The sequence below is a fragment of the Coregonus clupeaformis genome, chromosome 1 (genome assembly GCF_020615455.1).
Source record: "Coregonus clupeaformis isolate EN_2021a chromosome 1, ASM2061545v1, whole genome shotgun sequence".
NCBI classification, from domain to species: domain Eukaryota; kingdom Metazoa; phylum Chordata; class Actinopteri; order Salmoniformes; family Salmonidae; genus Coregonus; species Coregonus clupeaformis.
The window spans coordinates 95,009,755-95,145,411 of NC_059192.1; the positions used below are offsets into that span (position 1 = coordinate 95,009,755).

The window sequence follows — 135,657 nt, forward strand, 5'->3', positions numbered from 1 at the left end:
GTACACCTGTGGGTAGAGTAGACCTGTGGGTGGAGTAGACCTGTGGGCGGAGTAGACCTGTGGGCGGAGTAGACCTGTGGGTGGAGTAGACCTGTGGGCGGAGTAGACCTGTGGGCGGAGTAGACCTGTGGGAGGAGTAGACCTGTGGGAGGAGTAGACCTGTGGGCGAAGTAGACCTGTGGGAGGAGTAGACCTGTGGGTGGAGTAGACCTATGAGCGGAGTAGACCTGTGTGTGGAGCAGACCTGTGGGCAGAGTAGACCTGTGGGCGGAGTAGACCTGTGGGCGGAGTACATCTGTGGGCAGAGTAGACCAGTGGGCGGAGTAGACATGTGGGAGGAGTAGACCTGTGGGTGGAGTAGACCAGTGGGCGGAGTAGACATGTGGGAGGAGTAGACCTGTGGGTGGAGTAGACCTGTGGGCGGATTAGACCTGTGGGCGGAGTAGACCTGTGGGCAGACTAGACCTGTGGGCGGAGTACACCTGTGGGTGGAGTACACCTGTGGGAGGAGTAAACCTGTGGGTGAAGTAGACCTGTGGGCGGAGTAGTCCTGTGGGCGGAAAAATAAAGAGAAGATAAGGACTGAAGAATAACAAAAATGTTGATATTATTTTTTATATAACTAACGAGCGTAGACCAAGATTATTACTTGCATTTCAGAGGTGTTTGAAATACATGTCAAAGGTTTTCCAATTTTGTGGTAACATGGACACATTGTCCAGTCTTAGACTATGTGAGTAGCTGTTTCCCTTAGAACTCAAAACACACCATTCCTAAAATCTGTAGGTCCAGTGCTTGACTTGGGCAGGAGCTCACTGCAGCTGAGTACCGGCACCTCAAATTTTCAACTGCTTGAGTTCCTGCACCTCTTATAGAATATTAACAAAAAAGTATTGTGGAGCTCCTGCACCTAAATATAAACAGTACCGGAACCCAAAATGAGTACTGACACCTATTTCAGTCCAAGTCAAGCACCGCATAGGTAATATTCATAGGTAATATTTATTTTCACAATTTGTAACGTTACAGCCTTATTCTAAAATGGATTAAATAAAAAATATTTCCTCACCAATCTACAAACAATACCCCATAATGACAAATCAAAAACAGGTTTTTAGAAATGTTTGCAAATGTATTAAAAATACAAAACAGAAATACCTTATTTACATAAGTATTCAGACCCTTTGCTATGAGACTCGAAAATGAGCTCAGGTGCATCCTGTTTCCTTTGATCATCCTTGAGATGTTTCTACAACTTGATTGGAGTCCAGCTGTGGTAAATTCAATTGATTGGACATGATTTGGAAAGCCACACACCTGTCTATATAAGGTCCCATAGTTGACAGTGCATGTCAGAGCAAAAACCAAGCCATGAGGTCGAAGGAATTGTCCGTAGCGCTCCGAGACAGGATTGAGTCGAAGCACAGATCTGTGGAAAGGTACCAAACAATTACTGCAGCATTGAAGGTCCCCAAGAGGACTGTTGCCTCCATCATTCTTAAATGGAAGAAGTTTGGAACCACCAAGACTCTTAGAGCTGGCTGCTCGGCCAAACTGAGAAATCGGGGGAAAAGGGTCTTGGTCAGGGAGGTGACCAAGAACCGATGGTCACTCTTACAGAGTTCCAGAGTTCCTCTGTGGAGATGGAAGAACCTTCCAGAAGAACAAACATCTCTGCAGCATTCCACCAATCAGGCCTTTATGGTAGAGTGGCCAGACGGAAGCCACTCCTCAGTAAAATACACAAGACAGCCCGCTTGGAGTTTGCCAAAAGGCACCTAAAGACTCTCAGACCATGTTAAACAAGATTCTCTGGTCTGATGAAACCAAGATTGAACTCTTTGGCCTGAATGGAAACCTGGCACCATCCCTACGGTGAAGCATAGTGGTGGCAGCATCATGCAGTGGGGATGTTTTTCAGCGGCAGGGACTGGGAGACTAGTCAGGATCGAGGGAAAGATGAATGGAGCAAAGTACAGAGAGATCCTTGATGAAAACCTGCTCCAGAGCGATCAGGACCTCAGACAGGGCCGAAGGTTCACCTTCCAACAGTACAACAACCCTAAGCACACAGCCAAGGCAATGCAGGAGTGGCTTCGGGACAAGTCTCTGAATGTCCTTGAGTGGCCCAGCCAGAGCCCAGACTTGAACCCGACCAACATCTCTGGAGAGACCTGAAAATAGTTGTGCAGCGACGCTCCCAATCCAACCTGACAGAGCTTGAGAGGATCTGCAGCGAAGATTGTGAGAAACTCCCCAAATACAGGTGTGCCATACACAAGAAGACTCGAGGCTGTAATCGCTGCGAAAGATACTTCAACAAAGTACTGAGTAAAGAGTCTGAATACTTATCTAAATGTGATATTCCCATAAAAAAAAAAAATGTTTTTGCTTTGTCATTATGGGGTATTGTGTGTAGATTGATGAGGGAAAAAAATCATTGTATCCATTTTAGAATAATGCTGTAACGTAACAAAATGTCAAAAAAGACAAGGGGTCTAAATACCTTCCGAATGCAGTGTACACACATCTAGTACCGATCGGACCCCTTTGCCTCCAGAACAGCCTGAATTCTTTGGGACATTCTATAAGGTGTCGGAAACGTTACACAGGGATGTTGGTCCATGTTGATGCGATGGCATCACGCAGTTGCTGCAGATTAGACGGCCGTACATTCATACTGCGAACAGCCTGTTCCATCTCATCGCAAAGATGCCCTATTGGGTTGAGGTCTGGGGACTGCACAGGCCAGTCAATTAAACTGAACTCGCTGTCATTTTCCAGGAAATGTTTTTCTACTCCTCAACTGTCCAGTGTTGGTGATCACGTACCCACTGGAGCTGCTTCTTCTTGTTTTTAGCTGAGAGGAGTGGAACCCAGTGTGGTCGTCTGCTGCAATAGCCCATCCGTGGATCCAAGGATCGACTAGTTGTGTGTTCTGAGATGTCGTTCTGCACACCACTGTCGTACTGCGCCGCTATTTCTCTGTTTGTGGCCCGCCTGTTAGCTTCCACAATTCTTGCCATTCTCCTTCAACCTCTCTCATCAACGAGCTGTTTTGGCCCACAGGACTGCTGCTGACTGGATGTTTTTTGTTTGTTGCACCATTTTCAGTAAATCCTAGATACTGTCATGCGTGAAAAGCCCAGGAGGGCAGACATTTCTGAGATACTGGATCCGGTGCACCTGGCACCAACGATCATACCACGCTCAAAGTTGCTTAGGTCACTCGTTTTGCCCATTCTAATGTTCAATCGAACAGTAGCTGAATGCCTCGATGCATCTCTGCCTCCTTTATATAGCAAGCCACGGCCACGTGACTCACTGTCTGTAGAAGGTTAATAGACCATGGTTCCTCCAATTAGGTGCCTTTTCAGTAGTGTAACTTGGTGGGGGGAAAAAACTTTTTATTTCACATAATTTTTACATTCTGTCATAAAGAGCCCATGTTCAACTTAATAAAAAACATGTTTAAAAAAAATTACTGTAGTAAGTGCCTATTAAGTGGCAAATAAAGTTACAGGGTTGATCCTAACAGGGTTGACGACTTCATCTTAAATCATTAATAAATCCCCTTGTCACAGCAACAAGGAGTGTGTTTCAATTTCTAGCCTGTCTATCTATGGCTAACAGGGTTGACATGTTATGGTCTACCCACTCAGTTTTCCACCACAATCACCAGAACATTCCCAAAATGAGTAGAACCAGCTCACCTGCTTTTACACTATGATTTGACTATTACATGTTCAATGTTTCTTTTGAAAACAATATTTAAAAAGGAATAGTTTCACCATATTAAAACGAGAGTTCAGTTAACGTAACAGGGTTGACCATAAAATGTTTTTTTTTTAAACCTTAAAATGAATCAATGATCACATGAAATAAATCATAATCTTCAGAAATGAATATGTCAAAGCAAGAAAATAATTAGGGCTTTACAATGATGGTGAGAACTTGGAGAAATGTTGGGGTTAAGTGGGTCACAGAGGATGCACAGAGGGACATGTCAAAATGCTGAATTTAGGCACTTCAGAAAGTCATTATTCATATAAAAACAATCTGATTTATTGAATGTTCCATGTGTTCTATATTAAAGGACACTTCATTTAATATAACAGGCTTTTAAAATGCAATATTTGTGCACAATTTCTACTTAAAATATCAAAGGGGCTCAAAAAGGCACTAATTTCGTGGAACGACCCCATGGTTCTTCATTTTCAACCAACACTCTGTTGCTGTGGCCTGGAGTGGCCTGCTGTGGCCCCTGCCTCTCAAACACATGGGTTGAATCTGACCCACTGCTCTAGCATCATCTCTCCTCCTAACTTCCTCCTCTCTCTATCCATCATCTCTCCTCCTAACTTCCTCCTCTCTCTATCCATCATCTCTCCTCCTAACCTTCTCCTCTCTCTATCCATCATCTCTCCTCCTAATTTCCTCCTCTCTCTATCCATCATCTCTCCTCCTAACCTTCTCCTCTCTCTATCATCATCTCTCCTCCTAACTTCCTCCTCTCTTTATCCATAATCTCTCCTCCTAATTTCCTCCTCTCTCTATCCATCATCTCTCCTCCTAACTTCCTCCTCTCTCTATCCATCATCTCTCCTCCTAACTTCCTCCTCTCTCTATCCATCATCTCTCCTCCTAACTTCCTCCTCTCTTTATCCATCATCTCTCTTCCTAGCTTCCTCCTCTCTCTATCCATCATCTCTCCTCCTAACTTCCTCCTCTCTCTATTCATCATCTCTCCTCCTAACTTCCTCCTCTCTCTATCCTGTCCAATAAAAAATACAAAAATAAAATGAGTTGGAGCCCCACTCCTAAAAAAAACTCTGTATTTCACTAACGCAGAGAGAGAAATTCATGCAATGTTGACAGTGGAACCGGGAGAGGACGTGGCACCTATATCCAGTGAATAAAAACTGTTCAAATGAATGCTTTGTGTCAACTTACATGAAAGGATGTGAGGCTGGCCATGTTCCTCAACACTCTTGAGGCATAAATAGTCTTATAAAGAGAAAAGCCAGGCCAGCCACAACTGTGGTGTTATTGTTGCAGAGAGAGAGAGCAAAACAGAGAGAGAGAGAGAGAGAGAGAGAGAGGAGGGTGTGAGAGCCAGGTATGCAGCTGTTGTTGTAGTGTGTGTGTGCTTGTGTGTTTTAGCACGTTTGTGTTGTGTGTTCGCATCTGAGTAGCCTAACTGTGAACAGGCCATGTAAGAGCAAAGTATATTGAGCAATATCACTTATGCATTTCCATAAAAGCCAGACTGTGGAATATGAATACGGCACATTGAAAAGACACGCAAGCCAATAGTTCAACTGATATTGGGAGCAGTATATCTAAGCCTGGAATCTCAGGTTCAATTGTTTAATGCACGCCAGGAGTTCCAGGAATGTGCCTGCTCTCACATGTGGGAAAGCTTAGCCTTATCTGGATATTGGGCGATCATTTTCACCCAGCGGAGAACAGGTTCGATGCCAGAGGCCACATCTTAATGCCACTTGAGACAAAGTCATCTACACATTACTAACCTCAGCAAGTCCAACATACAGTATAAGATTGATATAAACAGGGAAAGAAGCAGCCCTTTAATGTGTGGATATCTATCTCTGCATCTGTTAAGTGTTTCTCGTGACACAGATCCCATATGGCCCTTGTGTACAGTATAGTCTCTCCCAGCCCATTGTACTGGAGTATGGGGATGCGTCCCAAATTGCATGCTATTCCATATAGTGCACTACTTTTGACCAGGGTGCACTATATAGGGAATAGGGTGCTATTTAGGAAAACTGGGACACATCCCACTGTCTTAGTCATAGGAACCAAGGGTTGCCCGGCTGTCAATTTTAAGGCTGCGTACTGTTTATATGGGTAATGCCAACAGGATCCTGATTGCAAGCCACTGGTTTATGTTGATTAGCAATGGAGACTATTCCCAATTAGGTTTGATTTGAATCACCCCTTTTTTTAACATTAGGCTCCACTATGAAGTCCCACTTTAACAGTCTGAGGTTGGGTTTCACCTAGATTAGAGAATGTGTGTGTGTGTGTGTGTGTGCGTGTGTGTGTGTGTGTGTGTGTGTGTGTGTGCATGTGCATACAGCACAGTGTAATGATTTAGCGATGAAAACCCAATTAGTATCTTTGGAATGGATGAGAGATTTGAAGGTCTTAACCACACAGAACATTGGGGTTTCTCCAAGCTGGTAGAGAGAGCAGTGGGTCTCTGTTTTTATTGGATGACCACAGGCTTCCAGAGGCGGCAGTACATTTTTATCCAAACATCTCCTTTTTCCCCGAATGAAATGATTCACCAGGTATTCTCTGTCTTTAATAATAATAATAATAATAATTATTATTATTATTATTTAATAATAAATCATCTTTGTTTCAGCAGGAGATAAAGAGCTCCCAAAATGGTTGATTTGGAGAGCGAGTTACTTGGTCCTTTTAGATGGCGTGGTTCATTCTACATCACTAATCAATCAGAGAAAAGTCTAAAGAACTGACACATTTTTGTTACAGTACAGTAGTTGGACAGAATCTTGTGTCACAACAAGAAAAGTACAGCAGTCACCACCACTATCTCCTAATATCAATCTGCACTGACATTTTCCTATCTAGGCCAATGTTATTGTGACAAGACCATGGCAGGGTTTGTCATCGAACAAAAGGTACATCTGTATTATTAATTTTTCTTAACTTTATCTCCATATGAAGCAACTTTTTGATAGTTTTAAAGCTATCATCAAGTGTTGCCATAGCTGTGATTGTGGATACCCAATACAACATGACTCCAACAGAAAGGCTTTTTAGCAGATTATCGTCAGATTAAATTACCTAATTTAGTCCTAACCCTTTTATCACGACTCAGGATATGACCCAGATGCAGTCACAGGAGCCGGATAGTTCGGTTCGCAGAATATTTAATATAACAAAGGGGCAGGCAGAGGTTCCTAAACCAGGTCAGAGTCAGGCAGGTACAGGACGGCAGGCAGGCTCAGGGTCAGGACAGGCAGAAAGGTCAGAACCGGGAAGACTAGAAAACAAGAACGAGAACTGGAGAAAATGGGAAACACACTGGTAAGACCAGACAAAACAAGACGAACTTGCAACAGACAAACAGAAAGCGCAGGTATAAATATACAGGGGATAATGGGAAAAAATGGGAGACACCTGGTGGGGGGTGGAGACAAGCACAAGACAGGTGAAACAGATCAGGGTGTGACACCTTTATGCTCCAGTTTCCCATTATGAAATTATTGTTGGATTAATCAGCCGATTAGCATTAGGGAATACATCTCTCAAAATGTTTCTCCATTTGTGATGTTCTGTGGTGCCTTCAAGAGTTTCTACAACAATGAGTAACACTATGACAATACCACTGAGGAGGAGGAGAAGTTTTGAATTAGTGCACTACTTTTGACAATAGCCATTCCCTATATACAGCAGTGCACTACTTTTGACCAGAGCCCTATGAGCCCTTGTCAAAAGTAGTGGACTAAAAGGGGAATAGGCTGCCATTTGGGATGCAGATATCTTATGCAACTGATATCTTAGTAACACTTTAGTTGACAGCTAGCGTCATAACATGTTATGACACGGTCATAACCATGTCCTAATATGTCATAACAGCTTACATAACTTGTTATAACCTGTACTAATATGGTCATAACACTGTCAGAACCCATATATTTACACCTGTTGTGACATATATTTAGTTATTGTATGGCTGGTTATGATACCTGCATTTATTCAAATTTGTTTTTCTCTGCCAAGGAGTTTCCTTTCGTTTGAAAGTTTGTTTATTAAATCCTTTGTTGTTGTAATGAATTATTTACAGTCATGTTTTTTTCCATCATATTTTAAATAACATGTAGAAAATATACTTTATGACACTGTCATGAAGCATTATGACCATCCTGTGTCACTTTACTTGGACTAAGAAAACACTTTTTATGACACTGTCAAGAAGCATTATGACCATCATAATCATATAAGCCAGATAGGCCTATCACGTACATGCCCTTATGTCAGTCATCAGTCACAAAGATGGTGTCTTGTCCTGCTCCTGAAATCTGCTCCTGCATTCATCCCAGTCATCAGCAACAGAGTATTGGGGTAGGTGCATGTCTGACATCAATGTGTGCACAATTACAATGATAATTTAATATGGTCAAGTTCAGAAAATCTTATATAACATAGAAATACTGTTGACAAGTAGGCTATGGTGTAATGGAATGTTTTGCCTTGTGTGGTAGGTTTTGTGGGTTTTGACACTGATGTAGGTGTCATAACCAGATATAAAATAACACAGTATATGTCATAACAGGTCTAAATATATGTGTCATGAAAGTGTTATGACCATATTATGACAGGTTATGACAAGTTATGTCAGATGTTATGACATCTTATGACATGGTTATGAACGTTTTATGACGCTAGGCATCAAGAAAGTGTTACCGATATCTTTAAACCCCTGTCACTTTCATTTTCCTCCAAGTTGAGTCTAGCTATAGCCCCTCCTGCACTTTGCAAAATGGTGCCAGATCATGAACGGATGGACAAGCAAGGTTTCCACTGCATATTGTGAGGCCAGAGAGAAAGAGAGAGTAATCAGTCCTTTTTCAACCCTGAGAGGCCTACAAAACAGTACAGGACTTAGGTGATAGAACTCTTCATACAGTCTTTTTCTGACCAAAAAGGTGCACGTTTTCATCGGGAGGTTTGGTTGGTTATTATACCAAATCTTCAAAAAGGGTGGGGGGAAAAACTAAACCTTGGCTTGAAGTGTCATGTTTATTTCGTTGTTGTATTGGTGAAACATAACAGGGTACTGACTCAGAGCCCCAGAGTTTTAAACATTCACAGGAACTGCAGCTGCATAATTCCTATTTTATCTCACCCAATGGCATCAGACTCTGTGAACACCATAAATTCTCACAGATTCATGCCGGCCAATGGTGACCATTCATTCATTTCCTCAACTCATTTTTTCTTCTTCTCTCTCTATCTCTTCTTCTTTACTTAGTTTCCATGCAGCTGTTAACAGGAGAAGAAGAAAGAGTTTCATTAAAAGTCTAACGAGCGACAAGGGAAGACCCAATAAAACAGACACTCAAAGTGAGAAAACAGCCAACACTACGTGTTGGAAACATTAACATAGAGAGAGAGAGAAAGTCCTGAAAGATTTGTGAGAAATAGGCAGGATTTTGCTTGTTAAGTTGTTCTACCAAGATAAATAACAATACAAAAGATCAGAATCTGTGAACAAGCCTTTAAAATCATCAAGAAGAGAAATGTTAGGTTCATATATTTGGCGGTGGTGTGCGGTTCATCATTACTACAGTAGGGTGATTCCTCACCAAACTAGAGCAAAACAAGACCATGGAAGGGTCCTTCAGAGGAAGGATTGTTGACATATATTTGACATTTGTATCTTAAAGCTAGAATCCTTCATTAAAACAATAACAAATCGGTCACCTCACCTCTGTTTTGGTAAAAAGCTGAGGAATGGGCCTGGAGAAATTGAACCACTCTCAGATGAATAGACAGAGCTATGGATGCAAGGACTGACCATCCATGATACCAACATTATAGATTGAACCATGTTTTGAGGCTATACAGTGTTTGTTTACATTTACATTGTTTACAAACATTGGAGTAAAACAAGCTTCTATTTTGGGTTCTGATGGGGAGGACAGTTAAACTAAGCTCACGAGGCATTTAGAAGTTATATTCTTCAAGAATCAATGGTTATATATCAGTAATTTATAAGTCCAAAAATGGCTCTGGATAAGAGCGTCTGCTAAATTACTAAAATGTAAAAATATAAAATAATATATGAGCAGAATTACTGTCTTACCTCAATTAGCCACAAAATCCCTCGTTTGAAAGCCACTGTTTTTCTGGAAGCTGTGCTGACAAATTTTCCCTACATTTTCCCCCACGTGGGCCAGCCCCCTAGCAATTCAAATGAAATCAATGAGCTTCAGCCCCTCGCCATATGAGTGAGAGCTAACAAGATGCACATGATGCACCACAGCAGAGAGAGAGAGAGAGATCAATGACATGGTGTATATATCTGCACATATGTGACGTAGTAGACTATTTTCAGGGACCACTTTTGGCTGGTGAACGCTACTTTTCAGAACTACTGACTAAAAGGTATACAAAAGTACCGGAGAATCCCTTTAATGTAAGAAAATTGTTATTGAAATCAAAATACTACTCATATTACAGTACAAGCCGTAAAGCTTCATTTAACACCAACTTTTACTTTGTAGCACCTACAGATGAAACATTATGGAGAATTAAAGGAAACGGTAACAAATATTCCAAAATCAATTAATTATGTCTCAATTATACATTAAGATACAAATATCAGATATACGTCAACAATAGTTCCTCCAAAGGACCCTTCTATAGATTTAATTTAGCGAAAATCCCCCAAATCCTGGTCTTGTTTTGCTGTAGTTTTGTGAGGAATCACCCAGTAGCCTACTGATGCTCTGTCAGATGGTGAGGGATCTCCCAGTAGCCTAATGATGCTCTGTCAGATGATGAGGAATCACCCAGTAGCCTAATGATGCTCTGTCAGATGGTGAGGAATCACCCAGTAGCCTAATGATGCTCTGTCAGATGGTGAGGAATCACCCAGTAGCCTAATGATGCTCTGTCAGATGGTGAGGAATCACCCAGTAGCCTAACGATGCTCTGTCAGATGGTGAGGAATCACCCAGTAGCCTAATGATGCTCTGTCAGATGGTGTGGAATCACCCAGTAGCCTAACGATGCTCTGTCAGATGGTGAGGAATCACCCAGTAGCCTAATGATGCTCTGTCAGATGGTGTGGAATAACCCAGTAGCCTAATGATGCTCTGTCAGATGGTGAGGAATCACCCAGTAGCCTAATGATGCGCTGTCAGATGGTGAGGAATCCCCCAGTAGCCTAATGATGCTCTGTCAGATGGTGAGGAATCACCCAGTAGCCTAATTATGCTCTGTCAGATGGTGAGGAATCACCCAGTAGCCTAATGATGCGCTGTCAGATGGTGAGGAATCACCCAGTAGCCTAATGATGCTCTGTCAGATGGTGAGGAATCTTCCAGAAGCCGAATGATGCTCTGTCAGATGGTGAGGAATCACCCAGTAGCCTAATGATGCTCTGTCAGATGGTGAGGAATCACCCAGTAGCCTAACGATGCTCTGTCAGATGGTGAGGAATCCCCCAGTAGCCTAATGATGCTCTGTCAGATGGTGAGGAATCACCCAGTATCCTAATGATGCGCTGTCGGATGGTGAGGAATCACCCAGTAGCCTAATGATGCTCTGTCAGATGGTGAGGAATCACCCAGTAGCCTAATGATGCTCTGTCAGATGGTGTGGAATCACCCAGTAGCCTAATGGCGCGCTGTCAGATGGTGAGGAATCACCCAGTAGCCTAATGATGCGCTGTCAGATGGTGAGGAATCACCCAGTAGCCTAATGATGCTCTGTCAGATGGTGAGGAATCACCCAGTAGCCTAATGATGCGCTGTCAGATGGTGAGGAATCACCCAGTAGCCTAATGATGCGCTGTCAGATGGTGAGGAATCACCCAGTAGCCTAATAATGCTCTGTCAGATGGTGAGGAATCTTCCAGAAGCCGAATGATGCTCTGTCAGATGGTGAGGAATCACCCAGTAGCCTAATGATGCTCAGTCAGATGGTGTGGAATCACCCAGTAGCCTAATGATGCACTGTCAGATGGTGAGGAATCACCCAGTAGCCTAATGATGCGCTGTCAGATGGTGAGGAATCACCCAGTAGCCTAATGATGCGCTGTCGGATGGTGAGGAATCACCCAGTAGCCTAATGATGCTCTGTCAGATCGTGAGGAATCACCCAGTAGCCTAATGATGCTCTGTCAGATGGTGAGGAATCACCCAGTAGCCTAATGATGCTCTGTCAGATGGTGAGGAATCACCCAGTAGCCTAATGATGCACTGTCGGATGGTGAGGAATCACCCAGTAGCCTAATGATGCTCTGTCAGATGGTGAGGAATCACCCAGTAGCCTAATTATGCTATGTCAGATGGTGTGGAATCACCCAGTAGCCTAATGACGCGCTGTCAGATGGTGAGGAATCACCCAGTAGCCTAATGATGCGCTGTCGGATGGTGAGGAATCACCCAGTAGCCTAATGATGCTCTGTCAGATGGTGAGGAATCACCCAGTAGCCTAATGATGCGCTGTCAGATGGTGAGGAATCACCCAGTAGCCTAATGATGCGCTGTCAGATGGTGAGGAATCACCCAGTAGCCTAATGATGCTCTGTCAGATGGTGAGGAATCTTCCAGAAGCCGAATGATAATCTGTCAGATGGTGAGGAATCACCCAGTAGCCTAATGATGCTCAGTCAGATGGTGTGGAATCACCCAGTAGCCTAATGATGCACTGTCAGATGGTGAGGAATCACCCAGTAGCCTAATGATGCGCTGTCAGATGGTGAGGAATCACCCAGTAGCCTAATGATGCGCTGTCGGATGGTGAGGAATCACCCAGTAGCCTAATGATGCTCTGTCAGATCGTGAGGAATCACCCAGTAGCCTAACGATGCTCTGTCAGATGGTGAGGAATCACCCAGTAGCCTAATGATGCGCTGTCGGATGGTGAGGAATCCCCCAGTAGCCTAATGATGCTCTGTCAGATGGTGAGGAATCACCCAGTAGCCTAATTATGCTCTGTCAGATGGTGAGGAATCACCCAGTAGCCTAATGATGCGCTGTCAGATGGTGAGGAATCACCCAGTAGCCTAATGATGCTCTGTCAGATGGTGAGGAATCTTCCAGAAGCCGAATGATGCTCTGTCAGATGGTGAGGAATCACCCAGTAGCCTAATGATGCTCAGTCAGATGGTGTGGAATCACCCAGTAGCCTAATGATGCTCTGTCAGATGGTGAGGAATCACCCAGTAGCCTAATGATGCTCTGTCAGATGGTGAGGAATCACCCAGTAGCCTAATGATGCTCTGTCAGATGGTGAGGAATCACCCAGTAGCCTAACGATGCTCTGTCAGATGGTGAGGAATCCCCCAGTAGCCTATTGATGCTCTGTCAGATGGTGAGGAATCACCCAGTATCCTAATGATGCGCTGTCGGATGGTGAGGAATCACCCAGTAGCCTAATGATGCTCTGTCAGATGGTGAGGAATCACCCAGTAGCCTAATGATGCGCTGTCGGATGGTGAGGAATCACCCAGTAGCCTAATGATGCTCTGTCAGATGGTGAGGAATCACCCAGTAGCCTAATGATGCGCTGTCAGATGGTGAGGAATCACCCAGTAGCCTAATGATGCGCTGTCAGATGGTGAGGAATCACCCAGTAGCCTAATGATGCTCTGTCAGATGGTGAGGAATCTTCCAGAAGCCGAATGATGCTCTGTCAGATGGTGAGGAATCACCCAGTAGCCTAATGATGCTCAGTCAGATGGTGTGGAATCACCCAGTAGCCTAATGATGCACTGTCAGATGGTGAGGAATCACCCAGTAGCCTAATGATGCGCTGTCAGATGGTGAGGAATCACCCAGTAGCCTAATGATGCGCTGTCGGATGGTGAGGAATCACCCAGTAGCCTAATGATGCTCTGTCAGATCGTGAGGAATCACCCAGTAGCCTAATGATGCTCTGTCAGATGGTGAGGAATCACCCAGTAGCCTAATGATGCTCTGTCAGATGGTGAGGAATCACCCAGTAGCCTAATGATGCTCTGTCAGATGGTGAGGAATCACCCAGTAGCCTAATGATGCGCTGTCGGATGGTGAGGAATCACCCAGTAGCCTAATGATGCTCTGTCAGATGGTGAGGAATAACCCAGTAGCCTAATTATGCTCTGTCAGATGGTGTGGAATCACCCAGTAGCCTAATGACGCGCTGTCAGATGGTGAGGAATCACCCAGTAGCCTAATGATGCGCTGTCGGATGGTGAGGAATCACCCAGTAGCCTAATGATGCTCTGTCAGATGGTGAGGAATCACCCAGTAGCCTAATGATGCGCTGTCAGATGGTGAGGAATCACCCAGTAGCCTAATGATGCTCTGTCAGATGGTGAGGAATCACCCAGTAGCCTAATGATGCTCTGTCAGATGGTGAGGAATCTTCCAGAAGCCGAATGATGCTCTGTCAGATGGTGAGGAATCACCCAGTAGCCTAATGATGCTCAGTCAGATGGTGTGGAATCACCCAGTAGCCTAATGATGCACTGTCAGATGGTGAGGAATCACCCAGTAGCCTAATGATGCGCTGTCAGATGGTGAGGAATCACCCAGTAGCCTAATGATGCTCTGTCAGATCGTGAGGAATCACCCAGTAGCCTAATGATGCTCTGTCAGATGGTGAGGAATCACCCAGTAGCCTAATGATGCTCTGTCAGATGGTGAGGAATCACCCAGTAGCCTAATGATGCGCTGTCAGATGGTGAGGAATCACCCAGTAGCCTAATGATGCTCTGTCAGATGGTGAGGAATCACCCAGTAGCCTAATGATGCTCTGTCAGATGGTGAGGAATCACCCAGTAGCCTAACGATGCTCTGTCAGATGGAGGAAAGGAACACTATAAATTAGTCCAAAAAAAACGTTATAGTCCGTAAAATGTTTTGTCACGAAATATCAAAACTAAAACTCCATGATTTGTCTGTTTTCGCTAATCAACAGTTAAACGGTTGAAAGCAGATTTTTTAAAAATATATATACTGCTAAAAAAAATTAGAACACTAAAATAACACATCCTAGATCTGAATGAATGAAATAATCTTATTGAATACTTTTTTCTTTACATAGTTGAATGTGCTGACAACAAAATCACACAAAATTATCAATGGAAATCAAATGTATCAACCCATGGAGGTCTGGATTTGGAGTCACCCTCAAAATTAAAGTGGAAAACCACACTACAGGCTGACCCAACTTTGATGTAATGTCCTTAAAACAAGTCAAAATGAGGCTCAGTAGTGTGTGTGGCCTCCATGTGCCTGTATGACCTCCCTACAACGTCTGGGCATGCTCTTGATAAGGTGGTCTCCTGAGGGATCTCCTCCCAGACCTGGACTAAAGCATCCGCCAACTCCTGGACAGTCTGTGGTGCAACGTGGCGTTGGTGGATGGAGCGAGACATGATGTCCCAGATGTGCTCAATTGGATTCAGGTCTGGGGAACGGGCGGGCTAGTCCATAGCATCAATGCCTTCCTCTTGCAGGAACTGCTGACACACTCCAGCCACATGAGGTCTAGCATTGTCTTGCATTAGGAGGAACCCAGGTCCAACCGCACCAGCATATGGTCTCACAAGGGGTCTGAGGATCTCATCTCGGTACCTAATGGCAGTCAGGCTACCTCTGGCGAGCACATGGAGGGCTGTGCGGCCCCCCAAAGAAATGCCACCCCACACCATGACTGACCCACCGCCAAACCGGTCATGCTGGAGGATGTTGCAGGCAGCAGAATGTTCTCCACGGTGTCTCCAGACTCTGTCACGTCTGTCACATGTGCTCAGTGTGAACCTGCTTTCATCTGTGAAGAGCACAGGGCGCCAGTGGCGAATTTGCCAATCTTGGTGTTCTCTGGCAAATGCCAAATGTCCTGCACGGTGTTGGGCTGTAAGCACAACCCCCACCTGTGGACGTCGGGCCCTCATACCACCCTCATGGAGTCTGTTTCTGACCGTTTGAGCAGACACATGCATATTTGTGGCCTGCTGGAGGTCATTTTGCAGGGCTCTGGCAGTGCTCCTCCTGCTCCTCCTTGCACAAAGGCGGAGGTAGCAGTCCTGCTGCTGGGTTGTTGCCCTCCTACGACCTCCTCCACGTCTCCTGATGTACTGGCCTGTCTCCTGGTAGCGCCTCCATGCTCTGGACACTACACTGACAGACACAGCAAACCTTCTTGCCACAGCTCGCATTGTTGTGCCATCCTGGATGAGCTGCACTACCTGAGCCAATTGTGTGGGTTGTAGACTCCGTCTCATGCTACCACTAGAGTGAAAGCACCGCCAGCGTTCAAAAGTGACCAAAACATCAGCCAGGAAGCATAGGAACTGAGAAGTGGTCTGTGGTCACCACCTGCAAAACCAGTCCTTTATTGGGGGGTGTCTTGCTAATTGCCTATAATTTCCACCTGTTGTCTATTCCATTTGCACAACAGCATGTGAAATGTATTGTCAATCAGTGTTGCTTCCTAAGTAGACAGTTTGATTTCACAGAAGTGTGATTGACTTGGAGTTACATTGTGTTGTTTAAGTGTTCCCTTAATTTTTTTGAGCAGTTTTTTGATAGGTGAAATTATCCTCCCAAAAATACAAATGGAAAGTTTTGTTCAAATCCCTAATAAGACAAACAAAAACCCCTCATCAACTATGTCATCTATATCAAATTACCCTTGTGTGAGGTTACGGCCAATAAGACTGACAAGTCCTGCTGAAAATGTCCTAATATGGACACCCTAACTGTGTTCTCCTTGTCCCCTGTCCTCATACTGGTAACTGTTACCTCAGCCATCCTCACTATAGCCAAACAGATGCATCTCATCATTGGCTCCTTCCACAATGATGTTAAGAAGCAGTAGATCAGCATTGGCTCCTTCCACAATGATGTTAAGAAGCAGTAGATCAGAATGGGCTCCTTCCACAATGATGTTAAGAAACAGTAGATCAGAATGGGCTCCTTCCACAATGATGCTAAGAAGCAGTAGATCAGAATGGGCTCCTTCCACAATGATGTTAAGAAACAATAGATCAGAATGGGCTCCTTCCATAATGATGTTAAGAAACAGTAGATCAGAATGGGCTCCTTTCACAATGATGTTAATAAACAGTAGATCAGAATGGGCTCCTTCCACAATGATGTTAAGAAACAGTAGATCAGAATGGGCTCCTTCCACAATGATGTTAAGAAACAGTAGATCAGAATGGGCTCCTTCCACAATGATGATAAGAAGCAGTAGATCAGAATGGGCTCCTTCCACAATGATGTTAAGAAACAGTAGATCAGAATGGGCTCCTTCCACAATGATGTTAATAAACAGTAGATCAGAATGGGCTCCTTCCACAATGATGTTAAGAAACAGTAGATCAGATTGGGCTCCTTCCACAATGATGTTAAGAAACAGTAGATCAGAATGGGCTCCTTCCACAATGATGTTAATAAACAGTAGATCAGAATGGGCTCCTTCCACAATGATGTTAAGAAACAGTAGATCAGAATGGGCTCCTTCCACAATGATGTTAAGAAACAGTAGATCAGAATGGGCTCCTTCCACAATGATGTTAAGAAACAGTAGATCAGAATGGGCTCCTTCCACAATGATATGATAAGAAGCAGTAGATCAGAATGGGCTCCTTCCACAATGATGTTAAGAAACAGTAGATCAGAATGGGCTCCTTCCACAATGATGTTAATAAACAGTAGATCAGAATGGGCTCCTTCCACAATGATGTTAAGAAACAGTAGATCAGATTGGGCTCCTTCCACAATGATGTTAAGAAACAGTAGATCAGAATGGGCTCCTTCCACAATGATGTTAATAAACAGTAGATCAGAATGGGCTCCTTCCACAATGATGTTAAGAAACAGTAGATCAGAATGGGCTCCTTCCACAATTATGTTAATAAACAGTAGATCAGAATGGGCTCCTTCCACAATGATGTTAAGAAACAGTAGATCAGAATAGGCTCCTTCCACAATGATGTTAAGAAACAGTAGATCAGAATGGGCTCCTTCCACAATGATGTTAATAAACAGTAGATCAGAATGGGCTCCTTCCACAATGATGTTAAGAAACAGTAGATCAGAATGGGCTCCTTCCACAATGATGTTAATAAACAGTAGATCAGAATGGGCTCCTTCCACAATGATGTTAAGAAACAGTAGATCAGAATGGGCTCCTTTCACAATGATGTTAAGAAACAGTAGATCAGAATGGGCTCCTTCCACGATGATGTTAATAAACAGTAGAGGATTAAGAAACACAGAGAGAAGGCCCATAGAGGAGCCATATCTATCCAGCCCTAGGCTTTCTGTCAAATCTGTCCAGATAGTTGCAGGTCAGTCGCAGTGAAAAGACAACCCATGCCCTGTCTCTCAGTCTCCTTCACTGTGGTGGTATCCATTTCATATCACTGGGGAGAAATTGGAAACACCTGGTAATTAGTCAAACTATTTCAAAAAGCAAGTCTAAGGGTGGCAAAACTTTAAGAATGTCAGTAGTAAGAAAATACTTGCCATTTACCGCAATCGTTGATTTATTTATTTTTTACTCATCCAGCTTGGCACATTAAAATAACAGGCTGCACACTGAAACAATTACAGGCATCATTTGAGCTGTTTAAACAGCTGAAGATGGGGGTGGAGGGATGGAGTGGTTGGATGAATGGAGTGGTTGGATGAACCAGGGAATGTGGAGAGAAACCAGACCAGCCGTGTGTGACTGTCTCAGCGGTGTTATACCACTCACTGATGAGAGAGATGGAGGACCGTTTCTCAGAATCTAAAATGGATTGAGGGGCTCTAAGAGCGGTTTATTGTGTCATTGCTGGCTATGGGTTCTGTTTTAATATATGCAGCTGTTTTATCCCCAGTGACTGACAGTGCTCTAGGCCTACAACAGTCAGGAAACATGGCATAGTGTTTTTATCCTCCATCCATCCTATTGCAGATACATATATATATATATATATATATATATATATATATATATATATATATATGATGTATATATATATATATATATATATATATATATATATATATATATATATGTATATATATATATATATGTGATATAGATGTATAGGGTATATATATATATATATATATATATATATATATATATATATATATATATAAATAGATGTATAGATATATATATATATATATACAGTATATATATATATATATATATATATATATATATGTATAGATGTATATATATATATATATATAGATGTATAGATATATATATAGATGTATAGATATATATATATATATGTATATATATCTTTAGATGTATATATATATTTAGATGAAATATATATATATATATATATATATATATATATATATATATATATATACAGTGGGGAAAAAAAGTATTTAGTCAGCCACCAATTGTGCAAGTTCTCCCACTTAAAAAGATGAGAGAGGCCTGTAATTTTCATCATAGGTACACGTCAACTATGACAGACAAAATGAGATTTTTTTCGCCAGAAAATAACATTGTAGGATTTTTAATGAATTTATTTGCAGATTATGGTGGAAAATAAGTATTTGGTCAATAACAAAAGTTTCTCAATACTTTGTTATATACCCTTTGTTGGCAATGACACAGGTCACAAGGTTTTCACACACTGTTGCTGGTATTTTGGCCCATTCCTCCATGCAGATCTCCTCTAGAGCAGTGATGTTTTGGGGCTGTCGCTGGGCAACACAGACTTTCAACTCCCTCCAAAGATTTTCTATGGGGTTGAGATCTGGAGACTGGCTAGGCCACTCCAGGACCTTGAAATGCTTCTTACGAAGCCACTCCTTCGTTGCCCGGGCGGTGTGTTTGGGATCATTGTCATGCTGAAAGACCCAGCCACGTTTCATCTTCAATGCCCTTGCTGATGGAAGGAGGTTTTCACTCAAAATCTCACGATACATGGCCCCATTCATTCTTTCCTTTACACGGATCAGTCGTCCTGGTCCCTTTGCAGAAAAACAGACCCAAAGCATGATGTTTCCACCCCCATGCTTCACAGTAGGTATGGTGTTCTTTGGATGCAACTCAGCATTCTTTGTCCTCCAAACACGACAAGTTGAGTTTTTACCAAAAAGTTCTATTTTGGTTTCATCTGACCATATGACATTCTCCCAATCCTCTTCTGGATGATCCAAATGCACTCTAGCAAACTTCAGACGGGCCTGGACATGTACTGGCTTAAGCAGAGGGACACGTCTGGCACTGCAGGATTTAAGTCCCTGGCGGCGTAGTGTGTTACTGATGGTAGGCTTTGTTACTTTGGTCCCAGCTCTCTGCAGGTCATTCACTAGGTCCCCCCGTGTGGTTCTGGGATTTTTGCTCACCGTTCTTGTGATCATTTTGACCCCACGGGGTGAGATCTTGCGTGGAGCCCCAGATCGAGGGAGATTATCAGTGGTCTTGTATGTCTTCCATTTCCTAATAATTGCTCCCACAGTTGATTTCTTCAAACCAAGCTGCTTACCTATTGCAGATTCAGTCTTCCCAGCCTGGTGCAGGTCTACAATTTTGTTTCTGGTGTCCTTTGACAGCTCTTTGGTCTTGGCCATAGTGGAGTTTGGAGTGTGACTGTTTGAGGTTGTGGACAGGTGTCTTTTATACTGATAACAAGTTAAAACAGGTGCCATTAATACAGGTAACGAGTGGAGGACAGAGGAGCCTCTTAAAGAAGAAGTTACAGGTCTGTGAGAGCCAGAAATCGTGCTTGTTTGTAGGTGACCAAATACTTATTTTCCACCATAATTTGCAAATAAATTCATTAAAAATCCTACAATGTGATCTTCTGGATTTTTTTCCCCCAATTTGTCTGTCATAGTTGACGTGTACCTATGATGAAAATTACAGGCCTCTCTCATCTTTTTAAGTGGGAGAACTTGCACAATTGGTGGCTGACTAAATACTTTTTTCCCCCACTGTATATATATCTGACCATGTGTTCTCGCATACCCCGAGAGCATCTGGTCAGCGGGGTGGTGGCACAGGAATCCTCATCTCTCCCAAGTGGACATTCTCAATTTTTCCCCTGACCCATCTGTCTGTCTCCTCATTTGAATTCCATGCTGTCACAGTCACTAGCCCATTTAAGCTTAATATCCTTGTCATCTATCGCCCTCCAGGTTCCCTTGGAGAGTTCATCAATGAGCTTGACGCCTTGATAAGTTCCTTTCCTGAGGATGGCTCACCCCTCACAGTTCTGGGGGATTTCAACCTCCCTACGTCTACATTTGACTCATTTCTCTCTGCCTCCTTCTTTCCACTCCTCTCCTCTTTTGACCTCACCCTCTCACCGTCCCCCTACTCACAAGGCAGGCAATACGCTTGACCTCATCTTTACTAGATGCTGTTCTTCTACTAATCTCACTGCAACTCCCCTCCAAGTCTCCGACCACTACTTTGTATCCTTTTCTCTCTCCCTCTCCTCCAACACTACTCACTCTGCCCCTACACAGATGGTAATGCGCCGTCGCAACCTTCGCTCTCTCTCTCCCGCTACTCTCTCCTCTTCCATCCTATCATCTCTTCCCTCTGCTCAAACCTTCTCCCTCCAATCTCTTGATTCTGCCTCCTCAACCCTCCTCTCCTCCCTTTCTGCATCCTTTGACTCTCTGTGTCCCCTATCCTCCCGGCCGGCTCGGTCCTCCCCTCCAGCTCCGTGGCTTGATGACTCATTGCGAGCTCACAGAACAGAGCTCCGGGCAGCTGAGCGGAAATGGAAGAAAACTAGACTCCCTGCAGACCTGGCATCTTTTCACTCCCTCCTCTCTACATTTTCTTCATCTGTTTCTGCTGCTAAGGCCACTTTCTACCACTCTAAATTCCAAGCATCCGCCTCTAACCCTAGGAAGCTCTTTGCCACATTCTCCTCCCTGCTGAATCCCCCCCTCCTCCCTCTCTGTGGATGTCTTCGTCAACCATTTTGAAAAGAAGGTTGACGACATCCGATCCTCGTTTGTTAAGTCAAATGACACTGCTGGTCCTGCTCACACTGCCCTACCCTATGCTTTGACTTCTTTCTCCCCTCTCTCTCCAGATAAAATCTTGCGACTTGTGACGGCAGGCCGCCCAACAACCTGCCCGCTTGACCCTATCCCCTCCTCTCTTCTCCAGACCATCTCCGGTGACCTTCTCCCTTACCTCACCTTGCTGATCAACTCATCCTTGACCGCTGGCTATGTCCCTTCCGTCTTCAAGAGAGCGAGAGTTGCACCCCTTCTCAAAAAACCAACACTCGATCCCTCTGATGTCAACAACTACAGACCAGTATCCCTTCTTTCTTTTCTCTCCAAAACTATTGAGCGTGCCGTCTTTAGCCAACTCTCTTGCTATCTCTCTCAGAATGACCTTCTTGATCCAAACCAGTCAGGTTTCAAGACTGGTCATTCAACTGAGACTGCTCTTCTCTGTGTCACAGAGGCTCTCCGCACTGCTAAAGCTAACTCTCTCTCCTCTGCTCTTGTCCTTCTAGACCTGTCTGCTGCCTTTGATACTGTGAACCATCAGATCCTCCTCTCCACCCTCTCCGAGCTGGGCATCTCCGGCGCGGCTCACTCTTGGATTGCGTCCTACCTGACCGGTCGCTCCTACCAAGTGGCGTGGCGAGAAGCTGTCTCCGCACCACGTGCTCTCACCACTGGTGTCCCCCAGGGCTCAGTTCTAGGCCCTCTCCTATTCTCGCTATACACCAAGTCACTTGGCTCTGTCATATCCTCACATGGCCTCTCCTATCATTGCTACGCTGACGACACACAACTAATCTTCTCCTTTCCCCCTTCTGATAACCAGGTGGCGAATCGCATCTCTGCATGTCTGGCAGACATATCAGTATGGATGACGGATCACCACCTCAAGCTGAACCTCGGCAAGACGGAGCTGCTCTTCCTCCTGGGGAAGGACTGCCCGTTCCATGATCTCGCCATCACGGTTGACAACTCCGTTGTGTCCTCCTCCCAGAGTGCGAAGAGCCTTGGCGTGACCCTGGACAACACCCTGTCGTTCTCCGCTAACATCAAGGCGGTGACCCGATCCTGTAGGTTCATGCTCTACAACATTCGGAGAGTACGACCCTGCCTTACACAGGAAGCGGCACAGGTCCTAATCCAGGCACTTGTCATCTCCCGTCTGGATTACTGCAACTCGCTGTTGGCTGGGCTCCCTGCCTGTGCCATTAAACCCCTACAACTCATCCAGAATGCCGCAGCCCGTCTGGTGTTCAACCTTCCCAAGTTCTCTCGCGTCACCCCGCTCCTCCGCACACTCCACTGGCTTCCAGTTGAAGCTCGCATCTGCTACAAGACCATGGTGCTTGCCTACGGAGCTGTGAGGGGAACGGCACCTCCGTACCTTCAGGCTCTGATCAGTCCCTACACCCAAACGAGGGCACTGCGTTCATCCACCTCTGGCCTGCTGGCTCCCCTATCTCTGCAGAAGCATAGTTCCCGCTCAGCCCAGTCAAAACTGTTCGCTGCTCTGGCACCCCAATGGTGGAACAAGCTCCCTCATGACGCCAGGACAGCGGAGTCACTCACCACCTTCCGGAGACATTTGAAAACCCACCTCTTTAAGGAATACCTGGGATAGGATAAAGTAATCCTTCTACACCCCCCCCTTTTTACTCCAACCCCCCCACCCCCCCACCCCCCCAAAAAATAAATAAAATAAAATAAAATAAATTGTAAAGTGGTTATCCCACTGGCTATAAGGTGAATGCACCTATTTGTAAGTCGCTCTGGATAAGAGCGTCTGCTAAATGACGTAAATGTAAATACAGATATATATATAGATGTATAGATATATATAGATGTATAGATATATATATAGATGTATATATATATATATATATATATAGATGTATAGATATATATATATATATAGATGTATACATATATATAAAGATATATAGATATATATATAGATGTATAGATATATATAGATAGATAGATGTATAGATATATATATTATATATATATATATATAAATAAATATATATGTATATATATATATATATATATAGATGGATATATATATAGATGTATAGATATATATATATATATATATAGATGTATAGATATATATATATATATATATAGATATATATATATATATAGATGTATACATATATATATAAAGATGTATAGATATATAGATGTATAGATATATATAGATATATAGATAGATGTATAGATATATATTATATAGATATATAGAGAGAGTCCTACCAATGGGGGGAAATTAATTGACTGAGTCTGATGGTAACCTCAAACATCTGCTTCTGAAATGGGTCATCATTGTTTCCTGACGATGCTCCCGAGGACAACTACATGAAAAACACTGCTGGTCTAATACATACGCTTTAAGTTTTTATATACAGCATTTGTGTCAACATGATAAAAATCACTGCTGTGAAATATCTGAGCCTGGCTGCCCGTTGGGCCGCCAAAACCAGGACCTGCATCTCAAATAGCACCCTATTCCCTATATAGTGTGCACTACTTTTGACCAGAGCGCTATGGGCTTACTACTGCTTCTTCATGTCTTAAAACTCCCTATCCCCCCAACCTTGTACCAAACAGCAAACCAGGTTCTAGCTGTAGTTTTATTTCTAAATTATCACTAACTTTGAGCCTCAGACATGCCCTCCTCTCCCACACACTCAGATTGGGGAGGGACTAATGGACATCTTTACCAGACCACTCCTCAGAGCCTGACTCAGACACTTAATTATAGTTTAACAAGCAATTAGCGGTGAGCTCTGACAACTACAGATGTTTGCTCTCCTGCAGTCCCTGATACCACCAGGATCTCTGTCTGCAGCCCCTGATACCACCAGGATCTCTGTCTGCAGCCCCTGATACCACCAGGATCTCTGTCTGCAGCCCCTGATACCACCAGGATCTCTGTCTGTGGCGGGCTGATACCACCAGGATCTCAGCCCCTGATACCACCAGGATCTCAGCCCTTGATACCACCAGGATCTCTGTCTGTGGAGGGCTGATACCACCAGGATCTGTCTGCAGCCCCTGATACCACCAGAATCTCAGCACCTGATACCACCAGGATCTCAGCCCCTGATACCACCAGGATCGCAGCCCCTGATACCACCAGGATCTCAGCCCCTGATACCACCAGGATCTCTGTCTGTGGTGGGCTGATACCACCAGGGTCACTGTCTGTGGCGGGCTGATACCACCAGGGTCTCTGTCTGTGGCGAGCTGATACCACCAGGGTCTCTGTCTGTGGCGAGCTGATACCACCAGGGTCTCTGTCTGTGGAGGGCTGGGGTCTCTGTCTGTGGCAGGCCGGGGTCTCTGTCTGTGGCGGGTCGGGGTCTCTGTCTGTGGCAGGCCGGGGTCTCTGTCTGTGGCGGGTCGGGGTCTCTGTCTGTGGCAGGCCGGGGTCTCTGTCTGTGGCAGGCCGGGGTCTCTGTCTGTGGCGGGTCGGGGTCGAGGTCTGTGGCAGGCCGGGGTTTCTGTCTGTGGCGGGCTGGGGTCTCTGTCTGTGGCGGGTTGGGGTCGAGGTCTGTGGCAGGCCGGGGTCTCTGTCTGTGGCAGGCCGGGGTCTCTGTCTGTGGCGGGTCGGGGTCGAGGTCTGTGGCAGGCCGGGGTCTCTGTCTGTGGCAGGCCGGGGTCTCTGTCTGTGGCAGGTCGGGGTCTCTGTCTGTGGCAGGCCGGGGTCTCTGTCTGTGGCAGGCCGGGGTCTCTGTCTGTGGCAGGCCGGGGTCTCTGTCTGTGGCGGGCTGGGGGTCTCTGTCTGTGGCGGGCTGGGGTCTCTGTCTGTGCAGGGCCGGGGTCTCTGTCTGTGGCGGGTCGGGGTCTCTGTCTGTGGCAGGCCGTGGTCTCTGTCTGTGGCAAATCGGGGTCTCTGTCTGTGGCAGGCCGGGGTCTCTGTCTGTGGCAGGCCGGGGTCTCTGTCTGTGGCAGGCCGGGGTCTCTGTCTGTGGCAGGCCGGGGTCTCTGTCTGTGGCGGGCTGGGGTCTCTGTCTGTGGCGGGCTGGGGTCTCTGTCTGTGCAGGGCCGGGGTCTCTGTCTGTGGCGGGTCGGGGTCTCTGTCTGTGGCAGGCCGTGGTCTCTGTCTGTGGCAAATCGGGGTCTCTGTCTGTGGCAGGCCGGGGTCTCTGTCTGTGGCGGGCTGGGGTCTCTGTCTGTGGCGGGCTGGGGTCTCTGTCTGTGCAGGGCCGGGGTCTCTGTCTGTGGCGGGTCGGGGTCTCTGTCTGAGGCGGGCCGGGGTCTCTGTCTGTGGTGGGCCGGTGCCAGGGTCAGGGCTGGAGACGAGAGTTGAGGCAGAGCCTCAAAGACAGAAGACAGCACAGCCTGGCATTGTGTCCTACATGCATACACACATTACATACTTACCTCTAAAGGTGCTCCCCAAATGACACCCTATTCCCTATATAGTGTACTAATTTTAAACTGGGGATCATTAAAACTAGTACACAATATAGGGAATAGTGTGCCATTTGGGATGTAGGATACATTTCTAGAGTGGGCATTCCACAGCAGACACACACAGCAATGCACCATTTCTTTCCTTTTCTAACATATGGAGTAAACAGTGTTGCTTCACTCTTGTCTTTAGGGTCAGTGGATAAATCCTGGAGTTTGGGTTGGGCAGGGCAGCAGATAGCCTAACGATGGGAACCTAGTGAGTGAACTTCCATCGACCTGAAGTAGGAGCGTAGTAGAAGAATTGGCAAAGACTCAACAGAGATCCAAACCCTAACTTTAAACTGAATGATGATATGTGTGATTGATGTGGCCTCTCCACTTGGCCCCCAAGAGGTCATCTGCTACACACTGTCTCACAGCGAAGGAACTTTATCTCAAATGTCTCTAACATAAGCATCTAGCCTTATTTTGTTAATCTGACAAAAGCTGTTTGACTTCCAGCAGCATATAAAAATGTAAAGAGGTGCATAGCATTTGTAGCTTAATGCATAACAGGGCCTTTGAATATCTTGACACACCAGTACACAGAATATATAGTGCTCAGTGAGCAGACTGATTCAGTTAATGCTGCTCTCGTGTCCATAAACTTTATTTATTTTCTGGCAATTACTCACCTTCTCTAATTCCTCTTCAGAGTTTGCTACCATCGTACGATCTTGTTGAACATTGAACACATCAAACCTCTGATCCTTTGTCAGGTCCCCTGGCTGCAGCTGTGGGCCACTTGGTTAGTTTTGTTCTGCTTCTCTGGTGCGTGAAGAACCTCTGTAGTGTTGTGTTACAATTTATGTCTTGTTTCTGTTAGGGGGCAGGAAACCGAGTCAGAGGCTGCTTACCCAAAACCTTTCCTGTGTGAATTGGCCACTTGTTTCAGGTTGCTGGTTGCTTCCCCCCCAGCCGCCAAACCAACCGGCCCCAAATAGGGACGTTTTATGCAGGTGACCTTTAACCTTCACCACTGTGTCCAAAATGGCACCCTATTCCCCATATAGTGCAAAATAATCACTATGTAGCGTACTATCAAAGGGAATAGGGTGCATTTTGGGACGCAGTTCACGTCTTCCTATTTACGTCTCAGAAAATAGTGGAATTATGACACTTAACACTGTCTGTCGTCTGCAGATGTCTGGGTTAGCTTAGCTATGACTGGGAGCTATTGAGACCACAGGTCAATCCCTGTGCTGGCAGCCCCTTTCTCGGCTTCAATAGTAGTAGTGGCAGACATTAGAACAAATTCACATCTCATGAAAATGTAACAGAAAATAACTATTTTAAATAGCTTGTAAAACATATGTTACTTAACCGTCAGCAGCATCTTGACAGCATGAATAATGTAACTGTAATTCCCTTGCCGTTGCTTTTGTGACTTTTTGTTTTGGTTACACTGGGATTGGAAATAATGTGTTTGTTGTTACGGTGTATCGACAGCCCTCAATAGATTACAACTGGGGCAAAAACAGAGTATATAGTTTGGTCCCAGATCTGTTTGTGCTGTTTGGCATGACAATGACCATAAGAGTTGGCTATGCAGCACAAACAGATCTGGGACTAGGATAAGCAGGGTACGGAGTGGATGAAGAGTCATGCTGTCCTGTTCCTCTCAGTTTCAGTACAAAACCCAAAGATAGACAGTAAACTCTGCCCTGCTAAGTGTAGGTACTGTGTTTGGAGTAGACAGTAGGTTGACAGTGAAAAACTCGTGAAAATAATGACATGGTGCAGTGCTTTTCTGCTCCTGGTAAATCATTTAGAACTGGTATGTGCATTAAAACTGCTTTCATATCAATTCTCCACACTGCCATGAAGGCCATATGTGAAGCAAGGCCGCCCTCTAGAGGCAAAACAGTTGTGGTCTTGAAACAGTAGAAATATGCCATAATCTCCATCTTTAGTCAAGTTTCCATCCATTCAATTTTAGTCATTTAGCAGATGCTCTTATCCAGAGTGATTTACAGTTAGTGAGTGCATACATGTTCCCCATGGGAATCGAACCCACAACCCTGGCGTATTTATTTTTTCTCAAATAAAACCACCTCCGGGCAAAACTCTGCGTTTTTACAGTCTTTTATGTCCAATCTTGGTGGTTTCACTATCACCTCACCCTGATCTTGGTGGTTTCACTTTCACCTCACCCTGATCTTGTGGTTACACTATCATCTCACCCTGCTCTTGGTGGTTTCACTTTCACCTCACCCTGCTCTTGGTGGTTTCACTTTCACCTCACCCTGCTCTTGGTGGTTACACTTTCACCTCACCCTGCTCTTGGTGGTTACACTATCACCTCACCCTGCTCTTGGTGGTTACACTTTCACCTCACCCTGATCTTGGTGGTTTCACTTTCACCTCACCCTGCTCTTGGGGGTTTCATTATCACCTCACCCTGCTCTTGGTGGTTACACTTTCACCTCACCCTGCTCTTGGTGGTTACACTATCACCTCACCCTGCTCTTGGTGGTTACACTTTCACCTCACCCTGATCTTGGTGGTTTCACTTTCACCTCACCCTGATCTTGGTGGTTACACTATCACCTCACCCTGCTCTTGGTGGTTACACTATCACCTCACCCTGCTCTTGGTGGTTACACTTTCACCTCACCCTGCTCTTGGTGGTTACACTCTCACCTCACCCTGCTCTTGGGGGTTTCACATTAACCTCACTGTGCTCTTGGTGGTTACACTATCACCTCACCCTGCTCTTGGTGGTTTCACTATCACCTCACCCTGCTCTTTGTGGTTTCACTTTCACCTCACCCTGCTCTTGGTGGTTACACTATCACCTCACCCTGCTCTTGGTGGTTTCACTTTCACCTCACCCTGCTCTTGGTGGTTTCACTATCACCTCACCCTGCTCTTGGTGGTTTCACTTTCACCTCACCCTGCTCTTGGTGGTTACACTATCACCTCAACCTGCTCTTGGTGGTTTCACTATCACCTCACTCTGCTCTTGGTGGTTTCACTTTCACCTCACCCTGCTCTTGGCTCAATCAAGGGGAGAATAGTAATACCACAAAAACACAACCTGTCCATCACCGACTGGTTAGCCAATCAATGAGTAACCAGCCAATCTGATTTTCTCTTATCTATTTGGCTTGGCTGGTTCTTAATCAGTTCAATATCGTGATGGTAGTGTTACCCCCTTGAGGTCAGATCCCCTTACGCCTGTGATCTTATCTGAGGTCAGTAGACAAGGCAGATCTGATTTCCACACACTGGGGAATACTGGGAAACACTGAGGAACACTGTGCTTTACACACACATACAAACACGCTCACTCCTAAGAAACAGGGGGAAGGATGGAAACATTGCTCTGCTCTAACGAGGCTTGGCTGCTTGGCTTGTTCTATTCAGAGATCAGAGTGCTTGACTGACTGTCAAGTCCCTCATAGCCTTATATTGAGATAAAATGCTGCAAATATATCCTAATGTAAAGCTCTGAGCTCCTGAGTGGCGCAGTGGTCTAAGGCACTGCAGCTCATTGCTTGAGGCGTCACTACAGACCCCCTGGTTCGATTCCAGGGGGTCTGTATCACAACTGGCTGTGATTGGGAGTCCCATAGGGCGGTGTATAATTGGCCCAGCGTCGTCCAGGTTTGGCCGGTGTAGGCCGTCATTGTAAATAAGAATTTGTTCTTAACTGACTTGCCTAGTTAAATAAAGATTTAAAAAAAAATCCATGTGATGATGTCATTGCTGTGTTGTCAGTCCCTGATGGTGTTGATTATAAATAGAGTACTGTGTTTCACAGCCTCCTTTTCAAGTTCACTAAGTTTGCTTTAAAAGCCATGACCATAACCTTAAAGCTAACCTTAAATGTCCAATGCAGCCGATTTTATATCAATATCAAATCATTGCTGGGTAACAATTAAGTACCATACTGTGATTGTTTTAAACTCTGGTGGAATGATCTCTAAAACTTTTTACTGAAGAACGTGTTTGTGTTTTGCTTTTCATGTATAGTGTATAGTGTAATTGATGTGTATATAGATAGGCTATGTATAGTGTAATTTATGTGTATATAGATAGGCTATGTATAGTGTAATTGTTGTTTATTGTGGTGTTCATGCAGGGCTCATCTGTAAAAGAGGCCGTGATCTCCCCATGACTCCCTGCTTAAATGAAGGTTAAATAAAATTAAAATGGTGAAAAAATTAACAAAAATAGCTTCTTGGCAAAGAGCAATTTCTTAAGCAAGAATTTCGATAGGACTGTCTGTGAGTAGTCTGAGTGGAGAGGGGAAAACTGAAAACTAGCTGTTATTGGCAGAGAGGTTTGGAACTCTCTTTCTTATTGGTCTATTAACAAATGTACCGCCTGGTAATGTCACCATGGAAGGCCAAAATTCCATCCTACCAAAACAGGCTGAAATTTCAGGCAGTCTTTTCAAACAGCTCTTACACTAAAAGGGCATTATCATAATCTTTACAATTTCACAGCATTAGCCCAACCTCATAGTGTGGAAATAGATAACACAGGAAGATCTCATTTTTGACAGCACTGGGCCTTTAACCCTTGGCTAATGGGTCCCTGGGCTATGATATACGGTTACCTCTTCAGAAGAACGTGCCACAGTAGTCCATAGCTTGTTATCAATAATGTCATAATAGGCCCAAACCACAGACATTTTACTTAATTTTTTTACCTACTTTGCAGCAGTGTTTGATCAATGTCTATTCTTATCTGAAGTTGGTGATATGGTTGTCAAATAGATTTGCAATTAATATTAGGGTTGTTCCATGTCACTTCAGCAAGCTATGACACCCACCATCTCAGATTGTTCTGAAATCGTTTCTGCAGTATGACACATAAGATTAGCATTACTGCAACATTATTTTGTTGAAATATAATTTGATCTCTGAGAAATTAAGCTAATTGAGTACACCCACATTGGCCATTGTAATTTATAGGATTCATATAATATTCAATAAATATAGTACCTTACATCTGATTTGGACCAAACTATTTTCTAACAATGAGTAAGACATGAGGAATATAAATAAATGGTCAAAAGCCACCCACAGACCCCCCACACCCCACGCCAATCCCACCCCAACAACCAGTATTCAGTACCAGTTCTCTATGTCTAACAAGTAGTATGGAGCTGCGGCTTGGAGTATTGTTTTTCCATACTATGTCATGTAGCAGGAATGCTAATCTCATCTGTTTCTAACAACACACATAAACAATTTCAGAACAATCTGAGATGGTGGGTGTCGAAATCCTTGTTCTTGTGCTTTTTGAGGTGGAACCATCATTAGTGTGTTAATAGTGTGATGTCGGTCTGCACAGCTTCGGGGCAGGTTAGTCTACTGACTGATTGTCATGCAAATAGCCTACAACTTCAGATCTTGATCATCTTAACCATATCCTGAACCATGACAGACATGCACTCGTCAAATGCCATTAGTCCTAGAGTTCAAATCTGCCACTGAAACAGCATGAAAAATAGGAACATTTATTTGACAAATGAACTATAGGGAATGCAAAGATCTACCTATAATGTCTATGCCGATGTAGAACCATGCTGATGATGATTTATGGGGTCAACAAGGTCCTATTCTCTTTCTATCCTCTGGCCCAACCTCCATTCCCCATAACCTCCCATAGATCTATGGCTAATCCTCCTTTCTTTAAAGCTTTTAGCCCCCTGTCCTCTACCCCAACCCCTAAAATTCCCTCCCTCATATGTCACCCCACCCTTGGCCAACTCTAGGGAGCAGAGGGTTCATTCCTCCACTCATCAACTCCTTCTACTGTATCTTAGTCTATGCCGCTCTGATATCACTCGTCCATATATTTATTTATATATTCTTAATTCCGTTGCTTTACTTAGATCCGTTCTACCTAATTTCTACCAGCATGTTAAATGTGCAACCATAGGAAAAAATAACTCTAGACCACCTTTACTCCACACACAGAGACGCATACAAAGCTCTCCCTCACCCTCCATTTGGCAAATCTGACCATAACTCTATCCTCCTGATTCCTGCTTATAAGCAAAAACTGAAGCAGGAAGCACCAGTGACTCGGTTAATAAAAAAGTGGTCAGATGACGCAGATGCTAAGCTACAGGACTGTTTTGCTAGCACAGACTGGGACATGTTCCGGGATTCTTCAGATAGCATTGAGGAGTACACCACATCAGTCACTGGCTTCATCAATAAGTGCATCGATGATGTCGTCCCCACAGTGACCGTACGTACATACCCCAACCAGAAGCCATGGATTACAAGAAACATCCGCACTGAGCTAAAGGGTAGAGCTGCCGCTTTCAAGGAGCGGGACTCTAACCCAGACGCTTATAATAAATCCCGCTATTCCCTCCGACGAACCATCAAACAGGCAAAGAGTCAATACAGGACTAAGATTGAATCGTACTACACCGGCTCTGACGCTCGTCGGATGTGGCAGGGCTTGAAAACTATTACAGACTACAAAGGGAAGCACAGCCGCGAGCTGCCCAGTGACACAAGACTTCCAGACGAGCTAAACCACCTCTATGCTCGCTTCGAGGCAAGCAACACTGAAGCATGCATGAGAGCACCAGCTGTTCCGGATTACTATGTGATCACGCTCTCCGTAGCCAATGTGAGTAAGACTTTTAAGCAGGTCAACATTCACAAGGCCGCAGGGCCAGACGGATTACCAGGACGTGTACTCCGAGCATGTGCTGACCAACTGGCAAGTGTATTCACTGACATTTTCAACATGTCCCTGACTGAGTCTGTAATACCAACATGTTTCAAGCAGACCACTATAGTCCCCGTGCCCAAGGACACTAAGATAACCTGCCTAAATGACTACCGACCTGTAGAACTGACGTCTGTAGCCATGAAGTGCTTTGAAATGCTGGTCATGGCTCACATCAACACCATTATCCCAGAAACCCTAGACCCACTCCAATTTGCATACTGCCCCAACAGATCCACAGATGATGCAATCTCTATTGGACTCCACACTGCCCTTTCCCACCTGGACAAGAGGAACATCTACGTGAGAATGCTATTCATTGACTACAGCTCAGCATTCAACACCATAGTGCCCTCAAAGCTCATCACTAAGCTAAGGATCCTGGGACTAAACACCTCCCTCTGCAACTGGATCCTGGACTTCCTGACGGGCCGCCCCCAGGTGGTAAGGGTAGGTAACAACACATCTGCCACACTGATCCTCAAAACGGGGGCCCCTCAGGGGTGCGTGCTCAGTCCCCTCCTGTACTCCCTGTTCACCCATGACTGCATGGCCAGGCACGACTCCAACACCATCATTAAGTTTGCCGACGACACATAGGGAGGAGGTCAGAGACCTGGCCGTGTGGTGCCAGGATAACAACCTCTCCCTCAACGTGACCAAGACAAAGGAGATGATTGTGGACTCAGGAAAAAAAAGAGGACTGAGCACGCCCCCATTCTCATTGACGGGGCTGTAGTGGAACAGGTTGAGAGCTTCAAGTTCCTTGGTGTCCACATCACCAACGACCTATCATGGTCTAAACACACCAAGACAGTCATGAAGAGGGCACGACAAAGCCTATTCCCCCTCAGGAGACTGAAAAGATTTGGCATGGGTCCTCAGATCCTCTAAAAATTCTACAGCTGCACCATCGAGAGCATCCTGACTGGTTGCATTACCGCCTGGTATGGCAACTGCTTGGCCTCCGACCGCAAGGCACTACAGAGGGTAGTACATCACTGGGGCCAAGCTTCCTGCCATCCAGGACCTCTATACCAGGCGGTGTCAGAGGAAGGCCCTCAAAATTGTAAAAGACTCCAGCCACCCTAGTCATAGACTGTTCTCTCTGCTACTGCACGGCAAGCGGTACCGGAGTGCCAAGTCTAGGTCCAAAAGACTTCTTAACAGCTTCTACCTCCAAGCCATAAGACTTCTGAACAGCTAATCATGGCTACCCAAACTATTTGCACTGCCCCACCACCCCCACCCCCACCCCCCACCCCATCTTTTTACGCTGCTGCTACTCTGTTTATGATTTATGCATAGTCACTTTAACTCTACCCACATGTACATATTACTTCAACTACCTCAACTAGCCGGTGCCCCCGCACATTGACTCTGCACCGGTACCCCCCTGTATATATAGCCTCCCTACTGTTATTTTATTTTACTTCTGCTCTTTTTTTTTCTCAACACTTTTTTGTTGTTGTTTTAATTTACTTTTTATAAAAAATAAATGCACTGTTGGTTAAGGGCTGTAAGTAAGCATTTCACTGTAATGTCTGCACCTGTTGTATTCGGCGCATGTGGCCAATAAAATTTGATTTGATTTGATGTTGTGAAATAGTTAGATATTACTTGTTAGATACTACTGCACTGTCGGAGCTAGAAACACAAGCATTTCGCTACACCCGCAATAACATCTGCTAAACACATGTATATGACCAATACAATTTCAGTTTGATTTGATTTTCTACCTTTGCTTTGAATTCACCCTCGTTATTTCCCCGTGGCTCTGATGACCCTGGACCCCTTGGCTTCCGTACCTGGGGGAGCACTGGCTGATCGGACAAGGGCTTCCATACCTGGGGGAGCACTGCCTGATCGGACAAGTGCTTCCATACCTGGGGGAGCACTGCCTGATCGGACAAGGGCTTCCATACCTGGGGGAACACTGCCTGATCGGACAAGGGCTTCCATACCTGGGTGAACACTGCCTGACCGGACCACTTGGCTTCCATACCCGGGGGAACACTGCCTGACCGGACAAGGGCTTACATACCTGGGGGAACACTGCCTGATCGGACAAGGGCTTCCATACCTGGGGAAACACTGCCTGATGGGACAAGGGCTTCCACACCTAGGGAAAAGGGATGTTCTATTGATGCAGGGCTGCCTCTGAATGAGGATAATCTCTGAAGGAGGTGTGTTCTCCTCTTCTCCTGCCCCTACCCTCTCCATCTCTTTCTGCTCTCTCTCTACCTTTTTTCTCCTCTCTCTACCTCTTTCTCCTCTCTCTACCTCTTTCTCCTCTCTCTGCTATAGTTCCCAGCTGTTCTGCTGCTGTAGTCAAAAGAAGAGTCCAACCTACCCTCTCCAAATCTCCTCCTCCTCTACCCTAATGATGCCCCAAAGGCACTTTGCCAGAAGGCAGGTGGTTGGTTAAATGGCTTTGGTTTGTTGGAAAGGACAATTCAACCAACTGGTCTCATTCTAATGACCTCATAGCTCCTCCGCCAGGATTGAACTTTGAGAGCAGTGAAGTCCACAGTAACCTTGTACCAGATATCTGCTTACCATTACAGCATCTCTGGAGAATACGTTTCTCAGACAATAGAGGGTTTTTGAAGGGAGGGATTACTGTAGGCTACTAACATAATGTGAAAGTTGTAGCATAATACCCTTAGGCCTACAGAGCATGTCAGATACAGAAGTGGCTTTCGGTTAACAAGTAGGCCTAGTTAACCATTTACAACATAGATGTTTTATAAAGACATTATAGCCTACCTTATGTTTAGTCTTCTTGATTGAGGTTTGATCGCGCTTTTGGTGTACTTATATGGTTGTTGTCATGTGTTGTGTAGTTTGTCTGTCTTTAGATTTCACTTCATTTGTAGCCTAAACTAGAGACCACTACTGTACATGTTGGGTCATGGGGTCACTGGTCACATGATGTATGGTACACAGGTAACCAGGAAGTAGGGATGTACATGCAGCTAGAGAGCATACAGTCAAAGATAATATACATTTGAAAGGTTTCAACTCTGATAGTTTCTGCTTTTGTAGTGGCTAACCTATATTAAATGTTCTTGAAAGCCACTCTACCGCAGGTGGGACTGCATGTCCAAAAACGTGTGACAAACACACACCTTCCATAATTGTCCAATACAGACACGTATATCTGTTCCAGCGTTCATAAAATTAAAATCAGCAATTCTTCCACCAAAGTCCATTCAACATGCTGCGGTAGCTTAAGGTGTAAACACATCATAAAACGTAAAACAGCGGCACGTAATCGGGCATAGCAGCATACCTTCCTTTGATAAACCGCTGCCATTCATGCCTTCTCGCGTGAGATTTGTTTTCCTTCCTCCTGTTTATCAGTAAATATTCTGTGGCAGTTGTAATCAGTTGCAGGAAAACGATTCCATCCAATGTCCATGAAGTAATTCAATCTCTTCGAGAGGTAAATTCATACTTTTTTATTGTGTAGATAGATAGATAGATAGATAGATAGATAGATAGATAGATAGATAGATAGATAGATAGATAGATAGATAGATAGATAGATAGATAGATAGATAGATAGATAGATAGATAGATAGATAGATAGATAGATAGATAGATAGATAGATAGATAGATAGATAGATAGATAGATAGATAGATAGATAGATAGATAGATAGATAGATAGATAGATAGATAGATAGATAGATAGATAGATAGATAGATAGATAGACACACTGCTCGCTTAACCTGGAAGCCAGCCGCACCAATGTGTCAGAGGAAACACCGTACAGCTGGCGACCGAAGCCAGCATGCATGTGGCCGGCCACCACAATTAGTCGCTAGAGCGCAATTGGACAAGGATATCCCAGCCTGCCAAACCCTCCCCTAACCCGGATGACACTGGGCCAATTGTGCACCGCCTCATGGGTCTCCCGGTTCTTCAAAGCGTTCTCCTATGGGGGCAGCCGAAAAACCCTTTTTGGTTCTAGATCGCACCTATTTTTCTAAGAGTGTATAGTATGGGGACTTTAGCTATAGAATTAAGTAAAACAGGTCCAACCCACCCATTATGGTCTCATTGACTTGAATATAAATTCCCATTCTAGTAATCCTATTTTTCTATGTCTTTACACTCATTCCAAAAAAGCAATGAGAAAATGTGGGCTTGGAATTTCAGTTTAATAATATACTGTATACTATATAGATTCTAATTCTAATTCTAATGGGCACTTTATCCTCCTTTCTAGAACACAACTCATCCTTATGCAGCGTTGACACTGGTTATCTAACACTTGTTAAACTGGCATGAATAAATCAGATAGCTAGATTACACTAGTTACAATATTCACTTTGATCCACAAGCACATCGTACAAGCTGCGGCTATGTCCCAAATGGCACCCTATTCCCTATATAGTGCAGTACTTTTTCATAGGTGTTATGATATGGGGGGAAGGTTAGTGTTAGAACATAGAGACACTACCATGATACACTTCTACACTCCATCTCCAATTGGCAGCACCAACCGGCTCATGTCTGTGTTCTGCCAGGAAGCCTTGCGAGCGATCAAGATGATTGTGACTCAGTGTGAGAGACGTGGCAGGAAGCTTCTCAGCTTGTCTTTGTTTGTTTAGTTGGGCCTTTTTGTAGTGTGTTTTTGTACATATTTATTTAGTCACCATGAACATATGAATAACGTGCTTGGACTGGCCCACCATGGGAGTCATAACTGAGCCCTGGACCTAAGGTAAGGTGTCTCCTGGGTGTCTCCTAAAATCCTCTTTGCAAGATAAACAGGGAGACCCCGGATGAAGTCTCTGTATCAGCTGACCCCAGACAGAGAGGTGGAGGACCGAGGGACCACCATCAGAGCAGGGTCGTCTGAGCAGGTGGAGTCTGAGTCACTATCCTCCTTCACCATCCCCAAACACACACTGCCAAAGCCCTGCAAGCCTGCTGACCTAGGGCTGGGACCCACCGTCATCCATGGAGCTGCATGGAGTTGGCAGCTCTTGGCTGAAAATAAGGAGCGGACTGGAAATGGTGAACTTTGAAAAGTGCACAAAGTTGAGACCAACCAAAATGTCAATGATCATTGTAGTCTACTTTCATTAATCAAACGTGGCATTCTTATCTTAACCATTCAGTAACACAGGTAACCACTGACCACCTTACAGGTTGACCGATGCCTATACTGATATTCATTCCTGATGGCAAAAAAAACACAAAACACAAAAAACAGCCACACTCACAGAACTCTGGATCATGGCATGTCTCATGGCCTCCATCTATGGTGTCGATGTCAGTCTCATGTTGCATGTTGACAGCCTCATAGAAGCAGCTACAACATTTTCCATCTAGATAGAACTGCCAAAGGGGGTGGAGTTGCAATCGACTGTAGAGATAGCCTGCAGAGCTCTATCATACTAGCAGCTACAACATTTTCCGTCTAGATAGAACTGCCAAAGGGGGTGGAGTTGCAATCGACTGTAGAGATAGCCTGCAGAGCTCTATCATACTATCCAGGTCTGTGCCCAAACAGTTTGAGCTTCTACTTCTAAAAATCCACCTTTCCAGAAATAAGTCTCTCACTGTTGCCGCTTGCTACAGACCCCCCTCAGCCCCCAGCTGTGCCCTGAAAACCATATGTAAATTGATTGCCCCCCATTTATCCTCAGAGTTCGTACTGCTTGGTGACCTAAATTGGGATATGCTTAACACTCCGGCCATCCTACAATCCAAACTAGATGCCCTCAATCTCACACAAATTATCAACGAACCTACCAGGTACAACCCTAAATCCGTAAACATGGGCAACCTCATAGATATCATCCTGACTAACTTACCCTCTAAATACACCTCCGCTGTCTTCAACCAGGATCTCAGCGATCACTGCCTTATTGCCTGCGTCCGTAACGGGTCCGCGGTCAAACGACCACCCTGTCACGAATGTCGGTGGAATGCGGTAGGCCAGAGTCAAGCGCAGGACACAGAATGAGATGAAGAACCACTTTACTGAGTAGTAAAGAATTACAAGCAAAACCCTCCAAACAACAAAGGAGGAGCAAAACCCGCTCACAAAATGACACTCGTACAATCCAATAAACACGCACACCAAACAGTAGACGTGAACAGGTTAAATAGGAAGACAATCTAACATAATAGGGAACAGGTGTGCAACAACAGACAACAATCAAGTGAACATAGAAACATATAACATAGAGCGGCAGCAGCTAGTACTCCGGTGACGACGAACGCCGAAGCCTGCCCGAGCCAGAAGGAAGGGCAGTCTCGGCAGAATCCCTGACACACCCCTCATCACAGTCAAACGCTCCCTAAAACACTTTAGCGAGCAGGCCTTCCTAATTGACCTGGCCCAGGTATCTTGGATGGATATCGATCTGATTCCGTCAGTAGAGGATGCCTGGTTGTTCTTAAAAAAGTAATTTCCTCTCAATCTTAAATAAACAAGCCCCATTCAAAAAATACAGAACTAAGAACAGATATAGCCCCTGGTTCTCCTCATACTTGACTGGCCTTGACCAGCACAAAAACATCCTGTGGCGTACTGCATTAGCATCAAATAGCCCCCGCGATATGCAACTTTTCAGGGAAGTTAGGAACCATATACACAAGCAGTTAGGAAAGCAAAGGCTAGCTTTTTCAAACAGAAATTTGCATCCTGTAGCACTAACTCCAAAACGTTTTGGGACACTGTAAAGTCCATGGAGAATAAGAGCACTTCCTCCCAGCTGCCCACTGCACTGAGGCTAGGAAACACTATCACCACCGATAAATCTACAATAATCGAGAATTTCAACAAGCATTTTGTTACGGCTGGCCATGCTTTCCACCTGGCTACCACTACCCCGGCCACCAGCTCTGCACCCTCCGCTGCAACTTGCCCATGCCCCCCCCACTTCTCCTTCACACAAATTCAGATAGCTGATGTTCTGAAAGAGCTGCAAAATCTGGACCCCTACAAATCATCTGGGCTAGCCAATCTGGACCCTTTCTTTCTAAAACTAGCTGCCGAAATTGTCGCAACCCCTATTACTAGCCTGTTCAACCTCTCTTTCCTAACGTCTGAGATCCCCAGAGATTGGAAAGCTGCCGTGGTCATCCCCCTCTTCAAAGGGGGTGACACTCTAGATCCAAACTGTTACAGACCTATATCCATCCTGCCCTGCCTTTCGAAAGCACCTTACCGATCACTGCACCTGTACACAGCCCATCTGAAATTAGCCCACCCAACTACCTCATCCCCATATTGTTATTTATTTAGCTAATTTGCACCCCAGTATCTCTATTTGCACATCATCTCTTGCACATCTATCATTCCAGTGTTAATACTAATTGTAATTATTTTGCACTATGGCCTATTTATTGCCTTAACTCCATAACTTGCTACATTTGCACACACTGTATATATTTTTTCTGTTGTATTTTTGACTTTATGTTTTGTTTTACCCCATATGTAACTCTGTGTTGTTGTTTTTATCGCACTGCTTTGCTTTATCTTGGCCAGGTCGCTGTTGTAAATGAGAACTTGTTCTCAACTGGCTTACCTGGTTAAATAAAGGTGAAATAAAAATATATTCTGGAACACTTGGCTTCTGTCGTGACCTGGTATAGGTAACATCTTTCCCCTTATGTCACTTGCAGTACTTTTTGGATAGTTTCGAGAATCTCGACACTTTGGCACCGGACGAGAATGCCAGTGAGTAAAAAGTTTTTTCCGACTGGCTCCACTGCAACCTGTCTGGAACTTCAGTGCGTCTCTGTTGCTTGGTTGTTGCCATGCGACACATGCGACAGCTACTGCTGTAAAATATAGCCTATTTGGCTGCAGAAGATGGAAAACGAAGGAAAAGTGAAAACAGAGATTATTACTTTGTTAATTGTGCATTTAGTGCAACATGGAACACAGCTCTGCAGTTTTGTGTCAAGATTGTAAAAATCAGTGCGCCGCCCGGGAATCGAACCCGGGTCGAAAGAATGGGAATCTTCCATGATACCACTACACCAGCGGCGCAGATGAATATAGAATCAATTTCTGTTTATATGAAGAAGCTATAAATTTGTTTAGACATTATATATATATATGTATGATAGCATATGAATAATATTCTGGTCACTAAAGCGTCATCGATAATTGTAAAAATGTATAATAATTGTAAAAAGTCAACATTTAGAGTCGAGCGTTTGGAAGATTTTCACTTCCGGTTCATGAAAAGGGCAACAAACACTATCCGAACATTGTTACAAGCTACCCATGAACTTTTACCACAAAAGTCAAATCAGTTTTCCAAAAGTAACATACACTAGTACCTTGACGATAACTAAGATTATTACCAAGTAATTAGCTACAGGTTTCAGGCGGATCCGGTTGTCCAGGTTTGTCATAACATCATTGTAAACACAATATTATGGTAGCTAGCTAGCTAGATAATGCTAATTCCACATTGCTAGCTAGCATTTTTTTCTGTAGCTTGCTAGCTATCTAACAACATTCTGTATTATGACATTCAGATATGTTTTGTTTTCGTTAGTAGCTAATGTTCATTGCACAGTTAAATGAATTCGTCAAATTGGTATAGTATCAGGACAAATGGTTGTTGCCATAGCTTAACACACAGGGTAACGGTTTGGTCTGGATACATCATGGCTGTTGTGTTGTGCTTGCTATTCTGTCATTTTTCTACACTACGAACAGACTATAGAGCCTGCAGTCATGTCTGAAGAAGTGATCATCATGGAGTGGGCAGCGGCTGGTGCATCAGAAGAGGGATGTCAAGCCCAACTCATTACAGGTGTGGTACTCAGGCTACAGTAGCCGAATTCAGTCAGAGTTTCATATTGTGTTTGAAATGTACTTCTGTGTCAGGACTGTTTGTCATGTACTGCTGTTTCTCACTGGATCTGTGTTGTCACAGTGTTTCCTGACAGCCTGGTCCAGAATGTATTGGTGAACACCGTGGTACAAGGCCAAGAGGAGGATCATCCACTACTAGATGACAATGGCAATGACCTCTGTGAGTGACAACGGTTCTGTGTACTCTGACTATCTTGAATTCCAAGGCCGTCAATGGTCTTTGCATGCATCTTTCAAATCATAGTTGCTTAGATCTACAGTTAGTAAGTGTAAGGCCTTGTTATGTCCAGTTTAGTTTACCACATGATTGTGTCATCTTAGTTAGGCATATCACTTTGTATTTTTATTTTTACAGATTGTGAGGAGTGTCATGCCTCCGACAAAGACCAGTGTGATATCCAAGGTGGTCTGTCCTTCATGCTGGACTCTCCCACTCCAATGGGCTTACCCCAGAGGGCCCTCCTCACCTTACCCCACGGGCTGGTGGTGGGCAGGTCCAGTATCCCCGGGGCAGGCCTGGGGGTTCTAAACCAAGGGGCAGTTGTGGCCCCAGGAATGCACTTTGGCCCCTGTGAGGGGGAGGTGACTACCAGGGACAGCGCAGTAACAAGTGACTACTCCTGGGAGGTGAGTACTGACGAATGCAACACTGTACTGTAGTTTGTGTAAAACATATCCCATGTCGTTCTGGACCATTGTCTCTATGTGAGCATGGTCAGCTGACATTATTTATATGTGTTGTTCTTATTAAATCGCTCATCTATTTTCAGGTCTGGAACAGTAAGGGTGAATCTGAGTACATTGATTCTGCAAGAGACACTCATTCCAACTGGATGAGGTAACGTGTGTTGTAGAACATACCTTCAATTATTTTACACTGTGTCTGTCTGTCTGTCTGTCTGTCATGGAGTGCTTAGTCACATTGTGCTCTCTCTTCATCTCTCTCTCAGGTATGTGAACTGTGCTCGTAGTGTAGAGGAGGGTAATCTCATAGCACTCCAGTACAGGGGGATTGTTTTCTTCCACTGCTGCCGCTCCATCCTCCCAGGAGATGAGCTCTTGTTTTGGCCTGGGGGCAGATTCATCGACAGGTTTAGGGACCCCTCTGACCAAATCTGGCTCCGAAAGAGCACCCCTTCAGGTACTCATTCCCAGTCTCCTTTTACAACCTTGCTCTGGCACTGGGCGTCTAGAAGGCTTCTGTGAGGTGTATAAGGGATAATAATAGGGAATATTACATTTCTCTAAAAAGTTTAAAGAACGTCCCTTTAGTTTAATTAGACTCTGTCTTCTTCTTTTCTCTGCAGCAGATTTGTCGTCTCAGGTTTTCCTTTGTAGTCAGTGCCAGCTTTCTTTCACCACCGAGACCTACTTCCAAAGACATAAAGAGCAAATACACCCCCTGGACCTATCACCTGCGTCTGCACTGAGTGAGCTTGACAATCACCTTTCTAACGGTAACATGGACCCAGACCCTATGTCGTCCTCTCTCGGTGAGTTGGGCTACCGGTGCCCTCAGCGTCCTAAGAGCTTTAAACAGAAGGGCCACGTCCAGAGAAACATGCAAGCTGTCAACTCCGTCAGACCCTACTGCTGCCCCCAGTGCAGGAAGTGTTTCGCTCAGGTGTACGTCCTGGCGAGGCACCAGCTACGAGTTCACGGAACGAAGAAGAAGCGTGGAGTAGTAGAGGTCAGAGGGGAGAGTTCGCTCCCGCCTCCTTCTGACAGTGCCTGGGAACCCAAACCTCCGTCCATTGATCCACCTACAGAGACCCAGACAGGGAGAGCTCCCTTACAGAGACTGAGTAACCTCAGGGTAAAGTCCATCAGGAACTCTAAAGCCAAAACTAACACACTGAAACAAAGAGAAACTATTATCAAGAAGAGGTCCCATTCAGATGCTCCGGACATGGAGGAGGAGAGAGATGCTGTAGGAGAGGCCCAGTACAGATGCACTGATTGTCAGAGAACCTACGGCAACCCAGAGTCCCTTAAAGCCCATCAGTGCATCCCGGTCGTGGTGGGGCCGCAGCCGTACTCTTGCACTATGTGCGGGGTTACCTTCAAACGGTACACCACCCTGAAGAAGCACAAGCTCAACAAGCACCCGAAGGAAAAGATGCTTTATTGCTGCACCCACTGTGGAAGGTTCTTCAGTCAGGCTGCCGGTCTACAGCGTCACCTGGAGGCTGAAGTATGTAAGAACATCCAGCTGAGCTCTAAAGCTGTCCCCTGCTCCTACTGCCAGTTCTCCTTTACCGAGGAGAGGTTCCTCCGGAAGCACGTTAAGAGACACCACCCTGATGAGTATGTCTCTCAGGCCTCAGGCCTGGGCTCAGGGCTCATTCAGCCAGAGCAGAAGGCCGGAGAAGCAGGAGAGGTCCACCTGTGCTTGCAGTGTGGAAAGAGCTACGAGTACATTCAAAGCTTCAAAGCTCACAGGTGTTTCCAGTCAGTCACAGCCAAACTGCACTTGTGCAATGACTGTGGGAAAGGTTTCTCTTGTTTCTACAGCCTTAAGCAGCATCAGCGGATTCACACGGGAGAGAAGCCATACCGCTGCCATTACTGTGAGAAGTGTTTTAGCCACTCTGGACATCTCAATGTGCACATGAGGATACACACAGGGGAGAAATCTTTCCTTTGTACTGAGTGTGGAGAGAGTTTCCGTCAGTCTGGGGATCTGAAGCGCCATGAGAGAAAACACACTGGGGTGAAACCATGTACCTGTCCTGAATGTGGGAAAAGCTTCAGTCGACCTCAGAGTCTGAAAGCTCACCTAATGCTGCACAACGGAGAGAGACAGTACAAGTGTGATCAGTGTGGGAAAAGTTTTTCACGAAATTATCACCTGACGAGACACCATGAAAAGACACACTCATAATTTGGTTGCACCACACACTATTGACTATTGGGTTTCTTTGAAAACACTTGGTTAAGTTTATATATACCCATTGCAACATTCACAGCTGAGAATACCACTTCATGTAAAATAATGTGATTTTTGTTTCTACTTTGGTTTTCAAAGAAAAGGACAATGTGTTATAGGCACTACAAGTCTTCCACCATGACCACCCTGCTTCCCTACAAGCTATGGGTATTGATCATGATCTGGCCTCAATTAGAAAAGGGGACCATCTTAAACAGCTAAACCAAAGGGAACATTTTGGGATTTACAAACTACAGGCCACTAAGTACCCTGGTTTAACATTTACATTTACATTTACGTCATTTAGCAGACGCTCTTATCCAGAGCGACTTACAAATAGGTCGGGATTGAAGATGAATGAATATATGGATTTATTACCTTTCCTGTAGGGTCGTGAGAGGTCCCTTTGCTGTCATCTAGGGGACATTTTGTTCAGCTATGTTTAGACTGTTGTGGTGCATGTTTGCTGTGTTCTAGTGTACTATAAAATAGATGGCGCTCCTATTCTTAACACTTTGCCCAGTCATATTCAAGGTTAGAACTACCTTTCTAGGGGTTCTGATGCTCCTAGCCTTGAGATGCATTTTTTTATAACATATCTACAGTATTTCACTTTTGAATGTGTATAGTATTGTTTACTAGGTGTTGTCCAATGAATTATGTAACCACTCCCTCTTCAAATCAGGGTTGATTGGAAAAAGCTGTTCAAAAGAGGACATTGTATTATCGTATCTTTGTACTCCCTGGCGAAGGCCATGCAGCCAAAACGCGTCAGTCATTCATCTTTGTTTGCAGTGAACAATACAAATAAAGGCTTTTTAATTGATATGAAGAGCCTTGGTCCTCCTTTCTTTATGATGAAAAATTGTGTTAATATTTGGTGTTTTTTATTCATAATATATTATTATTCATAATATGCCATTTCCAATTTGGAATAGAATAGATATTTATTGTCCCTGGAGTACAATTCAGTTTGTGATCTGGAGATAATGGAAGAAGTTATACAAATAAACAAAAATGACTGACTTCAGTATCACAGTTCACCATTTATTGCACAAAACATAATGCAAAGCATGTGCCCTGTCCAAGCCTAAAATCTGATGAAAATACTCAAAACATGCCCATGAGATAGAGTATGTTCATGTGATAACCCCCCAGGTCTAGCCTCTCTGAAATTAATTCCTCCTTTCATCAACACTTTCTTTGCATGGCTTTTCTTACCAGCTTTAATCCCTCACATATGGTGTTTACCATGTTATAAACATAAAATATAACTCAAATATTTCAGTTTTATCTATTCAAACACACTGGTATGAGAGTTGACACAGTTCTCTCCAAACGTTGTGTGAAGAAGCAGGTGAATACTACCTGGCAGTGATTCCATGTGCTACACAGTCAGGGGAACGGGGAGGAATGTTTCATCACCATTAAAGTCCATGGTTGTGTTCACAATGGCAAGTCCAGTTATTAGACAAGTCCAGATAGGCCTAGTCCCTCCCTGTTTCAGTCCATTTTCTTCTGTTTGGTTCCTAATGAACATGACCCAGTTGTGTTTCCCAACACCTTTCCATCACCAGTTCTTGTGTATGCCATTCAGTCAGTGTTGAACACATCTTTGATAACATTCACAAAAAAATTAAAATTGAAAATCAGATTTCAATCATGTCATGTCCCTTTTGTGGCACAGCAGATATGGAGGATTTCTCTCCTTTTTACAAGGAGTTATGTTATGTAAGTTGAGTTACAGAAATAAGAAAGGGGTTATTACTGAAGGTTTAGTATGTTCTTACTGAATCCCATCAGTAGCATTACTGGGTAGTGGAGTTGACTGACAATACACAGACTTTATGGCTGTGGCAGCAGTTGACTAACAATACACAGACTTTATGGCTGTGGCAGCAGTTGACTAACAATACACAGACTTTATGGCTGTGGCAGCAGTTGACTATCAATACACAGACTTTATGGCTGTGGCAGCAGTTGACTGTTTGAAGTGCCAAACCCCTGCAAAGGTTGGATTGTTGATGTAATTGTAGAAGGAGATAGCCCATCTCTTCTTGTCCCTTTCATTCCAGTGAAGCACCAAACGTTCAATCCAGCTATATCTTCTCCAGTGTCGACGTTTGACAATTTACACATCCTCCTCAGTCACATAAGTTATCATATGCACCAACTGTTGACTCCATTAGTTCATCCTATATATGTTAAATGTTATACATTAATAAAAATATATACAAACTCAAACTTTTGTTTTATAAACCACATACAGTATTACAACTGTACAATGACAATCCAGAAAATGAAACGTCGCAAAACAAAATAGGCAAATAAAAGAAAGAAAATGAATTTGTTTTGGCAATTGAAATCAAAAGCCTGGTCTTCTAATTCACCCAAACACACTATTGGTGATCAAATTGTCAAATACTGAACACTGGGAATGAAAAATTCGGAACAGCAACGGTTAGAGCTCCACAGAAGTTCTTGTCAGTATTTTTGAATGTTAAGAAAAAGGTTGATTAAACTGTCAAACTAGTAGCCATAGCCAATATTTCCACCTGGGAAATCTTAACAAAACAAAACATGATTGAAAGGGTTGTTAGATAAAGAGATTATATGCAGCAATACAAAGCCTGAGGGTACCTGTATTCGACCGCAAACCAGGCTAAAGTTTGAGACAATAAATATCCTGGGTCCACTGCAAGTACAATAACACTATCCTCATATTCACTTCTTGAAGTTCTTGAAGAGACTCTCTTAGGAAACAAGGCTTTTATAAAGGTTCAGATTTCAGCTCCTCAACAATGCATTCCAGATCTGCTACCTGCAAACAAACACATACTCATTATGGTTGTGTATTATGATGATAGACTACTAGAAACTTTACTTGTTACCAAAATACATTCAATCAAGTTTCTCATACACAAAGTTGTCTGCAACTGCTTTGCCAACGTTCTGCGTAACCAATGGTCTCCCTGATGGCTGCACATGATGACTTTTATAATATAACAGTAATATATGCCATTTAACAGACACTTTCATCCAAAGCGACTTACAGTCATGCATGCATATATTTTTCGTATTGGTGACCCCAGCGGGAATCGAACCCAGGAACCCCACATACAACCATCAGTCTCCACTATTACCTGTTCATGGAGCTGTCCTGACTCCTCCCTCACTGATGCCTCGGCCCCGTCCTGTACACAGCGCTGAGTCTCCTTCTTCAGGTACTCAATCTCCCTGGAGAGGAGCCATCACAGAGACACCAGTCACACCACTATAAACCACTTCTCTTTCCACTGTAATGAATAAGCTCTGAGGAAGGCCTTGGGGCTGAAACATTGGAGACATTGGCGCAGACTGAACAATGTACAATGTATTGACCTCTTATGTACAACATTACCACACTCTCAATGCAGTGCGTGTGCGTGTGTGTGTGCGTGTCCCGGCCTTACTTCTGCTGGTACTCCTTGATGAGGCGCTTGGCCTTGCTGTACTTGCGCTCCAGAGCCTGGTACTGGACCTGGGTCTCCTTCAGGTGCTCGTCCACAGCCTGACACAGACTCTGGGCCTCCATCCAGTAGCCCTCCAGCTTCTCCATGCGCTCCTTGTTCTCCCGCAGGGTCTGCTCCAGCTGGGTCTTGTCCACACGCCAGCGCTGCTTGTCCTGCTCTGCATGGTTCAGCTGGGAGTGTGGAGAAGCACATGGGGGATGAAAACCGTAAAGGCCACTGTATATCAACTGGCCATATTGTACAATTAAACATTAGGACATAATAAGAATGACATAATATAACAACCTTTCTTTTCAGCTGTTGGATCTCTGCCTGTGTTACAGCATGCTTTATGTGAAGCTGCGGAGAGAGAGCGAGCGAGAGAGAGATAGACAGAGAGAAAGAGAGAGAGAGAGAGAGAGAGAGAGAGAGACAGAGAGAGACAGAGAGAGAGAGAGAGAGAGAGAGAGACAGAGGGAGAGAGAGGGGGAGAGTAAGCAGTTGAAGTCGGAAGTTTACATACACTTAAGTTGGAGTCATTAAAACTCGTTTTTCAACCACTCCACAAATTTCTTGTTAACAAACTATAGTTTTGGCAAGTCGGTTAGGACATCTACTTTGTGCATGACACAAGTAATTTTTCCAACAATTGTTTACAGACAGATTATTTCACTTATAATTCACTGCATCATAATTCCAGTGGGTCAGAAGTTTACATACACTAAGTTGACTGTGCCTTTAAACAGCTTGGAAAATTCCAGAAAATGTGTCATGGCTTTAGAAGCTTCTGATAGGCTAATTGACATCATTTGAGTCAATTGGAGGTGTACCTGTGGATGTATTTCAAGGCCTACCTTTAAACTCAGTGCCTCTTTGCTTGACATCATAGGAAAATATAAAAAAAATCAGCCAAGACCACAGAAAAAAAATTGTAGACCTCCACAAGTCTGGTTCATCCTTGAGAGCAATTTTCAAATGCCTGAAGGTACCACGTTCATCTGTACAAACAATAGTACGCAAGTATAAACACCATGGGACCACGTAGCCGTCATACCGCTCAGGAAGGAGACGCGTTCTGTCTCCTAGAGATGAACGTACTTTGGTGCGAAAAGTGCAAATCAATCCCAGAACAACAGCAAAGGACTTTGTGAAGATGCTTGAGGAAACAGGTACAAAAGTATCTACATCCACAGTAAAACGAGTCCTATATCGACATAACCTGAAAGGCCGCTCAGCAAGAAAGAAGCCACTGCTCCAAAACCGCCATAAAAAAGCCAGACTACGGTTTGCAACTGCACATGGGTACAAAGATCGTACTTTTTGGAGAAATGTCCTCTGGTCTGATGAAACAAAAATAGAACTGTTTGGCCATAATGACCATCGTTATGTTTGGAGGAAAAAGGGGGTTGCTTGCAAGCTGAAGAACATTATCCCAACCGTGAAGCACAGGGGTGGCAGCATCATGCTGTGGGGGTGCTTTGCTGCAGGAGGGACTGGTGCACTTCACAAAATAGATGGCATCATGAGGAAGGAAAATTATGTGGATATATTGAAGCAACATCTCAAGACATCAGTCAGGAAGTTAAAGCTTGGTCGCTAATGAGTCTTCCAAATGGACAATGACCCCAGGCATACTTCCAAAGTTGTGGCAAAATGGCTTAAGGACAACAAAATCAAGGTATTGGAGTGGCCATCATAAAGCCCTGACCTCAATCCTATAGAACATTTGTGGGCAGAACTGAAAAAGCGTGTGCGAGCAAGGAGGCCTACAAACCTGACTCAGTTACACCAGCTCTGTCAGGAGGAATGGGCCAAAATTCACCCAATTTATTGTGGGATGCTTGTGGAAGGCTACCCGAAACATTTGACCCAAGTTAAACAATTTAAAGGCAATGCTACCAAATACTAATTGAGTGTATGTAAACTTCTGACCCACTGGGAATGTGATGAAAGAAATAAAAGCTGAAATAAATAATTATCTCTACTATTATTCTGACATTTCACATTCTTAAAATAAAGTGGTGATCCTAACTGACCTAAGACAGGGAATTTGTACTCGGATTAAATGTCAGGAATTGTGAAAAACTGAGTTTAAATGTATTTGGCTAAGGTGTATGTAAACTTCCGACTTCAACTGTATATCAGGAATAGAGTGTAGTAGTGTACTATATCAGGAATAGAGTGTAGTAGTGTACTATATCAGGAATAGAGTGTAGTAGTGTACTATATCAGGAATAGAGTGTAGTAGTGTACTATATCAGGAATAGAGTGTAGTAGTGTAGTATATCAGGAATAGAGTGTAGTAGTGTACTATATCAGGAATTTGTCTTTAACTTTGTCTCCTCTCACTTCCTGGTTCTTATGGGCTAGCTTCTCAGGGTCCGTCTCCAGGTGAGAGATGTCCTCGTTCTCAGCCAGGTCAAACACCTCGATGGCAGAGGGATGTGTGGGGCTGACCTCTTCCTCCTCATCCTCCTCCTCGTCAGTACCATATTCACCACCCTGGGGGAAGAGCGGACAAGTGAGCCTGAAGTCTCTATTGGGTCTGGGGTTTTCCACAATGCCTCCAGGTCTTAATTGAGAGGGCCAAAGTGTCTGCATCCTTGAATAGGTTCAATATAGTTCCATCCATCCATTCATCCATCCGTCCATCATCCATCCATCCATCCATCCCACAGCATTTTTATAATTGCCTGTGACTGCTGCCTCTACAAGAGCTTCATGGTTATTATAATGGTTGGTTCTCTATTGATACTGAGACTGGCCACTAGATGGCATATAACACCAGTGAAGCAGGTCCCTAGATAGGGGGTGAGAACACACCAGAACTAAACCTCAGCATTTATGCTATCATTCTGCATGTCATCGTAATAAGATGGAGAATTTAAGAATGTCCTGCATCCTCATAGGATTTTGATTGGATAGAGGTCAAAACATCCTCCTTGTGATAGGTGATGACATTTACATTTGAGTCATTTAGCAGACGCTCTTATCCAGAGCGACTTCCAGTTAGTGCAGTCATCTTAAGATAGCTAGGTGGGACAACACATCACAAGCGTATCAAGTACATTTTCCCTCAAATAAGTATTCATCAGCAAAGTCAGAGCTAGTAGGAAGATACAAGTGCCTTTTTGAGGGGGGCATCGGGGGCGCCGTGATAATTATTTAAGATACTCTTCAAAGAGGTAGGGTTTCAGATGTTTTCGGAAGATGGACAGGGACTCCGCTGTCCTGACTTTAGGTGGAAGCTGGTTCCACCATTGGGGTGCCAGGACAGAGAAGAGCTTGGACTGTGCTGATGACCTGAACCAATTGTGGGTTGGATGTCCTATAAAATCTCTACCCCCAACAACCCAGAGAGGAAGTGGCCAAAACATAATAAACAGATTAAAAAAGGAGTCCTAGGGGGACTCTCTGAACTGACCTGTTGGGATGTGTCCCAAATGGCATCCTACTGTCTATATAGTCTATATAGTGCACTACCTTTGACCAGAGCCCTGAGGAAGAATAGTGTATTTTGGGAAGCAGACTTGTGTTTATACTGTCTGCAGGCTACACTGAACAGTAACAGCGTACCTATGGACACACGCCCATTCAGCTCACTCAATACAGCCACCGGGTCCATTCTGACAAAGATGCGATTGGCACACATATCTTAATCCTAAAGCTGAGGGGGAAAGAGAACACACAAAGGCAAAGATTGACCTAAAAAGCTTAATAGTCATTTGAACAATTCAAATAGTGGCCAGGTTTCTGTTTCTGTCTCTAAACCATCAGTGTTCAGGGTCATGTTCCTTAGGGCACACAGTAGCAAATCCTTTTGTAACATAAAGCAAACATCTGTATTCTTATTGGACAAGTCTTTCTGTCCATCTGTACTGTACCTCTTGGTTGTCCATTCACTGGCTGTAGATTGGTTGTAGACCTACCTATGCTGGTTGTAGACTGAATATAGACTAGTTGTAGACTGATTGTTGACTGATTGTAGATTGGTTGGAGACCTACCTCTTGGTCCTCCATGTACTGGCTGTAGCGTTGTTCCATCAGCTCTCTCTGCCAGCGCTCCTGTTCCAGGGTCTGTTGGATCAGCTGGGCCACCTCACTCTGCTCGCCCGGCTTCTCTCGACCAATCAGAAACCTGCATACAATTACACAGCTTTTGAAAACGGCTTCCTATGTGGACTGCAATAAGAGGAACCTATATGATATGGTCCCTTAGCAAGAGGTTAAATAATCAGAATTATATAGCCTCTTTCAACATTTAGATTATTTTGACTCAATATACAGTATGCTCCGAGAGAGACATGTTTTTCAGTGTAATACCTTCCTCAGCTATGTAAGAGGAATCTGAGTAGTTCAGAATGACTACCCATAGTCAGTCAGTTATCAAGACGACCACAACAGCCTTACAATTCCCTCCGCTAACTATCAGCTAATTAAATGCTAACCAACACAGTTCCCATCCTCATCCATCCATCCATTCTCCCTGGCTGATATTTTTATGAATAGGACTGACCGACTGACCGCCTGCCTCAGCATTTCCTTCCCGTCTACCCTGTTCTATAATTCATGAGCAATCTCTGAAGAGGGCCCTGATCTTCGACAAGTCACACAACACTAACAATTATACACGCACACACGCACACGCACACACACACGCAAACACATGCAAACACAGACACACCACACACCAAACGCTAACAATTACCCGCATAGCTCCACTGACCACTAGTTCCTGAATTATGAATGAATGAGCCTATAGGATGACAAAGGAGTGTTGGGGATTGGGGAACAGGCAGATGACTCTGGTGCCCCATTCAGTCATCCACAAATAGATTGGCATTTCAGAATGATAATTGTGTTGATGCCTGCTGTGAGGATGATGGTGATGTTTTTATGCTCTTCTATGGTCCAAATGTAGAGTTTGAGCTTTGTCTGTGGTTCTGCTGTGGTTCTGCTGTGGTTCTGTTGCTATATCTCTGAAAGGAAGTGGTGGCTCTTCATCCTACTATCATCATGGCCCTATTTGGCTTCTGATGACTACTCTGCATGACCTGATCTACACAGTGTGTGGTCATTTTGCCAGTCTCGCTAGAATCTAAAGCTGCTGCAAACTAAGAAGAACATGTCTACAGAAAACCTTAATGGTGTCTGGCATCACGCTATACTACAAAGACAATAGAGTAGAGATCAGACTTGATGGGTCCAACTTCATACAGGGCCAAGCAATTTAACTGTATTCAAGTGTTTGAGAGCGACATCCATCAAAGCAACTCTATTCTCTCTCAGTAGCTAATTGTTTTAAAATTGTTTTAAAAGCAGCAGTAGTTGGACTCTGGTCAACGGTAGTGCACTATAAAGGGAATAAGGTGCCATTTGGGATGCATCCCCAAAAACGAATCCTCACTTGACGGTGCCTGTGGTGTTCCTGAGGACAGAAGCAGCGAAGGTCTGGGTTACCCCCACCAGACTGGTCCCATCCACTTCCACTATCAGGTCATTCACCTGGATCCTGGATGGAGAAACACAAAGCAGCACAACAACCTCAGTCAGGACTCTTAGAACATGCTTACTTTTTCACTCATTTTTCATTCAACTTTTATTTATACAGGTTTGTCTCATTGAGATAGAAATCTATTTTGCAAGCGAGACCTGCTCACACAAGGAACCATATCAAATCAGCAAGCTAGACCAAGATGTTAATACTACTACTAGACACACAAGTCTGGCTCATCTCACATGCTTGATTGCTTCTTAGATTATTAAATCATCATTAATCATTAAATCCAAGCACTAGCATTTCACCCAATGGTTTAGACATCACTCTTCTACTCCCTGGCTGACAATAGAGAGAAATATGGTGGCTCCCATTGCCCTGGAGGAAATGATGTTCATTGAACTATCTCTTAAACCAGGGTTTCCCAACCCTCCCTAAATTGGCACACCTGATTCAATTAGTCAACTGGGTGGGAGGGGGACTGATAAGCAACCTCAGTTGCTGGACGAGATGGGAAGGGGTGAGGTTGGACAGATGAAGATGCAGGAGGAGGGGGGTTAGGCGGTGTGGAAAGGGGTGGGAAACATGGTTTCCGGGTGGGGAGGGAGGGAGGATGCAGGCGGGTGGATGGAAGTGGGGACTGAGGGTTGGGGGGGACGGGGGTTGGGGGATGGAGGGGGACTGAGGGGGTGGGTGGGGAGGGGGACTGAGGGGGTTGGGGAATGGGTTGGGGAGGGGGACTGAGGGGGTTGAGGGGAATGGGTTGGGGAGGGGGGACTGAGGGGGTTGGGGGAATGGGTTGGGGAGGGGGACTGAGGGGGTTGAGGGAATGGGTTGGGGAGGGGGACAAGGGGGTTGGGGGGAATGTGTTGGGGGAGGGGGCATGAGGTGGTTGGTGGAATGGGTTGGGGAGGGGGACAAGGGGGGGAATGGGTTGGGGAGGGATGGGGAGGGGGACTGAGGGTTGGGGGAATGGGTTGGGGGAGGGGGGACAAGGGGGTTGGGGGAATGGGTTGGGGAGGGGGACTGAAGGGGGTTGGGGGAATGGGTTGGGGAGGGGACTGAGGGGGTTGGGGGAATGGTTGGGGAGAGGGTTGGGGAATTGGGGAGGGAGGAGGGTTGGCGAACGTTGGGGAGGGGAGGCGGACTGAGGAGGTTGGGGGATTGGGTTGCGGATGGGGACTGAGGGTGGGAATGGGGATGGGGACTGAGGGGTTGAGGGAATGGGTTGGGGAGGGGGACTGAGGGGTTGGGGGAATGGGTTGGGGAGGTGGACTGAGGGGTTGAGGGAATGGGTTGGGGAGGGGGACTGAGGGGGTTGGGGGAATGTGTTGGGGAGGGGGACTGAGGTGGTTGGGGGAATGGGTTGGGGAGGGGGACAAGGGGTTGGGGGAATGGGTTGGGGAGGGGACTGAGGGGGTTGGGGGAATGGGTTGGGGAGGGGGACTGAGGGGGTTGAGGGAATGGGTTGGGGAGGAGAGGGGGTTGGGGGAATGGGTTGGGGAGGGGGGGACAAGGGGGGTTGGGGGAATGGGTTGGGGAGGGGGACTGAGGGGGTTGGGGGAACGGGTTGGGGAGGGGGTTGGGGGGAATGGGTTGGGGGAGGAGGGAGGGGGACTGAGGGGTTGGGGGAATGGGTTGGGGAGGGGAGGGGGACTGAGGGGGTTGGGGGAATGGGTTGGGGAGGGGGACTGAGGGGGTTGGGGGAATGTGTTGGGGAGGGGGAAACTTTTTTTTGTGACGTACCTGCCGTCCCTGTGCGCTGCTCCTTTATCGGTGACCGTCTTGACAAAGATGCCCAGTTTCTCCAGGCCCATGTCTGCCCCCGCCCCCATCCCAATGATACTGATACCCAGTCCATCACCATCTGAGGACACAGTGGATAGAGGAGAAATGCAGTCCCAACTGTGAGAAGTAAATAAAATCATAGTCATCCTAATCCATAATGAAAATGAAATGCTCTTTTGTTTCATAATAGCTTTTCAATTTAATGTTTTCCTGTGACAGCCCTTTTACCCTATGTTAACTTCCTGTATTGCATTTCTGTATTGTCTAACTAAATCCCAGATTGCCACATTAAGGTTATGGGGGTAACTGAATCCCAGATTGCCACATTAAGGTTATGGGGGTAACTGAATCCCAGAATGCCACATAAAGGTTATGGGGGTAACTGAATCCCAGATTAAGGTTATGGGGGTAACTGGGCTGAGGTGTACCTTTCTCCAGTGTGACGGGGAACAGATCGAGCCTCTCCACCCTCTTCTCCAGCTCGTACTCGGCAGATGCAGCCATGGGGTCCACGTCCTCGTTCCGACGGTCATAGTCCTCATTGGGGTAGGTGGCAAACACCTGAGAGATGGACCAATCACAATTGAGTTTATTACAAAACAGTTTATTCAGACTGATTTTACTTCGGCTGGGTATCTGATTGATTGACTGATTGACTGATTGAGCAGTAGTTGCAGGTTTATAATTCATGATGTTTCTATCCATGTTGGAAGAGGCCTTAGTTCCATGATGTTCAGATAGGGTTGGTGGAGGTGGGACAGTTAAAGAGGTGACGATATAGTGTTGCCTTTAGTGCATTACACTGACAGGTCAATCAACTCAAAACATTTATACACTGCTCAAAAAAATAAAGGGAATATTTAAACAACACAATGTAACTCCAAGTCAATCACACTTCTGTGAAATCAAACTGTCCACTTAGGAAGCAACACTGACAACAAAACATTGACAATACATTTCACATGCTGTTGTGCAAATGGAATAGACAACAGGTGGAAATTATAGGCAATTAGCAAGACACACCCAATAAAGGACTGGTTTTGCAGGTGGTGACCACAGACCACTTCTCAGTTCCTATGCTTCCTGGCTGATGTTTTGGTCACTTTTGAATGCTGGCGGTGCTTTCACTCTAGTGGTAGCATGAGACGGAGTCTACAACCCACACAATTGGCTCAGGTAGTGCAGCTCATCCAGGATGGCACATCAATGCGAGCTGTGGCAAGAAGGTTTGCTGTGTCTGTCAGCGTAGTGTCCAGAGCATGGAGGCGCTACCAGGAGACAGGCCAGTACATCAGGAGACGTGGAGGAGGCCGTAGGAGGGCAAAAACCCAGCAGCAGGACTGCTACCTCCGCCTTTGTGCAAGGAGGAGCAGGAGGAGCACTGTCAGAGCCCTGCAAAATGACCTCCAGCAGGCCACAAATGTGCATGTGTCTGCTCAAACGGTCAGAAACAGACTACATGAGGGTGGTATGAGGGGCCCGACGTCCACAGGTGGGGGTTGTGCTTACAGCCCAACACCGTGCAGGACGTTTGGCATTTGCCAGAGAACACCAAGATTGGCAAATTCGCCACTGGCGCCCTGTGCTCTTCACAGATGAAAGAAGGTTCACACTGAGCACATGTGACAGACGTGACAGAGTCTGGTGACGCCGTGGAGAACGTTCTGCTGCCTGCAACATCCTCCAGCATGACCGGTTTGGCGGTAGGTCAGTCATGGTGTGGGGAGGCATTTCTTTGGGGGGCCGCACAGCCCTCCATGTGCTTGCCAGAGGTAGGTAGCCTGACTGCCATTAGGTACCGAGATGAGATCCTCAGACCCCTTGTGAGACCATATGCTGGTGCGGTTGGCCCTGGGTTCCTCCTAATGGAAGACAATGCTAGACCTCATGTGGCTGGAGTGTGTCAGCAGTTCCTGCAAGAGGAAGGCATTGATGCTATGGACTGGCCCGCCCGTTCCCCAGACCTGAATCCAATTGAGCACATATGGGACATCATGTCTCGCTCCATCCACCAACGCCACGTTGCACCACAGACTGTCCAGGAGTTGGCGGATGCTTTAGTCCAGGTCTGGGAGGAGATCCCTCAGGAGACCATCCGCCACCTCATCAGGAGCATGCCCAGGCATTGTAGGGAGGTCATACAGGCACATGGAGGCCACACACACTACTGAGCCTCATTTTGACTTGTTTTAAGGACATTACATCAAAGTTGGATCAGCCTGTAGTGTGATTTTCCACTTTAATTTTGAGGGTGACTCCAAATCCAAACCTCCATGGGTTGATAAATTTGATTTCTATTGATAATTTTTTGTGTGATTTTGTTGTCAGCACATTCAACTATGTAAAGAAAAAAGTATTTAACAAGATTATTTCATTCATTCAGATCTAGGAAGTGTTATTTTAGTGTTCCCTTTATTTTTTTGAGCAGTGTATAAACAATTTCCATCACCAAATTTCCCTGTCAGAGCATGCTTTTTACTACCAAAGTGCAATTAATTATATTCCGGTAACAGAACTCAAATCAACCCCAGTATAAAACCAAGCATCTCTCACTGAATAGATAGTGGCCCAATTCAGAGCAGAAATTCCCACATTGGCCCAGCTCCAACAGCATGGTTGAATCCCAAATGACACCCTATTCCCTACATAGTGTCCTACCCTATTCCCTACATAGTGCACTACTTTAGACCACAGTCCTATGGGTGGTGCACTTTATAGGGAATAAGATGCACTTTATAGGGAATAAGTTGCAATTTGGGACGTAGCCCATGACAGTTTACATAAGCATCTTCAGCATGCTAATGCTGGCTTGGCCCAAGCAGCTGCAACACACATAAGGAGGGATGGAGCTGCCAACAAGGTTGAACTGTAAAAGCCTACCCTCCTCTCTGGTCTTCCAGGGAGGGTTAATATCCCTCTTCCTCCACGTTAAACTGTCTTTATGTTAATATCCCTCTTCCTCTTTGTTAAACTGTTTTTATGTTAATATCCCTCTTCCTCCATGTTAAACTGTCTTTATGTTAATATCCCTCTTCCTCCATGTTAAACTGTCTTTACGTTAATATCGCTCTTCCTCTATGTTAAACTGTCTTTATGTTGATATCCTTCCTCCTCCATTTTAAACTGTCTTTATGTTAATATCCCTCTGTATTTTTGTTAAACTATCTTCATGTTAATATCCTCTGTATTTTTTAACTGTCTTTATGTTAATATCCCTCTTCCTCATTGTAAATCTGTCTTCATGTTAATATCCCTATTCCTCTTTGTTAAACTGTATTTATGTTAATATCCCTCTTCCTCCATTTTAAACTGTCCTCATGTTAATATCCCTCTTCCTCCATGTTAAACTGTCTTTATGTTAATATCCCTCTTCCTCCCATCTAAGCTGTCTTTATGTTAATATCCCTCTTCCACAATGTTAAACTGACTTTATGTTAATATCCCTCTTCCTCCATGTAAACTGTCTTTATGTTAACATCCCTCTTCCTCCCATCTAAACTGACTTTATGTTAATATCCCTCTTCCTCCATGTTAAACTATCTTTATGTTAACATCCCTCTTCCTCCATGTTAAACTGTGTTTATGTTAATATACCTCTTCCTCTTTGTTAAACTGTCTTTATGTTAATATCCCTCGATCCTTCTTGTTAAGCTGTCTTTATGTAAATATCCCTATCCCTCTTTGTTAAACTGTCTTTATGTTAAATCCATCTTCCTCCACGTTAAACTGTTGTTATGTTAATATCCCTCTTACTCCACGTTAAACTGTCTTTATGTTAATATCTCTCTGCCTTTGTGTTAAACTGTCTTTATGTTAATATCCCTCTTCCTCTTTGTTAAACTGTCTTTATGTAAATATCCCTCTTCCTCCATTTAAAACGTTCTTTATATGAACATTCCTCTTCCTCCATTTTAAACTGTATTTATGTTAATATCCCTCTTCTTCTTTGTTAAACTGTCTTTATGTTAATATCCCTCTTCCTCCACTTTAAACTGTCTTTATGTTACTATTCCTCTTCCTCCATGTTAAACTGTCTTTATGTTAACTTCCCTCTTCCTCCATGTTAAACAGTTTTTATGTTAATATCATGCTTCCTCTTTGTTAAACTGTCTTAATGTTAATATCCCTCTTCCTCCACGTTAAACTGTCTTTATGTTAATATCCCTCTTCCTCCATGTTAAACTGTCTTTCTGTTAATATCCCTCTTCCTCCATGTTAAACTGTCTTTATGTTAATATCGCTCTGCCTTTTTGTTAAACTGTCTTTAAGTTAATATCCCTTCTTCCTCTTAGTTAAACTGTCACGGTTTCGGCCGAGGCGGCCCCTCCTCCTTGTTCGGGCAGGTTTCGGCGGTCGTCGTCTCCGGAGTACTAGCTGCCACCGTTCTATGTTTCTTGTTTGATTGGTTTTGTCTGTTTGTCACACCTGTTTTGTGTTATGTCTCATTAAGCACCCTATTTAGTTCCTTGTTGTTAGTTTAGGTGTTGTGTGTAATTGTTCCTTGTCGTGTTGCTGCGCTACCTGTTTTGGTGCGCTATTTTGTAGCTTACCTCCTTGTTTGTTTTAAGGAGAAGATTATGCACATGTTTAGTGCGCCCGTTTGTTTACGCCTGTGCGCGCTTTTCTCGCCTCCGGGCTGTGTTTGGATTATATTTGGTGTGATCTACTAAAGTCTTTGTTGGACTTAACTTCTGCGTCCTGCGCCTGATTCCACACCACACCTACCTACAGCAACTCTTGACAGAATTACACACCATCGAATGGAATCAGCAGGAGCACCCACCGACATCATGGAGGAGCGTCTCCGAGGTCAAGATGATCGGATTAATCAGATCGGGCACGCTTTGGACCGGGTGATGAACATTCTCCATCGTTGGGAGACCAGCGATGTACCCACACCTCCACCTACCGCACCATCACCTTCGGTCAACCCGCCCGTCCAACAACCGGAACCCAGTGGGATTCGGCTCTCGCTCCCGAGGGTGTACGACGGCACCGCTGCCGGGTGTCAGGGGTTCCTGTTACAGGTGGAGCTCTACCTTGCCACCATACACCCGGCGCCCTCGGGATACGAGAGCGTTTCCGCCCTCATCTCCTGTCTCACCGGCAAGGCGTTGGAGTGGGCCAACGCCGAATGGAGGGGAATAGACGCCGCCACAGTCACCTATGCAGAGTTCTCCCGCCGCTTCCGTGCGGTCTTCGACCATCCACCAGAAGGGAAGGCGGCGGGGGAGCGTCTATTCTACCTCCGACAGGGGATGAGGAGCGCTCAAGAGTTTGCGCTGGAGTTCCGGACTCTAGCGGCAGATGCAGGGTGGAATGAGCGGGCCCTCATAGACCACTTTAGATGCAGCCTTCGGGAGGACGTCCGCAGAGAGTTAGCGTGCAGGGATACTACACTAACATTTGACCAGTTGGTGGACATGGCCATTCGGCTGGACACCCTGCTCGCGACCCGCGGACATCCCAGGTGGGGGCCGCCCATTCCACCCTCCAGCGCCTCCGAGCCGAGCGCGATGGAGCTCGGAGTTGCTGGCGCTAGAGGGAGGAGTAGAAGGAGCCCGAGGGGGGCAGTCTCCTGCACCAACTGTGGCCGCGGAGGGCACACCGCGGCTAGGTGCTGGGGAGGGTCCCCTGGTGAGGGAGATGGCAGGTCACACATTGGGGAGTCCTCCCAGGTGAGTAGGCGCCCTACTTACCCAGAGCTTTCTGTCGTACACTTAACATTACCTGTTTGTTTCCCACAGGTTGCACCTCGTTCCCAGCATAAGGCGCTAGTCGATTCAGGCGCAGCTGGGAATTTTGTAGATCGTAAATTCTGTGTTGAGTTAGGGATTCCCCTCCTTCCGGTCGATAAGCCTTTCCCTGTACATGCCCTAGATAGTCGTCCGTTAGGATCTGGGTTGATTAGGGAGGTCACGGCGCCACTTAGGATGATGACGCAGGAGGGTCATGAGGAGACGATTCAACTCTATCTGATCGACTCTCCTGCGTATCCGGTGGTACTGGGGCTTCCCTGGTTGATTACCCATGATCCTACGATTTCGTGGCGAGAGAAGGCTCTTAAAGGGTGGTCTGCTCAGTGTGAGGGGCTATGTCTGGGTGTTTCCGTAGGGGCGACCTCGGTGGAGAGTCCGAACCAGATGCCAGCACTGCACATTCCGCCTGAGTATGAGGATTTGGCACTCGTGTTTAGTAAAACAAGAGCGGCACGGTTGCCGCCTCATAGACAGGGGGATTGTGCGATAGACCTCCAGGCAGGAGCTGCGCTCCCGCGGAGCCATGTGTATCCTTTGTCACAGGAGGAGAAAAGGGCAATGGAGACATACATTGCCGAGTCTCTGAGACAGGGATACATACGGTCCTCCACTTCTCCCGCGTCCTCGAGCTTCTTTTTTGTGAAGAAAAAGGATGGAGGTTTGCGTCCGTGTATTGATTACCGCGGTCTCAATCAGGTGACTGTGAAATATAGTTATCCACTCCCGCTGATTGCGACCATGACGGAGTCCTTACACGGGCACGGTTCTTCACAAAATTGGACCTCAGGAGCGCATATAACTTGGTGCGCATTAGGGAGAGCGATGAGTGGAAGACAGCATTTAGTACTACCCTCCGGCCATTACGAGTATCTCGTCATGCCATATGGTTTAATGAATGCTCCATCAGTCTTCCAATCTTTTGTAGATGAGATTTTCCGGGACATGCAGGCGCAGGGAGTAGTGGTGTACATAGATGATATTCTTGTGTACAGTTCTACTCGGGCCGAGCATGTAGCCCTGGTGCGCAGGGTATTGAGGAGACTGTTGGAGCATGACCTGTATGTCAAAGCCGGAAATGTCTGTTCTTCCAGGGAGTCAGTCTCCTTTTTGGGTTACCAGTTGTCTGCGTCAGGGGTGAGAATGGAGGTTGACCGGGTGTCTGCCGTGCGTAATTGGCAAACCCCAACTACGGTTAAAGAGGTGCAGCGGTTCTTGGGTTTTGCGAATTACTACCGGAGGTTTATCCGGGGGTTTTGGACAGGTGGCAGCTCCCATAACGTCTCTTCTGAAGGGGGGTCCGGTGCGCTTGCGGTGGTCGGCTGAGGCGGACAGGGCTTTGGGAGACTGAAGGACCTGTTTACCTCGGCTCCAGTGCTGGCGCACCCGGATCCCACTTTACCCTTCCAAGTAGAGGTAGACGCGTCTGAGGCCGGTATCGGGGCAGTTCTTTCCACAACGTCCGGCACACCACCTAAGCTCCGCCCCTGTGCTTTTATTCTAAGAAGCTCAGTCCGGCGGAGCGGAATTATGACGTAGGGGACAGGGAGCTGTTGGCCGTAGTACAGGCCCTAAAGGTGTGGAGGCATTGGCTTGAGGGGGCTCAACACCCTTTCCTCATTCTGACCGACCACCGTAACCTGGAATACATTCGGGCAGCTAGGAGACTGAATCCTCGCCAGGCTCGATGGACTATGTTTCTCGCCCGGTTTGTGTTCAAGATCACTTACATCCCTGGGTCCCAGAACGGGAAGGCAGATGCCCTGTCTCGACGGTATGACACGGAGGAGAGGTGCGTGGGAGCCCATTCCCATACTACCGGAGTCTTGTCTGGTGGCACCGGTGGTGTGGGAGGTCGATGCGGAGATCGAGCGGGCATTACGCACCCGACCCTAGCCCTCCACAGTGTCCGGTGGGTCGGACGTACGTCCCGCTCGAGGTCCGGGATCGGCTGATTTATTGGGCTCACACGTCACCCTCCTCTGGACATCCAGGTATTGGCCGGACAGTGCACTGCCTTAGTACAAAATACTGGTGGCCAACGTTAGCCAGGGATGTGAGGGTTTATGTCTCCTCCTGCTCAGTGTGTGCCCAGTGTAAGGCGCCCAGACACTTGCCCAGGGGTAAATTACAACCCCTGCCCGTTCCACAACGACCCTGGTCTCACCTCTCGGTGGATTTTGTTACCGACCTTCCCTCCTCACAAGGGGAATACCACCATCCTGGTCGTTGTGGATCGGTTCTCGAAGGCCTGTCGTCTCCTTCCCATGCCGGGTCTTCCTACTGCCCTACAGACCGCTGAGGCTCTATTTACTCACGTCTTCCGGCATTACGGGTACCCGAGGATATAGTGTCCGATCGAGGCCCCCAGTTTACCTCCAGAGTCTGGAGAGCCTTTATGGAACGGTTGGGGGTCTCGGTGAGCCTTACCTCGGTTACCACCCGGAGAGTAATGGGCAGGTCGAACGAGTCAACCAGGATGTGGGTAGGTTTCTGAGGTCATATTGTCAGGGCCGGCCGGAGGAGTGGGCGAGATATGTGCCCTGGGCCGAGATGGCACAGAACTCTCTCCGCCACTCCTCCACTAGACTAACCCCTTTCCAGTGTGTGTTAGGGTACCAGCCGGTTCTGGCACCTTGGCATGAGAGCCAGATCGAGGCCCCTGCTGTGGATGAGTGGGTGCGGCAATCGGAGGAGACGTGGAACGCTGCACACGTCCATCTGCAGCGAGCCATCCGTCGACAGAAGACGAGCGCCGACCTACACCGCAGTGAGGGGCCAGTGTACGCACCTGGAGATCGAGTCTGGCTCTCAACCAGAAACCTGCCCCTCCGCCTGCCCTGCCGGAAGCTGGGTCGGCGGTTTGTGGGTCCTTTTAAAGTCCTGAGGAGATTGAACGAGGTGTGTTACAGGTTACAACTGCCCATTGATTACAAGAATATTAACCCCTCGTTCCATGTGTCTCTCCTCAGGCCGGTGGTAGCTGGTCCACTCCAGGATTTTGAGATAGAGGAGACTCCTCCGCCCCCGTTGGACATCGAAGGGGGCTCCGGCGTACACTGTTCGGACCATCCTGGATTCGAGACGCCGGATGGGGGGTCTCCAATATCTCGTGGAGTGGGAGGGGTACGGTCCGGAGGAGCGGTGCTGGGTGCCGAGGAGGGACATTCTGGATCCGTCCCTGCTGACCGAATTCCATCGTGGTCATCCTACGCGCCCTGCTCCGCGTCCTCCTGGTCGTTCCCGAGGCCGGGGCGGCGCACGGCTGGAGCCGCGCGTCAAGGGGGGTACTGTCACGGTTTCGCCGAGGCGGCCCCTCCTCCTTGTTCGGGCAGGTTTCGGCGGTCGTCGTCTCCGGAGTACTAGCTGCCACCGTTCTATGTTTCTTGTTTGATTGGTTTTGTCTGTTTGTCACACCTGTTTTGTGTTATGTCTCATTAAGCACCCTATTTAGTTCCTTGTTGTTAGTTTAGGTGTTGTGTGTAATTGTTCCTTGTCGTGTTGCTGCGCTACCTGTTTTGGTGCGCTATTTTGTAGCTTACCTCCTTGTTTGTTTTAAGGAGAAGATTACGCACATGTTTAGTGCGCCCGTTTGTTTACGCCTGTGCGCGCTTTTCTCGCCTCCGGGCTGTGTTTGGATTATATTTGGTGTGATCTACTAAAGTCTTTGTTGGACTTAACTTCTGCGTCCTGCGCCTGATTCCACACCACACCTACCTACAGCAACTCTTGACATAAACTGTCTTTATGTAAATATCCCTCTTCCTCCATTTAACACTTTCTTTATATGAACATCCCTCTTCCTCCATTTTAAACTGTATTTATGTTGATATCCCTCTTGCTCCATTTTAAACAGTCTTTATGTTAATATCCCTCTTTCTCCATGTTAACTTGTCTTTATGTTAATATCGCTCTGCCTTTTTGTTAAACTGTCTTTACGTTATTATCCCTCTTCCTCTTAGTTAAACTGTCTTTATGTTAATATCCTTCCTCTTCCATGTTAAACTGTCTTTATGTTAATATCCCTCTTCCTCCACATTAAACTGTCTTTATGTTAATATCCCCCTTCCTCCATTTTAAACTGTCTTTATGTTGATATCCCTCTTCCTTCATGTTAAACTGTCTTTATGTTAATATTCCTCTTCCTCTTTGTTAAACTGTCTTAATGTAAATATCTCTTTTCCTATTTGTTAAACTGTCGTTATGTTAATATCCCTCTTCTTCCACGTTAAACTGTCTTTATGTTAATATGCCTCTTCCTCCATTTTAACTGTATTTATGTTAATATCCCTCTGCCTTTTGGTTAAACTGTCTTTATGTAAATATCCCTCTTCCTCTTTATTAAACTGTCTTTATGTAAATATCCCTCTTCCTCCATTTAAAACTTTCTTTATATGAACATCCCTCTTCCTCTATTTAAAACTGTATTTATATGAACATCCCTCTTCCTCCATTTTAAACTGTCTTTATGTTGATATCCCTCTTCCTCCATGTTAAACTGTCTTTATGTTAATATCCCTCTGTCTTTTTGTTAAACTGTCTTTATGTTAATATCCCTCTTCCTCTTTGTAAAACTGTCTTCATGTTAATATCCCTCTTCCTCCATCTTAACTCATTTTATGTTAACATCCCTCTTCCTCTTTGTTAAACTGTCTTTATGTAAATATCCCTCTGCCTCCATTTAAAACTTTCTTTATATGAACATCCGTCTTCCTCCATTTTAAACTGTCTTTATGTTGATATCCCTCTTCCTCTTTGTTAAACTGTCTTAATGTAAATATCCCTTTGCCTCTTTGTTAAACTGTCTTTATGTTAATTCCCCCCTTCATCCACGTTAAACTGTCGTTATGTTAATGTCCCTCTTCCTCCACTTTAAATTGTCTTTATGTTACTATTCCTCTTCCTCCATGTTAAACTGTCTTTATGTTAATATCATGCTTCCTCTCTGTTAAACTGTCTTAATGTTAATATCCCTCTTCCTCCACGTTAAACTGTCTTTATGTTAATATCCCTCTTCCTCCATGTTAAACTGTCTTTCTGTTAATATCCCTCTTCCTCCATGTTAAACTGTCTTTATGTTAATATCGCTCTGCCTTTTTGTTAAACTGTCTTTAAGTTAATATCCCTTCTTCCTCTTAGTTAAACTGTCTTTATGTAAATATCCCTCTTCCTCCATTTAACACTTTCTTTATATGAACATCCCTCTTCCTCCATTTTAAACTGTATTTATGTTGATATCCCTCTTGCTCCATTTTAAACAGTCTTTATGTTAATATCCCTCTTTCTCCATGTTAACTTGTCTTTATGTTAATATCCCTCTTCCTCCATGTTAATCTGTCTTTATGTTAACATCCCTCTTCCTCCACGTTAAACTGTCTTTATGTTGATATCGCTCTGCCTTTTTGTTAAACTGTCTTTACGTTATTATCCCTCTTCCTTCATGTTAAACTGTCGTTATGTTAATATCCCTCTTCTTCCACGTTAAACTGTCTTTATGTTAATATGCCTCTTCCTCCATTTTAACTGTATTTATGTTAATATCCCTCTGCCTTTTGGTTAAACTGTCTTTATGTAAATATCCCTCTTCCTCTTTATTAAACTGTCTTTATGTAAATATCCCTCTTCCTCCATTTTAAACTGTCTTTATGTTGATATCCCTCTTGCTCCATTTTAAACAGTCTTTATGTTAATATCCCTCTTTCTCCATGTTAACTTGTCTTTATGTTAATATCCCTCTTCCTCCATGTTAAACTGTCTTTATGTTAATATCCCTCTTCCTCCACATTAAACTGTCTTTATGTTAATATCCCTCTTCCTCCATTTTAAACTGTCTTTATGTTGATATCCCTCTTCCTTCATGTTAAACTGTCTTTATGTTAATATTCCTCTTCCTCTTTGTTAAACTGTCTTAATGTAAATATCTCTTTTCCTATTTGTTAAACTGTCGTTATGTTAATATCCCTCTTCTTCCACGTTAAACTGTCTTTATGTTAATATGCCTCTTCCTCCATTTTAACTGTATTTATGTTAATATCCCTCTGCCTTTTGGTTAAACTGTCTTTATGTAAATATCCCTCTTCCTCTTTATTAAACTGTCTTTATGTAAATATCCCTCTTCCTCCATTTAAAACTTTCTTTATATGAACATCCCTCTTCCTCCATTTAAAACTGTATTTATATGAACATCCCTCTTCCTCCATTTTAAACTGTCTTTATGTTGATATCCCTCTTCCTCCATGTTAAACTGTCTTTATGTTAATATCCCTCTTCCTCTTTGTAAAACTGTCTTCATGTTAATATCCCTCTTCCTCCATCTTAACTGACTTTATGTTAACATCCCTCTTCCTCTTTGTTAAACTGTCTTTATGTAAATATCCCTCTGCCTCCATTTAAAACTTTCTTTATATGAACATCCGTCTTCCTCCATTTTAAACTGTCTTTATGTTGATATCCCTCTTCCTCTTTGTTAAACTGTCTTATGTAAATATCCCTCTTCCTCTTTGTTAAACTGTCTTTATGTTAATTCCCCCCTTCATCCACGTTAAACTGTCTTTATGTTAATGTCCCTCTTCCTCCACTTTAAACTGTCTTTATGTTAATATCTCTCTTCTTCCATTTTAAACTGTCTTTATGTTAATATCCCTCTGCCTTTTTGTTAAACTGTCTTCATGTTAATATCCCTCTTCCTCCATGTTAAACTGTCTTTACGTTAATATCCCTCTTCCTCTTTGTTAAACTGTCTTTATGTTAATATCCTTTCTCTTCCTCCACGTTAAACTGTCTTTATGTTAACATCCCTCTGTCTTTTTGTTAAACTGTCTTTATGTTCATATCCCTCTTCCTCTTTGTAAAACTGTCTTCATGTTAATATCCCTATTCCTCTTTGTAAAACTGTCTTCATGTTAATATCCCTCTTCCTCTTTGTTAAACTGTCTTTATGTTAATATCCCTCTTCCTCCATTTTAAACTGTCCTCATTATAATATCCCTCTTCCTCCATGTTAAACTGTCTTTATGTAAATATCCCTCTTCCTCCATATAAAACTTTATTTATATGAACATCCCTCTTCCTCCATTTTAAACTGTCTTTATGTTGATATCCCTCTTCCTCTTTGTTAAACTGTCTTCATGTTAATATCCCTCTTCCTCCATGTTAAACGTTTTTTATGATAATATCCCTCTTCCTCCATTTCAAACTGTCTTTATGTTAATATCCCTCTTCCTCCATGTCAAACTGTCTTTATGTTAATATCCCTCTTCCTCTTTGTTAAACTGTCTTTATGTTAAATCCATCTTCCTCCACGTTAAACTGTTGTTATGTTAATATCCCTCTTACTCCACGTTAAACTGTCTTTATGTTAATATCTCTCTGCCTTTGTGTTAAACTGTCTTTATGTTAATATCCCTCTTCCTCTTTGTTAAACTGTCTTTATGTAAATATCCCTCTTCCTCCATTTAAAACGTTCTTTATATGAACATTCCTCTTCCTCCATTTTAAACTGTATTTATGTTAATATCCCTCTTCTTCTTTGTTAAACTGTCTTTATGTTAATATCCCTCTTCCTCCACTTTAAACTGTCTTTATGTTACTATTCCTCTTCCTCCATCTTAAACTGTCTTTATGTTAACTTCCCTCTTCCTCCACGTTAAACTGTCTTTATGTTAATATCCCTCTTCCTCCATGTTAAACTGTCTTTCTGTTAATATCCCTCTTCCTCCATGTTAAACTGTCTTTATGTTAATATCCCTCTTCCTCCATTTTAAACTGTCTTTATGTTGATATCCCTCTTCCTCCATGTTAAACTGTCTTTATGTTAATATCCCTCTTCCTCTTTGTTAAACTGTCTTAATGTAAATATCTCTTTTCCTATTTGTTAAACTGTCGTTATGTTAATATCCCTCTTCTTCCACGTTAAACTGTCTTTATGTTAATATGCCTCTTCCTCCATTTTAACTGTATTTATGTTAATATCCCTCTGCCTTTTGGTTAAACTGTCTTTATGTAAATATCCCTCTTCCTCTTTATTAAACTGTCTTTATGTAAATATCCCTCTTCCTCCATTTAAAACTTTCTTTATATGAACATCCCTCTTCCTCCATTTAAAACTGTATTTATATGAACATCCCACTTCCTCCATTTTAAACTGTCTTTATGTTGATATCCCTCTTCCTCCATGTTAAACTGTCTTTATGTTAATATCCCTCTGTCTTTTTGTTAAACTGTCTTTATGTTAATATCCCTCTTCCTCTTTGTAAAACTGTCTTCATGTTAATATCCCTCTTCCTCCACGTTAAACTGTCTTTATGTTAATATCCCTCTTCCTCCATGTTAAACTGTCTTTCTGTTAATATCCCTCTTCCTCCATGTTAAACTGTCTTTATGTTAATATCGCTCTGCCTTTTTGTTAAACTGTCTTTACGTTAATATCCCTTCTTCCTCTTAGTTAAACTGTCTTTATGTAAATATCCCTCTTCCTCCATTTAACACTTTCTTTATATGAACAATCCTCTTCCTCCATTTTAAACTGTATTTATGTTGATATCCCTCTTGCTCCATTTTAAACAGTCTTTATGTTAATATCCCTCTTTCTCCATGTTAACTTGTCTTTATGTTAACATCCCTCTTCCTCCACGTTAAACTGTCTTTATGTTAATATCGCTCTGCCTTTTTGTTAAACTGTCTTTACGTTATTATCCCTCTTCCTCTTAGTTAAACTGTCTTTATGTTAATATCCTTCCTCTTCCATGTTAAACTGTCTTTATGTTAATATCCCTCTTCCTCCACATTAAACTGTCTTTATGTTAATATCCCTCTTCCTCCATTTTAAACTGTCTTTATGTTGATATCCCTCTTCCTCCATGTTAAACTGTCTTTATGTTAATATCCCTCTTCCTCTTTGTTAAACTGTCTTAATGTAAATATCTCTTTTCCTATTTGTTAAACTGTCGTTATGTTAATATCCCTCTTCTTCCACGTTAAACTGTCTTTATGTTAATATGCCTCTTCCTCCATTTTAACTGTATTTATGTTAATATCCCTCTGCCTTTTGGTTAAACTGTCTTTATGTAAATATCCCTCTTCCTCTTTATTAAACTGTCTTTATGTAAATATCCCTCTTCCTCCATTTAAAACTTTCTTTATATGAACATCCCTCTTCCTCCATTTTAAACTGTCTTTATGTTGATATCCCTCTTCCTCCATGTTAAACTGTCTTTATGTTAATATCCCTCTGTCTTTTTGTTAAACTGTCTTTATGTTAATATCCCTCTTCCTCTTTGTAAAACTGTCTTCATGTTAATATCCCTCTTCCACAATGTTAAACTGTCTTTATGTTGATATCCCTCTTCCTCCATGTTAAACTGTCTTTATGTTAATATCCCTCTGTCTTTTGTTAAACTGTCTTTATGTTAATATCCCTCTTCCTCTTTGTAAAACTGTCTTCATGTTAATATCCCTCTTCCTCTTTGTTAAACTGTCTTTATGTTAATATCTCTCTTCCTCCATTTTAAACTGTCTTTATGTTAATATCCCTCTGCCTTTTTGTTAAACTGTCTTCATGTTAATATCCCTCTTCCTCCATGTTAAACTGTCTTTACGTTAATATCCCTCTTCCTCTTTGTTAAACTGTCTTTATGTTAATATCCTTTCTCTTCCTCCACGTTAAACTGTCTTTATGTTAACATCCCTCTGTCTTTTTGTTAAACTGTCTTTATGTTCATATCCCTCTTCCTCTTTGTAAAACTGTCTTCATGTTAATATCCCTCTTTCTCTTTGTAAAACTGTCTTCATGTTAATATCCCTCTTCCTCTTTGTTAAACTGTCTTTATGTTAATATCCCTCTTCCTCCGTTTTAAACTGTCCTCATTATAATATCCCTCTTCCTCCATGTTAAACTGTCTTTATGTAAATATCCCTCTTCCTCCATATAAAACTTTCTTTATATGAACATCCCTCTTCCTCCATTTTAAACTGTCTTTATGTTGATATCCCTCTTCCTCTTTGTTAAACTGTCTTCATGTTAATATCCCTCTTCCTCCATGTTAAACGTTTTTTATGATAATATCCCTCTTCCTCCACTTCAAACTGTCTTTATGTTAATATCCCTCTTCCTCCATGTCAAACTGTCTTTATGTTAATATCCCTCTTCCTCTTTGTTAAACTGTCTTTATGTTAAATCCATCTTCCTCCATGTTAAACTGTTGTTATGTTAATATCCCTCTTACTCCATGTTAAACTGTCTTTATGTTAATATCCCTCTTCCTCTTTGTTAAAATGTCTTTATGTAAATATCCCTTTGCCTCTTTGTTAAACTGTCTTTATGTTAATTTCCCCCATTCATCCACGTTAAACTGTCTTTATGTTAATGTCCCTCTTCCTCCACTTTAAACTGTCTTTATGTTAATATCTCTCTTCCTCCATTTTAAACTGTCTTTATGTTAATATCCCTCTGCCTTTTGTTAAACTGTCTTCATGTTAATATCCCTCTTCCTCCATGTTAAACTGTCTTTACTGTTAATATCCCTCTTCCTCTTTGTTAAACTGTCTTTATGTTAATATCCTTTCTCTTCCTCCACGTTAAACTGTCTTTATGTTAACATCCCCTGTCTTTTTGTTAAACTGTCTTTATGTTCATATCCCTCTTCCTCTTTGTAAAACTGTCTTCATGTTAATATCCCTCTTTCCTCTTTGTAAAACTGTCTTCATGTTAATATCCCTCTTCCTCTTTGTTAAACTGTCTTTATGTTAATATCCCTCTTCCTCCATTTTAAACTGTCCTCATTATAATATCCCTCTTCCTCCATGTTAAACTGTCTTTATGTAAATATCCCTCTTCCTCCGTATAAAACTTTCTTTATATGAACATCCCTCTTCCTCCATTTTAAACTGTCTTTATGTTGATATCCCTCTTCCTCTTTGTTAAACTGTCTTCATGTTAATATCCCTCTTCCTCCATGTTAAACGTTTTTTGTGATAATATCCCTCTTCCTCCACTTCAAACTGTCTTTATGTTAATATCCCTCTTCCTCCATGTCAAACTGTCTTTATGTTAATATCCCTCTTCCTCTTTGTTAAACTGTCTTTATGTTAAATCCATCTTCCTCCACGTTAAACTGTTGTTATGTTAATATCCCTCTTACTCCATGTTAAACTGTCTTATGTAATACCTCTGCCTTTGTGTTAAACTGTCTTTATGTTAATATCCCTCTTCCTCTTTGTTAAACTGTCTTTATGTAAATATACCTCTTGCCTCTTTGTTAAACTGTCTTTATGTTAATTTCCCCATTCATCCACGTTAAACTGTCTTTATGTTAATGTCCCTCTTCCTCCACTTTAAACTGTCTTCATGTTAATATCCCTCTTCCTCCATGTTAAACTGTCTTTATGTTAATATCCCTCTTCCTCTTAGTTAAACTGTCTTTATGTAAATATCCCTCTTCCTCCATTTAACACTTTCTTTATATGAACAATCCTCTTCCTCCATTTTAAACTGTATTTATGTTGATATCCCACTTGCTCCATTTTAAACAGTCTTTATGTTAATATCCCTCTTTCTCCATGTTAACTTGTCTTTATGTTAACATCCCTCTTCCTCCACGTTAAACTGTCTTTATGTTAATATCGCTCTGCCTTTTTGTTAAACTGTCTTTACGTTATTATCCCTCTTCCTCTTAGTTAAACTGTCTTTATGTTAATATCCTTCCTCTTCCATGTTAAACTGTCTTTAGATATCCCTCTTCCTCCACATTAAACTGTCTTTATGTTAATATCCCTCTTCCTCCATTTTAAACTGTCTTTATGTTGATATCCCTCTTCCTCCATGTTAAACTGTCTTTATGTTAATATCCCTCTTCCTCTTTGTTAAACTGTCTTAATGTAAATATCTCTTTTCCTATTTGTTAAACTGTCGTTATGTTAATATCCCTCTTCTTCCACGTTAAACTGTCTTTATGTTAATATGCCTCTTCCTCCATTTTAACTGTATTTATGTTAATATCCCTCTGCCTTTTGGTTAAACTGTCTTTATGTAAATATCCCTCTTCCTCCATTTAAAACTTTCTTTATATGAACATCCCTCTTCCTCCATTTAAAACTGTATTTATATGAACATCCCTCTTCCTCCATTTTAAACTGTCTTTATGTTGATATCCCTCTTCCTCCATGTTAAACTGTCTTTATGTTAATATCCCTCTGTCTTTTTGTTAAACTGTCTTTATGTTAATATCCCTCTTCCTCTTTGTAAAACTGTCTTCATGTTAATATCCCTCTTCCACAATGTTAAACTGTCTTTATGTTGATATCCCTCTTCCTCCATGTTAAACTGTCTTTATGTTAATATCCCTCTGTCTTTTGTTAAACTGTCTTTATGTTAATATCCCTCTTCCTCTTTGTAAAACTGTCTTCATGTTAATATCCCTCTTCCTCTTTGTTAAACTGTCTTTATGTTAATATCTCTCTTCCTCCATTTTAAACTGTCTTTATGTTAATATCCCTCTGCCTTTTTGTTAAACTGTCTTCATGTTAATATCCCTCTTCCTCCATGTTAAATTGTCTTTACGTTAATATCCCTCTTCCTCTTTGTTAAACTGTCTTTATGTTAATATCCTTTCTCTTCCTCCACGTTAAACTGTCTTTATGTTAACATCCCTCTGTCTTTTTGTTAAACTGTCTTTATGTTCATATCCCTCTTCCTCTTTGTAAAACTGTCTTCATGTTAATATCCCTCTTTCTCTTTGTAAAACTGTCTTCATGTTAATATCCCTCTTCCTCTTTGTTAAACTGTCTTTATGTTAATATCCCTCTTCCTCCATTTTAAACTGTCCTCATTATAATACCCTCTTCCTCCATGTTAAACTGTCTTTATGTAAATATCCCTCTTCCTCCATATAAAACTTTCTTTATATGAACATCCCTCTTCCTCCATTTTAAACTGTCTTTATGTTGATATCCCTCTTCCTCTTTGTTAAACTGTCTTCATGTTAATATCCCTCTTCCTCCATGTTAAACGTTTTTTTATGATAATATCCCTCTTCCTCCACTTCAAACTGTCTTTATGTTAATATACCTCTTCCTCCATGTCAAACTGTCTTTATGTTAATATCCCTCTTCCTCTTTGTTAAACTGTCTTTATGTTAAATCCATCTTCCTCCATGTTAAACTGTTGTTATGTTAATATCCCTCTTACTCCATGTTAAACTGTCTTTATGTTAATATCCCTCTTCCTCTTTGTTAAAATGTCTTTATGTAAATATCCCTTTGCCTCTTTGTTAAACTGTCTTTATGTTAATTTCCCCATTCATCCACGTTAAACTGTCTTTATGTTAATGTCCCTCTTCCTCCACTTTAAACTGTCTTTATGTTAATATCTCTCTTCCTCCATTTTAAACTGTCTTTATGTTAATATCCCTCTGCCTTTTTGTTAAACTGTCTTCATGTTAATATCCCTCTTCCTCCATGTTAAACTGTCTTTACTTTAATATCCCTCTTCCTCTTTGTTAAACTGTCTTTATGTTAATATCCTTTCTCTTCCTCCACGTTAAACTGTCTTTATGTTAACATCCCTGTCTTTTTGTTAAACTGTCTTTATGTTCATATCCCTCTTCCTCTTTGTAAAACTGTCTTCATGTTAATATCCCTTTTCCTCTTTGTAAAACTGTCTTCATGTTAATATCCCTCTTCCTCTTTGTTAAACTGTCTTTATGTTAATATCCCTCTTCCTCCATTTTAAACTGTCCTCATTATAATATCCCTCTTCCTCCATGTTAAACTGTCTTTATGTAAATATCCCTCTTCCTCCGTATAAAACTTTCTTTATATGAACATCCCTCTTCCTCCATTTTAAACTGTCTTTATGTTGATATCCCTCTTCCTCTTTGTTAAACTGTCTTCATGTTAATATCCCTCTTCCTCCATGTTAAACGTTTTTTATGATAATATCCCTCTTCCTCCACTTCAAACTGTCTTTATGTTAATATCCCTCTTCCTCCATGTCAAACTGTCTTTATGTTAATATCCCTCTTCCTCTTTGTTAAACTGTCTTTATGTTAAATCCATCTTCCTCCACGTTAAACTGTTGTTATGTTAATATCCCTCTTACTCCATGTTAAACTGTCTTTATGTTAATATCTCTCTGCCTTTGTGTTAAACTGTCTTTATGTTAATATCCCTCTTCCTCTTTGTTAAACTGTCTTTATGTAAATATCCCTTTGCCTCTTTGTTAAACTGTCTTTATGTTAATTTCCCCATTCATCCACGTTAAACTGTCTTTATGTTAATGTCCCTCTTCCTCCACTTTAAACTGTCTTCATGTTAATATCCCTCTTCCTCCATGTTAAACTGTCTTTATGTTAATATCCCTCTTCCTCTTTGTTAAACTGTCTTTATGTTAATATCCTTTCTCTTCCTCCACGTTAAACTGTCTTTATGTTAACATCCCTCTGTCTTTTTGTTAAACTGTCTTTATGTTCATATCCCTCTTCCTCTTTGTAAAACTGTCTTCATGTTAATATCCCTCTTCCTCTTTGTAAAACTGTCTTCATGTTAATATCCCTCTTCCTCTTTGTTAAACTGTCTTTATGTTAATATCCCTCTTCCTCCATTTTAAACTGTCCTCATTATAATATCCCTCTTCCTCCATGTTAAACTGTCTTTATGTAAATATCCCTCTTCCTCCATATAAAACTTTCTTTATATGAACATCTCTCTTCCTCCATTTTAAACTGTCTTTATGTTGATATCCCTCTTCCTCTTTGTTAAACTGTCTTCATGTTAATATCCCTCTTCCTCCATGTTAAACGTTTTTTATGATAATATCCCTCTTCCTCCACTTCAAACTGTCTTTATGTTAATATCCCTCTTCCTCCATGTCAAACTGTCTTTATGTTAATATCCCTCTCCCTCCATGTAAACTGTCCTTATGTTAATATCCCTCTTCCTCCACATTAAACTGTCTTTATGTTAATATCCCTCTTCCTCCACTTCAAACTGTCTTTATGTTAATATCCCTCTTCCTCCATGTAAACTGTCCTTATGTTAATATCCCTCTTCCTCCAATCTAAACTGTCTTTATGGTAATATCCCTCTTCCACAATGTCAAACTGTCTTTATGTTAATATCCCTCTTCCTCCATGTCAAACTGTCTTTATGTTAATATCCCTCTTCCTCCACTTCAAACTGTCTTTATGTTAATATCCCTCTTCCTCCATGTTAAACTGTCTTTATGTTAATATACCTCTTCCTCCATGTAAACTGTCTTTATGTTAATATCCCTCTTCCTCCTTTTAAAACTTTCTTTATATGAACATCCCTCTTCCTCCATTTTAAACTGTCTTCATGTTGATATCCCTCTTCCTCTTTGTTAAACTGTCTTCATGTTAATATTCCTCTTCCTCCATGTTAAACGGTTTTTATGATAATATCCCTCTTCCTCCACTTCAAACTGCCTTTATGTTAATATCCCTCTTCCTCCATTTTAACTGTCTTTATGTTAATATCCCTCTTCCTCCATGTTAAACTGTCTTTGTGTTAATATCCCTCTTCCTCCATGTTAAACTGTCTTTGTGTTAATATCCCTCTTCCTCTTTGTTAAACTGTCTTAATGTTTAGCCTCCCGAGTGGCGCAGTGGTCTAAGGCACTGTGCCACTAGAGATCCTGGTTCAAATCCAGGCTCTGTCATAGCTGACCGGGAGACCTATGGGGTGGCGCACAATTGGCCCAGGGTAGGGGAGGGAATGGCCGGCAGGGATGTAGCTCAGTTGGTAGAGCATGGCGTTTGCAATGCCAGGGTTGTGGGGTCAATTCCCATGGGGGGTATGGAAAAAATAAATACAAATTATAATAATGTATGCACTAACTGTAAGTCGCTCTGGATAAGAGTGTCTGCTAAATGACTAAAATGTTAATCTTCCTCTCTGTTAAACTGTCTTTATGTTTGCTACCTTTTCTCATGTTCTTACTCTAGATCTGTTTGTGCCTCAGAGTAGTCAGTACAGACACACACAGTAGCATCTCTTTGCCTGATCAGTGCTGTCTAAATCACATGGTCTCTATCTCCGTAGCAACCTCACAGTGAAGTGCTTGCCAGATTTAACATTGTCCCTGAGTGGCGCAGTGGTCTAAGGCACTGCATCGCAGTGCTAACTGTGCCACTAGATCCTGGTTTGAATCCAGGCTCTGTCGCAGCCGGCCGCGACCGGGAGACTCATGGGCGGCGCACAATTGGCCCAGGGTAGGGGAGGGAATGGCCGGCAGGGATGTAGCTCAGTTGATAGAGCATGGCGTTTGCAATGCCAGGGTTGTGGGTTCGATTCCCACGGGGGGCCAGTATAAAAAAATATGTATTCACTAACTGTAAGTTGCGCTGGATAAGAGCGTCTGCTAAAATGTATTTTTTTAAATCAACCTTCCCCTGAGAGAAGTAGATAAGAGTATTATCTGTGTTTTCATACATCATTGAATACTAGGAAGGTTGAGGTGAGGCACATTTCTTTGACTAGGTTAAACTGTACCTAGGTCTAAGCAGTTGGATCAAAGGTTTTCCAATAGAACACCAGGAAGACAAGGCCTCGCATCAAAGCAGCCATCGCACAGTACATACACTGTTGATGACGCTTCCCATGGCGTTATAAATTCCAGCTCAGAACTATACAGTCAAACATACACACACACACACACACACACACACACACTCTGACACGGCCTAAACCAGTAAACGTCTGACTGGTGTAGACCAATGGCATGGGTTTGGCATATGGTTTTAATGGGTTGTGTGATTTAGGTTGCCTTTGTATTTAGGCGGATTAGGATAATATGGATTATAGGCAGACATAAAATATGTTTAGCCTTCGTGTGAATGGATGCTGCAATAGTCTATGTGCCGGGAGGCTCGGGTCAGTCTGTTATATCTGGTGATATTCTCCTGTCTTATCCTGTGTTCTGTGTGAATTTAAGTATGCTCCCTCTAAATCTCTCGCTTTCCCTCGCTCCCTCCCATCCCGGAGGACCTGAGCCCTAGGACCATGCCTCAGGACTACCTGGCCTGATGACTCCTTGCTGTCCCCAGTCCACCTGGTTGTGCTGCTGCTCCAGTTTCCACTATTCTGCCTGCGGCTATGGAACCCTGACCTGTTCACCGGACATGCTACCTTGTCCCAGACCTGCTGTTTTCAACTCTCTCTCTCTACCGTACCTGCTATTTCAACCTCTAAATGCCCGGCTATGAAAAGCAAAGTGACATTCACTCCTGATGTACTGACCTGTTGCAACCTCTACAACCACTGTGATTATTATTTGACCCTGCTGGTCATCTATTAACGTTTGAACATCTTGGAGAAAAATCTGGCCTTAATGGCCATGTAGTGTTATAATCTCCACCCGGAACAGCCAGAAGGGGACTGGCCACCCCTCAGAGCCTGGTTCCTCTCTAGGTTTCTTCCTAGGTTTCTGCCTTTATAGGGAGTTTTTCCTAGCCACCGTGCTTCTACATCTGCATTGTTTGCTGTTTGGGGTTTTAGGCTGGGTTTCTGTATAGCACTTTGTGACTTCTGCTGATGTAAAAAGGGCTTCATAAATAAAATTTGATTGATTGATTGATTGATGTAGCCTGGCATTAGCACAGGGGTATTCAAATCTTACCCTACGAGGTCCGGACTGGTATTCTGTTCTACTTGATAATTAATTGCACACAGCTGGGTTCCCAGGTCTAAATCCCTGATTAGAGGGGAAGAATGAAAAACACTAGTGGAACTGGCTTCGAGGTCCAGAGTTGAGTTTGAGGGCATTAGCACATCAACAGTTAAAACAACTGAAAGTGGTCCTCCAAATCTTTCTTACTCTCTGTCACTGTGTGCGTCCAAAATAGTACCCTATTCCCTATATAGTGCACAACTTTTGACCAGAGCCCTGTCTGTTTATTGTCTTTGTTTGTATCTGAAGCACCACTATGGCTCTAGTAGACTTGGCCTAAGGGGACAAATAGAGTTATCTCCTTCCATCCATCTCCCTCCATCCATCTCCCTCCATCTCCCTCCCTCCATCTCCCTCCATTCATCTCCCTCCCTCCATCTCCCTCCCTTCATCTCCCTTCCTCCATCTCCCTTCCTCCATCTCCCTCTATCTCCCTCCCTCCATCTCCCTTCCTCCATCTCCCTCCCTCCATCTCCCTCCCTTCATCTCCTTTCCTCATTCTACCTCCCTCCATCTCCCTTCCTCCATCTCCCTCCCTCCATCTCCCTCCCTTCATCTCCCTTCCTCCATCTCCCTTCCTCCATCTCCCTTCATCTCCCTCCATCCATCTCCCTCCCTTCATCTCCCTCCCCCATCTCCCTCCCTTAATCTCCCTCCCCCATCTCCCTCCATCCATCTTCCTCCCTCCATCTCCCTCCCTTCACCTCCCTCCCCATCTCCCTCCATCCATCCATCTCCCTCCCTCCATCTCCCTCCCTTCATCTCCCTCCCTCCATCTCCCTTTCTCCATCTCCCTTCCTCCATCTCCCTCCATCTCCCTTCCTCCATCTCCCTCCATCTCCCTTCCTCCATCTCCCTCCCTCCATCTCCCTCCATCCATCTCCCTCCCTCCATCTCCCTCCCTCCTCTCCCTTCCTCCCTCCCTCCTCCCTCCCTCCCTCCCTCCCTCCCTCCCTCCCTTCATCTTCCTCCCTCCATCTCCCTTCCTTCATCTCCCTCCCCCATCTCTCCCTCCATCCATCCATCTCCCTCCCTCCATCTACCTCCCTTCATCTCCCTTCCTCCATCTCCCTCCATCTCCCCTTTCTCCATCTCCCTTCCTCCATCTCCCTCCATCTCCCTTCCTCCATCTCCCTCCTTCATCTCCCTCCCTCCATCTCCCTTCCTCCATCTCCCTCCCTCCATCTCCCTACCTCCATCTCCCTCCATCCATCTCCCTCCCTCCATCTCCCTCCCCCCATCTCCCTTCCTCCATCTCCATCTCCCTTCCTCCAACTCCCTCCCTCCAACTCCCTCCCTCCATCTCCACCTCCATCTCCCCCTCCATCTCCCTTCCTCCATCTCCCTCCCTCCATCTCCCTTCCTCCACCTCCCTTCCTCCATCTCCCTCCCTCCCTCCCTATTTTGTATCAAGGCATATATATCATTCTTTAACCTGTCTCATCCCCTTCATCTACACTGATTGAAGCGGATATAACAAGTGACATCAATAAGGGATCATAGCTTTCACCTGGATTCACCTGGTCAGTCTATGTCATGGAAAGAGCAGGTGTTCTTAATGTTATATGTGTGTACATTGTACTACCAATTGGTGAGAGAGACTCAAATATCACATTCATTTGTACATATGCTGCTGGAAAAACTTATGTGGTATGTCTTTACACCCCCTGCTATAATGTGGATAAAGAGTTACTTGTGTAACAGAACACAGAGGGTGTGTTTGAGTAAAGCCAGTGTGTCTATGTATGCAGATGACTCAACACTATACACGTCAGCTACTACAGCAACTGAAATAACTGCAACACTTAACAAAGAGTTGCAATTAGTTTCGGAATGGCTGGAAATAAATAAGTTAGTCCTGAATATTTCCAAAACTAAAAGCATTGTATTTTGGTCAAATCATTCACTAAACACTAAACCTCAACTACATCTCATAATGAATAATGTGGAAATTGAGCAAGTTGAGGTGACTAAACTGCTTGGAGTAACCCTGGATTGTAGACTGTCATGGTCAAAGCATATTGATACAACAGTAGCTAAGATGGGGAGAAGTATGTCCATAATTAAGCGCTGCTCTGCCTTCTTAACAACACTATCAACAAGGCAGGTCATACAGGCCCTAGCTTTGTCGCACCTAGACTACTGTTTAGTAGTGTGGTCAGGTGCCCCAAAGAGGCAAAGTGGAGTCGCAATTCAACGGCTCAGACACAAGACGTATGTGGCAGGGTCTACAGACAATCACGGACTACAAAAGGAAAACCAGCCACGTCGCCGACACCGACGTCTCACTTCCAGACAAGCTAAACACCTTCTTCGCCCACTTTGAGGATAACACAGTGCCACCGACGAGGCCCACTACCAAGGACTGTGGCCTCTCCTTCTCCATGGCCGGCGTGAGTAAGACATTTAAGCATGTTAACCCCTGCAAGGCTGCCGGCCCAGACGGCATCCCTAGCCTCGTTCTCAGAGCATGCGCAGACCAGCTGGCTGGTGTGTTTACCGACATATTCAATCTCTCCCTTTCCAAGTCTGCTGTTCCCACATGCTTCAAGATGGCCACCATTGTTCCTGTACCCAAGAAAGCAAAGGTAACTGAACTAAATGACTATCGCCCCGTAGCACTCACCTCTGTCATCATGAAGTGCTTTGAGAGACTAGTCCAGGATCATATCACCTCTACCTTACCTGTCGCCCTAGACCCACTTCAATTTGCTTACTGCCCCATATAGATCCACAGACGATGCAATCGCCATCACACTGCACGCCGCCCTATCCCATCTGGACAAGAGGAATACCTATGTAAGAATGATGTTCATTGACTATAGCTCAGCATTCAACACCATAGTATCCTCCAAGCTCATCATTAAGCTCGAGGCCCTGGGTCTGAACCCCGCCCTGTGCAACTGGGTCCTGGACTTCCTGATGGGCCGCCCCCAGGTGGTGAAGGTAGGAAACAACATCTCCACTTCGCTGATCCTCAACACTGGGGCCCCACAAGGGTGCGTGCTCAGCCCCCTCCTGTACTCCCTGTTCACCCATGACTGCGTGGCCAAGCACGCCTCCAACTCAATCATCAAGTTTGCAGACTACACAACAGTAGTAGGCTTGATTACCAACAATGACGAGACAGCCTACAGGGAGGAGGTGAGGGCTCTGGGTGTTTGGTGCCAGGAAAATAACCTCTCACTCAATGTCAACAAAACAAAGGAGATGATCGTGGACTTCAGGAAACAGCAGAGGGTGCACTCCCCTATCCACATCGACGGGACCGCAGTGGAGAAGGTGGAAAGCTTCAAGTTCCTTGGCGTACACATCACTGACAATCTGAAATGGTCCACCCACGCAGACAGTGTGGTGAAGGAGGTGCAACAGAGCCTCTTCAACCTCAGGAGGTTGAAAACATTTGGCTTGGCACCTAAAACCCTCACAAACCTTTACAGATGCACAATTGAGAGCATCCTGTCGGGCTGTATCACCGCCTGGGACCGAGAGAATGAAAAACAGCTTCTATCTCAAGGCCATCAGACTGTTAAATAGCCATCACTAGCACATTAGAGGCTGCTGCTGCCTATTTAAATCACTTTAAGAAATAGAGCACTAGTCACTTTAATAATGTTTACATATCTTGCACTACTCATCTCATATGTATATACTGTATTCTATTCTATAATATTCTACTGTATCTTAGTCCATGCCACTCTGTCATTGCTTGTCCATATATGTATATATTCTTAAATTCCATTCCTTATTTAGATTTGTGTGTATTAGGTATATGTTGTGAAATTGTTAGATATTACTTGTTAGATATTACTGCACTGTCGGAGCTAGAAGCACAAGCATTTTGCTACAAATTTGATTTGATTTGGGAAATTTGCAGTTGGCTCAGAACAGGGCAGCACGGCTGGCCCTTAAAAGTACACGGAGAGCTAACATCAATGACATGCATGTCAGTCTCTCCTGGCTCAGAGTGGAAGAGAGATTGACTTCATCACTGCTTGTTTTTGTAAGAGGTGTTGACAAGCTGAATGTACCGAGCTGTCTGTTTGGAATACTGGCATACAGCTCGGACACCCATGCATACCCCACAAGACATGCCACCAGAGGTCTCTTCACAGTCCCCAAATCCAGAACAGACTATGGGAGATGCACAGTACTACACAGAGCCATTTTTACATGGAACTCTATTCCACATCAGGTAACTGATGCAAGCAGTAGAATCCGATTTAAAAAACAGGTAAAAATACACCTTATGGAACAACAGGGACTGTGAAGAGACACACACAAGGGTATAGACACATGCATACGAACACATTGTGATAATGTTGTATGGTGGTATTAAACAGTTTGTATTGTAGATAGGTAGTGGTGTAATAATGTCATATGATGTACTGTTTTATATTTTGTTTTATATGTAATGTAAGTGCTTTAATATGTTTGGACCCCAGCAAGAGTAGCTGCTGCCTTGGGGATCCCTAATAAATACAAATACAAAAAATACATGAATCATGACAAAGTTGGTTCCTATTTCAGTCATGTCTGTGCAATTAAACCCCTACAACTCATCCAGAATGCCGCAGCCCGCCTGGTGTTCAACCTTCCCAAGTTCTCTCACGTCACCCCGCTCCTCCGCACACTCCACTGGCTTCCAGTTGAAGCTCGCATCTGTTACAAGACCATGGTGCTTGCCTATGGAGCTGTGAGGGGAACGGCACCTCCGTACCTTCAGGCTCTGATCAGTCCCTACACCCAAACGAGGGCATTGCGTTCCCCTTCCTCTGCGGAAGCATAGTTCCCGCTCAGCCCAGTCAAAACTGTTCGCTGCTCTGGCACCCCAATGGTGGAACAAGCTCCCTCACGACGCCAGGACAGCGGAGTCACTCACCACCTTCCGGAGACATTTGAAACCCCACCTCTTTAAGGAATACCTGGGATAGGATAAAGTAATCCTTCTACCCCCACTTACCCCAACCCCCCCCCCCCTTAAAAAAAACAAAAAAAACATTGTAAAGTGGTTGTACTACTGGCTATAAGGTGAATGCACCAATTTGTAAGTCGCTCTGGATAAGAGCGTCTGCTAAATGACGTAAATGTAAATGTAAATGTCACGTTCGCGTGGGTCAAACAAAAAGAACCTCCCACAATGCAGGCAGGACATTTTACATTTACATTTTAGTCATTTAGCAGACACTCTTATCCAGAGTGACTTACAGGAGCAATTAGGGTTAAGTGCCTTGCTCAAGGGCACATCAACAGATTTTTCACCTAGTTGGCTCAGGGATTTGCACCAGCGACCTTTCGGTTACTGGCCCAATGCTCTTAACTGCTAAACTACTACGAAGTTGATGACGAGCAACTGCAGAAACTTAGGCGACTCTAGTCAAAACTTCAAGGCTAGAGGAGGCTGGGGCAGGGCTGGGGCAGGGGAGGCTGTGGCTATGGAGGCTGGGGCTAGGGAGGCTGTGGCAGGGCTGGGGAGGCTGGGGCAGGGGTGAGGCTGGGGGGCAGGGGCTGGGGGAGGCTAAGGGAGGCTGTGGCAGGGCTGGGGGAGGCTGGGGCAGGGCTGGGGAGGCTGGGGCAGGGTGAGTCTGGGGCAGGGCTGGGGGAGGCTAGGAGAGGCTGGGGCAGACCTGGGGCAGGGCTGGGGCAAGGCTGGGGGAGGGCTGGGGCAGGGCTGGGGAGGCTGGGGACGGGGGAGGATTCATGCAGCACTACACGCTGCTGCTGCTCCAGTTGTGACATATAGTAGGTCACAGTGGCTAACAGATGGCCAGGAACACCCGTCCCTCTATCCCTGCCTCCCTCTCTGCTACCAGCGGACTGACTGGGACGCCCTACAAAAGCTCTGTGTGCAGCTACTACCTAAACTAAGCTAACGCCTTCTGTTTGTGTCAGAACAGGGAAACCAAACAGGGAAACCATTTGGAATGTATCACATATTAAAATGCCCCAGCAAGTGACAACCACATTTTTTTACAATGTAGTTTGCCTAACGTGAGTGACTGACAAAAACACACTAATGACTAGGTTGGCACCATAGAGGTATATAGAGGCATGCCTTCATGCTATTGTTTTCCAACAATTACCACAATGGCTCCTTGGCTGCACCCCAAATGGGACCCTATTCCCTATGGGCCCTGGTCAAAAATAGAGTATTGAGACACAGCCCTTGGCTGGGAGGGATGTGGTTGGATAACAGTGTGGTCAAGTGGTTACATCCTCCCAGTAGAAAGCAGTTTCCCCTGTTCCTCCTCTTCTTACTTCCCCCCAAAAAACGAATCCAAAGTTGGGCTAAAGTCAATAGGCTGTGTGGAGGTGGTGGTGAAGGGTGAGGTTATATGGTTACTCACAACAGAAATAGCATGCTCCTCTCCACACAGTCTCTCCACAAGCTCTGCTGCTAACCTATTAACATAACCACTGGGGAGTTTCACAACTTTTATAACACTCTCAGTCTCTTCCTATTATATTGATTTTGTTCCATTTTGTAAAGTCTTCACTCTCTATACTATTTGCTCTCCTACATGGGAGAATCAACGGTACCGACTTTCTGCTCCAGAGGTTCCTCCCCTCTGACCTTCTCCTCCAATGGGTTTTGAAAAGGAGGCGAGGAGAGAGGGCGTGAGGAAATGGTACTTTGGTAGTTGAAGAAAGCTCTGACTGAACTATGAATGAATTATGAGGAGGAAAGTGAATCCCCATTGGTGAGATGGTTGTCCCATGTGTCACATTGCCATCTTCGTGCTAGACTGCCTGTTCTGAACAATCTGCTACTCTCAGTCTCAGAGTGTTTCATTTCATCTGTTGCAATTAACCCAACTATATGTGGGCTAAATTGGTTTCAGAGAGCTGGCGTGTGGCATAATGAAACCGCAGCAGCAACAAGCTTAGCACAAAAACAAAGACTTAACGTCCCTCCGAGAATCACTCAGGCTGGCCTACCTCCAACAAACACTGTCCTGACGACAACCAAACCTTAATCAAGCCGCAGCAACAAGCTCAGCACATATAACAGAGACTTAATGTCCCTCCGAGAATGATGTAGACTGTCCCTCTGAGGATTATAGACAAACCCTCAATCCCACTAAATCGCCTGATGACAATTGAACCAAGTCGCAGCAACAAGCTCAACGTAAGGAAGGGAAACAAACACTCAAAATCACAGTCGGTCCCGATTCGCTCGCCACCCCTTCCCCTTGGCCCTAACACGTTAATGTGTGCAGATCTGAATGGTCTGAAAGGTATAAGCAGTGTAGTGGTGGAGGTTCCACCATATAGATCTGCACATTGAAAGGCCAAAAGGAATGGGTAGGGAGTGAATTGGGACTGGACAACAACAAGGCTCCAGTCTACAGTGTAACCATGTTAGATTGACTGGTCTCAGGCCAAAGGGGGAGGTAGGTAATTATTCAAAAACTGTCCTAAAAATGAAAATTAATCCCAATTCCAGAAGAGAGTCCTGTCCTGCCTGGTCGTGCAGCCATGACAGACGGAGACAGAACCCTACAAGTGGCGACCCGTCTGTTTTGATCCCCACCTTTTATATACATTTATATATTTTAAAAATTGTAATGCCTGTTTTTGTCACGATCGTCGGGAACAGAGGAGGACCAAGGCGCAGCGTTGCAGGCAAACATACTCTTTATTTAGCGATATTACGACAAAATAAACAAAACAATAACGTGACAGTTCACGGTCTAACACAAACCAACTAGAAACAAGATCCCACAACAACTGTGGGAAAACAGCCTGTATAAATATGGTTCCCAATCAGAGACAACCAGCAACAGCTGACACTCGTTGCCTCTGATTGGGAACCAATCTGGCCAACATAGAAATGCAACTACTAGATAAACAAATGAAACGCACACCCTGGCTCAACATACAAGTGTCCCCAGAGCCAGGGCGTGACAGCACCCCCAGAGGCGCAGACTCCGACCGCGTCAACTAAATACCACAGGGGAGGGACCGGGTGGGCACTCCGCCTTGGCGGCGGATCCGGCTCCGGGCCTGAGCCCCACTCCCTCTCCAACCCCCCAAAGTACCCCTGGTCCGGTCCCGCTGACCGGAGCTGGACTGCACACTGGTGGAGCGGATTGCTCTAGCTCCGGCCTGAAGCAGCTGACCGGTGCCGGACCAGGCACCGGTGGAACAGGCACGGGCCATACCGGACTGACGACGCGTACCATAGGCTTGGTGCGGGGAGCAGGAGCGGGTCGGACCGGACTGGCGACGCACACCACTGGCTTGGTGTGGGGAACAGGCACGGGCCGTGCCGGACTGACGACGCACACCACTGGCTTGGTGTGGGGAGCAGGAGCGGGCCGGACCGGGCTGGCGACGCACACCACTGGCTTGGTGTGGGGAACAGGCACGGGCCGTGCCGGACTGACGACGCACACCACTGGCTTGGTGTGGGGAGCAGGAGCGGGCCGGACCGGGCTGGCGACGCACACCATTGGCTTGGTGCGGGGAGCAGGAACGGGCCGGGCCGGGCTGGCGACGCGCACCATTGGCTTGGTGCGGGGAGCAGGAACAGGCCGGGCCGGGCTGACGACACGCACCATAGGCTCGGTGCGGGGAGCAGGAACAGGCCGGGCCGGGCTGGCGACGCGCACCATAGGCTTGGTGCGGGAGCAGGAACAGACCGGGCCGGACTGGCGGCACGCGCACCATCGGCTTGGTGCGGGAGCAGGAACAGGCCGGACCGGGCTGGCGACGCGCACCATTGGCCCCTATGCAGGGATCAGGAACGGGCCGGACTGGACTGGTAACACACCCCAGTACCTCTGCTCGTGCCTCCACACTCCCTCCCTCTCCTCTGTGACCAGTGGCCCCCTTAACCTGGCGGCCTCCTCTGCACACACCGCTGGACCGCTCCCTCGCGGCCTCCTGCTGCCCTGTTCGTCCACGGCGTGAGCCCCCTAAAAAAATTTCTGGGGGTCTCTCCTCCCCGTGGGCCAGGCCTCTATAGTTCTCGCCCAACTCTCGCTCTTCTGCTTCCAACTCCAGCCATTCTGCTCTTGATTTGGCTTGACCCAGTCGAGACTCTTCCTCCACTGTTCCCAAGTCCACCCTCTCTGCTCTTCACTAGGCTTGACCCAGTCGAGGCTGCCACGGAGATCTGCTAGCGATTCCCCTGGCGATGGCTCCTGGACACGCTGCTTGGTCCAGTTTAGGTGGGATCTTCTGTCACGATCGTCGGGAACAGAGGAGGACCAAGGCGCAGCGTTGCAGGCAAACATACTCTTTATTTAGCGATATTACGACAAAATAAACAAAACAATAACGTGACAGTTCACGGTCTAACACAAACCAACTAGAAACAAGATCCCACAACAACTGTGGGAAAACAGCCTGTATAAATATGGTTCCCAATCAGAGACAACCAGCAACAGCTGACACTCGTTGCCTCTGATTGGGAACCAATCTGGCCAACATAGAAATGCAACTACTAGATAAACAAATGAAAAGCACACCCTGGCTCAACATACAAGTGTCCCCAGAGCCAGGGCGTGACAGTGTTGCATGTTATTTTGGCATTAATACGTGTCACATATCAGTTTGCAAAAATGTAAAAAAAAATTATAATAATAATAATTGAGTTAATAAAGCTGCATACAAACATGGTCTCTTTTTTGCTTTCTTGAGTAAGGCAGCTTCAAAATGCAGGTGTTTCAGCCAAGCTCAGTGCTTTCTGTGGTGGTGGTGGTGGTGGGGCAGCCAGTGGAAAATACAGAGCGTCGGGGTTGGTAATGTTCTCTAGTTGCGCCGTGATTGGCTCAGTGTTCTGTTACTCATGGGGACACTACGTCACCACAAATCTATTGGGAGAGCTCGAAAATTTAAGCCCCTTGGGAGCTGCCATAGAGTTACATTAGACGTCCATATTCAAAAAGGTTCAAGGTCATTGGCCACAGATTAAAGGATGTCAAATCACGTTATTTCTACCATAGCTTTGATTGGACTGATCATGTCAACATCATGAATCAAGTTGACAATCTACTGGCAAATCCTTTTCAATCCTTGTCATATGAAAATAAATTATATATAAAATGGTGCACATCGGCCATTGGATATAAACATTACACAACAAGTTGGAAATCGCAAATTCAACAATGAGTGGTTTGGAAGGAATCAGTGGCTAACTGCAAGCGTTGCAAAGCCATCACTAGCCTGCTATTCAGTGGAGAGGGTGTGTGGTCCAAGTCTGGGTTTAAGGGTCTCTTTTCCAAGTTCAAAAGGATAAACATTCACAAGCAACACCATGGGCCAGAAAAGGTTGAATACATTGGCCATGCTGTCAATCTAGCATGACTTCTGCCACATTCAAAACAACTTGAAACTCGGAACTGGGAAATCTCAGACTTCAGTGAGTTCAAGACAACTGGGAACTCTGAAAAAAAATGTGCTCCGACTGGGAAAATATGTTTTGAACGGTCATCCAACTCGGAATTCCAAGTCGGGAACTCTGGCCTCTTTTTATTGCTCCGACCTGAAGATCACTGACGTCATGATTCGACCTTGTTCCCAGTTGTCTTGAAAGCACCATAAATCCAGAGAATGACGGACTTTGATGACAAAGTTTCATGACAAAATTTGCCCACAAGAAGGACTGCAGTGCCACCTTCCTGTTCAAGTGAGCACAACAAGGTGAGTCCAAAAATGTATTGTATGCTGCTGCATAAATTATGCAATATGCCAGGGAGATATGTATACAGTAGCTAAGAAAGTAATACTAGGTGTATGTTGTGTATTAAGCTGTTAGTAGCCCATATGCCTCACCCTAATAATTTGGTCCCTTTCCCCCTCATAACTTAGCCTACTGTTCTGACTTGGTGGTGCACATGTAGCCTATAGCCTTTTTTAGAGAAATGTCATCATCTAATATTGTAAGAGCTTTCATTGTCTGCTTACACGGCCCCTTTATTTATCCTACAGTTCTGACTTGGTGTACAGGGAGAATACTGTAAGAACGGCCCATGTTCTGAATTCTGTCACTGTACATTAAAAAAATGCTGAACAAATAGTTATATTGACTACGTCCATCTTAGCTCGCTCATTAATGTCTTAATCAAAATTACGGATTGCCTCTTATCCGCTCGTCGTCCCCTTATGCCATAGTTTGTACATCTCAATTGTCAGTAGAAACCACATTTGTTTAAGCAAGTCAGCCATATCAGCTATGTTTTTTAAAAGGCAGTAAATTAGGCTGAATGAACTGTTTCATGGCCAGACAAGGCTCCGCTGATTCACTCCATGGTGCTGAAAAGAAAGCTCTGCTGTTGGGACAGCTTTATGTAGGGCCTAACAGTTTGTGGGCACCGTTTGTCACCGTTATAGTGCAATTAATGTATTGTTTAGTGTTGTGTTGTGTAGTGGCTTTGCTGGCATGCATCAACAAAAAACAAATGTTGAGTTTGCCCCACCAAGATTTACATGCTAAAATCGCCACTGGGCCCCACCATCCCTCCAACTTACCATCCCTCCATTCTACCTTCCCTCCATTCTACCATCCCTCCATCCATCCCTCCATCCTACCATCCCTCCATCCTACCATCCGTCCATCCTACCATCCCCCCATTATACCATCCCTCCATTCTACCATCCCTCCATCCATCCATCCATCCATCCATCCATCCATCCATCCCTCCATCCTACCATCCCTCCATTCTACCATCCCTCCATCCATCCATCCATCCATCCATCCCTCCATCCTACCATCCCTCCATCCTACCATCCCTCCATCCTACCATCCCTCCATTCTACCATCCGTCCATCCTACCATCCGTCCATCCTACCATCCCTCTGTAGCTCAGCTGGTAGAGCATGGCGCTTGTAACGCCAAGGTAGTGGGTTCGATCCCCGGGACCACCCATACACAAAAATGTATGCACGCATGACTGTAAGTCGCTTTGGATAAAAGCGTCTGCTAAATGGCATATTATATTATTATTATCCTACCATCCCTCCATCCCTCCATTATATCATCCATCCATCACTCCACCCATCCCTCCATTCTACCATCCCTCCATCATACCATCCATCTATCCCTCCATCCATCCATCCCTCCATTCTACCATCCCTCCATCCCTCCATCCTACCATAATAATAATAATATGCCATTTAGCAGACGCTTTTATCCAAAGCGACTTACAGTCATGCGTGCATACATTTTTTTTGTGTATGGGTGGTCCCGGGGATCAAACCCACTACCTTGGCGTTACAAGCGCCGTGCTCTACCAGCTGAGCTACAGAGGACCATCCCTCCATCCTACCATCCCTCCATTCTACCATCCATCCATCCCTCCATTCTACCATCCCTCCATTTTACCATCCATCCATCCATCCCTCCATCCATCCCTCTATCCTGCCAGCCCTCCATTCTTCCATCCCTCCATTCTACCATCCCTCCATTCTACCATCCCTCCTCCAGCCAAGAAAGTGGATGCCTTTGTCATGGTAACGGTTAGGAGCAGAGCATGTGTTGTTGTTGGCAGGGCAGGCTTGGTCAGCACTGTATCACAGTGAGCTAAGCCAAGCCGAGGTGACCCTGGGTGGGCATTAACACAGCATAAGAACAAGGTCAGCCACAGAGCTGAATGACACTACGTGTGCGTCTCAAATGGCACCCTATTCCCTACGCAGTGCACTTCTTTTGACCAGGGCCCATAGGGCTCTGATCAAAAGTTGTGCACTACAAGGGGAATAGGGTGCCATTTGAGACAACCTCTGTATGTTTTATTTTATTTTTTTTATTTCACCTTTATTTAACCAGGTAAGCCAGTTGAGAACAAGTTCTCATTTACAACTGCGACCTGGCCAAGATAAAGCAAAGCAGTGCGATAAAAACAACACAGAGTTACATATGGGGTAAAAAAACATAAGGTCATAAAATACAACAGAAAATATATATACAGTGTGTGCAAATGTAGCAAGTTATGGAGGTAAGGCAATAAATAGGCTATAGTGCAAAATAATTACAATTAGTATTAACACTGGAATGCTAGATGTGCAAGAGATTATGTGCAAATAGAGATACTGGGGTGCAAAAGAGCAAAATAAATAACAATATAGGGATGAGGTAGTTGGGTGGGCTAATTTCAGATGGGCTGTGTACATGTGCAGTGATCGGTAAGGTGCTCTGACAACTGATGCTTAAAGTTAGTGAGGGAGATAAGAGTCTCCAGCTTCAGATATTTTTGCAATTCGTTCCAGTCATTGGCAGCAGAGAACTGGAAGGAATGGCGGCCAAAGGAGGTGTTGGCTTTGGGAATGACCAGTGAGATATACCTGCTGGAGCGCAGACTACGGGTGGGTGCTGCTATGGTGACCAATGAGCTAAGATAAGGCGGGGATTTGCCTAGCAGTGATTTATAGATGGCCTGGAGCCAGTGGGTTTGACGACGAACATGTAGTGAGGACCAGCCAACAAGAGCGTACAGGTCACAGTGGTGGGTAGTGTATGGGGCTTTGGAGACAAAACGGATGGCACTGTGATAGACTACATCCAATTTGCTGAGTAGAGTGTTGGAGGCTATTTTGTAAATGACATCGCCGAAGTCAAGGATCGGTAGGATAGTCAGTTTTACGAGGGCATGTTTGGCAGCATGAGTGAAGGAGGCTTTGTTGCGAAATAGGAAGCCGATTCTAGATTTAACTTTGGATTGGAGATTCTTAATGTGAGTCTGGAAGGAGAGTTTACAGTCTAACCAGACACCTAGGTATTTGTAGTTGTCCACATACTCTAGGTCAGACCCGTCGAGAGTGGTGATTCTAGTCGGGTGGGCGGGTGCCAGCAGCGTTCGATTGAAGAGCATGCATTTAGTTTTACTAGTGTTTAAGAGCAGTTGGAGGCTACTGAAGGAGTGTTGTATGGCATTGAAGCTCGTTTGGAGGTTTGTTAACACAGTGTCCAATGAAGGGCCAGATGTATACAAAATGGTGTCGTCTGCGTAGAGGTGGATCTGAGAGTCACCAGCAGCAAGAGCGACATCATTGATACACACAGAGAAAAGAGTCGGCCCAAGAATTGAACCCTGTGGCACCCCCATAGAGACTGCCATAGGTCCAGACAACAGGCCCTCCGATTTCACACACTGAACTCTATCTGAGAAGTAGTTGGTGAACCAGGCGAGGCAGTCATTTGAGAAACCAAGGCTATTTAGTCTGCCAATAAGAATGCGGTGGTTGACAGAGTCGAAAGCCTTGGCCAGGTCGATGAAGACGGCTGCACAGTACTGTCTATTATGGATCGCGGTTATAATATCGTTTAGGACCTTGAGCGTGGCTGAAGTGCACCCATGACCAGCTCGGAAACCGGATTGCATAGCGGAGAAGGTACGGTGGGATTCGAAATGGTTGGTGATCTGTTTGTTAACTTGGCTTTCAAATACTTTCGAAAGGCAGGGCAGGATGGATATAGGTCTGTAACAGTTTGGATCTAGAGTGTCACCCCCCTTTGAAGAGGGGGGGATGACCGCGGCAGCTTTCCAATCTCTGGGGATCTCAGACGTTACGAAAGAGAGGTTGAACAGGCTAGTAATTGGGGTTGCGACAATTTCGGCGGCTAGTTTTAGAAAGAAAGGGTCCAGATTGTCTAGCCCAGCTGATTTGTAAGGGTCCAGATTTTGCAGCTCTTTCAGAACATCAGCTGTCTGAATTTGTGTGAAGGAGAAGCGGGGGGGGGCATGGGCAAGTTGCAGCGGAGGGTGCAGAGTTGGTGGCCGGGGTAGTGGTAGCCAGGTGGAAAGCATGGCCAGCCGTAGCAAAATGCTTGTTGAAATTCTCGATCATTGTAGATTTATCGGTGGTGATAGTGTTTCCTAGCCTCAGTGCAGTGGGCAGCTGGGAGGAAGTGCTCTTATTCTCCATGGACTTTACAGTGTCCCAAAACTTTTTGGAGTTAGTGCTACAGGATGCAAATTTCTGTTTGAAAAAGTTAGCCTTTGCTTTCCTGACTGCTTGTGTATATTGGTTCCTAACTTCCCTGAAAAGTTGCATATCGCGGGGGCTATTTGATGCTAATGCAGTACGCCACAGGATGTTTTTGTGCTGGTCAAGGGCAGTCAAGTCTGAGGAGAACCAGGGGCTATATCTGTTCTTAGTTCTGTATTTTTTGAATGGGGCATGTTTATTTAAGATTGAGAGGAAATTACTTTTAAAGAACAACCAGGCATCCTCTACTGACGGAATGAGATCTATATCCATCCAGGATAACTGGGCCAGGTCAATTAGGAAGGCCTGCGTTTGACAGTGATGAGGGGTGGTCGTCTGACCGCGGACCCGTTACGGACGCAGGCAATAAGGCAGTGATCGCTGAGATCCTGGTTGAAGACAGCGGAGGTGTATTTAGAGGGTAAGTTAGTCAGGATGATATCTATGAGGGTACCCATGTTTACGGATTTAGGGTTGTACCTGGTAGGTTCGTTGATAATTTGTGTGAGATTGAGGGCATCTAGTTTGGATTGTAGGATGGCCGGGGTGTTAAGCATAGCCCAATTTAGGTCACCAAGCAGTACGAACTCTGAGGGTAAATGGGGGCAATCAATTCACATATGGTATCCAGGGCACAGCTGGGGGGCTGAGGGGGTCTGTAGCAAGCGGCAACAGTGAGAGACTTATTTCTGGAAAGGTGGATTTTTAGAAGTAGAAGCTCAAACTGTTTGGGCACAGACCTGGATAGTATGATAGAGCTCTGCAGGCTATCTCTACAGTAGATTGCAACTCCACCCCCTTTGGCAGTTCTATCTAGACGGAAAATGTTATAGTTGGGGATGGAAATTTCAGAATTTTTGGTGGCCTTCCTAAGCCAGGATTCAGACACTGCTAGAACATCAGGGTTGGCGGAGTGTGCTAACGCAGTGAATAACTCAAACTTAGGAAGTAGACTTCTGATATTTACGTGCAAGAAACCAAGACTTTTGCGATTACAGAAGTCAGCAAATGATAGCGCCTGGGGAGTAGGAGTGATACTGAGGGCTGCAGGGCCTGGGTTAGCCTCTACATCACCAGAGGAACAGAGGAGGACTAGAATAAGGATACGGCTAAAGGCTTTAAGAACTGGTCTTCTAGTGTGTTGGGTACATAGAATAAAGGGGGCAGATTTCCGGGCATGGTAGAAAAGATTCAGGGCATTATGTACAGACAAGGATATGGAAGGATATGAGTAAAGTGGAGGTAAACCTAAGCGTTGGGTAACAATGAAAGAGATAGCATCACTGGAGGCACCAATTGAGTCGGTCTCCGCGTGTATGGGGGTGGGACAAAGGAGCTATCTAAGGCAGGTTTAGCTGGGCTGGGGGATCTACAGTGAAATAGTACAATTAGAAATAACCGAAACAACAATAAGCTAACCATATTGACAAGGGAGAGAGGCATAAAGCAATCACAGGTGTATTTGAGAGAGCTAAGACAACAGCTGGTAATGACGACACAGTTTGGGCTGAGGCTAAACACAAACAGGATGCAGTACCGTAAAAGGAACAGTCCAGCAGACATCACCTGTATAGCTGAGTTATCATAAGGTCCGGTGAACAGCAATAGGATAGTTCGGAGGTAGTTCGGGGGCTGCTAAAGCACTAGCGAGCAAGAGGGCACGGCTAGCGTGTGCTAGCAGGCCGGGGCTAGCAGATGGAATCTTCGTGGTCGACGTCGTAACGGGAAGCCTGTTGTAAAATCTACCTCATCAGACGATTTTGTCGGCAGACCAGTCGTGTAGGATCGGCTGGGCTCCGTGTCAACACTAGGTGGTCCCGTCCGGTTGACAGAGAGGTAGATAGCTGGGAGATGGGAGATGGGAGATGGGCCTAGCTCAGGATGATTAGCCAGACCTCAACGTCCATTTTGTTGCAGCTAGCTGGTAGCGATGAATCCGGAGTTAAAGGTCCAGTGATTCAGTGATTCCGGCAGAAAAACTGATATGTTCTGGGTCGATAACGCGCTGTGCAGACAGTGCAGACTGGCCGAATAATAGTCCAGACTAGAGCTGGCTGGTAGGTGGTGCAGGCCACGGACAATGGTGAAAAACCGCTAACAGTAGCTGATAGCAAGTAGCTAGTTAGCTGGCTACTCCCGTCCGGTAGACCTAGAGGTAGATAGCCGGGATATGAGCCTGGCTCTAGGCTAGCTCGAGGCTAACTGGTGCTTGCATCGGGGGCAGTGGTGATTAGCCAAACAGCAACATCCATTCGGTTGCGGCTAGCTAGTTGCGATCCGGTGATTAATGTCCAGTGATTAAATTATTCCGGCAGAAAATCCAATGTTCTGGGTGAAATAGCAACTGTGGCTAATAGCAAGTAGCTAGTTAGCTGGCTAGCTAGTTTCAACTGGAGATTCTAGATAAAAGGTAAGTCAATAATAGAATCCGTTCCACATTGAGTGAGGCGGGTTGCAGGAAAATATATTTTGTAGAAGGATGAAAAGTCTGATAGGAAAATATGTACGAAAAATACAAAAAAAACAGGGTATTTACAGGCTATTTACAGACACACGACAAAAACAGGACTGCACTACTACGCCATCTTGGGTTGGGTGTAAGGAAGGACAACACAGGCACTGGAGAAGTGTATGAAGAAGACCAAATGAGGATGTAGCCTACCTATTGTCCTTACATAAGCCATACCTACTGTATTATATTGGTATTGCACTTTGTCATGGGCTAAAGGAAGTTGTCAGAAAAGAGAAGTCACCTATTTGTGACTCATCCCCAGACACCAACAGAAAGCACTAGTGTGCAACGTTAAGTAACAAGGTCTGTAGATAAACTAATCTGAGGTAGTGCTCTTCGCATACAGAAACCACACACAGAGCCTGCATGCAGGAGGACTGTACTGTAGTGTGCATTGAGTTGGGGGGTACAGCCCATAGAGGCATTGACAGTCTAATACGGTGCAGTCCATAGACAGACTAATACGGTGCAGTCCATAGACAGTCTAATACGGTGCAGTCCATAGACAGTCTAATATGGTGCAGTCCATAGACAGTCTAATACGGTGCAGTCCTTAGACAGTCTAATATGGTGCAGTCCATAGACAGTCTAATACGGTGCAGTCCATAGACAGTCTAATATGGTGCAGTCCATAGACAGTCTAATACGGTGCAGTCCTTAGACAGTCTAATACGCTGAAGCCCATAGACAGTCTAATACGGTGCAGCCCATAGACAGTCTAATACGGTGCAGTCCATAGACAGTCTAATACGGTGCAGCCCATAGACAGTCTAATACGGTGCAGTCCATAGACAGTCTAATACGGTGCAGTCCATAGACAGTCTAATACGGTGCAGCCCATAGACAGTCTAATACGGTGCAGTCCATAGACAGTCTAATACGGTGCAGCCCAGCCAGAAAAGTGGGACAGAATGACCTTGTTGATTATCTGCCTGGACCCTCCTCCCCTTCTCGTGGGCAGCCCCCATCCCCGCAGGAGGCCTTTTGCCTTTTGGTAGGCCGTCATTGTAAATAATAATTTGTTCTTAACTGACTTGCCTAGTTAAATAAAGGTTAAATAAAATAAATAAATAAAAAATGACTGGCCAATAGATTCACTGGATAGTACAGTGTGTGAGACATGACTAGCCAATAGATTCACTGGATAGTACAGTGTGTGAGATATGACTAGCCAATAGATTCACTGGATACAGTGTGTTTATTTATAAATGTTTTATTTCACCTTTATTTAACCAGGTAAGCCAGTTGAGAACAAGTTCTCATTTACAACTGCGACCTGGCCAAGATAAAGCAAAGCAGTGCGATAAAAACAACAACAACACAGAGTTACATATGGAATAAACAAAACGTACAGTCAATAACACAATAGAAAATCTACATACAGTGTGTGCAAATGTAGTAAGTTATGGAGGTAAGGCAATAAATAGGCCATAGTGCAAAATAATTACAATTTAGTATTAACACTGGAGTGCTAGATGTGCAGAAGATGATGTGCAAATAGAGATACTGGGGTACAAATGAGCAAAATAAATAACAATGTAAATAACAATATGGGGATGAGGTAGTTGGGTGGGCTAATTACAGATGGGCTGTGTACAGGTGCAGTGATCGGAAGCTGCTCTGACAACTGATGCTTAAAGTTAGTGAGGGAGATAAGTGTCTCCAGCTTCAGAGATTTTTGCAGTTCGTTCCAGTCATTTGCAGCAGAGAACTGGAAGGAATGGCGGCCAAAGGAGGTGTTGGCTTTGGGGATGACCAGTGAGATATACCTGCTGGAGCGCATACTACGGGTGGGTGTTGCTATGGTGACCAATGTTCTAAAATAAGGCGGGGATTTGCCTAGAAGTGATTTATAGATGACCTGGAGCCAGTGGGTTTGGCGACGAATATGTAGTGAGGGCCAGCCAACGAGAGCGTACAGGTCACAATGGTGGGTAGTATATGGGGCTTTGGTGACAAAACGGATGGCACTGTGATAGACTACTTCCAATTTGCTGAGTAGAGTGTTGGAAGCTATTTTGTAAATGACATCGCCGAAGTCAAGGATCGGTAGGATAGTCAGTTTTACGAGGGCATGTTTAGAGTGAAGGAGGCTTTGTTGCAAAAGAGGAAGCCGATTCTAGATTTAACTTTGGATTGGAAATGCTTAATGTGAGTCTGGAAGGAGAGTTTACGATCTAACCAGACACCTAGGTATTTGTAGTTGTCCACATATTCTAAGTCAGACCCGCCGAGAGTAGTGATTCTAGTCGGGCGGGCAGGTGCAAGCAGCGTTCGATTGAAGAGCATGCATTTAGTTTTACTAGCGTTTAAGAGCTTAAGGTTTGTTAACACAGTGTCCAATGAAGGGCCAGATGTATACAAAATGGTGTCGTCTGCGTAGAGGTGGATCTGAGAGTCACCAGCAGCAAGAGCGACATCATTGATACACACAGAGAATAGAGTCGGCCCGAGATTTGAACCCTGTGGCACCCCCATAGAGACTGCCAGAGGTCCAGACAACAGGCCCTCCGATTTTACACATTGAACTCTATCTGAGAAGTAGTTGGTGAACCAGGCAAGGCAGTCATTTGAGAAACCAAGGCTATTTAGTCTGCCAATTAGAATGCGGTGATTGACAGAGTGAAAAGCCTTGGCCAGGTCAATGAAGACGGCTGCACAGTACTGTCTATTATCGATCGCGGTTATAATATCGTTTAGGACCTTGAGCGTGGCTGAGGTGCACTCATGACCAGCTGAGAAACCAGATTGCATAGCGGAGAAGGTACGGTGGGATTCGAAATGGTAGATGATCTGTTTGTTAACTTGGCTTTCAAATACTTTCGAAAGGCAGGGCAGGATGGATATAGGTCTGTAACAATTTGTCTAGAGTGTCACCCCCTTTGAAGAGGGGGATGACCGCGGCAGCTTTCCAATCTCTGGGGATCTCAGACGATACGAAAGAGAGGTTGAACAGGCTAGTAATAGGGGTTGCGAAAATTCCGGCGGCTAATTTTAGAAAGAAAGGGTCCAGATTGTCTAGCCCAGCTGATTTGTAGGGGTCCAGATTTAGCAGCTCTTTCAGGACATCAGCTATCTGAATTTGGGTGAAGGAGGAGCGGGGGGCATGGGCAAGTTGCAGCGGAGGGTGCAGAGCTGGTGGCCGGGGTAGAGTAGCCAGGTGGAAGGCATGGCCAGCCGTAGCAAAATGCTTATTGATATGTTAGATATGACTGGCCAAAAGATTCACTGGATACAGTATGTTAGATATGACTGGCCAATAGATTCACTGGATAGTACAGTGTGTGAGATATGACTGGCCAATGGATTCACTGGATACAGTGTGTTAGATATGGCTGGCCAACAGATTCATGGTATGGACAGTTTTAGGATAGCTGGCTACATTGTGCTGCATTACATCTAAACTAAAGACCCTCAATTTTACTAATGCTGCAAAAATACTACAATTTCTACCTGCTAAATGGGTTTTCAACACATTTCAATATCTAGTCAACAAAGTCTACTGGGCTATAATCGCAACAAATACTACTTTTGTTTTCGTTATTTGTTTGAATTGCAGAGAGTGTAAAAAAACAAATGTGTATTGAAGCTAGCACTGACTATGATTATTATGTGCTGTCACTGTGTAGGCTGCAGATATTCATCAGAGAGAGAGGACTGAGGAAGGATGGTTCGAGGTGGTACGATAGTTGGAGAGGGAGCAAGCCAGGTGAATAATGTCACTGGTTGACATAGTGTAACAAATTCAAAGGAGATTATCTCAACAACAAAAAATCTCTAATATCCCAATCAATGCTAGGCTCAATAATTCAATGCATATTGTACCAAGAGAACAGGAGAGAACAGTTATGAAATACAGTGATGTACAAACAGGAAATATAGAGTATGGACAACCAAATAAATAAATCAATAAGAAATGAGGAGCTGGAGAGCAGCTTCCTGTGTTTAAAACAAGCAGACAGCCCAAAGGAGAGGCCTGTCTGTGGTGATCACAATGCTGCTATTTTTATCCACTTACAAAAAAAAACAGGAGGAGAATGGTGGCAGAGAGAGAGAAAAAAAAGAGGGAGATAGAGAAAGAGAGAGAAAGGGAGTTAGAGAAAGAGAGAAAAAGAAAGCAGGGTGTTAGAAAGAGTGAACAAAGCCAGTAGTGTGAACTGAACTCTACCAGCGATGCTGTTTGTGCCAGTTTTAGAAGATAAAAACGATATACTGTACATTTGAAACAGACCCCAACGGCTGTCACCACAACAACCCCTGTGTGTGGGTGTCTGGGTGAGAGGGAGAGCATGGTTACAATGAGGGGGAAATATTCACAAAAATGGTCAAGCACAAGCACTCCCTGTACCACAGAGAGACAGAAAGAGAGAGAAAGACAAATATATAGATATTTACTGGAATCAACCCAAACAAATCATGAGAAAACAAAAAGAGAATTACTTGACACATAGGAAAGAATTAACCAAAAAACAGAGCAAACTAGAATGCCATTTGGCCCTAAACAGAGAGTACACAGTGGCAGAATACCTGACCACTGTGACTGACCCAAAATGAAGGAAAGCTTTGACTATATACAGACTCAGTGAGCACAGCTTTGCTATTGAGAGATGCCGCCGTAGGCAGACCTGGCTCTCAAGAGAAGACAGGCTATGTGCACACCGCCCACAAAATGAGGTTTAAACTGAGCTGCACTTCCTAACCTCCTGCCAAATGTATGACCATATTAGAGACACATATTTCCCTCAGATTACAGCGATCCACAAAGAATTCGAAACAAACCCAATTTTGATAAACTCCCTTATCTACTGGGTGAAAAACCACAGTGTGCAAGATTTGTGACCTGTTGCCACAAGAAAAGGGCAACCAGTGAAGAACAAACACCATTGTAAATACAACCCATATTTATGTTTATTTATTTTCCCATTTGTACTTTAACTATTTGCACATTGTTACAACACTGTATATATACATAATATGACATTTGAAATGTCTTTATTCTTTTGAAACTTCTGAGTGTAATGTTTACTGTTAATATTTATTGTTTATTTTTGTTTACTATCTACTTCACTTGCTTTGGCAATGTTAACACACGTTTCCCATGCCAATATAGCCCTTAAATTGAATTGAATTGAATTGAGAGAGAGGGGAAACTTTCAACATGAATTGTCATGATAGAGGCAATAACTCTCTCAGTCGCTGCTTGCTGGCACTGTGAGGGTGGGAGCTAATAGTATCAAGGCCCATTTGACTTGGCAGGGCTTCTCTCTCTCCATGTTAATTCTGGAGACCTCAGGGCAGTGCAGTGAGACTGAGCTGGGATAGCAGAGAACAGGGCTGCATCCCAAATGGCACCCTATTCCCTACGTAGTGCACTACTTTTGACCAGAGCCCATTCCATTCATAGAACACTACTTTTGGACTATGATCCCTGGTCAAAAAAGTAGTGCGCTATATAGGGAATAGGGTGCCATTTGGGACGCAGCCTGTGACAGAGCAGTGATACTGAGCTGGGGTAGCAGAGAATCGTACGCTGCCTCTCAGATCATTACACTTCCCAGTCAGTAGAGAGACACTCTGAATCAACTTCTCTCCTCCTTGCCTGGATATGGCTTGGCTATAGGCTCCATCTTATTATGCTTTCTCCAATAGTGTATGACTGTGGTGTATGTCTATAATATATATATATATATTTACTTGTATTTATTCGGGGCCCCATTAAGACCAGGGTCTCATTGCCAATGGTGCCCTGAGTACAAATATTTTCACAATTAAGAAAATGAACATTCCAAAAAAAACAATAATAATACAAAAATACTACAATTTCAACAAATAAACCACTACGATCAATGGAAACAACTGCAATATTCAATGAATTAATTTAACACCAAAGTCCTAAACTGCCCTAGCAGCACCAGGGAATCAAGATGCAAGGAATTTGTGCTAGTTATTCCAACAACGGGGGGCACTAAAACTAAAGGAGGATTTACCTACATTGGTGACCAGAGGGACCTGAAGAGTTAACCCACCGTGTGAACGGGTTTGGTACCTCCTGTTTTTCTACTTCAACAACAAAGTTAGGTAAGTTGGAAGTTTGTGTAGTAGAGCTTTGTAAACAAAAAGGGGAGTAATGAAGTGATCTACGGGACTTTAATGAGGACCAGCCAACCTTTTGATACAGGATGCAGTGGCGAGTATTAAAACTGTCACCTGTGATAAAGCGAAGGGTGATATTGTAGACGGCATCCAAAGGTTTAAGAGCAGTGGCTTCTGCAATCTGGTAAACGGTGTCATCATAGTCAAGAACTGGCAAGAAAGTTGACTGTACAATCTGCTTCCTGCTACTTAGGGAGAGGCCAAATCTATTTTTTTAAAATAAACCCACTTTAGATATCTATATATTATTTATAGGCGAGAACCTGATCAATGGGAGAACCATCCAATAAATAAATATGTAGTCCATCTTAATCATTTTTGTGAGAATTCGAGAAGAACAGGTATTTATTCTTTTTTATTTTATTTTTTTATTTTAGGGAGTACAGTGGGGAGAACAAGTATTTGATACACTGCCGATTTTGCAGGTTTTCCTACTTACAAAGCATGTAGAGGTCTGTAATTTTTATCATAGGTACACTTCAACTGTGAGAGACGGAATCTAAAACAAAAATCCAGAAAATCACATTCTATGATTTTTAAGTAATTAATTTGCATTCTATTGCATGACATAAGTATTTGATCACCTACCAACCAGTAAGAATTCCGGCTCTCACAGACCTGTTAGTTTTCTTTAAGAAGCCCTCCTGTTCTCCACTCATTACCTGTATTAACTGCACCTGTTTGAACTCATTACCTGTATAAAAGACACCTGTCCACACACTCAATCAAACAGACTCCAACCTCTCCACAATGGCCAAGACCAGAGAGCTGTGTAAGGACATCAGGGATAAAATTGTAGACCTGCACAAGGCTGGTATGGGCTACAGGACAATAGGCAAGCAGCTTGGTGAGAAGGCAACAACTGTTGGCGCAATTATTAGAAAATGGAAGAAGTTCAAGATGACGGTCAATCACCCTCGGTCTGGGGCTCCATGCAAGATCTCACCTCATGGGGCATCAATGATCATGAGGAAGGTGAGGGATCAGCCCAGAACTACACGGCAGGACCTGGTCAATGACCTGAAGAGTGCTGGGACCACAGTCTCAAAGAAAACCATTAGTAACACATTACGCCGTCATGGATTAAAATCCTGCAGCGCACGCAAGGTCCCCCTGCTCAAGCCAGTGCATGTCCAGGCCCGTCTAAAGTATGCCAATGACCATCTGGATGATCCAAAGGAGGAATTGGGAGAAGGTAATGTGGTCTGATGAGACAAAAATAGAGCTTTTTGGTCTAAACTCCACTCGCCATGTTTGGAGGAAGAAGAAGGATGAGTACAACCCCAAGAACACCATCCCAACCGTGAAGCATGGAGGTGGAAACATCATTCTTTGGGGATGCTTTTCTGCAAAGGGGACAGGACGACTGCACCGTGTTGAGGGGAGGATGGATGGGGCCATGTATCGCAAGATCTTGGCCAACAACCTCCTTCCCTCAGTAAGAGCATTGAAGATGGGTCGTGGCTGGGTCTTCCAGCATGACAACGACCCGAAACACACAACAAGGGCAACTAAGGAGTGGCTCCGTAAGAAGCATCTCAAGGTCCTGGAGTGGCCTAGCCAGTCTCCAGACCTGAACGCAATAGAACATCTTTGGAGGGAGCTGAAAGTCTGTATTGCCCAGCGACAGCCCCGAAACCTGAAGGATCTGGAGAAGGTCTGTATGGAGGAGTGGGCCAAAATCCCTGCTGCAGTGTGTGCAAACCTGGTCAAGACCTACAGGAAACGTATGATCTCTGTAATTGCAAACAAAGGTTTCTGTACCAAATATTAAGTTCTGCTTTTCTGATGTATCAAATACTTATGTCATGCAATAAAATGCAAATTAATTACTTAAAAATCATACAATGTGATTTTCTGGATTTTGTTTTAGATTCCATCTCTCACAGTTGAAGTGTACCTATGATAAAAATTACAGACCTCTACATGCTTTGTAAGTAGGAAAACCTGCAAAATCGGCAGTGTGTCACGATCGTCGTAATGAGCGGACCAAGGCGCAGTGTGATAAGCGTACATTCTTTTAATGAGTACACACACGAACAAAACAATAAACGATACGTGAAGTCCTAGGGTAAAACACAAACCTTACGGATCAAGATCCCACAATACAAAAGTGCCAACAGGCTGCCTAAGTATGGTTCCCAATCAGAGACAACGAGAATCAGCTGCCTCTGATTGGGAACCACCCTGGCCAACATAGAAATACAACGATCTAGAACAGAAACCTAGAAATCTATAACATAGAACCTACACACCCTGGCTCAACATAAAAGAGTCCCCAGAGCCAGGGCGTGACACAGTGTATCAAATACTTGTTCTCCCCACTGTATATCAGCTTTAATATTGCAGATAGATTGTAACTTCCATCAATGTAAGTGTCTGCATCACATCCAATCCCCCATATGCATTTTTTTCTCGCAAATATATACAGTGGGGAAAAAATGTCTTTAGTCAGCCACCAATTGTGCAAGTTCTCCCACTTAAAAAGATGAGAGAGGCCTGTAATTTTCATCATAGGTACACGTCAACTATGACAGACAAATTGAGAAAAAAAAATCAAGAAAATCACATTGTAGGATTCTTTATGAATTTATTTGCAAATTATGGTGGAAAATAAGTATTTGGTCAATAACAAAAGTTTCTCAATACTTTGTTATATACCCTTTGTTGGCAATGACACAGGTCAAACGTTTTCTGTAAGTCTTCACAAGGTTTTCACACACTGTTGCTGGTATTTTGGCCCATTCCTCCATGCAGATCTCCTCTAGACCAGTGATGTTTTGGGGCTGTCGCTGGGCAACACGGACTTCAAATCCCTCCAAAGATTTTCTATGGGGTTGAGATCTGGAGACTGGCTAGGCCACTCCAGGACCTTGAAATGCTTCTTACGAAGCCACTCCTTCGTTGCCCGGGCGGTGTGTTTGGGATCATTGTCATGCTGAAAGACCCAGCCACGTTTCATCTTCAATGCCCTTGCTGATGGAAGGAGGTTTTCACTCAAAATCTCACGATACATGGCCCCATTCATTCTTTCCTTTACACGGATCAGTCGTCCTGGTCCCTTTGCAGAAAAACAGCCCCAAAGCATGATGTTTCCACCCCCATGCTTCACAGTAGGTATGGTGTTCTTTGGATGCAACACAGCATTCTTTGTCCTCCAAACACGACGAGTTGAGTTTTTACCAAAAAGTTATATTTTGGTTTCATCTGACCATATGACATTCTCCCAATCCTCTTCTGGGTCATCCAAATGCACTCTAGCAAACTTCAGACGGGCCTGGACATGTACTGGCTTAAGCAGGGGGACACGTCTGGCACTGCAGGATTTGAGTCCCTGGCGGCGTAGTGTGTTACTGATGGTAGGCTTTGTTACTTTGGTCCCAGCTCTCTGCAGGTCATTCACTAGGTCCCCCCGTGTGGTTCTGGGATTTTTGCTCATCGTTCTTGTGATCATTTTGACCCCACGGGGTGAGATCTTGCATGGAGCCCCAGATCGAGGGAGATTATCAGTGGTCTTGTATGTCTTCCATTTCCTAATAATTGCTCCCACAGTTGATTTCTTCAAACCAAGCTGCTTACCTATTGCAGATTCAGTCTTCCCAGCCTGGTGCAGGTCTACAATTTTGTTTCTGGTGTCCTTTGACAGCTCTTTGGTCTTGGCCATAGTGGAGTTTGGAGTGTGACTGTTTGAGGTTGTGGACAGGTGTCTTTTATACTGATAACAAGTTCAAACAGGTGCCATTAATACAGGTAACGAGTGGAGGACAGAGGAGCCTCTTAAAGAAGAAGTTACAGGTCTGTGAGAGCCAGAAATCTTGCTTGTTTGTAGGTGACCAAATACTTATTTTCCACCATAATTTGCAAATAAATTCATTAAAAATCCTACAATGTGATTTTCTGGAGAAAAAAAATCTCAAATTTGTCTGTCATAGTTGACGTGTACCTATGATGAAAATTACAGGCCTCTCTCATCTTTTTAAGTGGGAGAACTTGCACAATTGGTGGCTGACTAAATACTTTTTTTCCCCACTGTATATATATACATATACATACATACACACACATACAGTGCCTTGCAAAAGTATTCATCCCCCTTGGCGTTTTTCCTATTTTGTTGCATTACATCCTGTAATTTAAATGGATTTTTATTTGGATTTCATGTAATGGACATACACAAAATAGTCCAAATTGGTGAAGTGAAATGAAAAAAATTAATTGTTTCATAAAATTAATAACGGAAAAGTGGTGCGTGCATATTTAATAAGTGTCACATGAACTGTCACATGATCTCAGTATATATACACCAGTTCTGAAAGGCCCTGCAACACTACTAAGCAAGGGGAACCCATCCAACTTGAAGGAGCTGGAGCAGTTTTGCCTTGAAGAATGGGCAAAAATCCCAGTGGCTAGATGTGCCAAGCTCATAGAGACATAACCCAAGAGACTTGCAGCTGTAATTGCTGCAAAAGGTGGCTCTATAAAGTATTGACTTTGGGGGGGGGTGAATAATTATGCACGCTCAAGTTTTCTGTTTTTTTGTTTTCTTTTCTTGTTTGTCTCACAGGAAAAAATATTTTGCATCTTCAAAGTGGTAGGCATGTTGTGTAAATCAAATAATACAAAACCCCAAAAAATCAATTTTAATTCCATGTTGTAAAGCAACAAAATAGGAAAAATGCCAAGGGGGTGAATACTTTTCAAGGCACATACATATAAATACATATACATACATATACAGTGGGGAGAACAAGTATTTGATACACTGCCGATTTTGCAGGTTTTCCTACTTACAAAGCATGTAGAGGTCTGTAATTTTTATCATAGGTACACGTCAACTGTGAGAGACGGAATCTAAAACAAAAATCCAGAAAATCACATTGTATGATTTTTAAGTAATTAATTTGCATTTTATTGCATGACATAAGTATTTGAAACATCAGAAAAGCAGAACTTAATATTTGGTACAGAAACCTTTGTTTGCAATTACAGAGATCATACGTTTCCTGTAGGTCTTGACCAGGTTTGCACACACTGCAGCAGGGATTTTGGCCCACTCCTCCATACAGACCTTCTCCAGATCCTTCAGGTTTCGGGGCTGTCGCTGGGCAATACGGACTTTCTGCTCCCTCCAAAGATTTTCTATTGGGTTCAGGTCTTGAGACTGGCTAGGCCACATCAGGACCTTGAGATGCTTTTTACGGAGCCACTCCTTAGTTGCCCTGGCTGTGTGTTTCGGGTCGTTGTCATGCTGGAAGACCCAGCCACGACCCATCTTCAATGCTCTTACTGAGGGAAGGAGGTTGTTGGCCAAGATCTCGCGATACATGGCCCCATCCATCCTCCCCTCAATACGGTGCAGTCATCCTGTCCCCTTTGCAGAAAAGCATCCCCAAAGAATGATGTTTCCACCTCCATGCTTCACGGTTGGGATGGTGTTCTTGGGGTTGTACTCATCCTTCTTCTTCCTCCAAACATGGCGAGTGGAGTTTAGACCAAAAAGCTCTATTTTTGTCTCATCAGACCACATGACCTTCTCCCATTCCTCCTCTGGATCATCCAGATGGTCATTGGCAAACTTCAGACGGGCCTGGACATGCGCTGGCTTGAGCAGGGGGACCTTGCGTGCGCTGCAGGGTTTTAATCCATGACGGCGTAGTGTGTTACTAATGGTTTTCTTTGAGACTGTGGTCCCAGCTCTCTTCAGGTCATTGACCAGGTCCTGCCGTGTAGTTCTGGGCTGATCCCTCACCTTCCTCATGATCATTGATGCCTCACGAGGTGAGATCTTGCATGGAGCCCCAGACCGAGGGTGATTGACCCTCATCTTGAACTTCTTCCATTTTCTAATAATTGCGCCAACAGTTGTTGCCTTCTCACCAAGCTGCTTGCCTATTGTCCTGTAGCCCATCCCAGCCTTGTGCAGGTCTACAATTTTATCGCTGATGTCCTTACACAGCTCTGTGGTCTTGGCCATTGTGGAGAGGTTGGAGTCTGTTTGATTGAGTGTGTGTTGAGTGTCTTTTATACAGGTAACGAGTTCAAACAGGTACAGTTAATACAGGTAATGAGTGGAGAACAGAAGGGCTTCTTAAAGAAAAACTAACAGGTCTGTGAGAGCCGGAATTATTACTGGTTGGTAGGTGATCAAATACTTATGTCATGCAATAAAATGCAAATTAATTACTTAAAAATCATACAATGTGATTTTCTGGATTTTTGTTTTAGATTCCGTCTCTCACAGTTTAATTGTACCTATGATAAAAATTACAGACCTCTACATGCTTTGAAAGTAGGAAAACCTGCAAAATCGGCAGTGTATCAAATACTTGTTCTCCCCACTGTATATATATATTCTTTTTTTAAATAAATTTCCTTTTATTACTTTCCAACCCCACCACCCCTTCCCTAGTTGGAGTAAACTAGTGAACAACAATGCTTAGGCCTCTACTTCCAGCTTTACATACTATATACATTTTATGGACACAGTCAATTTTACTATAATTCTATTTTGTTTGTTTTTACTCCTGAACTTCCTCTACCCTCAACCTCTCTGATCATTTTCAGGTATTTAGTCTTGCCCGCAGACTAAATCCATTAGTGATGGGCACCAATATTGAAAATCTATATCGATATCAGTTGCATTTTCGATTCGATATCGAAATCATATCGGTTTGTAGAAAATACATTGCAACTGTGTGAATGTTCACTCCATTATAAATTGTTTATAAATCCTACCATGCATAATTATTCTTCAGTTTTTTGCTAAATAGTGTATGTGGATTCGGAAATTCTTTGTTGATATATTCTGTCTGTATTATGTTTACTGTGGATTGTGTTTACTGTGGATTGTGTTTCCCTCTCTCCCTCCCCGAGGACCTGAGCCCAAGGACTACCTGGCCTGATGACTCCTTGCTGTCCCCAGTCCACCTGGTCGTGCTGCTGCTCCAGTTTCAACTGTTCTGCCTGCGGCTATGGAACCCTGACCTGTTCACTGGACGTGCTACCTTGTCCCAGACCTGCTGTTTTCAACTCTCTCTCTCTACCGCACCTGCTATTTCAACCTCTAAATGACCGGCTATGAAAAGCCAAGTGATATTTACTACTGATTTACATTTAAATTTTTAGTCATTTAGCAGACGCTCTTATCCAGAGCGACTTACAGGAGCAATTAGGGTTAAGTGCCTTGCTCAAGGGCACATCGACAGATTTTTCACCTAGTTGGCTCGGGGATTAGAACCAGCGACCTTTCGGTTACTGGCACAACGCTCTTAACCACTAAGCCACCTGCCGCCCCAGATGTACTGATGTACTGACCTGTTGCAACCTCTACAACCACTGTGATTATTATTTGACCCTGCTGGTCATCTATAATCGTTTGAACATCTTGGAGAAAATTCTGGCCTTAATGGCCATGTAGTGTTATAATCTCCACCCGGCAAAGCCAGAAGGGGACTGGCCACCCCTCAGAGCCTGGTTCCTCTCTAGGTTTCTTCCTCGGTTTCTGCCTTTCTAGGGAGTTTTTCTTAGCCACCGTGCTTCTACATCTGCATTGCTTGCTGTTTGGGGTTTTAGGCTGGGTTTCTGTATAGCACTTTGTGACTTCTGCTGATGTAAAAAGGGCTTTCATAAATACATTTGATTGATTGATTGTGTATACTGTGGATTGTGTTTACTATGGATTCTGTTTACTGTGGATTCTGTTTACTGTAGATTCTGCTTACTGTGGATTCTGTTTACTGTGGATTCTGTTTACTTTGGATTGTGTTTACTGTGGATTCTGTTTACTGTGGATTCTGTTTACTTTGGATTGTGTTTACTGTGGATTGTGTTTACTGTGGCTTGTGTTTACTTTGGATTGTGTTTACTGTGGATTGTGTTTACTGTGGCTTGTGTTTACTGTGGCTTGTGTTTACTTTGGATTGTGTTTACTGTGGATTGTGTTTACCATGGCAGCACCATTTCACCTAATCAAATTCTGGGTATATGTATTAACCCTTTCATACTCAGACCAAAATCCCACTAATGTATCATGCCTGCATTTCTATACCAGGTTTTTGGTATTTCTGAAAACGGTAGGAGGAAATAAAGAAAGAAATAAAACATGGAGAAATAAAAGCCACCTAAAGACTTTGTCATAATTCCTGCATTTTCACAAACCCTGTAACCAAAATACAGGTGTCAGGTCTGTGTGAATGGTTCTCTGCTTCTATACAGGTGTCAGGTCTGTGTGAATGGTGCTCTGCTTCTATACAGGTGTCAGGTCTGTGTGAATGGTTCTCTCCTTCTATACAGGTGTCAGGTCTGTGTGAATGGTTCTCTCCTTCTCGACAGGTGTCAGGTCTGTGTGAATGGTTCTCTGCTTCTCTACAGATGTCAGGTCTGTGTGAATGGTTCTCTGTTTTTTAGCAGGTAAATCATTTACACTTCCATTGTTTAACGCCTCCCTACTTTGAACTGCAAACAGCCCCCATGGTTTAACAACACCCCCCACCCCTTCCCAGTTTGCCAATTACCCACTGATATATAGAAAGGGGTCTACCTGAACATAAGTGGTAACTAAGGGGCTGTTTGAAAGGGGGTCATATAAACATTGCCTTAGATTTTTTTTCAGGTAACATACCACACCTTCTGTCTGAAATGGGTATAAATGTCATTGGCGAATAAAGGTAATTATGCCAGGTGTGAAAATTAAATTGAATACAATGGGAACCCCATCCACAGTGGTTAGACCATCAGCAGGAAATTTAGCATTTGGTCCTCTGTAGCTCAATTTGTAGAGCATGGCGCTTGTAACGCCAGGGTAGTGGGTTCGATCCCCGGGACCACCCATACGTAAAAATGTATGCACACATGACTGTAAGTCGCTTTGGATAAAAGCGTCTGCTAAATGGCATATTATATTATATTATAATTCTGGATAATGGAGGCTACAGCCATCTCAGAGCTCCTTCTCTACCATGCTGAGAGATAAATCATGAATATGACTTCTTCCTCATCTAGTGATGTACCTTACTTAAAGCACATGGGCATGAACCAACCACCAACCAGCCCATATAAACCAACCACTTCTTCTTTGGAGTTTAATGGCAGTCTGCAAAATATATTTTTAGGTGCATTACTGCCACCCATATAAAACCAACCACTGCACTGCTGTTGACCTTTTATAAGCCCAGACAGTCAGAATGTCCCGACACACAATAGGAAAGCAGCTACGCTAATTATTCTGCCTCTTTGTTGCTCCCTAACAATTATTTACAGAGAGAGAGAGAAAGAGAGAGAGAGTAAAGAGAGATAGTAGAGAGAGAGGGAGAGAGAGAGAGTGAGTAGAGCGAGAGTAGAGAGAGTAGAGAGAGAGAGAGAGAGAGAGAGTAGTGAGAGAGTAGGGCCTGGGCTCTGACAGTAAATCTCAGTAAGACAAAAATAATGGTGTTCCAAAACAGGTCCAGTTGCCAGGACCACAAATACGAATTCCATCTAGACACCGTTGCCCTAGAGCACACAAAAACTATACATACTTCGGCCTAAACATCAGCGCCACAGGTAACTTCCACAAAGCTGTGAACGATCTGAGAGACAAGGCAAGAAGGGCCTTCTATGTCATCAAAAGGAACATAAAATTCGACATACCAATTAGGACCTGGCTAAAAATACTTGAATCAGTTATAGAACCCATTGCCCTTTATGGTTGTGAGGTCTGGGATCCGCTCACCAACCAAGAATTCACAAAATGGGACAAACATCAAATTGAGACTCTGCAGGCAGAATTCTGCAAAAATATACTCTGTATACAATGTAAAACACCAAATAATGCATGCAGAGCAGAATTAGGCCGATACCCGCTAATTATCAAAATCCAGAAAAGCTGGTAAATTCTACAACAACCTAAAAGGAAGCGATTACCAAACCTTCCATAACAAAGCCATCACCTACAGAGAGATGAACCTGGAGAAGAGTCCCCTAAGCAAGCTGGTCCTGGGGCTCTGTTCACAAACACAAACAGACCCCACAGAGCCCTAGGACAACAACACAATTAGACCCAACCAAATCATGAGAAAACAAAAAGAGAATTACTTCACACATTGGAAATTATTAACCAAAAAACTGAGCAAACTAGAATGCCATTTGGCCCTAAACAGAGAGTACACAGTGGCAGAATACCTGACCACTGTGGCTGACCCAAACTTAAGGAAAGCTTTGACTATGTACAGACTCAGTAAGAATTGCTATTGAGAGACCGCCGTAGGCAGACCTGGATCTCAAGAGAAGAAGGCTATGTGCACACCGCCCACAAAATGAGGTTTAAACTAAGCTGCACTTCCTAACCTCCTGCCAAAAGTATGACCGTATTTGACACACACATTTCCCTCAGATTACACAGACCCACAAAGAATTCGAAAACAAATCCAATTTTGATAAACTCCCATATCTATTGGATCAAATAGCACAGTGTGCAATCACAGCAGAAATATTTTTGACCTGTTGCCACAAGAAAAGGGCAACCAGTGAAGCACAAACACCATTGTAAATACAACCCATATTTATGTTTATTTATTTTCCCTTTTGTACTTTTAACTATTTGCACATCGTTACAACACTGTAAATAGACATAATATGACATTTGAAATGTCTTTATTCTTTTGGAACTTCTGAGTGTAATGTTTACTGTTAATTTTATATTGTTTATTTCACTTTTGATTATTATCTACTTCACTTGCTTTGGCAATGTTAACATATGTTTCCCATGCCAATAAAGCCCCTTGAGTTGAATTGAGTAGAGAGAGAGAGAGAGAGAGAGAGAGAGAGAGAGAGAGAGAGAGAGAGAGAGAGAGAGAGAGCTAGCACCCACTGCTATATTTCTGTGAAGAATCTACGGAGTGGTTCTTTCAGCTGCACAGTGGGAATGCAGGCAGACCAAGCAGGCAGTGGCAACTGGCTGGGAACAACCTACATGGCTACTGGCAGAGGGAGGGGAGTGGGAAGAGGAGGCAAGGGGGGAAATGACTAGGCATATAGTAATGTATGGCGTGAAGCAAATGCCACACTACATAAGGACTGGTTGTAAAGATGGAGACATATGAAGTACTAAATATAATTGAATGCAGTGCAATGGTGTGGACTGTGTACTGTGTGTGTGTGTGTGTGTGTGTGTGTGTGTGTGTGTGTGTGTGTGTGTGTGTGTGTGTGTGTGTGTGTGTGTGTGTGTGAAGTCACCTTGATAGGCCCCGTGCTGAAGCAGATCTTCCGGCTAGGTGGAGGGTCCTCCTCTTCAGGCAGCCCAGGTTTCTCATGACAGCTGGACTCAGGTTCGTATCGCTCATCTTCCTCCTCCTCCTCCTCCTCCTCCTCCTGCTCCTGCTGGCTCCCTCCAGAGTCCTCCCCTACTGCGCTGTACGTTCTGATAGCTACCTGTTCTCCCCCTGACTGATCCTCCTTTACAGTCCTCTCTTCCCCCTCCTCCGCTGTACCCCCCTGGCCCATCTCTCCATCTCCACCCTGCCTCCCCCTCTCACTGCTAGTGCCCTTGGGAGAGGTCTCCTTTAGCTGGGCCTCTCTCACTGTACTGTTCTCTCTATTCTCCAGAGAGACGTGGTGGATGTCAGCTTTAACTACGGTGCTGCTGGGCTCCTGGTCGCCAGAACGATCCTCAGACTGGCCCTCAGTTTTGGCCTGGGACTCAAAGTCTGGCCCAGTCTTATCCCGGCCCTCTCTGGGCTCGGGGAGTGTAGGGCCTCCATTCTGCCCTCCGTTTTGGCCATTGGAGGTGGAGGAGGATGAGGCCCTGAGGTTTCTGGGAGGCCCATCCTGGTCCTTCTGGCTGCGCCCCCCACCCCCTTCCTCCTCCTGGCTGGCTGATGGGCGGGCAGAAGCACGGTTCGCCCTCTTAGAGATGATTTTGGAGTTGAGCTGCACCCCCACCTTGGTGCTGACCCCCCGGGAGGGCAGCGGAGGTGTGGAGGAGAGGCGATGCAGGTTATTGCGGAGCTCTGAGGCCCGTTCGAAGACAGCGCTGAGCTGGGAGACGGTGGGGGACACAGCCTCGGTGGTGTCCAGGCTGTCCAGAGACTCTGTGCTGCCGTTGAACCGCGCCACCTTGAAGCCCAGGCCAGAGGTCTGCTCCATCTTCAGAAGGACCCGGTTGGTGGCAGCAGCCTGCTTCTCCCGCTCCAGCTGCTGGGCCGCCTGCTGTTGTTCGAAGATCTTCCGTGTCTGCTGCAGCTTGGAGTAGCTGGATGATGAGGCTCGGGGAACCTGCCCATTCTCCGCTTTGGCATTAGGGTCGAACCGGTTAACCCGCTCTGAGACAGTGGATCCCAGCTTCAGCAAGGCGCTGTGGTCCACATTCTCATTCAGGCTACCGGCTCTGGGGAGGGAGAGACGCACCCTCTCAGTAGTCTTCTCCGGGTCCTCCCCTCCCTCCCTGCAGGGAGATGTGCTCCCTGGGCCTTGCATCTGCTGGAACATGTTCTTGATACGGTGCACGTTGGAGCCATAGCTCCGGCGGCCGCGGGGGCCTTCCTGCATATGATCGCCTTTCGCAGCATTGTCCTTGGCAGGCTTCAGCGCCTGCATCCCCGCCTCGTACGCGTTCCGGTGCGGGGATGGGCTCCTCAGCGTCGAACCTGAGCCGGTGCTCTTGGAAGATGTGGAATCGGTCTTCATCATGATCAGTCAAGCATCACAACGGCTGCTCAGCAACGACATCTTTCCCTTTCCTCGGTTGTCAGCATAAATTGGTCCGTTCTCACCAACAGTCAATGATGTTGGGGAGACCGTGCGCATATGTGCGGTGCCGACTACAATTACATTGCAGAAGAGAATAAGAAAAACGACGGTATTGTTTTAGGGTGCGTGCATCCAATGTATTCCTATGGAAATTGTAAACGATACATTAGTAATTAAAACACCAACCTGACCAAAAACCAGGAGGAAAATGCCCTGGTTACAAAAACATCACTGCAGAAAACTGGAACAGTATCCTAATGAACGCTGGATTTTCCACTGACGACAGATTTATTCAGTTGAATCCCTTTTCACGAGCAGCAGCATCATTTTGATCTCTTGATTTTCTGAGCTGCTGATTTCTTCCTCTGGGTCCTCTTTGCTCACCTAAAACGGTTGTTGCTATCTGGGATCGTTGGGAAGGCCAAACTCTGGCGTTACCTCGTTGAAGTTTACATTTTAAATGGTTAGGGTTAGGGTTAGGGTTAGGGTTAGGGTTAGGGTTAGGGTTAGGTAAGGGTTATGGTTAAGGTTAGGATAGGGGTTAGGGTTTAGGGTATGGACGCCCCAATGATCCCGGATAGCGCTTACCCACGTTAACGCTGCTGAGGATGTGATGCAACAGGGTCATAGCGCTGGTCGGGTTCATTGGTCCTCTACGTTTTAATTCCTACACCGGGAATGTAAACATAGTGATAATCAATATATTTGTGAGGCCAACTCCATACACACGTTTTATATCATTACAATTATATGATATCCAATAGACGAGGCAAATAAACATAAATCTACTTTACCCCTCAAATTTAGGGCACTTTAGGACCCTGAGGAAATCAAAACCCGAGTGCGTCAGATTACTGTGTCCAATGATGATGTATCCGTTTTATATCGTCGCTTCCTGTATCCGCTACCTGTCTTGCCTACAAGTTTGATAATACAATGTTATAGCAGTGAGTGACATTGTGCACTATTTTCTCAGCTTCACTATAAAACCCTACCGTGTTGGTTTGTAGGCTATGCCGCCTAGTCTGGTTCTGCATCTCATGCGCTCCATACATTTTTTTTTTAGGCATTTTAGCAGACGCTCTTATCCAGAGCGATTTGCAGTTAGTGAGTGCATACATTTTTTTTATATACTGGTCCCCCGTGAGAAACGAACCCACAACCCTGCTCTACCAACTGAGCTACACGGGACTTACCTTTATTAGGGATTTATTATTCTCTTAGATTGATGGGATGACTAACTTAGAAGGAGTGCATTCTTGACTGGGCTAATGTAGGTTGTGACACCTGGGGAGGCTGTGATTGATGTGAAGGTCTGTTTTAGTGTGTAAGGTAGGATAAGGATTGTGTCTTCAAATGCTAGACTATAATGGTTCTTTGTGAGCTGTAAGTCTTCCTTTGACATGGGAGTGATGTCTAGGGGAGCTGGCTCTTCTCACTATGATGGGTTGTTGTGATAATCTTGTGCCTGGCTGTAGTGTGCAACAAATGGCGCCGAGGGAGATGAGACCAACCCCATGAACCTAGGATTGGCTGGAGAAACTTTAAACCACGCTCAAGTCTTTACTCTAATTGGCCAGCAGAGAAGTGGGAAACTTTCTGTCAGGGTATTTGGGTATTGTTTCTGAAAACAATGTGTTAGTTCTCTGAGAATGCCCTGCGTGGTATTACAGTGGACCCGTATATACGAAACATCATATTTACCATTGAAGGTTTTTGCATTAATTAAAATAACTAGTATACCTTAGAAGTCGTCTTGACCTCTTTTGTTCCTAATGCCAGATTTGAATTGACGCAACTTTGACAATTGGTGACCCCGACGCGATCTGGTAGAAGGGACTTTGCTGGGTAATGTCCGGCACATTTGGTCAACTCTTTCATCGAACCGTATGTTTCACAAACTGCCCGGGCTTCTAAAAAGGTAAGCAGATACCTGTTGTTAAATAACCAAAGATCTGCACATTGGCTTTATCCAAATTAATTTTGTGAAACAACTGTCTGATGTAAGTGAACTAAATTATGAAACTATTATGAGTAGATAAGCACAATATTGTGACATGCAAGCCTTTGGTAGATGTGATGTTTAAACCTTGGTACCGTAGAGTATTGTTTCCCATGCACGTACCAGAAGCCTAGGTACGGATAGGATCGGGAAATAGTACTGAAGTCTCCAGGCTAGGATCACCAGGGGTGAGAACTGGATGACACAGGGAATTATTGGCTAAGGGCGTTGGCTACTGACACATATCCAGAAGAGATATGGCTAGGATCAGAGGAGCGCCAAAAATTTTAGTTGAGTATTGTTTCTGAGACACATATCCAGAAGAGATATGGCTAGGTTCTGAGAAAATACTGAAGTCTCCAGGCTAGGATCACCAGGGGTGAGAACTGGAGATACAGGGAATTATTGGCTAAGGGCGTTGGCTACTGACACATCCAGAAGAGATATGGCTAGGATCAGAGGAGCGCCAAAAATTTTAGTTGAGTATTGTTTCTCTGACACATATCCAGAAGAGATATGGCTAGGTTCTGAGAAAATACTGGAGTCTCCAGGCTAGGATCACCAGGGGTGAGAACTGGAGATACAGGAATTATTGGCTAAGGGCGTTGACTACTGACACATATTCATCGAGATATGGCCAGGATCAGAGGAGCGCCAAAATTTTAATTGAGTATTGTTCCCTTGACACATATTCAGAGAAATATGGCTAGGTTCAAGGAAGATACTGAAGTCTCTGGACCACAAATGGTGGAACCGTGAGATACAGGGATTAATTGATTAAAAGTGTAACGTTGTGGCACATATCCACTGAGATATGGCTAGGATCATAATGGCCACTTAAATTTTGGAGATAGTGTTACGCTACTGACACGTATCAGAAGGCTAGATACGGATAGAGTCAGGGGGACACTGGGTGTTGTTGTATGCATGAGTGCGCGAATGATCACAGACGAAATAAAATAATGAATAGGGGTTATTAAAAAATAATAAACTGGTATATTAAGACGTTTGTGGCTGCCCAAACGGTATAATTTGGGAATACATGTTGGGTATGTGGTTGCTTAAACCATATAACCCGTTAAAAACAATTGGGAACATAAAGCTAAAGTGATGAATTGTGTGACTGAACTAGAACGTTTGAATGGATATATTTGAAATATAACATTTGGTGTTTTACATAGCATAATACTGCTTTTGAAATAGTTATGTCGAAGCAATTTGGTTTATTATTTGATGTAATGTTTGACGTTTGACCCTGTAAAATACTGCTTAAACAATTAGACTGAAATAATTCGGTTTTACGTTTAAATATAAACGTGCACCAACTTTAACTAATTAGGTGGGGAATTATTTGATTTAATAAATGGACTGGAGTACTTTGAGTAACGGCGGAATATTGGAGGCGCGCTGGGACGAGAAGCAGCTCCTCACAGCTCCTCAAAAAGGTAGAGTTGCGAGGGGAGGGGCTGGAGAGAGCGAAAGTGTGGCTTTTGGAGCCGAAAAGAATGGCAGTTGACTGGGAACGCATGTGGGTATCTGACGAGAGGGTGTTCTAAACTTGCTCACCGAACGCAGACGTGCGTTGGGTAGAGAAAGTAGAGAATATTCACATTTGCGTTTTTGGTAATTTGGCAGACGCTCTTGTTTAGAGCGATTTATGGGAGCAATTGGGGTTGAGTGCCTTGCTCGAGGGCACATCGGCAGATTTTCGCCTGGTCGGCTCGGGGATTGTAATCGGCGACCTCTCGGTTGTTGGCGCGGCGCTATTGGTCACTAAACTGCCAGCCGCCCCATATGAGTTTAAAGATTGGGTGTTGTTGGATAATATGATGGCGGAATAAACTGACCATAAGTAATGTTGTTTTAGACGTAATGTGTAATATAGTACAAAACAAATAGAGGGTTAAATTGAACTAATTATCATGGTAGAGCTAACGTAGTACAGTGAGGGAACTTCATTTTGTGTCAGAGGGTAAGATTAGATCATTAATAGTACTATTGGTGGAAATCTATTTATCATTTCAAGGCATGGAGTAACAATCTGCATTTATGAGTGTAAATTCCACGGCTGATGTGTTGATTGAATGGGTACGATGAGTATTTGGTTTGGTAATGTTGAATGGACTATTTGTAGCGAGCGTGTTTAGAGGTTAAATAGAAAAACTAACCTATTCAATAGGGAATAAGAGAGAGAGAGAGTTTCTTGCTGAGGTGAAAGCTACTGCGATTTTCATTTGGTAACGTCACTTGCTCGATGAACTGGGAGTAGTTACTTTGAGAGCATCGCAGATGGTGTGGAGTGACTGGCGATGTCCCTGGTTCGAACACAGGTAGGGACAGTAGACAAAGCTTTCGTAGTGGGGCTATATACATAGATTATTATGTGGATTGTGAAAGGTTGAATTAGATAGCTTAAATAGAAGTATTCTAGAAAAGTCTATGAAAAATATGTTATAAGGTTACCATGCGCTCTCCCCGAAGGAGCAAGGGGAGGGGTGAAAGACAGTATAGTTCAAATGTCATTAAGCGTATGCTGACCAGCGATTGCAAGTATTTGTTTTATTAATTAGGGCGTAATCAGAGAGAACAGTTAAATAAATTGAATAGTGAACTGAAATGGGTTAGCGGAAAAGTACAGAATAATTGGACGATTTTAAAACAATAATTTATTTTGGTTAGGATGAAAGTATGCATTGGCTGTTGTGCTGGGGAATAGCGCCAGCCTGTAGTGGGTTATGGATTTGTTACATAAACTTATATTTTAAATTAAAGTGATGGAATAGGCTACAATTATAACATTATCAGAAAGAATACACAATATAATGTGAAATAGTTATTACAAGTATTATTGATAGTTATTACAGTTATTATCATTGATCCAGTAATGATATAAGGATAGTAGAGGAAGGCAGGGGATTTAATCTCATTTAGGGAAGTTATATTAGGAAGAAAATACAATTAAATGAGGGAACATTTGATGTAACCATGATTGTATTGGCTAAAGACTCAAATATGACATTTACAGGGAGGATAGGAACAATAGAAGGAAGACAGGTTTTCCTAGGGGGTTGAATAAATAATTGATAAATGGATCATTTGAGATGAGATCACATGTAGCAGAGTTAGGGTAATCAATTAAATAATCATTGTATACTCGAGGAATTTTGAGTGGTTTAATGAATTAGATATGAGGAATTAGAATGATACAAACAATTATTGATGGGTTAAGACTGGGGATATCTATCATGGTTTGTGTGTACTACCATCTTTAGATTATAACTAGGAGAAAGAGATTAGCTCATCTCAGTTAGGCAGAATTTAGGTCATAAAAGTGAGCTATCAAATTGAGTGAGGCCTGGCTATTTGTGATTGTTGTTTTTTCAAATTGGGTTAAAATGGGTTCACAGAGCCAGAGGCTGTACAGAGAAATGTGGAGCCCCCATGTTGCCCTAGTGAAAGAACATTCAGAGGAATGGTTACTAGGTAAATGGATAAAACAAGGGGAAAAACATTACTGATTAGCAGAATACACCAAATGGGGATCAGTATGGCCACTCCACTGGGAGATATAGAAGAAAGATAAATTGGAGAGCAAAAGCCCAGCCCAGTGTCCATCTGGAGATACATTTTAACGGATGACAGGAAGAGATTTTCTTAACTCAGGAACAGGAGGCTGAGTTAGAAGCAATTCCGTTCAAATTATGGTCACAAGGACAGCAGATGTAGGACTAATTAAGGGGGTAGCTCCAGTACAAGTGATTCTCGATTCGATAATAGACCATACCAAAAGCAATATACTATGTAACCAGAAGCAATAAAAGGGATAACACCTACATTTGAGCATTTACTTAAGGGAGAGGTGATAATTCCTGGAGATGAGGTACAATGAAACTCTCCAATATTTCCTGTTAGAAAGGAGGCACCTAGCGCCGACTGGAGGATGGTCATGGACTTACAGTTAGTTTAATAGAAATATCATTCCCAGAGTTCAATGTGTACAGATCCACATACAATGCTGAACCAATTGAAACCAGAGAACTCCTATTTTACAGTGATAGATTTAGCTAATGTTTTCTTTAGTATCCAAGTTCATCCGGATAGTCAGGGGTGGTTTGGCTTTACTTTTCAGGGAAGGAAATGGACTTAGGCTAGGATACCTCAAGGCTACTCAGAAAGTCTTACAATCTTAGACCAGGTTATAACTAAGACTTTGGGAAAGTTTGAACCTAGGGAAGGAAGCAAATGTTAGTTTATGTAGATGATATTCTATTGGCTAATCCCACTCAGGAGGGATGTAAGGAGGGATACAATCCAATTGTTAACCTTCCTGGCAGAACTGGGACACAAAGTGAGCAAAAAGAAACTTCAACTTTGGTAGAGCGAGGTCATTTACCTAGGACACACTATAACACAGGAGGGGCGAATGTTAAATTCATCCAGGAAAACTGCTATATTTAAATGCTAAAACCGTTAAAACAAAAAACAAATGATGAGTTTATTGGTAATGACAAAGTGCTGTAAAGTTTGCGTACTCCATTATGTACTGCATACGGGTAAATTAAGTGATCTTATCTATGGGAAGGCAATGGTAGCCCATGGTAAAGTAATTTGGAACTCTAAGGAGACATACATACATCAGGGATGTTATCCAAATGGTAGAGAGTAACGAGGGATATGACATTGGTAGTGATTTAAAGATGATGAGGTTTTTTGGTGGGCTATTAGATATAACTGGGTTAATCATGAACATAGAGATTTTATTCTTTGTTGCTAGACAGAAGACTTAGGTGACTTAAGAAATAGACTTGTCATGTCCAACAATTAGTCTTCAGGTCAAGCCCGGGAGAGCCTGGGTAGAACAGAGTTTGAACTAAACATAAGTGTTTTTATAAGATAAGAGATTGATTGATTGGATTACTAATTGATTCTGAACTGGATGAAAGTTGAATTTAGCTTCCATAAAAGACAAAGGAAGTGGGAGGAGCAATAAAGGAGCAAAAGATAATCTAAAAAATGAAAGGCATGGCAATAGGATGATAAATTACATAAGAAATGGTTTAGAAAGGTGTTAATATTGACACATGGGCAAATCATGTGTCAAAAAGGGGGAGTGATAGGATTAAATAATATTGATAGAATTAAATAAAAATACTTAAAAAGAAAAAACAACAATAGAAATTGAGAGCTGAGCATGTATGTGTGAAGATAGTTTATTAACCACACCCGTATGTCAGAGGTTTTGTGCCCCACAGGTGAACTAAAGGAGAAGGTGACCCACTCTATCACACCAGGAGACTGGGTGTGGATCCAGTCCCTAAAAGAAGAAAAACTGGAAGCAGGCCTGTTGGGAAGGGCCCTATCAAGTCCTATTAGATCAATCTGGGTGCATGTCACACACTGCAAAAAGGTAAACCCAGTTACACCTGATGAACAAACACAGAGTTAGGAGAAAGATCCGATCACCATTAGGGGCTCGGGGTTGTCTCCTTAACGAAGATTCCCTTACCCTGTCTGATCATCCCTGTGTGAGTTTGGTAGAAGGTGAAGTAATGGGTTGGCGTCTGACATGTTCTCAGGGCAAGGGTGGGGATTCACAGGTCTCCTGACGGTAGGTAGCTGTCTGATTGTGGGGGCCATATTCCTAACACACTCAAACCCTTCTGATCAGCCGAAAGTAGTAGTTAACCTAAAACAAGTTGATAAAATGATACCTGAGCATAGTCTATGAAGGCATAGGAGACAGCTAGACGTAGGGAAAGGGGAAGATTAGGGACTTTAGGGGAGGACATCACTATATGTGTGTCGCCGTGTACATCCTGGGACTATGTAGTTGCTCATATCGAGAGCGTGGGGGATATGTAAATCTCCATACACAGTTTGGGGACAGGTGGAGACAGGGTGTAGGAATCTTGACCGGTGGTTGGAATGGATTTAGTATACGGCAAGAACTATGTCTAAAGAGGACTGTTGAAAGACTGGTGAAAGAGTCTTGTAGTAACTTGAACTATCTGTGTCCCCCGATAACAAAGTCATTCCGACCTAGGTTGCCTACGTTTGAAGTCTCAGGGGATTCTAATTATTTTTCTAGGACTAGTAAGATAGGATACAGAGTAGGGCATCTTAGCTCTGCTCCTACACAGAGAATATCACAACTGAAAGAAAACATGACTAATATTTCCTCTTTGTTGCAGCCAGAGGATTGTAGGAACTAAAGCCAGGCCTGTGCTGACATCTGATGGTTGTGTGGTGATAACTGATTGTGAACTCACCTACATACGCAAACAATCAAATGTGTCAGAGACTGGTGAGTTGTCAAATAGAAAGTAGGACCTCCTCCTGGGATCCTTTGATGAAAGGATCCTGTGATGGGATAGGAGTACCTCGAGAGGTTCCAGAACAATTCAAAGCTAGGAATCAGACCGCAGTTGAGTTTGAATCAAGTATTTTTTGTTGGTCAACAATTAATAAAAACTTAGATTGGATAAATTATATTTACCATAACCAGCAAAGATTTATAAACCACACTTGTGATGCAATAAAGGGATTAGATGAGCAGACAGCGGCAACTATCTTAATGACAAAGCAGAATAGAATAGCGTTAGATATGCTTTTGGCTGAGAGGGGCGGAGTTTGTGTTCTGTTTGGATCTATGTGCTGTATTTTCATCCTCAAACAATATAGCACCGGACGGGTCAGTGACAAAAGAGCTTCATGGGAGTAACTACGCTGACAAACAAACTGGCTGAGAACTCTGATATTGATAGCTCCATAAACGGTTGGTTTGATAACATATTTGATAAATGGAAAACTATTGTTGTAACTATTCTGGGTGAAGTTATAGCTAATATGGGTATACTTGTTCTTTGTGGATGTTGTCTTATTTCCTGTGTCTGAGGTTTGGTGAGAAAGGAGATGGAGAAGGTGATTTCCCACAGATGGTGAGATACGGCCCAATCCTGGACTCCAACCTAGGAATGGAGGATATGACCTACCAGGCTTGGTGGAGTGACACTAGAGGGTGTCTAAAGGGGGCCAAAATATACTTCTCTGTTTGTGTTTTATGTTTTAATAGTCTTATGTTTTGTGTTCTATTAATCCTGTGTTTTATGCTTTATTAATCAAGTTAACCATGTGAATGTTTGTCTTTTCTTATGTGATGGTTTGAAGTTCCTTGGTGACTGGTAACAATTTGCAAGTTGGGTGTAGATGAACTGAGGGTTTGCATTTTTAGTAACATTATGGCCTATTAATAAAAGTGTGATTTTTTGTTTGTATTGTATTATAATGAATGACAATCTGTGTTTTCTTATTTTTTGAATCACACCTTATGAGGTGTGAAAAGGGGGACTATTAGGGATTTATTATTCTCTTAGATTGATGGGATGACTAACTTAGAAGGAGTGCATTCTTGACTGGGCTAATGTAGGTTGTGACACCTGGGGAGGCTGTGATTGATGTGAAGGTCTGTTTTAGTGTGTAAGGTAGGATAAGGATTGTGTCTTCAAATGCTAGACTATAATGGTTCTTTGTGAGCTGTAAGTCTTCCTTTGACATGGGAGTGATGTCTAGGGGGAGCTGGCTCTTCTCACTATGATGGGTTGTTGTGATAATCTTGTGCCTGGCTGTAGTGTGCAACAAATGGCGCCGAGGAGATGAGACCAACCCCATGAACCTAGGATTGGCTGAGAAACTTTAAACCACGTTCAAGTCTTTACTCTAATTGGCCAGCAGAGAAGTGGGAAACTTTCTGTCAGGGTATTTGGGTATTGTTTCTGAAAACAATGTGTTAGTTCTCTGAGAATGCCCTGCGTGGTATTACAGTGGACCCGTATATACGAAACATCATATTTACCATTGAAGGTTTTTGCATTAATTAAAATAACTAGTATACCTTAGAAGTCGTCTTGACCTCTTTTGTTCCTAATGCCAGATTTGAATTGACGCAACTTTGACACCTTGTCCGTCTAATGCGTTTTCCCTATCTACGAATACAGACTGTAAATGAGCTAAATCTCAGAATATGTAGGAAGATAAGGTTTAACATAACGACAGTAAAAATGTATATCCGAAATTATAACATATTAAACATATAATATAACATCACAGTGATGGGGGCAGACGTTTTGATCAAGAGAGACTTTTAGAAAAGATGCACTTTTTCTCTAACATTAAATATACAAATATGTATTTTACAGTTATAAGACAGGTGAAATCTTATAGTTAGTCGTTTTATAAATTGATTATACTATATTTACCAAAAATATAAGTCATTTCAAGCCTTATTCATACAGTTTTGTTGAATAGGAAATACATCAAATACAATATTTCATATTTTCATATTTTTATCATATTTGTACTGTGCACTTGAGCCTGTGTCCTAAAAAGTGACTACACCTCAGCAATTTAGAACTGCTTTTACGAGAAAGGTTAGATTTTAACCTTTCTTGGAGTATGCAGCATTTGCTGTTTGTTTTGATTGTGTTTCAGATTATTTTGTTTCCAATAGAAAATGAAAGGTTAATCATGTATTGTGTCATTTTGAAGTCACTTTTATTGTAAATAAGAATATGCCATTTAGCAGACACTTTTATCCAAAGCAACTTACAGTCATGTGCGCATACATTTTTACATATGGGTGGTCCCGGGGATCGAACCCACTACCCTGGCGTTACACACGCCATGCTCTACCAATTGAGCTACAGAGGACCGTAATATGTTTCTAAACACTAATACGTTGGCCTCCTGAGTGGTGCAGTGGTCTCAGGCACTGCATCGCAGTGCTAGCTGTGCCACTAGAGATCCAATAGTGCCAGCGTCGTCCAGGGTATGGGAGGGAATGGCCGGCAGGGATGTAGCTCAGTTGGTAGTGCATGGCGTTTGCAACGCCAGGGTTGTTGGTTCGATTCCCATGGGGGGCCAGTATGAAATACAAAAAAGGTTATCATGTCTTGGGGGTATGCTAACTTCCCCTGTTATTGTAATGGTGAGAGGTTAGCATGTCTTGGGGTATGCTAATCTCCCCTGTTATTGTAATGGTGAGAGGTTAGCGTGTCTTGCGGGTATTAAAGCTGACAGTCTTCACGTTAACCGCGCAGTCGTTGTGTCATTTCACATCCAAAGTGCAGGAGTACAGAGCCAAAACAACAACTAAATGTGTCACTGTCCCAATACTTTTGGAGCTCACTGTATTAGCATACGGATATGAAATCTTAGAGTGACTGATATAAAATAGAAAGGGCCACCAACCAGCAACTAAATTTTTAGAGAACATAGAATATACATTTTCAGGGTGCTTTAGTAGTAGACATTATACAATAGAGTGACAGGGTCTTATTTAATGGTTTTTCTTATGTTTTTTAAAGACATTTCCTTCCCACATACATTTTGTGGAATCACAAGTGCCAGATCATTCAGAGGATTGATTGGATATGATGACTGGCAATGCAGTTACCCCTATCATTGTATAGGTGGCATGGAACACTAGGAGAAAGTGGCAATGTGACACAGTTAGTCATGGAAGGCAGACTACATGGCTGATCTTTTCATTGTATTCTCAAACCTACAGGCATGGAGTCACACACACACACACACACACACACACACTTTAGGAAGTTATTACTGTGTAGTGTGTGGATCAGAAATGGCCCTGAAGCCCCTGGCTGAATGCTACCCAGCCCTCCTCTCAACTTGGCCCTGTCAATCACAGCTCAAAACAAGACCCTCCGCTCCTCTTGGCCCTGTCAATCACAGCTCAAAACAAGACCCTCCTATTGGCCCTGTCAATCACAGCTTCAAAACAAGACCCTCCTCTCCTCTTGGCCCTGTCAATCACAGCTCAAAACAAGATGGCAGACTGGACAGGCTGGAGATTTATTTTAACAGTCAAGTTTAGTCAATATGACACCAAGCAATTTTTTATTTACATTGATCACTTATCCTATAGCAAATTATAATTTGTGTGTTACGATAGATCTTTTAGAGAACTTACCAGTGATTAAATAGGTTTATAATAAGAGGAGGCATATTGTGCTGCCAGTATATACAGTGGGGAAAAAAAGTATTTAGTCAGCCACCAATTGTGCAAGTTCTCCCACTTAAAAAGATGAGAGAGGCCTGTAATTTTCATCATAGGTACACGTCAACTATGACAGACAAATTGAGATTTTTTTTCTCCAGGAAATCACATTGTAGGATTTTTTATGAATTTATTTGCAAATTATGGTGGAAAATAAGTATTTGGTCACCTACAAACAAGCAAGATTTCTGGCTCTCACAGACCTGTAACTTCTTCTTTAAGAGGCTCCTCTGTCCTCCACTCGTTACCTGTATTAATGGCACCTGTTTGAACTTGTTATCAGTATAAAAGACACCTGTCCACAACCTCAAACAGTCACCCTCCAAACTCCACTATGGCCAAGACCAAAGAGCTGTCAAAGGACACCAGAAACAAAATTGTAGACCTGCACCAGGCTGGGAAGACTGAATCTGCAATAGGTAAGCAGCTTGGTTTGAAGAAATCAACTGTGGGAGCAATTATTAGGAAATGGAAGACATACAAGACCACTGATAATCTCCCTCGATCTGGGGCTCCATGCAAGATCTCACCCCGTGGGGTCAAAATGATCACAAGAACGGTGAGCAAAAATCCCAGAACCACACGGGGGGACCTAGTGAATGACCTGCAGAGAGCTGGGACCAAAGTAACAAAGCCTACCATCAGTAACACACTACGCCGCCAGGGACTCAAATCCTGCAGTGCCAGACGTGTCCCCCTGCTTAAGCCAGTACATGTCCAGGCCCGTCTGAAGTTTGCTAGAGTGCATTTGGATGATCCAGAAGAGGATTGGGAGAATGTCATATGGTCAGATGAAACCAAAATATAACTTTTTGGTAAAAACTCAACTCGTTGTGTTTGGAGGACAAAGAATGCTGTGTTGCATCCAAAGAACACCATACCTACTGTGAAGCATGGGGGTGGAAACATCATGCTTTGGGGCTGTTTTTCTGCAAAGGGACCAGGACGACTGATCCGTGTAAAGGAAAGAATGAATGGGGCCATGTATCGTGAGATTTTGAGTGAAAACCTCCTTCCAACAGCAAGGGCATTGAAGATGAAACGTGGCTGGGTCTTTCAGCATGACAATGATCCCAAACACACCACCCGGGCAACGAAGGAGTGGCTTCGTAAGAAGCATTTCAAGGTCCTGGAGTGGCCTAGCCAGTCTCCAGGTCTCAACCCCATAGAAATCTTTGAGGGAGTTGAAAGTCCGTGTTGCCCAGCGACAGCCCCAAAACATCACTGGTCTAGAGGAGATCTGCATGAAGGAATGGGCCAAAATACCAGCAACAGTGTGTGAAAACCTTGTGAAGACTTACAGAAAACGTTTGACATGTGTCATTGCCAACAAAGGGTATATAACAAAGTATTGAGAAACTTTTGTTATTGACCAAATACTTATTTTCCACCATACTTTGCAAATAAATTCATTAAAAATCCTACAATGTGATTTTCTTGATTTTTTTTTCTCATTTTGTCTGTCATAGTTGACGTGTACCTATGATGAAAATTACAGGCCTCTCTCATCTTTTTAAGTGGGAGAACTTGCACAATTGATGGCTGACTAAATACTTTTTTTCCCCACTGTATGCTATTTTGAAGTCAGATGATATTATGTGAAATGACTGTAAATATTATTTCAACAGCTGTGTCAAGGATATTGTTGTATGCCATGAGGCTGAATAGTGGTGTGGACATGGTGTTTAAGTGCAAATCAGTTCACTGGCCGAATTCCATGTTATTTGTAACCTCATGTAAATGTAACCTATCAAAGTGATATCCTTTGGTGCTTGTGTTCCTGTCTACTTGTACACAGTGTGTGTGGCCAGTGTAATGGTGGTCAAGGCAGATATCAAGGCTTATGCACCTGTGGGAGCTGTTTGTGTTCCAGCTGCAGAGAGAGACCATCCAGAATGAATTTGAACCCTTCCTGAAACACTATGGTAAGGCTGAGATTAAGTCACCTCTTTAAAAACAGTAGAACCTGAAGCTTGTGATTAGGCCTTTAATGATGTACCAATAGCAACAATGTAAAGCCTTCCCAATGAACAGATACATGTTGATTGTAATTTCTTCACATCTTTTAATTTAAACCTCCATTACATGTATAGGTGTGTCACAACTGACATTCATGCAATAGTCTGCAGGGATCATCAATTACACAACAGTTACAATTGAGTCATTTAGCAGACGCTCTTATCCAGAGAGACTTAGTTAGTGCATTCATCTTAAGATAGCTAGGTGAGACAACCACATATTACAGTTATAGTAAGCAAATTAGTAGATGTCTAAACTCACTCTCCCATTCTGAAAAGCGGGTCTACAATGATCCCATGCTGTTTAAGTGCAACATGCAGTCCTTCCCGGACCTGCCCGGTTGGCTTCGTTTTACCCAGAGGCACCCCTATGATAATGGCTTCCTCTACGGCACCCACTGGCCCAGGGAGAGAGTATGATAGAGTTACACAGTACAGACTCATCAACTAGGGGCCCCAAATAGCACCCTATTCCCTACATAGTGCACTACTTTTGACCGTAGCCAGGCTGAGGAATAGGGTTCCATTTGGGACAGAGACACACTGTGTCATGAGGATCTAGTTTAGAACTTATCTCTAACATTTGAAACATATTTGAAGCAAGAAATGCATAAAATATATTTCTGGGCACTGTATGGAGCTTGTAATGGTATAAGGATAAGGGTAAAACTTCTCTCCATTTCTCTTTCCATTTCTGATCACAGTGACTTACAAACAGAGCTATGACCCGTTCAGAGGCAGACTGTTCATAATGATTGACCCTCCAGGTGTTTGTATTTATTATTAATATTATCCCCATTAGTTCCTGCCAAGGCAGCAGCTACTCTTCCTGGGGTCCAGCAAAATTAAGGCAGTTATACAATTTTAAAAACATTACAATACATTCATAACAGATTTCACAACACACTAAGTGTGTGCCCTCAGGCCCCTACTCCACTACCACATATCTACAGTACAAAATTCATGTGTACCTGTGTGTAAAGAGCGTATGTTATCGTGTGTGTGTATGCATGTGTCTGTGCCTATGTTCGTGTTGCTTCACAGTCCCCGCTGTTCCATAAGGTGTATTTTTATCTCTTTTTAAAAAAATCTGATTCTACTGCTTGCATCAGTTACCTGATGTGGAATAGAGTTCCATGTAGTCATGGCTCTATGTAGTACTGTGCGCCTCCCATTGTCTGTTCTGGACTTGGGGACTGTGAAGAGACCTCTGGTGGCATGACTTGTGGGATATGCATGGGTGTCTGAGCTGTGTGCTAGTCGTTTAAACAGACAGCTCGTGCATTCAACATGTCAATACCTCTCACAAATACAAGTAGTGATGAAGTCAATCTCTCCTCCACTTTGAGCCAGGAGAGATTGACATGCATATTATTAATGTTAGCTCTCTGTGTACATCCAAGGGCCAGCCATGCGTCCCTGTTCTGAGTCAATTGCAATATTTGTGGCACCTGACCACACGACTGAACAGAAGTCCAGGTGCGACAAAACTGTAGGACCAGCCTTGTTGATAGTGCTCTTAAGAAGGTAGAGCAGCGCTTTATTACAGACAGACTTCTCCCCAGCTCAGCTACTGTATCAATATGTTTTGACCATGACATTTTACAATCCAGGGTTACTCCAAGCAGTTTAGTCACCTCAACTTGCTCAATTTCCACATTATTTAATACAAGATTTAGTTGAGGTTTAGGGTTTAGTGAATGATTTGTCCCAAATACAATGCTTTAGTTTTTGAAATATTTATGTCTAACTTATTCCTTGCCACCCATTCTGAAACTAACTGCAGCTCTTTATTGAGTGTTGCAGTCATTTCAGTCGCTGTAGTAGCTGACGTGTATAATGTTGAGTCATCCGCATACATAGGCACACTGGCTTTACTCAAAGCTAGTGGCATGTCGTTAGTAAAGATTGAAAAAATAAGGGGCCTAGACAGCTGCCCTGGGGAATTCCTGATTCTACCTGGATTATGTTGGAGAGGCTTCCATTAAAGAACACCCTCTGTGTTCTGTTAGACAGGTAACTCTTTAGCCACAGTATAGCAGGGGGTGTAACACCATAACACATATGTGCAGACGACACAACAGTAGTAGGCTTGATTACCAACAATGACAAGACCACCTACAGTGAGGAGATGAGAGCTCTGGGAGTGTGGTGCCAGGAAAATAACCTCTCACTCAACGTCAACAAAACAATGGAGATGATTGTGGACTTCAGGAAACAGCAGAGGGTGCACCCCCCTATCCATATCGACGGGACCGCAGTGGGGAAGGTAGAAAGCTTCAAGTTCCTTGGCGTACACATCACTGACAAACTGAAATGGACCACCCACACAGACAGTGTGGTGAAGAAGGCGCAAGAGAGCCTCTTCAACCTCAGGAGGCTAAAGACATTTGGCTTGGCACCTAAAACCCTCACAAACTTTTACAGATCAATTTGTTTACTGTTAAATAGCATTGTATCTGGTCAAACACTATTTTTTCCAAAACTTTATTAAGGGTTGGTAATTTGAGCCAGTAAAGGGGGCTTTACCTATTCTTAGGTAGCGGAATGACTTTATGTATTCTGTGATGGGAGAGTATTGAGTCTAAACCATGTAAACACAGTGGCTGCATTCAAAATGGCATTACTGTTGACCAAGGCTCAAAATGGCACCCTATTCCCTATATAGTGCACTAATTTTGGTCAGGGCCCTATGGGCTCTAGTCAAAAGTAGTGCACTATAGTAGTGCCATTTCAGATACACCCAGTGACAGTAGTGAATACTTGTTTATTTATTTCTCCCACTGGCCTTGATTTCAGAAAAAAGAATGCCCTACCAGGCTGAGTTCTTCATCCCACTCAGGGAGATTGAGAAGGTGCTGCCATCTACAGTTCAGGAAGACACTAATACTAGTAGAGACTCACTACAGTAGCTCAACCTGGCCCTAGCCTAGTGGTCTGGTTTGTTTGTGCTTTAGCCAACTCATTTGTCATAGGTTTTGCCTACAGCACATATGGGACCCAGCTAGCTCAACTCCACACAGAACACATACTGCTAATGAGAGAGAGAGTGAGAGAGAAAGAGAGAGTATAGAAAGAGAGAGTAGAGAGCGAGCAGAGAAAGAGAGAGAGAGAGAGAGAGAGAGAGAGAGAGAACAATATTCCACTTGGATTATGATATTTGGTCTATACCACCTAGTGGAGGAACTTCAAAGTGTACCAGTAAATTCCAAGTCAGGTATAAAGGCAGTTAAAGGTAGACACAGTGAAATGACGTTCCAAGAGCAGCACTGCAGATATTGAGATCTGCAAGATGCAAGACTTCACTGTTCGCTCTCACACAGTCACACGCAGTGTCTGCACATGTGCACGGGTTCGCTTCAGCGTGGTAGCCAGGGCACCAAAACAGCTGAGAGGTTGAGAGGCTTCAACATTCTTAGGGGAAAATTCCGACCCCAAATTGAGCGCCCGTAAATGGAACCTAATCCCCATTTTATGCACTTTTTTTCTCTATGTGTATTCTGACCTTTAATTTAAGCATGAGAATAGCATGCTATTTACCCGCTATTCATTTTGGGTGGAGATTGAATAAATGAAGGTGTGTGTCTACAGATACGCTGTATTCTGACCTTGATTTAATTCCCTCATAATTCCACCACCTTGACACGCAACTACTTTATTTTTCCCTATAGAAATAACACCATTCTCCATGCACTGTAATTTACAACTTGTTAAGAGCTATTGATAAGAGCTAGGTAAATGAGTAATCCGTTTGGATAAGGGAATTGTAAATATAAATGACAATTGTTTTAGATCTATTTTACCTTATAATCGCTGGAGACAAATGTGAAACCAGTCATATGGCAACAAACTGAAGCATATCAACATATCAACTTTCCCACAGTAAGGTTGATGAAATGCTGTGCCATTACGCATAATTTAAATTGTACAGCCTTTTAACTTGCAGGGATGGGCACTCTAGAATGTCTTAATTATAAGCTACCCCCAGTTTCTCTGTTTCCTGTTTCTATTATGTTAAATATTAGCCACTAACAGTATGGACGTCAGTATGCCTAATAACACATATTCAACTGCCAATTTACTGTTAGTTCCCTTCAGTTGGTGTAGCCTACATTATCATTCAATTTCATTCCATTGTTTCGTTTACATTCATTTGCTTTCTATGTAAACTCTGTCACGGCCGTGTGGTTGTTGCTGAGGATCATTAGTAACACTTGATAATATAAAAAAATATGGCATGTAGGCTAATTCAATCGTTATGGAGCGGAGAGCAGACCAAGCCATAACAGTTTGATCCGACCCGACACATGGCACAATACTTGGCTGTCTTCACACAGGTCCATGGTTAGTGTAGGCAATAGACAAGGGTATAGCCTACTATTCTACACTATTCTCCCTGTTATAATTCTATGTACACTAATCTACCAACATTACCATGGGTTGAAGAACTGAATGTGGCAATTTTCAGAATGAATCAAACCACAGTTTTCTTTATTTTGTGCATAAAGACTCTCCAGACCTGTTTTTTTTATGATTCATAAATACTTTCCTAAATCTAAATAATCTACAAGATCAGAGAATTTTTTTATCTACCAATTGGTGCTGAAATGTAGATGAATATGCATATATTTAGATGTCTTTCTTTCATTGATCCCTAATATTCTGAACCCGTTTTCTCAATATATTCTAGTGAGTCTGTCGCCACAATTCAACTAAAAGTTACACCGTATTTAAAAGGATGGCTTAAGATAAATGCACTGAAACACCTATTGAATGAAAACTCTACAAGATAATCTGTTGCCCAGAAAGTGGGAGGGTTTTCAGCAGTTGAATGAAATGTATTCAGAACGCGCAAAATAGCCACACCTGCAGAGGTAAGTCTGAATAAGTTAAGTCTGAATACCAAATACTGAGAAGTGCGTAGGAAAGGCGTAAATTACCTAAGTCTGAATCGGCCCCCTAGTTGTTGCGGAAATTGACCCACTATGCTGTTTACTTTCTGCATCTACTTCATATCGCTGAGTCTACCTTTAATATTGGGGTTGATGGTTAATATTGCCATACAATTTACTGTTGTATTTTATTGAACGCATGTATGTTATAAACACATTATTACATTCACTAAACTAGCAATAAACTGTTTAGGAAACAGAATGTGATTTCTTTTTTACTAAACGCTAAATCATTGCTATTAAATTCAACCATAATGGTAAATTCTTCACTTGTTTTCGCAGAGAAATCAACACTGACACATTACCCAGTAACACAGTGGAATACATTTGTCTGAATAAACTGTACAACAACAAATTATGATTATGAAATGTATACATGGATTATTTTTTAGAAAATTGTTTTTGTTCCAACAGGAAATGAAGCCATCCAAACAATTCATACTTCTGGGTTTGCTGCTGGTTTGCTGTGGGATTTGAGACGTTTTCTCTTCACATGATGAATTCTTTATCCTCTTTCTTTATCACATTATCCTTTGATTGCAAATATTTTGGAGTGACTGAGTTTTGAGTGACTGTTACCACTGAATTTGTGTTGAAGTATTTAAGCGTGACTTAATTTGAGTTATTCTGCCATAGGTTTGGAGTCCAATATGCATTTTTTTGTAGAGGTATAATTTTGCTTAACTTAAATAATATATTCAATGTTTTTTCTAAATAAAACCCCTAACCGACTCCATTATTGTTTTAATGGTCATCTCCATCACCAAATAGCCTTTGTAATAATTATGTAATTACCATGTAATAACATTTGTCCATCGAGTTCTTATTAATCAGAGGAGAGCTGGCAATGACGCGCCTAGTACTTACCATTCTACTATCAAAGAGTAGCAATTTAGGAACACAATAAAAAAAAAGCAAAGCACAACAAATAGCCTACAAATTACAGGTTAACCACAAAGAGGCAGCATCGACTTTTATCCACTTCATCCACATCGTCTTTAGGAAGACAAATCCTCTTGAAAAAAGTAAAATAACAGAATAAAAACTCCGCGTGTCATCTGCGCTTCATGTTCAAAAGAAAAATACAGATGATCTATAAAAGGGCATTGTAGTAGAATCGCATCCACAGAATCCACACGTTTCAGCATGTCTTCGTTTTGTGACTGGACTTGTGAATGTGTAGCGCCAAGCCTGGTTTGGAGGATATCCTTCTGGAATGTAACTGGAGAACTTCAAGTCTGTGGCGGAAAACAAAAACACGTAGACCTGCAGTAGGTAGAACATAGAGCCGTGTGAGGTAGACAGACAGTAGCCCACACAGTGGCCCAGTCTAATTCAAAACTGTTCCACGGAACACCTCCAGGGGTCAGTACAAGGC

At 43.8% G+C, this 135,657-nt stretch overlaps 2 protein-coding genes and 1 non-coding gene across 4 annotated transcripts; 1 reads left to right on the forward strand and 2 right to left on the reverse strand.

Moving 5' to 3' along the window:
- Positions 1–40,855: 40,855 nt before the first annotated feature.
- trnag-ccc lies at positions 40,856–40,926 on the reverse strand. The gene has a single exon. It is a non-coding gene; the product is annotated as a tRNA-Gly (tRNA).
- Positions 40,927–41,128: 202 nt separating this feature from the next.
- On the forward strand, positions 41,129–45,521 carry LOC121577816 (histone-lysine N-methyltransferase PRDM9-like). Of its 2 annotated transcripts, none has more exons than XM_041891732.2 (7): positions 41,129–41,288; positions 41,608–41,704; positions 41,828–41,926; positions 42,122–42,393; positions 42,537–42,604; positions 42,717–42,907; positions 43,074–45,521. In XM_041891732.2, exons 2-7 carry the CDS (start codon positions 41,626–41,628, stop codon positions 44,648–44,650), a joined length of 2,286 nt encoding a protein of 761 aa, XP_041747666.2. In that variant the 5' UTR covers positions 41,129–41,288; positions 41,608–41,625; the 3' UTR covers positions 44,651–45,521. The 2 variants fall into 2 exon arrangements, with proteins under 2 accessions (XP_041747666.2, XP_041747675.2); XM_041891741.2 differs by having other exon boundaries at positions 43,077–45,521.
- Positions 45,522–45,728: 207 nt separating this feature from the next.
- On the reverse strand, positions 45,729–115,730 carry LOC121577803 (neurabin-2-like). Its single transcript, XM_041891718.2, has 11 exons — positions 115,419–115,730; positions 113,721–115,303; positions 55,900–56,032; positions 55,430–55,550; positions 53,594–53,698; positions 52,192–52,324; positions 50,536–50,688; positions 48,493–48,546; positions 48,148–48,377; positions 47,839–47,932; positions 45,729–47,516 (listed from the first exon to the last, which is right to left on the reverse strand). The coding sequence occupies exons 2-11, from the start codon at positions 115,170–115,172 to the stop codon at positions 47,466–47,468; spliced, it is 2,526 nt and encodes an 841-aa protein (XP_041747652.1). The 5' UTR covers positions 115,173–115,303; positions 115,419–115,730; the 3' UTR covers positions 45,729–47,465.
- Between the last annotated feature and the right edge of the window lie 19,927 nt (positions 115,731–135,657).

What these genes read in the sequence shown, in the direction of transcription:
- LOC121577816 (XM_041891732.2), top strand. Translation starts at nt 41,626, where the DNA reads ATGTCTGAAGAAGTGATCATCATGGAGTGGGCAGCGGCTGGTGCATCA. An exon ending in TCAAGCCCAACTCATTACAG is followed by an intron (nt 41,705 to 41,827) that starts GTGTGGTACTCA and finishes GTGTTGTCACAG; the next exon opens with TGTTTCCTGACAGCCTGGTC. An exon ending in ACTCATTCCAACTGGATGAG is followed by an intron (nt 42,605 to 42,716) that starts GTAACGTGTGTT and finishes TCTCTCTCTCAG; the next exon opens with GTATGTGAACTGTGCTCGTA.
- LOC121577803 (XM_041891718.2), bottom strand. Translation starts at nt 115,172, where the DNA reads ATGATGAAGACCGATTCCACATCTTCCAAGAGCACCGGCTCAGGTTCG. An exon ending in CCCCGTCACACTGGAGAAAG is followed by an intron (nt 55,551 to 55,899) that starts GTACACCTCAGC and finishes CTGTGTCCTCAG; the next exon opens with ATGGTGATGGACTGGGTATC. An exon ending in AGTACATGGAGGACCAAGAG is followed by an intron (nt 50,689 to 52,191) that starts GTAGGTCTCCAA and finishes CTCTTCCCCCAG; the next exon opens with GGTGGTGAATATGGTACTGA.